The following is a 142,066-nucleotide window of genomic DNA, read 5'->3' on the forward strand; positions in this document are numbered from 1 at the left end:
TTTTCCGTAACTTTTTGTGCAGAATTGATGCATCTGCCCTGACCACGTTAGTCTCTTTCTTGTCTCAGACCTGTTTTAGCATTACATTAATGGTTTTAGTTTTAATATGATTTTAGTAATAAAATGACATTGGCGATATTTGCTATGTAAAATTTTCACCATCACTTTAAGCAGGCCATGTGAAACCCTCGAGCTTTTCTGTTTGGGTTTTATTCTAAAAAAAAAAAAACGGATTAAATCAATCAATTGCTCTTTCAGTGAATGGTGCATTTTTTCAGTACCGAAACCAGCAGCTGGATCTAAACCAAAACTACGCACACCAGAGGGATTGAGTTATCTGGTCAAAAGGAGAAGGGGAGAGGCGGCTGGAGTCTGTACAGCCTACAATATGCCAGTGGAGAAACAGGAATCCTGCGGTTGGCGTGAGAGCCGCGTTGCAGTCTATTCCTGTCCCGGTGCCTGCCATTCCAGCGCCCACCCCACACACACCGCACACCACACACACACTGACAGGAACACTCAGGGGCTCAGGGGGCGGAGGCTAACAGCAGTGTCCTCAAAAGGAAGTCTGCACTTTCCGTGATGGGTTCACTTCTGCACAGGTCGCAGCTGAGGCTGGCTACAGGCAGCTCACGGGCGGTTGCTCTTGGATTTAAAGCCGTCCTGCCTGGGCCGCAGTGCCACACCCAGTGCCCCACACATAGGGGGTTTAGTGCCTGTCTCACTTCGTCTCTTCTCCTGAGCCCATTGCAAATGTGAAACGGGCTGGCTTAAGTGTCAAGGCAAAAGTCTGCTCAGATGAAGGTTGAATTTTATTTATGGCGCAGTGCAGTGGTTCCTAAACTTTCAAAAAATGATCTGTCTCTAAATATCACCTCTGTTGTTTAAAGTATATTTTTCTTTAGAGATGGCTAACCGGGATTATCTCCAAACATATTCATGGTTGGTCTCATAGAAAAAGAAGTTAAAATGAATCTTTTGATAATAATATAATGGTGCTTAGCCCTGCGCTCATATATATTATTATAGTATATGGTCACCTTAATTAATACGTGGATTTTCATCTTAGATGGGCTGGTCCTTGTCATAATTGAGCAGGTATTTCATTTATGAGCCAGCTCCTTCTGTACCTATCACCAATTCCCCACCTTAACTTGGCATCGCCCAATCAGGGCAGGCTTTCTGGAACCCTGCTGGGTAAGCTATTTAAGATGGCTGCAGGAAAGATTTGTGGATGTTGCCAGTTGGTTTTATAGCCTTAAATAACCATTTTCCTTTTTATTTTGGTAGGGGTCCTGGGTTATGTGCTCACTACATCTGTTTACTTTTGTTCCTGTGGTGCTGAAAGTGGAACTCTGGCAAGGTCTGCTTTATTGGTCTCTCTTTTCCGGTAATTCCAAATTAATTCTTCTGCTTTATAGATTAGAAGGAGTGAGCCTAGATTCAATAAAATGTATTTAAATGCATTATTATAAATGACTGCTCCTTATTTAATTAATGTATCTGATCTTAGGATCTGATATAGTTTGTTTGGACTTGATTCCACCAGATTACTGTAGACTGACTTATCAATGAATTTGACTATTTACTCGATCATTGAATTAATATTTTTCATGGAGGATAAGTGAGGGTTCCGAGCACAGAATAGGACTTGGGTTCAGTATCCTGAGTGCTGAACATTTTAACAGGGGAATTGAGGGTTGGAACCACTGGAACTGTTCTGTATGATTCATTAGTTATATTCATGCAGTTACCTTGCCACATATTAAAATAATTTCATTTCAGTTTTTGAATAAACGTTGCCTACATTTTAATAAGGGTTGGCTCACAGTAAATGTAGTTAGACTTGTTCAAATATGGACTTAAAATGTGTGGTCACACTTTACAATAAGGCCTCCTCTTCATTTTTAACTCATAACTTCATGTTTGTCTTATTAACGTTTGATTAAGACTGCTTTATCTCCTGCTGGTGACCCGGTAGGTCTCAGAGAGTAACTAATGTCGTAGTTAACATGAATTAATGATGTACAAATACATGAACACAGCTGTACATATTAACTTCTAAGTACTTAATTAACAACTACATTAGTTAATGCCAAGTGTTACCAAATGTTATGTTAAAGTATGTCGAAACATACTTTGGACTCAGAGGGTCTGGGAGGGACTTGTTAAATGATTTAAGACAATTAACGTTAAAATAGAAAATCTCCACATTTCTGGAAGGCGTTTAAGCAGAGTCAGCAGTGTATGGTCAGAGACTGGAACACGGGCGATGTTACAGTGAGTTGTTTTTCTGGCCCAGTGATTGGCCTGCACTCAGCACTGAGAAGCAGTAAGATCAGGTTATGGGCTGCATGCTCTGTAAGCAGAAGGTTGACCTGCAGTATTCCTCGTGTGTTTTCACATGCCTGAGATTCAGCCTCTTCCTGTCTCCCTGGACAGATACCCTGATGTAATATCCAGATATGACCTGCTTGAAATACCAGCTACCAGCTGTTTCAAAAACATAGCTTGAGCTGGTCAAACCAGGTTGAGTATTCACTCAGCGAGCACTTTATTAGGAACATTTTCACTTTCTTACACCTATTTATTAATGTGACTATTGAATCAGCCAATTGTGTGACAGCAGTACAATGCATACAATCATGTAGGTATGGGGTCAGGAGCTTCAGTTAATGTTCACAGCAACCATCACAATGGGGGGAAAATGTGATCTAAGTGACTTTGACCGTGGAATGATTTCTGGTGGCAGACAGGGTGGTTTGAGTACCTCAGATATTGCGGATCTCCTGGGATTTTCACATACTAGCCTCTAGAGTTTGCAAAGAATGCTTTTGTTAATATTGTTAATGAGACAGGTCAGAGGAGAATGGCCAGACTGGTCAAAGCTGACAGGAAGGTGACAGTAATGCAAATAACCACACATTACAACAGTGGTATGCAGAAGAGCATCTCTGAACACACAACACATCATAACTCTTAAGTGGATAGGCTACAGCATTAGAAGTTTAAGAAATTAGTAAAGTACTCACTGAGTGTACGTAAGAGCACAAAGCCATTTTGTCAGGAAGAGGAAAGCAGCAGATAACTTTCTGAGAGTCTTGCTCACTGTGCAAGCACTCAATGTGAAGCGCTGCAGTTTAGCTGTGCAAACTCAGAGCGCAGCTCTCCAGTTAAACTGTGTAGGAACCCAGAGTATACCTCTACAGTTTAGCTCTGTAAGAACACAGATTACAGCTCTGCAAATGAATTAACTTCCCCGATAAAGTACAGTTATTCTGGTTCACTGTACCAACACAGATTATAACACTACAGTTTAACTGTGCAAGAACAGAGTACATCCCTGCAATTTGTGCCAACACAGAGTGCAGTTCTGCAGTCTAACTGTGCAAGATCACAGTATATCTCTCTACTGTTTAACTGTGCAAAAACACAATGTATAGCTCTGCAGGTTAGCTGTGCGAGATCAGAGTACCACTCTGCAGTTTCACAGTTAAAGCACACATAGTAGAGACCTGCAGTTTAACTATGCCATCACACCGCTATTATAACAGCAGCAGACTACAGCAATGCATTTCCATTGGGCTGGCACATCCTCAGTACACCTTTATAAACATGAATTTGCAAAAAATGCTTAAAGGTTTGCATTTGCTGAAATACTTTTGCAATGCCCAAAGCCCAAATGGTTGTCATTTGCTGTCCTCTGCAGCAATAAGAGCATACTGCATCTTATTGATCTTCTGATCTGGTGCAGGTGTTAATATTAATCAAGGCAAGAATCCAAATATCACTTCTATATCAGCGATTTAAATTATTCTATATCCTTTGCTCAGAGCTGCACTTTGTACTTTTTCAGGTGCAGCACTACCATAACACTGAGAATGAAGCCTTTCTTCAAGGGGTTTGTGGGATTTGCAGTTCTAAACTTGTGAAATTGTCTGTAATGTCTGTATCTGGACTTAACTTGATGTACTGTAAGTCATGTAAATTACCTTATGGTCATATTTTAGAATGTCTTGCTGACTAAAACATTATTCAGAGACATTGGTATCAGTATTTGCTGAAGTAGGCAAAGTGAAAATGATTAGCCAAGCAACTATTTTTAGCTGAATCACTGCCTTATAATCATGCCTTAAAACACTGTGATAGAACATTGATCATTGTAGCATATGTATTAGCTAAGATAATTGGCTATGTGAGTTATCCAAATTTACATTTGTGAAACAGCTCAGAATCTAAAGGTTTTGAAACCTTTGTTCCAGCTGTCGGTGAGCAGGATAAGGCTTAGATTAGTCTTAGTACTCAGACAGCATTGGCTCCAGATGCTTAGTCTCTGTCAGACTAATATTTTATTAGCTTGATGCAAGTAATGCAGGGTGAGAGACAAGGCCTCTCACAAAAAAGCAGTTGGGTTGCTGTTGGGCCAGCAGAGGGCAGTCCTTGAAAACCTAAAGCAGCATGGCAAAGATTTTTAGTTTATCCGGTGTATTGGACATCTAATCAAGTGAAATGCAACTCCCCACTGCCAATATACTTTGTTGTAAACATTATGGAGCTCATTGTGTATAATATATGCAATTCACATTTCATCAGAAGTGTTTATGGCACACTCCAGGGAAGACAACTGACATTGAAATAAATATTTTGTTTGAGGACTATTTTGTTAAGCTTGTTAATTATATTATGTGGAGAATAAAAGTACAAATATAGAATATAAAATAGTGCTTCTAGGGTTGTTCAAGTGCTTATGGAACTTTTTGGGTGAGAGGAAAAAAACACTTATCAGAGAGTCCAATATTCAACCCATCAAAAAGAGGAACAAAAAGGTATATAAATAGAGTAGAAAATTAAGGCTTTTCAACTTTCGTACTCTCATTTTGATTTTGTTGGCTCTTGGATCATCTTCCAAGTGGATTATTCCATCTTCCCTCTTCTTGCTGAAATATATATTTTTTGCAATCATTATGTATCATTTAAATTTATTCATAATTGTATTTTCTGACATGAGTTATAATAATAAGTAAGCAGAGATATATCAAATAAGATGAATATCTCTGTCCAACACAGCAATGAACCGCCATTGCATCACTGCATTTATGTAACTGGTTTGGAGGTCATTTGCAATATCGCATTACTACTGTGCACACAGAGAGAGCACAGCCGTACCTGATATCTGCACTATGTGCCTTAGCTGTTATCTAAAACAAGCTAAAATCATAGCTACAAATGTCACTAGTGCAAACGCTCATTTTGCTTGACGTGGAAAAAACTAGGTTTTCTCAGAAAGGTCGAATCTTCTGGCACTCTCAGACAAGCTCTCCTCATCAGCAGAATGTGGGTTAACGATGGAACAGACTGCAAGTCTTAACTGCGTGGTCCCCTTCAAAAAAGTCCACAGATAAAGACTGTAAAATCTGTATTATTATTGTATGAGTATAAGGTTAATATTTCATTGCATTAATGGAGGTAGTAGTAGTAACAGTAGTACATACTGTACACACGCATGTGTGTACTCCAAAACACATTCAAATCATCAACCAATTAAATATGATCTTAGTATTATCTTAGTCCCTTAGCTCCTGATATCTTCTTGAACATCATAGCTATTTAGTTGGTTCCAGTTGTGATTATGTTTTTTCCCCATTAGCAAAAATCACATGACATCTCCTTGGTTTACATGAGAAAATAAGTAGAAAATACTGAGCGGGTGAATGGCTTAGCCAAGCGGTTTTGTAGTGATGTTCTATCTGATACTTATTAAACGTGTCATCTTCAGAAATATAGGAGAGAAAGACGACCCTATCCTGGGGTTATACTGAGGCATAGTGGGCTGTGTTGGTTGGGTTCACATTTATATTCTCTGTCCCTGTCATGTTCTGGTCATTCACCATGATATCCTGATATGCAATTTCCGGCTTCTGGCTAGTTGTTATCAAATATGTGGTGTCTCAACAATGCTCACCAAGTAACAGTCATTTTCCTTATAACCGTAAAGAGGTTACAGAGTATTTTAGAATGAAAGAAAAAACAAAAAAACAAAACCTGTATGAAAAGGGGGACACTGCGGTCTTTCTGGTCCTCCCTTAAGTATTCGTTATTTATGCATGGGCAGGGAAGAGGGGGTGTCCCCCTTTTTTTTTTAAAGACATTAAAGTGTCGCCTGTTTAAAGCCTGTTTGGCTTTTTCCTCTTATTTACAGCTCTTGTTCTTGCCTACTTGCCTTTGTGCCCTGCCCAGTGTGCTGAATATTAAATGAGGGCATTTACTGCTAAAACTGCTGGAATCAGGGGCCATAGTTTTCAACAAATTCTAATTTGCTGGACACTGTCCCCCATAGCTATGTGTGACGTCTTGTGCGCTATCCACATTCCCTATGTACTTTCAAAAGTCCCTGAACACTGACTCTTGCTGTCCTGAGAGGTTTGACTTTAGTGTGGAGAGGTAGACGGCAGTTAACAATTTGAAGTAGGCGACAATTTGCAGTGTTTCTCCGTAGGTTACAGTCCTACAGAAAAATACATTCTTACTGGAGCACAAAAAAAGACACTGGCCGAATGAAACCACCACTTCATTGGACTTCGTACCCATCAGTTTTTCAGGTAGGTCGAAGGAATTGCCTGTCAGACCTTTCTCTCTCCCTCTATTTATCTTGCTCTCTTTCTCTCAAGCAAGATTATTTTCTTTTATAAGATTTTACCACTCTTTAAATGTCTAAATGCTTGAAATAACCAACAAGTTAGACTGTATATTCAATGCAACAATCCTAAAATTCCTTGCCTTTGAACCTGTGAAAACCTAAACTTGCAAGTTCAACTAATTGACATATTGGCCCTGGTTGCATTAAAAATAATTTTCCTTGGATTCATCTTCGAGTAAGATGCTGAATGGTTGACCCCAAATAGCCAAAATGAAACAATTTAAAAATATTAGGGTGGCCTCCTCCAATTTTTGTTTCAGATCATTATTATTATTTTTTTTTAAACCCCAATTATTAAAACCTCACTTTTCAGTCACTGAAAATACTTTTACGATTTTACTTATTTTTCCTGTTCTGATTTTAATGCAGTTTTGCTCAGTTACATTGTGTTCACATTTCTGATAGCACTTACGCTGAATCTTTCTACATGCTGTACTACTGAGGTAAGTGAAGTAAGATCAAGTGCCAGTTACTGCAGATAAAGTCATCAGCAGTATTATATCAGAGCCTTGATAAAACTATTTGCTTCAGTTTGGGCTTTAAAGAGAAATGTGATTTCAACAGGAACTCACAGCATCATTTTGCCTTTAGGCAGGGACAGATCTGACGTGGACAAACTGAACACAGGTACGTGAGCCATAACACTCACCAATATTGCTACTTTCTGAGGAAAAATGCTCCCAGTGAGGCACTGTGAACATGTGTGTGTGTGTGTGTGTGTGTGTGTGTGCATGCGTGCATTCATTTCTTTGTGTGTTAGACAGCATCTGTGTATGCATATACATGTGTGAGTCCTAAATCTTTAAACCTCTTTACCCATATTTTTAATTTAACCCAAAGTTGGGAAGTATCTCTAAGATGTGGAAAGTGGTGTGTGTGACCTCATTGGATATGCTAGTGATCCCAGTAAATAATCCAATCACCAAAGGTTTTCTGAAATACATTTTGGAATCTCTTATAAGCAAACAACTACACTCCTTTTTGTCAAATAACTGTATTCTTAATGCATATACATTTTGACCTGGACACAGCACAATCTCAGTGGCATCACTTGTGGTTAATAACATAATGGGTTCACTTGATAAGAAACAGCATTGTATTGCTTTGTTGATAGATTTGACAAATGGCTTTGATACTATGGATCATACCATGTTATTGTATAGGTTGTCTCCTGTGGGATATGACCAAAATGAATGTAATAGGTTGCAACACTAGCTTACAGATAGCAACTGATGGTATCCAGTTGCAATTTCTTGACAATTCAAAAGGAGTTCCACAGGGATCCATTTTAGACTCAATGCTTTTTATTGAGTTACAGAGGACTGCAAATGTTTTATTGTATTTTTATTGTAGTTTGCAAACAGGGCTCTTCTGAAAAGAAGACTCTAATGAGATCTCCCGGATTAAATAAGGGATAAATAAATACAAATAAATACAAATAATGAGCGAGAGAGAGAAAGAGAATATCTGAAGCAGGTAGATGAATTTGGTTTACGGGCAGAAAGAGAAATATAGTATACAAACGGTCAGTCACATCATTATACAGGAGCTGTCCCGCGATTGGTTTATTGATACTGTTTCCCAGGAGCTGTGATTTCATTGGCCAGTTGACACGGTCTCACTGAAGCGGTGATGTGTGTGGCTAATCGAGGCTGTTTCACAGGATGGCTGGCGCAGCGGTGCTCGCGTTCCTGCAGGGGCTGACCCGGAGGAAGCCCCTGGATCCGGAAGGAGAGGTGTCCACATTCCGCCGGTGCCTGAACACCCTGGACCTGGTGGCCCTGGGAGTGGGCTCCACGTTGGGAGCAGGGGTGTACGTGCTGTCTGGCGAGGTCGCCCGGACCATTTCCGGCCCCAGCATCATCATCTCTTTCTTCATCGCTGCCTTGGCGTCCATTTTCGCCGGGCTGTGTTACTCCGAGTTTGGCTCCAGGGTCCCCAAAACAGGCTCCGCCTACCTCTACAGCTACGTCACAGTTGGGGAGATCTGGGCCTTCATCACGGGCTGGAACTTACTGCTCTCTTACGTTATTGGTAAATATGGACTACTGTACTACTGTAACTGCAATGATGGGGGCATCTCTCCCTGAATGGATATACATTCAAAGTTATAATGTGCTTCAGTCTAATTCATTTAGCTTCTATGGAAGATAATCTATCAATTCTCATGATCAATCTATTACAAGATTTTGGTATATATTCACGAGAATAGATTCAGAAATATGTAATGAATCGTAGCTAAACAAATGCCAGTAAAACACACTGCAGTAAGAACATTGTGGTCACCTAAAATTCCTTCTAACGGATCATTATATTGTGTTTGATTGGTTTTTGCCTGTATGTAAATGTGAATTATGTCACTATGCATTAGTTATGGTTTGTTTTTTGGATTATTGAAATTAATTAATACTGCTGTTAAGGAGGAAAAGCTTCTCATCATTTACTATTGGGTTTATGAATATATATTTTTGTTTCAAGCGTCACCACTTGAGTGGGGCGACATTGGCTCAGGAGGTAAGAGCAGTCGTCTGGCACTCAGAGGGTTGCCAGCTCACTCCCCCACTCTGGGTGTGTTGTAGTGTCCCAGAGCAAGACACCTAATCCCCAATTCCTCCTGACAAGCTAGTTGGTGCCTTGCATGGCAGCGAATTGCCGTTAGTGTGTGAGTGTGTGTGTCAATTGTACGGCATTGCATAAATGCAGACCATTTACCTTTTTTATGGGATATGCATTATGAACATTGGGTCTATATTCACAATCAGCTTTGGCTTCGTGAAATTGCCAGGGCATTAATCCAAATTTGCATTGCACCTGACACACCCAATTGTGCCGCCCATGTTGATGCACACAAGTTTACTGCAGACCATGGAACTACCAAACTTTTTGGATGCAATGAGCATTCAATTTGTAGAAAAGAAAGAATTCATTAGTGCCCAGGTGCTACCATTTTCTGCAAGTTAGCACTCAGGAATGACAATATTCATAATTTATACTGTATATTTCCCCCAGGCATGGTTAAAGCAATGTGTCAGATATTTTCTTATTAATGTGATCGCTTGAATGATACATAAAAATATACATACTATATCTATCTTCTGTCATCAGGTACCTCAAGTGTAGCCTTGGCGTGGAGTGGAACCTTTGATGATCTCCTGGGAAATGTCATCTCTGACTACTTAAGCAAGCATGCAGCGATGGGCTTACCTGGCCTGGCTCCCTACCCAAACATCTTTGCAGCAGGATTGATCATGCTCCTTGCCAGCAAGTCCAGAAAACTATTTACACAAAAATGTTATATCCCTATTGAAAAATGAGGTCTTAAGTCTCTTGATAGCCATATAACACCTGATCTTACTTCAATTATTTGGCACTCAGTCAGGTTCTTAACACATTTCTGTGCTAACCTTTTTTTTAACTGACAAAATTAAAGGTGAATCAATAGGGTCCTGAACGGAGGTCTTTAAGTTATTTTAAAAAATGTTCATTAAACTTATTAACTCAATGTAAGCTAGGCTTATTGCCATTTTAAATTTTTCAATATTTAGCGAATGGTTAGTTTTAGTATGTTCACAACTTACCAGTTAGGAGCCCATTGTTTCACCTCAACATGACAGCAATCTTTGCAGCAAACAAAATAATTTGTTAGTGTTTCAAACTGCCAAATAGATAAATATCCTCCAACAGAATAAGTAGTTCATTCACACTAAATTGGTGTATGCACACTAAAAGCATGCTCTCAAACCTTCCCTCAAAGGTCTCTTGGCGTTTGGAGTGAAAGAGTCGACCACAGTCAATAAGATCTTCACTGCCATCAACATCCTTGTGTTGATTTTTGTCGTCATATCTGGATGCATCAAAGGAAACCTGGATAACTGGCACATCAGTGAAGAAACCCTTCTGAATGCTACTTGTGTCGCTGAGTAATAATACAAACAATAATAAGAATAAGAATTATTATTATTATTATGATAATAATAATGATAATAATGATAATACATTACATGAGTAATCAAGTCATAATTTATTTAAATTGCATTTAACACCGTCTCAACACATATGTACAAATGATACGTACCTAAAAAAAGTATGTACTTTTGTGCTTAAAAGTGTGACAGCAAATACATTATTTTATTTTGCACCTGCAGAAAAAGCTCCACAGTTTTGCGATATGTGATCAGACAGCAGTGGCCATGTTCTATTCTTGTCTCAATTTGACTCAGAAACCTTACCTCCGTGGTGAATGTGACAAGCAAATTTGGCGTGGGAGGTTTCTTCCCCTATGGTGTGGAGGGAACACTATCTGGAGCTGCCACTTGTTTCTATGCCTTTGTTGGGTTTGACTGCATTGCCACTACAGGTAACTGTCACAACAGGAACAATTCTCCATAAGTAACTCACTGCAAGCAATGCACTACAGGTAACTCTCACCAGCTATCTCTCTAAAGGTAATGCAATGCAGGTAGCTCTGTAAGGATAACTCCCTGCAGGTGACCCTCTAAGGAGAGCACAGAACAGATAACACTTCACAGGTGACCCATGACCGTTAGCAGGTAGACAGCTGAAAGTTTTCATTTCTACTGTCACTGGTGCAATGACAGATTCCATATAAATACACAATGATATGACTGCTCCACAGTAAATCTCTATTCGTCCCTGGTGGAAATTCCAGCTTGGTTCCAGCCCGACGAAAAGCTGGTCCACCTTGTTATGAACCTGGTTTGGAGATGGTCAAACTGGCAACAAGATGGTTGAGATAGCACCATGCGGGCGAGACCATGTCCAGCTGGTGGGCCAGCTTGGTACAGGAAACAGTCTATCACCAAATTCCAGATGATATCCAGCAGGAGCAAAAGCTAGTTCCATCCCGATTCCATCTTAGGCTGGTAGATCGAATTTCCACCAGGGATTCGTTTTTGAATAATTTTACAAGTAATTTCACTTAAAGATCAAAATACAGGCTTAAGTGATATGATTAAAGTCCACTACATTGAGAGAAAAAGTCATCTTACTTAACAACTTGTGCACGCACAGTCTGTATTCGAGAACACATTGCGTACAATGCAGACAGTACATTTAGTAGACAGTACATATTCTGAGGACACGCCAGTTAGGAGGCTGTTCCACACACGGCCATTGCTCTTTATATCCTGCCTCTCTGCTGCGCCCTCCAGGAGAGGAGGTGAAGAACCCTCAGAAGTCCATCCCCATGGGCATCGTGGCCTCCCTGCTCATCTGCTTCCTGGCCTACTTCGCGGTTTCGGCTGCCCTGACCCTCATGATGCCGTACTACATGCTGAACATACACAGCCCGCTGCCCGTCGCTTTCTCCTACATCGGCTGGGGAGCCGCCAAGTACGCCGTCGCCGTGGGCTCCCTCTGTGCCCTCTCCACCAGGTGAGCCTGAATGTTCAAAGCCCAAGGATATACTATGCGGATAGAATGCATAGGGCATAGCAGGGAAATTAGGTATATGTAGTATGTGAGATTTAATAATGGAGTGAATGTGCCATTAGCAACTGCAGAATTTTGTGATTTGTTAATGGGTTAATGTAGAAAGTATGCTCAGTGTAAATGAGATAAATTTACACTTTGTCATTATATAATGATGCAGATGCACAGTGTGATTAGTAGTAATGATGTCGTAAATGGAGAGCTCGTGTAAATTTATAATTGAGGTAAATTTAGCATATCTGGTTGAATCGTGAGATAAATGTAGAACTTGTGATTATGTTTTCAGGTCGAACATATGATGAAATAATGAGTTAAATGTAGAATGTGTGATTCGGAATTTAGATAAATATTTCATGCATTTAAAAAAACAATTGTTACTTGAAAAAATTGGTACGCAACATTTGGCAGAGCATGTCCAATTCCCACCCCAATTTGGAAAAGCCAATCATCTCCAACTGCAGCTGCATTCATGCACAAACCCTACTGCTGATTCAGGAGAACGCAAACTTCAGTGTTTCTGCTCTGAAACATAGTGTTGACAGCTTCTTCTTTTCACCTCAGAGACTGCAGTTAAGCTTGCATAGAGCGCAGAGAGACCCTTCATGTGCAGCTTTAGTTTGCAGTCCACAGGTACCATTCGACCAGCAGGGGTCACTAGATAGCAATGAATGTGGACCCAAAACCGACTGAACCCTCCCATATCCTGGGCGACACAATTGCCAATCGCACATTGCCTTATGAAGCTACCAGTCATAGTCAGCACTGGTGACTTTGTTCCTCCATGGGGGGTAACATTGGCTCAGGAGGTAAGAGCAGTTGTCTGGCAGTTGGAGGCTTGCCGGTTCGATCCCGCTCTGGTGTGTTGAAGTGTCCCTGATCAAGACACCTAACCCCCAATCCTCCTGATGAGCTGGTTGGAGCCTTGCATGTCAGCAAATCGCCACTCGTGTCTGAGTGTATGAGTGAATGAGAGGCACCAATTGTACAGCACTATATATTGGATAAAGCTACTAGGTAAAAATATGAACATTTACATTTACCATGCACCACAGCATGGTGACCTAACTGAATGAGCCATCCAGCAGTATAATGAGTGATTATAATATGCTGTTAGACATTGCGGTAATGTTGCTGGTTGTGCTTGTATAGCCTCCTGGGCTCCATGTTCCCGATGCCGCGCGTTATATTCGCCATGGCGAGGGATGGCCTCCTCTTCAAGTTCCTGAGCACAGTCAGCTCACGCAAGAGTCCTGTGATGGCCACACTCTCTTCCGGCACAGTGGCGGGTGAGTCACACCGCTAGCGACACCGCTAGCGACACCGCTAGCGACCGGTAGCGACATTTTTGCAGTAGCGAGAAAACCATTATACTGTACATAGAAATCACCAGTATGTGTAGTGAGCTAAGTGTGCCAACTGTTAGAACTTATGACAAAGGCTCACCCTGACCATTATGGGTCTTAAAATGTTTTCTCTAGAGTAAAATGCCAAGCTCTAATATTCAATATCCAATACCCAATATCAACTCACTCAACCAATACATGACATAACAACCGGTTAAATGGTTTTTATCATTTTATCATGTGGTCCAGAGAAGTGAATTAACACTCCAGAAGCGTTAAATCTTGTGGGGTAAGATAAGCATTACATAGCCGCAGACTTTCATGTTAAGTGTGAGACAAAGTACTTTGACAGCTGCCATTAAAATGTGGTCAGAACTACAGTGTAAACTGTGAACCATGAAGAAAACATTGTTGATGAAGTTGGCCAGGGTTAATACAATGTAGTATGGTAGAAAGAAAAGAATGATTATTTCTTTTCTGAAATGCAAAAGGAATCAGGACCTGAGCTCATTGTTCTAAAAATGTGAAAGCCAGCAGAGCCTTTAGTTTAAGGCCATCGGAATAACATTCCTCAGATAGATACAGAAAGCGGAAGCTGTTTAGGTCTTTAAAGTGAGCTTCAGAAGCTCCCTCTTCAGGCTCTCATTCAGCCTCTGTCTCCTGTAATCCAAGGCTTTGTCCTACTCGAGTCGTGTTCTTGAACTATGGCCTGGAAACAGCGGTGTGAAGATTTTTCCCGGCAGAGATTATATCGCCTTGAAGCAGGATTTGCAGAAATATTTTCTTGTTGTGTTAAGCATTACCATGATGGCACTGATTGATTTGCAGCTTATATGTAAGCACTACATATAAACAGTGTTATACTAATAAAGATTTGACAGACTGACTGACTGATTTACAGGAATAAACACTAGCTCTACATTTGTTCACAGCCATCATGGCCCTCCTGTTTGACCTGAAAGCTTTGGTGAATATGATGTCTATTGGAACACTCTTTGCCTACACTCTGGTGGCCATTTGCATTCTCATTCTCAGGTAAGTGTCACACACTTACAGATGCTGCTGAACTCAAAATGATCAAAATTAACTGGTATTACAAGTGATCTTCAGACATTTTATATTAATACCTGTGCATTTGTGTGCAATGATATTTGCACTGGGGAGTGAATAATATACATCTGTATAATCCCGTATCTTTAATTAACCATCTTTACTGGAACAAAAGCAGGCCATTTAGCCCCTCTAGGTTCATAATAAGACATAGCCTACAGTCTAAAGCAGGGATGCACAACTCTGGTTCCAGCCAATTACCTAACTTTTAGTTTTCTGACTCTGTAGTGCTCTAAACACTACACTGGTACACTCCTGTAACTGAGCACAGTAAAAAACGTTAATATAAACTTGCTTTCTGAGGCTGTAGCTGGTGCTTATACAAATGTCTTATTAAATAATTAAGCGCAGAAGTCGGCACTGAAATGGAACGAGCACACCAACACTGTCTCAGGCCTTGACTTCAAGCATTTCTGCCTGTACTTCATGACCTAGCAGGCTTCCATGAATTTACAGTGCTCTGTGCAACAAATACTTTGTCTGTTCTTTCAGGTACCAAGAAGACCCTGATGAAGACTGCACTGAGATCTGTAAAGAAGAATCTTTCTCCAGTATGAGCATGTTAACCCCTCCATCTCTCCCCACTGCAAAAACCTCCAGAATTGTAACAACAACCACATCAGTCATCGGTAAGGAAGCAAATTCCATTCACATATTGTAGGCATCTCAAGCTCCATACCTGGAGCCTTGTGTGTGGACTCTTCAATAAATGAGGCGACTATAAGTGCTGAAACACACCAAAACCACACTCCTTGACTGGAGTTTGAGATCCCTGACCTATTAATTGCTGCATAAAAGGCTGAGAAAAATACATCAATGTCAATTTTAAAAGATTTAAACCCCAGTGCAGCCATGTTCTGCTCCTCCTATGATAGTTTACACATAAATAATAAATAAATTTCTTTCTGACAATTTCAAAAGAACTATCCTATTTCCTGCAATATTCCGAAGAAAAGAAGAAAATTCTTATTTTATGTGATGCTTTCGGTTACTAACATATTTAGCTGAATCTGTACTTGACCTTTGACCCAGGGGAGTATGGCAGGTCTGTAGCTCTCATGTCACAGTGTATGATGTGATAATATGAGCCAGGTGAGCACACAGTAGGTTTGTTTTCCCTGCAGTCGCCCTGGTCCTGGTTCTGGCTGTGATCCTGACGGTGGCCCTGTGGTCCCTGGTCCGGAAAGAGGTGTGGAGCCTGCTGTGCCTGTCTCTCCTCCTGCTCGCTATCTCCCTCGCCACCCTCCTCATATGGAGACAGCCCAAGAACCCCACCAGGGCTCCCTTCATGGTGAGAGAGTGAGAGAGAGAATGGGAGAGAGAGAAATTGGGGCCTTGCTTGGCAGAAATTAAATTGCACCTGCATTGACATTCATAAACATACATGCACACACTCGCACACACTCGGACACACCGCACATCCACTCACACAGATCAAACGGAGACTGCTGCTGTGTCTGCAGGTGCCCTGCATCCCAGTGCTCCCTGTGGTCAGTGTCTTCATCAACATTTACCTGATCGTCCAGCTGGGGCCGGATACCTGGGCGCGATATGCCGTCTGGATGGCAGTGGGTAAGACAACAGCAGCGCCTGTCTGTGTCTGATAAGTCAAAATGCCTCAGGTGGTGCATTATTTTGGCGTGATAAAACTTTTAGATGCCTTGTCAAAACGTGTCGTCTGTTTTTTCAGTTGACGTTTTGTTTTTTGTAAAAAAAAATGGCTAATTAATTTCCTCATACGGGGAAAAATTTACTTGAGACAATTCACTGCATACACAAAAAAGGTGTATGGATTGTGTAGGAATGTATGGACTATGAAGGAAAGAAAGGCAAAGTCACTTTTCCTAGATCTAGCACTGTTCTGTTGTCGTTGTCATATGCACTTCCTTGTGCATAAATGACTCTAGATAGGCACCTGTTAAAAACATAATTGAAAAGTGGAATGGAAAACAGTGAAAAGTAGAGAGGAAATAGATCATTGATACTAACGTGTTTCCCTTACCATAGGATTCTTAATCTACTTCAGCTATGGGGTCCGTCACAGTGTGCAGAAACAACGGCTGCTCAATGCCCAGAACATGCAGATGGTCCAGACCATCCAGACTCCTGAAGAGGGGGGTGGGGAGAAGGCAGACAAGGGTCAACCCAATGGGGCGGGGGTGGAGCCAAAATAGAGGTGACTCAGAAGAAGGACTTACGTATATATACAGTATCTGTAAATGAAATGCCTGTATTTCATATTCACAAATACAAGCACACACACACAGACACATAATCTATGCACAATTTTTAGGCAAAATTCCATCCACAAAGATTTTTTTTACAGGAAGATTATTCAATTATGAAAGAGTCCCATTGTAATTCAGTTTTGAATTTAATATTATGCATTAAAAGGTTTTTTTAAAGTATGCCATAATAAAAGATTGTTTAGGAATAAACTGAATACAATGTACAGTATATGATTGATGTACTGTTATGTAGCAAGAGAGAGGAACTATGACTGAAATGGTATAATGGTATAATGGTAAAATTATTTGACAATTTTAAATCTGATTTTATGTTAACCAAAATGTAATTAACTAAGAATGTAATATTTGTAGTATTTTTACAATTACAAGTTGGAGAGAAGAAAAAACTACAGTCAAATATACATGTACAGTGAAACAACTTTATCAATCGGAGCATTTCCTACTTGTATAGTGTGTGACAATGCAGGTTGTTGGTATATTTATGTCAAATGTTTTATGATAAACACAAGCATATAGTTTACTATATAAATTCTCATGAAATAATAAAATGGAACTTAAATAAAAACACCAATGAGGAATGTGTTCCTTTCATGGGCATATACTTCAAAGTGGTGGCAGACCACCAAATCTTGCATAGCCAGGCAAGTCTCCCAATTATGGTAGTTAATCTAGGGGCTAATTCATATAAAAATATTGGTACACGTCTCCCTGTTTCCCACCAAATGGCACACATGGCTCCTTTGCAGGTGAAACTACGCAAGCAGTGGGTGAAAGTTCTATTTTGTTGTGGTAATACTGGTATCGACAGAAAAGGTGCAACTTATTTCTGGTCGAGAGTCAGAAAGTCCAGACAGAGCCCGGGCTGGAACCTGACCCCCCCCCCCCCCCCCCCCCCCCCGCCTCAACCCCTACCCCTCGTTCTTTGCAGGAGAAACAAGGAACAATGCTACCCTTTCACAGACCAGAACCTCTGTCACATCAATCACAGCTTCACCAATTTATCTCCTGGAATCTTGGCCCAACAATAACTATGAAATCCTCTGGTGCCTGCCAGCTACCTGGTCAGTCAATAACATAAAAACAGCATCAGAACAGAGGCCTTAGTGTAAAGTCATTCCACTGGAGGGAATTTCCTGCTATACAGCTGTGTCAGCTGTACTGTATATGCACTTTTATCTACGTATCTACATAAGACATAGAATCTATGCAGAAAATGCTGAATCTATCTAAGCCATTATCACAGCGTAGCATTACATATGTTACATAGGTTAAGTAGCTTTGTGAGATTGGTAAAGCACATGGTTTTACCTGCATTAAATATCCATCCATCCATCCATTATCTGAACCCGCTTATCCTGATCAGGGTCGCAGGGGGGCTGGAGCCTATCCCAGCATACATTGGGCGAAAGGCAGGAATACACCCTGGACAGGTCGCCAGTCTATCGCAGGGCACACACACCATTCACTCACACACTCATACCTACGGGCAATTTAGACTCTCCAATCAGCCTAACGTGCATGTCTTTGGACTGTGGGAGGAAACCGGAGTACCCGGAGGAAACCCACGCAGACACGGGGAGAACATGCAAACTCCGCACAGAGAGGGGATTCGAACCCAGGACCTCCTTGCTGTGAGGCAGCAGTGCTACCTACTGCACCATCCATGCCGCCTTGCATTAAATATGTATTTTAATAATAGTAATAACTGAAGATGCTGATGAAATTTGAAAAACATTACTGTAGAAAAGAAGAACATTTCACTGACTAGAATGTGCTGTAATATGAAGGAAGGATGTTCTTACAAATACTGATGAAAAATAGATGGTTCTCTGATTGTGTCAATAGCCTGCAGGAAGTGGACCAGAGTCTGAAGGGTCCATGTGTAATTCCTGTTGCTGTTTTACGGAACGTAAAGAGGGGTTGAGTTCTGGGCTCCATGGCTCTGCAGGTTGGCGGCCCCAGCTAGATAAACACTCCAGTCCTGCAGTGGGCGGGGCCAAGAGCCCAGCTAGACAAACACTCCTGCTCCGTCTCAGGGGGCGGAGCCAGGATCCCAGGGCTGTAACTGGCTGGGTGGGGGCACGACCTGAGGACTGTGAATGGGCCCATTGAGCAAATCAGGAGGAATTTGGGGTGTCTATGCCACTATTCCTGCACAGAGGGAATGCGTGTAGAACAGCTGACAGCTCGGTTGTACTCTACTCACCCCTTCCCCCCATAGGATCTCTGGTTGCCTGTGTGCAGGTCTGGGCCCCTCCACAGACTGCCTGCTTCTCACAAAGGACTCAAAAGCCCACCTTTTAACTTTTAACACAGTCACAGGTAGCACAGCGTCAAACCTTCAGTGATGAAGTGGAAGTTAGGATTCAGTGTTGTCGTCCTCACCATTTTGCTCATGGAATTTGGTGAGTTCCTGCTTATTCCTCTGTTGTTTTGGTACGTTATTTTGGTGTGTTATGGGCATGGAGGATTCTTTCTCTTGCTGGCTAGGCTGTTATACTCCAAATAAATGATGTATGCAGGGACCAAGCCAAACTTTTCTTAATTTCCTTCTTTGGTTCTTCTGGGATGCATACAGATGAGCACTGATGCTATTGAACAGCAACAATTGGTGTGTTTATTTATTTGTGCTCTCTTGTGATTTGTTAATGCAGGCACATCATTTTAGATAATGTTGTGTGACTTCAGATCTACTCAACTAATTTAGAAATAAATGTCCTTTATTTGGATTGTACTCTCACATTAGGTCTGTGTTTGTGGGCTTAGCTAGTATTCCTCTTGGATATCTGTCACTCTTGTGAAACCTTCAGAAGACCCAGAAAATCTCTCTTCACAACAGCTGTTGGAGATGTTAATGTCATAGGTCTAATTTAAAATAGGGTACCGTGGGGTGCTGGTGGTTGGAGAGGGGCTGGCATCAAGGTTTGGCTTTGTAGCCCAGATTTAGGGATCAGAGGGAGGGTGCTACTGTGTGGGTCATCCATTAAGACACTGTTCTAATGGGTGAATGTGCCCCACACTCTTGTATCGAATCCATATTGTACCAGTACCAGCTGTGGTTAGAGGAGTCGTACAGAGAATCATCTACCACAGTGTTAACCAACCCTGTCCCTGGAGATCTACCGTTTTGTAGGTTTTCACTCCAACCGTGACAAAGCACTCCTCATTCAACAGCTAGAGAACTTGCTGAGCTGCTAATTAGTAGAGTCGGTTAAATGAAAACCTACAGGGTGGTAGATCTCCAGGAATAGGATTGGCTACCACAGATCTAGCATCACCCAGTGTCACACAACAGTGCCCCCTCTGGTGGATTACACACCTGCTCCAGCTGTGTAAGTGTTCCAGTCCTCTGACACAATGACTGCAGGTGTCAGCCAGTGGACCAGGGGGTAAAAATCCCTCAAGATTAATATGAATTTGTTGAGGTGTCATTCCAAATTTGAAGGCCAGTGTAGGTACTGTGTGTTTGTGTTGGTGTGCGTGTTTGTGTGTGGGGGGAAGAGCATAAAGTGTACATGCGCACTGTGTGTGTATTTCATTGCAGGACTTTGTCAGAAGAAAGACGCTGGTGAGAAAAAGCCCAAAGCGAAACTGAAGAAGTCCAAAACTGTCACGCCCAAACCCAAAGTCAGAGGTGCCCAATCCCTGCCTTCAGCCCCAGCCAAACCCTCCCAGGTCATCCTCACACAGGTGCTGGACAAAGGAAAGTTCCGGAAGGTGGGAGATACGCTGGTTGTTCTAGGTGGGGGTAACCTGGAACTCAGGTGCAAAGGCAAACCTGTACAGTGGGCAGTGCCCTACTACCTGCAGGAGGAGGACGAGGGCCGGCTCAGGTAATGTTATCATCAACATTACATTATCAAAGGCATATAAATTTCATAGAACAAACAACAGAACAGGTTGGATAAGATACAATTCACATATGATCGGTTGTGAAGCCATGAACGTCTAGTACACCAGGTAGATAGGCCAGGTCTATAAGAAACCAGGTACTCAGACAAATCCAAATTCAAAATACAAAATTCAAGTACAAAATACCACTGAGGGCGAAAGATGGAGACAGGTGAAAAAGAAGTGACAATAGATTAATGGACACTGAGTGAGCAGATCTTAGGGGAATGGGGAGGTCGTTCCACTGGGGCGCTAGGGTAGAGAAGCTCCGCAGTCGGGACAAGCGAGAGCCATTCAAAAGGCTGGCAGGATGAGCAAGCCGACCTGTGGCAGCAGAGTGGAGTGGTGAAGCTGGTGCGGTGGGCTGAATTATGTTTTGTAGGTAGTGATGGGCTGTCTAGTTGGCTGCAGCGTAGGCCAGACCTTTGAATCTGATCCTAGCAGCAACCGATAGCCTGCGGAGCGACTTTTACAGTGGCATAGCATGTGAGAACTTTGGATGGTCAACAACCAATAGAATTTCAACCATTGAAATGAGTGCGAGAAAAGTTTGCTGTTTGTAAGAGGTCCTGAATGTGAGCATCTGCAAAATAAACGTAACACAATGAGTCTTGCCTGGCATAAATGTGAGAACTGGGCTTGACTAAGACATGAAATAGCCTTGAAATTGAGATGAAATGAAACAAACAGCACTGTGGCAGACCTCTGTCAGATACATATTTGTAAGACTGTTACTGTCTAGAGGTTGGTAAATGTTTAAATGTCTCCCTGCGTTAAGAAAAGCTACAACCCAGAACATTCGTCCTAAACAACTTGTGACTCACTTGTACCGCTCTAGCTTCTCATCGGTTTCTCACGTACTTCTCGACAGTTTCTTGCTTCTATAATTGCTAATGTCTTGGTTATTTGTCTTTGCTTTCTCATTTATAGGATGATTCAGCATGAGAAGTATGGTGTCCTCATCCTGGCCAACTCTACAGGTGCTGACACGGGGGAGTACACCTGCTACCCGATGTTGTGTGAGGAGGGGGACTGCAGGAAGGATTACGACCGTGCGGTCAAAGTCTTTGTCTTCTTTCCCGGTAAAGCCCTGCATCAGTTTGCCAAGGAAAACACATATAAACAACAGAAGTTGTGGAATGCATATAATTTCCCTGTGTACTGCTAGCCCTGGAGTTATTGTGTTTTTTCCATCCAAAACTGAGTTAATGGGTGGAAGAAACACATGACAGGACTTTTTCTTCCTGACACCTGGACTTTCAACCTCAGAGCTGATTTCTTGGAATATGCATCCCCTGCAACGGCAGTTAGACCTTCTTTGTCTTTCCTAGACTGCCCTCTAGTGTTTGTGACACATACAGTACTGCGTCTATATTTCAAATATGTTTTAAATACATTCTTAAGATCTCATTATTTATCTGTGTACAAAATAACAAATAAAAACATAAATACAACCCTGAAAATGTTTAATTGCCAACAAAATGTATTCCTATCAAAAACATTAAATCATATTAAAGAAGCTATTTGTTCTGAATATTGGTGAAATTCTTGGTTTATGGTTGTCAGTAGTCACATATTTAAAATAGAGTTTTTGGTGAAGTATTTGGTCCAGGTCTGACTGACCCTGGTTCTTGCAGACCCTCAGGAGCTGTTCGTGCCCTCCTCGGATTATTACGAAATGGTTCAGCTGCGTACCAACCGGCCCACGGTACTGCCCTGTCAGGTCACCAACCCCCAGGCCACAGTGACCCTGCACCGCGAGTTCCCCCCGGAGGACCTGAAAGTGGACGGGACTGAGATCTCCTTCAACCTGAAGAGGGGCTTCACCATCCACAGGCCACAGCCCCACCACGCCGGCTCTCTCTTCTGTGTGGCCAGCTACGGCAGGCTGCGGCAGAGCTCTGTCAAATACGTCCTCATCTACGTCAACTGTGAGTCTATCAAATACATCCTAATCTACGTCAACTGTGAGTCTATCAAATACGTCCTCATCTATGTCAACTATGAGTCCATCAAATATGTCCTCACTCCTCATTTACGTCAACTATGAGTCTATCAAATACGTCCTGATCTACGTCAACTGTGAGTCTATCAAATGCATCCTCATCTATGTCAACTGTGAGTCTATCAAATATGTCCTCACTCCTCATTTACATCAATTGTGAGTCTATCCAATATATCCTCATCGACGGCAACTGTGAGTCTATCAAATGCATCCTCATCTATGTCAACTGTGAGTCTATCAAATATGTCCTCACTCCTCATTTACATCAACTGTGAGTCTATCCAATATATCCTCATCTACGGCAACTGTGAGTCTATCAAATACGTCCTCATCTACGTCAACTATGAGTCTATCAAATACGTCCTCACTCCTCATTTACGTCAACTGTGAGTCTATCAAATGTGCCAGTATCAGAATCAACAAATGGCTCACTCAGTAGGCCTCTGTATAACATTCTGTGTAGTTGGGTGTAAAAATATTGATTTATTTTCCCCCTCAGACCCCAAGTCCCCTCCCTCCCCTGTGATCCAGGCCTCCGCCACGTCTGTCCGTGTAGGTGAGAACGTACAAATCATCTGCTCGGTGATGGGAGAAGCTGACGTGGCCATTGATTTCACCTGGGAGTACCCGGGACTAAAGGTAACCTGCACACAGCGACCACATGACAGGACTGTAATGCGGATAATTAGTAATGACCCCAGTTCTTACAGAAGCTAATAACGGTAATGTTATTGACAACAGATACTATTGTCTGTGGGGGATGCTATTGTCAACAAGGGATCTTTTTCTGTAAGGGTTTTTTCCCCACACTCAAAAGACATGCTTGTCAGGTTAGGTGTACTCCTGACATTGCCCTTGACCAAGGCATTGGGCTCAACTGGACTTTATCCCCAGGTGTTGCACTGTGGCTACCCACCCCTCCCAACTAAAATGGGTCAAATGCAGAGGATGAATTACCCCATGGGGTTCAATAAAGTATATATTCCTCTTCTCTGTACAGGAAGCTTGGTGTTTCATTTTTCCTCCCTCTACAGTAAGGTCTACTTTGGTTTACTCCTCTAACTTTGTATTGCTTTGGTCTGTCCCAGAGCGGCAGGCCGCTCTACACCGAGGACAGTGTGAGACCCATGCGGGGCGGGGGCCAGGGCCAGCAGCGCTCCGAGACCGTTCTCCTGGTGGACGAGGTCCGTGAGGTGGACGGGGGAACGTACACCTGCACCGCCCAGAACCTGGAGGGGTCCCGCTCTGCCTCCACTTCTGTCAAGGTGCTACCAGCCCAGAATACCACCCCTCGCCCCCGCAGACCCTGAGACCAGCCCCTACCACCCACAACCCCTACCCAGAGCAGGAGGTTTCCATGGACAGTCCCCCAAGGACTCTCCCACATACACTTTGGGCTGTGCTGGGGATAACAGAAGAGGATGCACAGGAAACAGGGACAAGTTTGGGAGAATCCAGTGGATTTCCCTGACTGAGAGACTTGAGCATGATATAAATTCTGTTCTATCCTTAAATATGTATTATTGTGATTTATACATGTGTTATTTCTTAATCATTTGTTTTACATGTTTCTAATTAAAGTCATTTTTATGCTCTGTATTCATTTGTCCAATGAATACAGTTCAGACGGTTATTGGGATGCAAAAGGAGATGAATAATAACCTACTATAATTAACGCAGCATGTAGCCTACATTCTAAAAAAACAACCTACCACCACCACACCATTACCACAATCCATATGAACTCAGACACAGCAGGTGGTGTACCTCCTGTTAAAGCAGTACATTTTACTGGTTGCAGATCATACAAAAAGGAAATTGAAATCTCCTTTTTCTGTAACTATGGAAAAATATAGATGATCAGGCTTTTTTGCAAGAACATCTTTTCTTCAGTTAAATTAGTGAATATGCAGTCTTTTGCCATTTTTGTCATTTTGAGTCATAAATCATATTAAATAAATCTGAGTCATAGCGATGATCTGAATTTGATTTCTGACCTATTTCAGGATAGGCCAGAAAAACAATTCCATCTCTCCAGATATGACATTTAAACATGCCAATTTAAAGAGTCTTTTTTTAGTTTCATTATCTCAGAACATTGCCTGATTAGTGGCAATGGCCTTCCAACCAAGGAAATGTTGCCCTAGCAGTGAGGCTACTTGCCTGCTTTATTCTTTGAAAAGAAAACTGTGCTACACATTATGAAATGTTGCGATGCTGTACTATGAATTGCTGATCAACACTCAATAATGTTGCTATATAGGCTAGTTTTCGCCTATTTCTGTTGTTGGTTGTGACTGAGAGACTGACAGACTTGGCTGACAGACTGAGAGACTTGCCTTTGTTTCTGACGGAGGCCAAGCTGTGAATTTATGAAATAGCATCACAGTGGATTATTTATCCACTCAGATGAAATGATACATTTGGTTTTTACCATTAATTACAGGTTAGAGTGCGTGTGCCAAAGGAGTATGTGTGCCAAAAACACCTGTTCAGCTTGTTTATCTGGAAGCATCACTCAAACTTGCCAACAGTGATGTCCTGTAAGTGCGTGTTACTGCAATAACAATATATTCCCACTAGGGGCAATAGAGCTGACGAAAATAACTTGTCACCAAAGCATGTATCCAACCGTTTCATTTTAAATGGGGGCCCAGAACACACAAGAATTACTCCACACAGTTAATTTCGTGATTTGGAGATAGAGTTGCTCGTACCCTATTTGCAGCTGGTAGGCATATATGTTGCCCTGAAAAGAATAGTTTCATCCACAAAATGATAATTATAAAGAGACTGGTTAAAGAGTTAATCAGACTGATGTCTAATAAAATCCTGCCTAGCAAGTTTTGCATGTATTTATTTATTTTCTCTCGTAACTTCTTATTTCTTACAGTTAACTCAAGTAGCCTACCTTAAAGCATGGATCTCGCTTTCTAAAACGCGTTCATCCGCTTGAGACACTCGGGTAGTACGCATCTTGCGGACGTAAGTAAACGTTAGGCTCACCTGATCTGTTCACCAGAAAAGACCCAGTGGATTGTCCTCGAAATCTCGCAAGGGACTTACATCTTTTCATTGCATAATGTGCACTTTGAGGCTAGTGTCAGTGTGACAGGGTCGTTAAAACAGAATGAGAATGAGCTTCCTTTAATATTTCAAGAGGATGGGATGGGGGTTCCTGGGGAGCAGACGGGGGCTCCTCTTCTTAAATAATTCAGAAGTTTTCAGGCGGCATGGGGATTTGTTGTTTGCACTGACCAGCAATCAAATTATTGTGGCCTATGTCTGCTTTGCTAATTGGCTTCCTTCCAATCGATTTTTCACTGCATGAGTGAAATAGCTTCAGCAAATCTGGCACGGAATGTTTATGTTATCATTATCTAAACAGCACAATCTAAATGCGCTGTCATATATCTGCAAGTTAGGAATTATGCCTACATAAAATGCATCAACTAAAGGGTCAGTTTGATTCTGTTTACGTTATTTCAATAAATTAATTAAACAGAAAACAAATGTATTTTATGGATCCTGCGACTTCGTCCATAGTTGTTATTCCGTTTGATGGCGCTGTTGAGGTAGCCTACACTCGATACGAAATCCGTTGCGAGGTAATGCGTATCAGTTGGGGATTGCGCTGCATTGTCCACAGTTCAAATCTCAGGGAGGGAAAAGGTGCAGAACGGCAGTGCGGTGCTGCAAGACTTGATGATAGCATCGAGCTACTGCTTTGAATTAGGAATACACTCCTGTATTTTCTCGCTGCAATCAAATGACTGGGATTTTCATTCGTGTGTGAATCTATATTCGGGACATGGTAAGCACCGTTTTGTTCTAAAAACAGTTATTGCGAAATACTTTAAAAGGAACCACTACGCTAGGAAGATGCAACACTTTCCCTCAAGCTCACCCTTTGGCGCAGTTGTTAGCGATGCTTGACGAGTTTGCTAGTTAGCTAAATTCCTGAGTTTGACATGCCATAAGTGATTTTCCTATTGCTTTTCCTATGCCTTTATATTCTCATAATTACGATGTCAAGTAGCACGAGCAAGTAAGATAAATAATCGCCAATATTCCGTGAGGTGGGTTTTAAACGCAGCTAGCAAACTTTTATCTTTAGTTAATATAGCCTATGTTGAAATAACAGTTTAATAACCGTTGTCCACTCACCTGTCACGGAGCCAGTTTGCAGGTCTCGCTATCTATAGGCTACGGTATGATAATATAAAGATTGCACCCGCCAATGTTTACAGAACTTGTTTACTACGTCTGTAATATGACTCGTACTGATATCATAACCTAACTTGGATAGCGTATGTTATAGATTTAGTGCAAAACCAGTCAGCGCAACTTTGAACAAGCCCACTCATTTGAGTATTTTAACGGTTTAAATAGCGCGTCTAAGACGAAGTACCCACATGCTAATGTTTTGTTTACTTTTCTGCTAGATAAATCTCAGAAAACGTTGCATTCGTTGATATGGCTAGGATTAGCAACTTGGAAAAAACAAGACAGAGAAATAGAGCTATGTTTACTGAAAAGATATGTTGCATTTTGGGTTTTTTTTTTTTTCTAACGTCACGAAATGCAGTTGAACGCCCGAATTGAACGCGCACAGTGCACTTGACAAATACACGTCTGTGTGCTCATATGAAGTTATTCTGGATAATAAGTGTGTCCAATTGCCCAACCACGACAGCTAGTTCCTAGCGAACACTTTATACTAGATTTGTAAACGCGGCTCATTGATACACCCACTTTGATATTCAATAAATAAAGATCTGCGTGTTCTCCGCATTGTACACAAAATATCACCGTAGTGGGCACGGCAGAAAGCTGTATCTTAATGACAGTGCCGCTAGCAGGCGCTAAGGAAACCGCGCTAAAGATAAGGAAGTAATTATGCAAATATAGTTGTATTGTTTAGTCGATGCTAAATCGGGAACAGCGTTCCTCTTTGTTTTCTTTCCTTTGTTAAACTTGCGTTTGTAACCCACAGGGCTTCGACTGCAAATAGCCCCCCCGTCCTCTTCACCGCGATTTTAGGAAAACTACACTTCCTCTGTAACTGGGATGCACGCACAGAACCCTACGTAGGCCTGCACCTCCGTCATAAAACAAAATGGGGGGAAAAAGTAGATGTGAAGGTTCTCTCAAGACCTGTTTGGACTGGTGCAGTCAGTCAACTCCAGCGGAGGTTATTTGGTGCACAAGTGAGAATATAATCGCAACTCTGACGTGTGATCGTTATAGTCGTATCACATTAATTTAAGAACGTCGTCAACAGGCCTTCTTTGTAACAACATACTTTCCTGATTCGATTTCTGAGTCTGCCTTAACGTCGGAGTCCAGTCCGCTGTTGTGCCTGTTAATATTGGATATCAGCCTATCTTTAATTGATGCATTGGGCCCTTCCAGGAGTCAGGGGTGAGAGGTCATGGATCTCCTGTAATAGCAGGATGTCCCTGTGGAGCCCTGCATGAAGGACATAGTATTGATTCTCCTCCCTGCTCATCGCAGGAAGGCAGTGCCTTTCCCCCCAGCCAAGGACCTGCACTCTCCCCACTCCTTTTTCATTACTATTGTCCTACATTTTTCCTCTTTCTTCTGCTGTCTTGTTCCTCTCTGCTCTCTTGCTTTATATATGCCCTTAGTTCTTGCTGTCAATCTCTCTCGCTTGCTCTCACTCATTTTCCCTCTCTCCTTTTCCCTCTCTCCTACTCATTCCCCCGTTTCTCTCACTCTCATTCTCTCAGACTCAGATCTTTGGAGGGAAAGAGTCATTTTCTAACTCTTTCCCTCCATCTCTCTCCAGCACGCCCTCTCCACCCTTACTGCCTCACTGTCCTCACAAACCCTTCAGCTGATGTGTTTTCGATCTACATTGCTGTGTACAACTTTGGACAGCCTAGGTCTATGCACACAGGGAAGCAGAGGGTTTATCGATTCAGCTTCAAACTCCTCCTTGAATGGTTGTGCATTTTTGCCTGGGTTCTGCTTTACACATTTGGCCCCGGTAATCTCTTCTTGGCTCTAGGAGGAGTCTGCAGTTGCATCACGTCATGTCCACATGCCCAGACAGATCAGCACAGTGTTTCACGTTCATTCCCGGATGATGTTTACAAGTCTAGTGTGATGTTTTTGTGATGAGCTTGAGGGAGGTCTGTGGGAGAGGAATTCTGTAAACCTGCAGGGCTTGAGCGCTTGGAGAAAGGGTGACGCAGTTGGGTGCGTGTTGATCACATCCCTGTGACCCCAGGCAGGTCTGTGGTTCCTTTCCATGTTCAGTGCTGTACTTGGGCGCCAGGATGTTCTGATTCAGACATTCCTACACTCCCGTTTGTAAGTGAGATTGTGAGTAATCATGTCAACAGGAGATTCTCTTTCGTATAGTGTAGCGAGTATAACAAACTCTCATGTATGTGAAAGCTTGTAAGTAGCATGTAGTTCGCTCTGTGTAATGTGTAAACGGTGTGTAAATATAAACAGTGGGCATGTAGCAGGAGATGGGTAGCTGCTTTTCCACCTGTGGAGATCTTGGTTTAGAGATTCTTCAGTCCTTTCTCCCACTCACACATCGACGACTTTCCCCGTGGAAACTCCTGCAGGACGCTGTGAGGCTGGTCACCTCCCCCCACTCCCTGGAGGGGCGTGGGTGGAACGAGGGAGCATTGCGCACGCAGAGTTTGGCTTTGAGGAGCGCCACAACTGGAGCTCCTGTATGGTGGCTTGTTTTAGTTCCAGCCATGTTTTTAAGTGGAGAAGATTGCTGTGTCAGAGGAGATAATTATCACTCTCCAGGTGAGGCTCGCCCGGCTGTCTCCTCCGCAGTAGTGTTTAGGTATCTGCCAGCACGACGGTCGTTTTTGCGAGACGGTTTGTGCTGTTGGTGTGTGGTCAGCTGGGCGGGCTTTATGTCTGCCTCGACCCCCCTCCCCCCCACCACCACCTCTCCCCTGCTTCCTCCCCCCCTCCACCTCTTCCTTTCCTGGTGGTCCCCAGGGCACAAACCGTGAGCTCTGACCGCCCCTGCATTGAAATGCATGTGGACCGTCGCTAAACTCTGAAAGGGGGGGGAGGGTGGAGTGGCGGTGTATTTTTGGGAGAGCGGAGGAGGGGCTTCTACTACAGACGGACCCGGAGCTGTTTCTTTTGAAGCACGGAAAAGTGGGGGGAGAGGGGGGGCTGCATTCCCCCCCACCACCCCGGCAGTAACCGTGGTAACCGGAGGTACCCCACTGCGAGACTTGGTGACCTGGCGGATTGTGACGTTGACCGTAGCGGGGCAGGGTGGGCTTTGGGTTGTGAGGGTGGAACCCGCCTGCATCATTCACCCCTCATTCCGCCTTCTGTGTCTTTGAGGCCTATTTTCAAGTTTGAAAATTGGACAAAAATGTAGTCTTTTAGTCAATTCAATCAATTCACTGAATTAGCCTAATTTCATTGTATTGCATGTCTTGCTTACGAGTCGACACTCACAAAACCTTTTCAGTAGGGGATTAACAGATTTGTGATTTGCTTGTTTTTCGTCTTGTATGATTGGTCCATTGAACACTGGTGATCAATATGACCATAATGACCCTAACAGTGTGCAGAGGGGGGAGATGTCGGGGGTTTTGAGGAGCTGTGCCTGAGGCATGGCAGGAGGTGGTTTCCCATTGCAGGCCCGATTTGGATTGGGTGAGAGTCAAAATGACCTGGGCGTGGCAGTCACGGTGTGTCCGTCAGCCAGTAGTGACCAATCATAGAGCTTCTCTCCTTCCTCATCCTGATAGACTGACCCCCCCCCCCCCCCCCCCCCCCCCCCCCCCATGGTGCAGTGCTGCGGCACATTCTTTGGGCATGACGGCTCTGAAACCAGGGAGTTCTGTCTCCCACCTCTGGCATGTTTGCCTGCCTGTCTCCTTCTTATAAATGGCACATTTTTGTTTGAACATCTCACACCCACCGCTTTTGTCATGATGACAGGATGTTTCACTGCGTGCCTCACCATAAAGCATGTTTAGCAATCTTCAGGCTGCATTTATTTCCAAGCCAATTGACTGCTTCGCCCACTGAACGACTTACCGGCCAACTGACAAAATGGCTGCTCTTAGTACTGCTCTTGACACAGACCTTTGACACTGACCTCGACTCCCCTCCCCCACCAGCACTAACCCCACACCGTGAGTCCACAGTTGCCCCAGCCAGCTCAAGCTCATCTGGAATGGCTGATGCGAAGCTCCTCCGGCCCACTGATCCTAGAACAGTGAAGCCACATGTCTCTGGACAGCAGATGGCCAATCTTGTGAGACGTCCCTGAGTAAGACTCTGATCACTAATGGGGCTTTCTCTGGAGAGAGCAGCTAAAGACCTATAATCCCCCTGGTACCCTCCACACAAGAGCTCCTACAGCATCCCACAAAGCTCAACAAACAGCCCCCACCGCCTATCCCAAGGGTGGGAGAGAGTCCACGGGGCACTCCTTGCTAATCAGGTGTCCTGTTGGGCCGCCTGGCTGGTCAGATTACTTGCGCCTCTCTATTTTTACCCAGGAGAGAGGAAGATGTCTGTTGTGTCATTAACGGCTTTGCGTGTTGATGCCCAGCTGGTGAAAATCTCTCCAATCAAAGTTACCCTACCCCCGTCTCCCAGCCCCCGCACAAATCACCGCTAAGTGAATGTGTCTGTTGGATGAACACGTGTTACTCAGTGTGCAAATATGACAGATTAACGTGTCACTAGTGTGTAAACATGTTGATTCATGTGCCACCGAGCCATGTGTCACATGTGTCATTGAGAATGTACGTGTGGCAGGATCAAGTGTCTAAGTGTGCTGACTCAACCACTTTTTACAGTTTTCTGAGGTAGTGGCAGGTGCTGCAGAGTGTTTTTACAGATGTATGATTAATGTGAAAATGAACAAAGCTTTGTCCCAGTTATGCACAAACTCCATGCTAGGAGTGGAGTTGTGGAAAGTAGGCCAGTTGCAAAGAGGTATCCCCAGAACCCCAACCCCGCCTATTCCCTCCCCTCCCCCCTCTCCAGGTGTATAAGTGGGCCACGCCTTATCCAGCCCTGTCTCTGGCACCATAAGGAGGAGGAGCTGTCTGACTCTAGCCAGTCTCGCCACCTGCTGCTGTAGTGTGACCTCGTCTAACCAGGCCGAGCCAAAGGGGCTAGGGGCTGGGGGGGGGTTTGCTAGGAACTAGGGGCTGGGGGGCAAGGCTAGGTGCTGGGGGTACGGGGCGTGGGGCTGGGGTGCAGCGCTAGGGGCTGGGGGTGCAAGGCTAGGGGCTGGGGGTGGGGGCTAGGGCTGGGGATACGGGGCTGGGGGTGGGGGCTAGGGGCTGGGGATACGGGGCTGGGGGTGGGGGCTAGGGGCTGGGGATACGGGGCTGGGGGTGGGGGCTAGGGGCTGGGGATACGGGGCTTGGGGGTGGGGGCTAGGTGCTGGGGGTACGGGGCTTGGGGCTAGGTGCTGGGGATACGGGGCTGGGGGTGGGGGCTAGGGGCTGGGGATACGGGGCTGGGGGTGGGGGCTAGGGGCTGGGGATACGGGGCTGGGGGTGGGGGTGGGGGCTAGGGGCTGGGGATACGGGGCTGGGGGTGGGGGCTATGGGCTGGGGATACAGGGCTGGGGGTGGGGTCTAGGGCTGGGGATACGGGGCTTGGGGTGGGGGCTAGGTGCTGGGGGTACGGGGCTTGGGGCTAGGTGCTGGGGATACTGGGCTGGGGTGGGGGCTAGGGGGTGGGGATACGGGGCTTGGGGGTGGGGGCTAGGGGCTGGGGGTGGGGGGCTAGGGGTGCGGGGGTTAATTGGCCTGAATCAGCGGGAGCTGCACTCTGCAGCTGCTGCTGTCACAAAGCCTTGCCCCCTGACCAGAGCCAATCAAAACACAAACACCCTGCACTAATGGAGCCTTTCAGGGGGGCATTGGGAAGAAGGGGGGTGTGGGAGTATAAGGCCTTGTGTCCCGTCCAAAAGAAAACTAAACTAACTTTAGGTTACTAGAAACTGAGCTTTTCAAAGATGCTTTCCATAGTGGAGATTTTTGAAAACATAGGTCTGAGCAAGTCGAGCAAGTCTGTCGGTCTGTGTTGACTGCCCCATATATGGTACCATGCTCCTCTTGCTTGAAGCAGAGGATTGTGGGAATTCCTTGTGGGGGGTAATATGGTGTCCAGACAGAGCCCTCAGAGTGGGTGGGTGGGTAGGGTTGGAGGGGGGGGGGGGGTGTCGCAGTCCGTGGGAAGGGGGTGGGGCAGGTTGTGCTGAGGCCTTTGTCTAGAAATGCCACGCGCCCTGGAGACAGGCTGAAATGGTCTGCCAGCCATTGTTCCCCAGAAGGCCACAGAGCCTTTTACTGGTGGTGAGTATTGTTTTGGGCGGAAAGTGTTTCAGGCCAAAGAGAAAGTCACCCCCCAGGACACAATAACATCATAACACCCATAACAGACAACAGTACCCATAACAGACAGGTTCATTCACTATCTTTGCCTGGGAAACGCTGCAGGTCGCAGAGTGCGGGAATAACTGAGGTTGCTTCTGTAATACTATCTGCGTACTGCACTACTGTGTAGGGTCACAGTTTACACAGTTGGCTGTCATGGTGCAGTGTTTACTGGCCACCGGGTGTAGCGTCACTGTAAAAATTCAATGCGTAGTATTGTAGTGGGTGGCATCACTATAGCGATGTGGTCGACAGTCATTGTGTAGTGTTGAGGATAGCTTTGTGCAGGAATGAAAAATCCAGGGTTAACCTGAGTTCCTTGCACACTTACCTCCTCAGGTGTTGTAAGCTCAGACTGGCATTGATTGGGAGTTATTTTTGCCTTTTTGTTGATAGCGTTCCGGCCAATTTACAGGAAGCGCAGTTCTAACATGAAGGGCTGTTGCATTGCGGTAAAGTAAAGGAGGCTTGCCCTCCCACTGTGTGGCATGGCTTTGGTGCTTTATATAGCCAGGTGGCAGCATTCCAAATTTCCCAAAATAGTGCTGTTGAGAACAATATTCCGCACAGCGCTCCTTCTCTTTATCACATTAATGATGCTGTGGCTTTGGGGTGGCCACGGGCGAGGAACTCGATCCGGCGTCTCCAGGCACGCGGGGGGAGTGTCACTCGCCCCTGACTCTCAAGGACCAGTCGCAAGGCCAGGGAGGTGACCTGTTTCTGAATTTACGGGCAGCTATTGGCTCGTGTTTGAGGGCAAATGTTTCGGTTTTTATGGCTCCAAAGTGCCCAAGGTACCTCTGTCAGTGAAGCCTGGAAGGCAGCAGCTTGCAGAACTGGAAAACTCATCACGCCGGGGTTACCAAACTAGCTAGCTCATTGATACAGAAAGATTTTATAAAAATACATTCACTAAAACCTGCCTGCGAAGTAGTATGTACACATAATCTGTGATTTGCTGAGCTGGACCTGCTGCCTTTCGGGCTACACTGAGGGAAGGGAAAGTACCTTGGGCAGCCACAGTGTTGCTCTTCAAACACTAGGAGTTATGGGTTGGGGGGCTGCAGCTTTTGATTGGTTGACTCCGAATGTTGCAATCAGAACCATGATTCACAGCTGTGTCAATCATTAAATGTTGCGTAAAAAACACAAATAAACAGTTCTGTGGGTAATGGAATTTCCCATGCTCAGGTACTCAGTTTTATACCACTGAGGTCACATAAAGTTGGCAACATTTTACACTGGCTTGTATTCTGCCATGAAGAAGGATAATAATCAATTGCATAGATCTTCCCGGTCTGAAGTAGGATTGAGTTCCTGTCTCTTTATCTGTCTATCTCTGTCTTTTTGTTTCTCTCTTTATCACACACACTCATTCTCATACTCACTCGCATTCAAGTATGCTTTTCTCACACTACAACAGAAATACATTTGCCAAACATACATATTTACAAATTAATAGAAACTACAACAGCACTGCTATTCATTAGCTCTAAATAAACACTTTAAATAACAGGAACAGGAAGGAGAGCGAACAGACTCAAACCCTGCTGTGGGCTCTGTGGTCTTCCCTGTGTCTCTGGGTCTGGAGCGCACCGGCACATATCCAGTGGCTGGGCTGCTTTCCCTGTGGATTTGGGTGCCACACCGGGAGGGCATTAAATTGAGGTATTAATATCACATTTTTCGTGCATGCTTTGTTTCTGTGGGCTAAAAGCAGGAAGTGCCTGTCTGCTTCTCCTCTAGATGTCCAGCAAAACAGGATATAACTGTATGTTTATACACCTGTAATTATATACCTAGGCTGCGGTCACTGAGTGTGTGCTTCAAGAGTTCTGTCCTCCGAGGTTAAAATTTACCTTTAGGTATTTTTCCAATTTTATATTTCCGTTGAAGACTCGTTCATGTTTATTTTGTGACCCATTTAGTGACATTCATGTTTATGTGTATGCACTTTGCCCTAGAGTCTGTCCGGTGAGGACAGTTTACCGATACTCAATCACTCACATTCAGTCATTGAGAGAGCAGTGAACTGAAACCATTCTCTGAATAGGGAATTCTCTTGGGAAAATCTCATGCAAAAATATCTATCTCTGTAGTGTCTACCACTCTCTCTCACACTCTCCCTTTCTCTCCCCCTCTCTCTCTCTCTCTGTTCGGGAATGCACTTTGGTGTATTCTTCAGCGATTAGGTATTCCCATTTGGGAGAAAATGAAAAATGAGGTAACCCTCACTGTACAGTCCTGCCTTGTCAGAATCTCTGTCTGTGTTGGCCCTGTGCATTATGGGGCTTCAGCTGTGCGCTCACTGTTTGTGTCTGGACACAACTTGCCACAGGCTCATTAGTAAAGCACCCATAGAAGTTTGATAGACTTAACACACATTAGAGCACTAGTTCTCACTCCTGGTCCTTGAGAGCTGCAGGTAAATGGTAAATGGTTGGAATTTATATAGCGCCTTTATCCAAAGCGCTGTACAATTGATGCTTCTCATTCACCCGTTCATACACACACACTCACACACCAACGGCGATTGGCTGCCATGCAAGGCACCGACCAGCTCTTCAGGAGCATTTAGGGGTTAGGTGTCTTGCTCAAGGACACTTCGACACAGCCCAGGCGGGAGATCGAACCGGCAACCCTCAGACTGCCAGACGACTGCTCTTACCGCCTGAGCCATGTCGCCCCAGGTGTGTTGGCTTTTGTTGTTAGCACTTAATTGATCAATTATAGCAGTTAATTACACATTTAACTCACCTCACTTGGTTTCTTATGTCTGAATTGGTTGCTGATATTAAGGTGAAAACAAAAACCGGCACACCCTGCAGCTCTCCAGGACCAGGAGTGAGGACCACTGACTGAGCTAATGCAGCAATGACTTTAGGACCACTGGCTGACTTGTTTATATGATCTTCATTTAACCAGGAAGTGCCATTGAGAGTAAAATCTCTTTTTTCAAGAGATACTTGGCAAAACAAAGGTGGGTGTTTACAATGTCAGCAAGTTCAGGCAATGACAATCACAATTAAATAGTTGGCATGACTTACACAACAGAGTACAGTTTCCAGAACTCGTCATCTGTGAGCAGAATGTGAGTGCTGAACATATTTTCTGAAATTTGATAAGGTGGGAAAATGTTCTCATCTTTGTTTGTGATTGAATCTGTTCCATGAGCACAGAGCATTTCGGTTCTAGCCCAGGGCATTGAAAAGTGCAGTATTTAACCCCACCACACACTGTTGGGGCCAGGCCACTTGTGTTTGGTGACATTGCTTTGTGCAAACCACTCCGAAGTCCATTTCTGACATTTGTTGGGGGACAGAGAACCTGTCTTTGGGCTGGCAACAACCTCCGGATACTGGAATCAACGGCAACTAAATTCTTAAGGAAAATGAAAGTTTCAAAAAAAATTTTTGAAGGTAATTAAGCTCATAAAATAATGTGTATACAGGTTTCAAACAAGGAATCCAAGTGTAGTGCCTTTAAATAATCAAATAAATATCCTTTATTGTTAACAGACTTCCCTATTTAAGTGTGCCTTTGACTTCTCAGGATGTGCTAAACTTAGCTTTCCATTTATAAATATGCTCACAAACACTATCTGTCCTTGGGACAGTAGTGATTCTCTCCCACAGCCGTGTCTCTGACGTTGGGGGTTTTTGTTTCACAGAAATATGCATGTTTTTTTCTCGGGTATTTTATTGGCAGCTTCTCAGTCCAAGTTGTCTCTCCACATTATTGTTCTCGACCTGCTTCGTTTGTGGGAATTAATGAATCGTAACAAAGCCTCTGGCTGATTTCCCCGACATCTATGCTGGAAAGATTGTAAGAGGCGTGAGCAGCGATCAGGTCGAGACACGCCAGGACCCTGCACTCTCTCCTTTCCAGACAGGGCAGAGGGAGAATTTGGGGAATTTATACGTGACGGAGCTCACCTAAGGGAAGAGAGGAAGACTTTGGGTCAGAAGCGCTTGTGCGTGCCGAAGGTTGCTGGGGTCAGTGAGTCACAGATTCCTTCTCCGAGGTCAACGGCGAAGGCCTGTTTAATCCTCACAGTTTCATCTCCGCTCTGAAACACTGGGAAGTGTCATTAGGAAGAGAGGGGAATGTGATCAAAGGTAAACGCTGGTGAGTGTTTAAGGGGCCTGCTAGGACTTACCCATGCCTTTGGGCACAGGGTCGAGTCAAATGGGAAGGGTCCTGGAAACATAAACCAGAAGGCCACGCCGTTGTAAATCTGTCATTGGGGTAAAGATTCAGGTGCTGGCTCTCATTGGTTCCTCCTGTTTGATTGGTGCCGTTTACAGAGGCCTGTGTGGAGCTTGGTTACTGCCCAACTTTTCAGTGCCCAGGGCTGGAACCAAGTTTGGTTAGCACAGGACCGACAGTTGTAGGATGGCAGGGACTTTGGCACGAGTCGGCCCATGTTATCTGGGGCTGAGACATTCCAGAGGTGACAGTATCCCTGTCTGGCACACAAATCCGTGACCCAGTAACGTGGAGGGGGTGGAGGTTATTATTATTGTGCTCCAGGGTTCCAGCTTCTCTGATAATGTAATTTAAGGAGAGTGGTCCTGCAGCCAGTTGTACAGGTTCCTCTGTCCTGAAGGCTGGAGAAACTGAGAGGATTCTCATTTCATTTACACTGATATGACTTCTGAAGGCCAACTCTGGATAAAAAAAAATTCATTTTCAGTGGTTTAAGCAGGCTTACTGTTAGCTATTCACTATTTGGAGCAATATTCGTACTTCATAAGACTGCATGTTTTGGGTCGTAACATGTTTAACAGGAAATTCAGAAATAGCCTACATATTTGAAGTACTTTATATCACCTTTATTTACTGTTCAAATCCTAACACACTCATATAGAAAATAATATTCATCTTATTATTGGATAAAATATGCTTCCTTTAAAATTGTAAGTGATCTCATTTTGGTAGCATATGATATGCTTCCCCATCTCTGGCAGTTGTCCACATACCATACCCAGGAACCAAGAGAACCGGTCTGGCTGCAATTGACTATGAAAGCCCTGCTATTTCAGAACTCGCTAAATGGACACATATAGAAGAATGGTAACCAGACACCCTTACCTCAAGAAGATTCAAGAAGTGTTGAATCTCCCCCCCAAATGCACAGCCACCACCTCACCCCTCAGAGACATGCCTGCCTTAGAGGCAGCCCCCTGGAGAAACAGAGGTCTCAGTGTGGGGGAATAATTCATATTCACCCCCCACACACACACACACACACACAGAGAGTGCAGTGTGGACGCAGTGCTGTATACTTTCCTTTTCTATGGGCTGTGAATACAGAAGAACTGGGTTCATGAAATTCCACATCCAGTATCTCAAATGCTCAGAATCCAATGGTTGCCATTCTGAGTTGGACTTTCTGTTTGGGCTCAGAACAGCTCAGTTTGGGCTCAGTGTAGTGTGTGGCTGGGGTAAAGTTTAATGGGGCAGGGGATGGTGTGAGCAGCACCAGGTTACCTGCGTAGCGCAAGGTCTTTGGGGACGGGTTTTGTATTTCGATAGAGGACGTACCGCAGATTTTGGTTGTGATATGAGTGACTGCGGCTCATTTGCAATTGAAATTTCTTCCGCCGTCTTCAGGCTAGTCTTTGATCAGGAGCCGCAGCGGAGGCTGGAGTGCCTGGTTCACCCCCTCCCGAATTTCAGGAAGTGCACAGCTGATACGGGCCCTGTACCGTGTTTGCGCTGTAGTTCCTGCGTTGCTTCTCCCTCTCCCTCCCTCAGTCTCTCTCTTTCTCTTCCCTCGCTCTGTCCCTCCCGCTCGCTCAGAACAGGGCGCTATTGTTTGGTATAGGCAGGCGGGCAGAACGCACTTTCCGCTGGAATTCTACGCCGATGGGAGCTGATAGGGCCGGCAGGGTGCCGCGGCGACGTGTCTGGGATTCTTTTCAGACGTTTGAAACCGCGCGCGTGTGAGGAGGTGCAGCAGTGCGCTGTGTGTGTGTGTCTGAGCAGGAGAAGACCTGCGCTGTGTGTGAAGGAGTTTATCCTGCTAGTACAGTAAGTGTGTGTCTCAGTTTCTGCTCCTATTATAACGCAATCTCTCATATCTCCCTCTTCTTCTTTGTCAGTTTTCCCTCTCCTCACTCTCTTTCTCTCTTCTCTCTGTCACTCTGGGACTTTTTGTCAGTTTCTGGGTGTGCAATGATTTTTCTTTTTGGCCGCTACTAAATGACCTGGGGAGAGGGAACCGTCCTCTGAGATCCAAAGTCATCAAAATCAGCAAAAACTCCAGTTTTTCTCATCTTGATAAGGAGATAAGAGTGACTGTATGGCTTTAGCACAACAGCTGGCAACTTGAGCCACGGACTCAAGTTGCAGCAAGTGACTGTGTGTGAATCAGTAATGCATCACTGTTGAAGTGGATTCCTGAAACCAAAATGTTCTATTAATCATTTGTTAATTACAGGTCTTTGATTGAATCATAGTTCTCTATTGGTATTCTCAATTTTATGATTGTTTGTTATGTCTGTAAATAAAATGCTTTGGCTATATAAGACGTATCTTGTCAGGTGTGCTATTGTGTGCCTGTCAGTTGGGGATGGATGCGTGGCTGTTTCTCCTGATTCTATGTGTGGAATACTGGTCAGAAGTTAGCAATGGCCCTTTTAACTTTGGAAAAAGACCCTTAATCTCTGAGCCAATCAGAGAGCGGGAGGGTACAGTGTGAGGTCCATTTGTGGGTTTTTTTTTAAATCACAGGTTAGCCTCAGTAAATGTACATGACATGTCTACCATTTTTGTGATTCCAGCTTAATGCAGTCATCACGGGCACTGCTGCAGCCATTGCACCTGCTGTTTGCACTGTGTGTGCACAGGATGCGTTTGATCCAAATCCGGGAGGGCTGCAGAGGCTGCAGGATTTTGATCTGCTTCCAGCCTTGAGCGCTTAATATAAGTGATTTATTGGCTAAAGTCCACAACATGCCTGAAAAGAAGCAAATAAATAAATATGTGAAACTGCAGACGGGAGTTTCAGATTTTATTCATGATTGTGAGAGAGGGAAAACCTGCTTCTCTGCCTTCCAGAGAATGCAAGGTTTTCTCCTTGGGTGGGCAGACTCACTGTATTCAGTACAGGACAGTCTGGGCCATTGTGTGCTGGTGTGTTTTGTAGGCGGGAAGTGATAGCTTCATTAGTTTGTAAGTTTCAGCCTTGCTGGTCTCTTGCCCATACTTGGCTGGATGAGAGGATTTCAGGAGGCAGGCTGAGAGTTGTGCTGGATTGAAGGAGTGTATAATCAGTCTTTATTTTAAAATTGTTTTATTAAACGGAACCTTTTAAGCTTGCTTTTTAGTCCCTGTCATTATTTTTCTGTTATTCCTTATTTCTATAAGATAAGCTGTTTGACTTGGGCTACATCCATTTTTCTTTGTTTGCTTGTGTTATCGCAGATATTTGTTTAATGGGTGTTTATTTTTGTTTTTGCTGATGACTTTTATTTTGTACGATGCAGAAAGTGCTTTGACGACCTGTATGAGAAGCGATGAATAAAGTTAATTTTAATTATTATATTATTAACTTTAATGATGTCTCTTGTGAGACTTTGCTCACAAGGTGGTTTTTATGGCAAAAGAAAGCTCTTATTGACTCGAGGGTGGAGTTAGAACATGAGCTACTGGGAAATTACTGTGAGAGCAGTCCCATCACCCTGGCTCATTTACCTGCAATCTTGGTGGGAAACTGTAAACCAGACCTACGTCAAATAATTATTTTAAAACCCTTGAGACACCACTAAACGGCCTGTAGATTGCAAATACATTTTAAAATAAACTTCTATTGTTACCTAAAATTTCACCAGAACAAAATTCTTTCATATGGCTGCGATACCTTTTGGTGCATCTCAATGGTGTTCAATACTGTATTTAGGTTAAAAAAGCATTTTGAATACTATAAGATTTGAACCACGTCAGTTTGAAACCAGTGTTCACATGATACTGGGCAGTAAGCCAATGTGTTTATTCTTGTGTGTCGCTGCTGTGTTTCAGAGAATTTTTTAAAGTGTGTTGATGTGTAGCTAAATTGTGTTAATGTGTACGCGCAGGTTCCAGGATGTATCGTAACCGGGCAGTGCGTCAAGCGATACTGGCTTTTGTTTATTCATTGTGTTTGTTCTCATTTTAACCGTTCTTCTGGTTGGCTGTTGAGTGCTCTGATGAGTATCATTATTTCCTGCTGCCCACCTTCATGAGATGGTGGGAAAGTCAAAAATCAGCATTCCCCCAGTAACCTGCAACAGGAAACCATGAGATAAAGGTGACCTTCCACCCCCACCCCTCCTAAAGTCGCAGAAACGCGACTGATCTCTCTGCTGTGGCGGTTTGCTTGTCAGAGGTGTGTGTTTATCTAAAAACAGTCCAGATCTGGATCTCTGTAATCACAGAATACAGGCGTCTCTGCGAGCTTCAGCAAAAACAATGCGCCAACACTCTGTCACTGCGTTGGAATTCAGTGAATTGGAGTTTTGTGAAGCTGTGCTCTCAGTTCCTGCTCTATCAGTACCTGCATTCACGCACCAGAAATAGTCTACCTTTCAGGAGAAAAACACAACATGGCAGCATTAAACGGGTACCCACATTTGAGTTCAGGAGGTGAGCTAATTGTGATAGACGTATCCTTCATCAGACTAGCCTGCTCAGTGACCATTTATGCCCACCATGACCTCACCTCTCATTCTGTGTGTGTAATTATGTGGTCTGGCGAATGTCAAACATCGCTTTAGTTGTATTTGTGGTGTGCGCGTATTGTGTTTGCGTCTGTATCTGTCTCGGCCTTGATTGTAGTGTGTGGTACCTCTACTGCACTTTTCATGTGCAAAGTGCATTTTACACTCTGTTTCTGCATATGCTGCATTAGTGGGGTGCGATGTGTGTGTTCAATATGCTATCACTCAGTGTGCAGTGCCGCCCAGCCCATTTCCCCACTGCTACAAAGGTCATATTAATTATTCCCCAGGCAGAAATGCCAGGAATGTGATTGTTTACATATCACCCGCCACCCGCCCAAAAACATTTTTCTTTTAAAGTCAAAGTCCGCTCAGACAGAACCCTGTCGATGTTATAACGGCACAGATCCGAGGCAGCCCGGTTCCCTCGCACCAGAACTGAGCAGAACAGAACCGGGGAAAGAACGCATCTAAAAGGGGTGTGTATTTTCTGGATGGATAAATGGATTCCACTGAATTTGTGTTGGACGTGTTTTTACCATTTACTGCAAGAGAACATTACTAAAGCAGTTTTTCCCCTCTTCTGTCAATCAAGACAAGTTGCGTGGTATTTTCTCCCGAGGGGCGAGTGGCCATGATGTCACCAAACTGGAACTGTTGCTCCGCTATGCTGCCAGGCTGACAGGCTGTTCTGTACATGCAGTGATCTACGGCTCTATATCACAGACACTGGTAAAGACTACAGCCACACACTTCCCACAATTGATTCTGCAGAGTTATTGCTTCAGCCACTTAACATATTAGTTTTTGCCGGGGGGACACAAGGCATTAAGTGATAAACTGCAGGTTTTCTGAGACTTGTGCCAAGATGGATATGAATGGGGTTATGGCCTCTCAATCTTATTAATTACTCTGACTGACAGATTCTGGTGCGCAGGTATGACTGCCTTGGTTATATAAGAGTGGGATGGGGGTGTGTGGGGGGGTTCTCGAAAAAACAGGTTTCTGTGTAGCATGCAGTCCTGGAATTAAGGCTTCTCTGATTACCTCAAGCCTATCATCAGCAAGGAGAGGGGGCTGTAATTTTCCTCATATCCTGGTGAAAGGGCTCTCTTGAGTTCAGTGGCTGGGGTAGGAGACTTTTAATGCACACTGAGGTTAAAGAGAACATTTGCTTGGCTCTGTATCAGTAGACATGCTTGATTGCTCCCGCATTGCCATGGATACAGGTGTGAGTGGCGGTTCCCACAGCCCTCTGGTCCCAGTAGGGGTGCGGAGAGAGAGGCCACTGGTGGGTTCGGGGGTTGAGTCCAAATACTGTCTTGTCCCATGCTGTATGTCAGGACCTGGTTTTCTGAAGAAAAGGAGTGGGCGGTGATGCATATGAACAGATAAAAATACTTTTATTTCTCCTTAAGACAGCTCTACAATTCAGGTCTGTACAGTTTTACCCATTTTTGGAGCATTTGCTTCTGAAAATGTATGTGTCTTACCAGGAAAACAATGTAGAAATGTCAACTAAATGTCAACTAATTAAATTTACAGCATGCATGTGCTCGTTGGAAAAAATGTTAGTGTGTTCAGGTCTGTGAGCCAGTGAAAATGCAGTAGCTCCACCAATTTTAGGGTTAATGAAGCCTCATACTCATAGCATGATTTAGGTCTTGATGAGCCACGGTATCTGCTGGTTTTCAATGTGTTTCAGCACTTCTGTGCATAATTTAAGTCATTGATTGGACCAGAGTCCACTTGTCTCGTATCCAAGGAGTAAATAGGCTGCTGGCCACAAACCAGAGAAACCTGCAGGCGCTGCGGTCCTCCAGGACTGGAGTTTGAGAAAACTGCTTTAGAGTAATGTGCGGCAGGAGTATGAAATCAGAATATCTGATGATGAAAGCAGACCGATCAGCTCATCTAGCACATTCTGCCACATTTTACAATCTTTAAGTAACTGGTGTCATAAAACTGGTGTAAGCTATCTCACCACGGACCACAAATATGACCCGAGACTAAAAGGTCTAATGATGAGTAAGAACTAAACCAGCAAACCCTGTGAACCGCCAGGACCAAAAATGTATTCAAATGAACATAATCTGCTTGGTGATCTTGTGTAGCCTATGTTTTGCCTTAAATATTTCTCCTTGATAAGTAGGGTCTGCGATGTGCTTATGGTAAAAGCAGGTAAGGCCAGTGTGCTCTCCAGCTAGCGTGTTCTTGGGCTGTTCGTCCTTCTAAGGCGTGTTCAAAGACAAACACTGTTTCTCCCTCAGCCTTAGTTTGTTGCTGCGCAGAAAAGTTTGTTGCTGCGCAACTTTTCCTTAAAATATCTTCTGAAGAGTTTCAAAGCTTTTATATTTACAGGGAACAATCCTGGGATTCAGTTTTACAGACAGGAAAGAGACATGGAGAAGGACAACATTAGCAAAATGTCCTGTAAAAAAGTTGTTGTCCTGGTAAATATTTTAGTGCTATGTTAACCGCTAACAACTTTAAAAGTCTGCAACCCCAATCACTCCATCACAAGCCACCCACCCCCCATTACGCAATAGCAATCTCTCCATCCACAGTCTATATTACAGGTGTTGGCCACATAAAATGCCCTGGAAATGTCTTGGAAAAGAATGTGTTGAAAAGGGTGGGAAGCCTTTAAATATAAACATGCTACAGAAGAGGGCTGTTCACAGCAGATGCTTGGATGCTGCTGCCGTGAAAGTGGGTTGAGGTTGTGAAATTTCACAGGTCCAGAAACGGAAAAACTCACACTATGGAGTGTGTGTGCATGTGTGTGTGTGTGTATGTGTGTGTATATGTGTATGTATGTATGTATGTGTGTGTGTGTGTGTATGTGTGTGTGCAGGTAAAGGCCGTAGCTGTACTGGAGAGCTGTTGTGCTTGTTTGGCGGCATGTCTGTGCTCTTTAAATGAGTTTGGATGTTAGGCTTGGGTTAAAGAATGCTTTCCTGTCTGCAGTCTCCTGTATCTCCCCCGTCCCCTTTCAAGACGTCACTACTGCAGCTGGTGCCTGGGGGGGTAGTCCGCCTGTTGTGTGGGGGTGTGTGAGCAGTCTGACGGTATGGGGGGGAGCCCTGGGGGGTAGTCTGTCTGGTGTGGGCAGGGGGTAGACCTGGGGGGCAGTCTGCTTGATTTTTGTCGGTGGGTAGTCGCAGTGGAATTGGATTGTCTTGTAGGATAACCCCCATACTCCACAGGAATTCATAAATGGCTCAACCAGTCTGCTCATTGCTCAGGTATATGCCAATGCACTCACACTAACACAAACACGCAATAACACAAAAACATGCGCATGCACACACAGTCTCATTGTTGGGCTGTTTCAGGTGTGTCTGCTGCTGCTATTCTCAGGTAAGCCTGCAGGTGTGACACTGCTCTTCCCCCTTCAGAGGAGTCAAAACAAGGGGTCTGTAATATTTCTGAGATTAAAAGCTCAGGTTCTCAGTAATTGGCCCTTTGGAGCAGAAAGTTAAAAAGGGAAAAAGGGACCCTTTAATTATGTCATAGACCCTTCATCAGCACAGGTATGCACCATCTGGATGACTCATAAATCTCCAGCCCTTAGACCGCTATCTGTAACACAGAAATTGCTACTCAGCATACCAGCATCGGCTGCAAAGGTACACTGTTTTTGTGGGGATCAGAATAACATGTTGACATTTAGAAAGACTGAGGCTCACTTGTGGTGCCAGTGGAAGTGTGTATATGCGTGTGCGTGTGTGTGTGTGTGTGTGTGCGCGTGTGCATGTGTGTGTGTTCAGAGCTTATCTCTGTGCTGCTCCGTTCTCCTCCCTGCTTCAGGCTTATTTACAGACAGGCAGACATGCGGTAGAATTACTCAGCTGTGTGGGGCTGTAGAAGCCTTTTTGCTCCCCTATAAATCAATTAGAGCTTCATCAGCGGGCCTGTTAGACCAAGGCGGAGTTGTTCGGACTCCTGGGGTTTATGGCAGGGAAAAGAGCAGGCCCTGTGTCTGTAATGAACGTCTCTTTAGCGAAAACCATGCGTTCCGCTCCAGTGCCCCGGGGCAGAGCGGGGTACATCCATTACGCCCTGCTGCCTAGTTATCAGTCGGTGTCTCCTGTTGGCTGTTCTTCTTGTCCTGTGGCCTGGTTTTGGAGGGATCACTGCCTTTCTGATTTATAAAAGGACAACCCCCCCCCCTCCCCCCCCACTCCACCTCCCAGTCCTACTTCTTTCCACTTTGGCTGGGCTTGTTCCCAGATTGCAGGTTCAGATCCCAGGTGGGGTACTTTAGTTTGTATTAGCAAAGGCACTTACCCTGAATTGCTTTAGCTAACATATGGCTGTATTGGGTGATATATTTTTAAAATGTCTGCCCTGGAATTCAGGCCGCTCTAAATCACAGCGGCTGCTTAGCAAAGAATTAATGTAATAAAGCCTTTCTCCAATCTTAATTTTACCTGCTTTCCCCACTCAACTAACATTAGAATATATTTAAGTAGGATGAATCTATTGCCTTTTTCATCTACAGAGACAGACACTGTAATTAATATGGAATTAAACCGCTCAGCTGTATGGGAAGTAGGCCTAGTCTTATTCGTGGAATGTTCTACCATGTTCTAAATCTGTGGTTCCCTGTTTCCGGAGACCTACCATCCTGTAGGTTTTCATTTCAACCCTAATTTGGCACACCTGATTCAGCAGCTTGACAAGATCTCTAGTTGTTGAATGAGGTGTGCTGTGATAGGGTTGGAGTGAAGATGGTACGTCTCAGGAACTGACATGACATGCGTGGCATTTGGCAAGCATTATATTGCATGGCAGAATAGTATGTTTATCTGTGGCATTGTTCTCTGCAAAGTGGGCATGGTGCTGTTTGGTGTAGCAGAAGGATGTGCTGATATTTGGTATAGCAGGGCAGGGAGATTGTGTGGCAGACTGTGGTGGGGATTGTTATATCAGGATGTGGTGTTTATCTATTAACTGCACTTTTTCCAAACCGTAAGAAAGCTACCGTACCCAGCAACAGTAAGAATTGTAGAAGCTACAGTATGTAGTGACAGTAGCCTATTCAGCAAATGCGTTTGACATTACCCTGTCAAAACTCTTCTTGCGACTTGCCAGTGAGTCATGCGGTTTGTGTGTGCGGAGAGCTTGGCTGTGGTGAATGTTAGTGTACAGTGAGGATACTGTGAGATTGGCTGGATACGTGTTCAATGACTGATAGTCAATTTGAAAAAGTGGCAACAAAAAGTGGCGACCATAGCATCCAACACATCTAATATGTTTCAGCATCATAGAGATCACCCTCCATTGCTGCATCCCCAAGCAAAGCCAAACAATTTAACTAGCCCATGTTAGATAAGTTTAGGGCTGGCTTACTTTTCCCCACCTTTTTCAAGGCTTCTCGTTTTATTTACCAGACCAAGAGAATGGTGTGAAAAATGCAATAAAATGTTGAAGTACAGCATATTTTCCCTCCACTGTCGCATAATAAAATAAATTCCCCATGTGACAATCATAAAACCATGAAACCTTGATATTTCCTCCGAACAATAAACCAACTGTCAAAATCTCATACACTTACATCCGTAGTGGGGTTCGGTTTAGCAGGATGTGCTGGAGCTTGGTGCAGGAGGGTGTGGTGGGGTTTGGTGCAGGTGGGTGTGGTGGGTGTGGTGGGATTTGGTGTACTGTGGCCTGGGGTGACATATGGATTGGTGCTTGGATCACTTTGGGACTATTCACCTGCTTGTGATTTAGAGCCAACATATGCTGTAGATATGCCGTAATTATGCTGCACACAAGGAGAAAATGCATAGGGAAGGCTCATTAAAGTTAAATATGCTGCATATGTGCAGTTAATGCAATTTAAATGAGGAATAAGTGCTGTAAATCAATGCGCTTGAAATGCACTGCAAATGAGCAGTGGGTACGCTGTATGCTTTCTAAATGTGCTGTAAACGTTCTGTAAATGAAATGTAATTCTTAATGCACTGTAAATGAAGAGCAAACATGCTGTGAATGTGGCGTAGATCACGCTGAGAAAATGTGCAGTAATTAGATGCTGTAATGTAAGCAGGCAGTGAACACATCGACTGTTTTCTGTACGCTGCAGTTTTGTGCAAACGGCTCGCAGAGCGGGGAGTAAGGCTTTTATAGACCCTCCTTTCCCTCTGCCAGGCTTCCCGCCTGGGATCGTCCACCGTGCGAAGTTACTGCCAGACTCGCAGCCAGAGACCTGACTTGACTTTCAGTCAGACTGACTTTGCTTTTCAGAAGCGTCTCTGGAAGGGTTTATAGGACCTGCTGGCTGTGCTTCTGCTCAGGGTGTGATTTCACAGCAGCTGTGAATCATGCGACATCGTAGCTATCACGTCGAGTGGATCGGTGTGTGGTATCAGCTCTTATTTCTGCATGAAACCTTTGCTCTCTCCTGTTTTTTAATCTGTTTTTATTCCTTAAACTCATTCAGTGCAGGGGAAGCGCTTCACTACTGCTGCTACTACTAAAGTGTAGAGCTGTAACCAAGCTGCCTAATAATGCCCCTTTCCCACTGTAGAGCTGGAACCAGGCTGGCTCATTATATCCTTTTTCCTCTGTACAACTGGGACCAGGTTGGTTCATTATACCCCTTTCCCTCTGGAGAGCTGGATTACCAGTCTGACTCATTATACCCCTTTCCCACTGTAGAGCTGGAAGCAGGCTGGCTCATTATACCCCCTTCCCACTGTACAACTGGGACAGGGCCGGTTCATTACACCCATTTCCCACTGTAGAGCTGGAACCGGTGCTGACTCTTTATCCTGCTTTCCACATGTGAAATGTGATGCGTCATTTACACACTCATACCACTGGATATTTACTAAAGCAACAAAGCTGCACCTGCAGAACTGAAAGCCCATTGCTGCTCCGCTCTTCCTGCTGTTTCCTGACTTGGGCAACAGGCCAGGGACACAGAGTTTAAATCACAGGTCAACCCCCAGAGCAGATATATCCCCTGCATAGTTCCAGAAGTGGGTGCATGTGTGTGACTAAATCCTCCTAACATTTGTTGGCATGACTTCTCTTGAAGCCTTCAGAGCAGCGTGGGCTGGGTTCAGGGTGGCGTTATGAAAGCGGGGTGGGGGTGGGTATAGTGTGTTGAGTGAGGGGGGAGAATGTGGTTGTTGGGAGTTTATACTCAGGTGCCCAGTTACCTCATCACAGGGCGAATGTGCTCTTTTCAGAAAGCGTTCAGGGGCTCCTCCAGAGCTGTAATTTTATTGTCATGAAGACGAGTCAGAACTCATTTATGAAAGCATTGCTGGAATGCAGAGGATCTCTCTCTCTTCATCTCTCCCTCTTTCTGCCCACTCCCTTTCTTTCTTCTTTACTCCCCCTCGACCATCCATTTTCTCTCCCTTTTTATCTTTCCTCGTCCCTGTTTTTTCTCTCCCGCTCCTCTACACCACACGTGCTGGTAAGGCGAGTGCAGTGGTAACCTCATCTCCCGGAGTGTTGCATTGTGGGAGTTGAAAGTGGCTGGTAGGGGCTGAAGAGGGACCTGTTGTGGGCGGTCGAGTGTGTAAAATCATGGAGAGAGGAAGTGCTGTTTTAGTATTGGAGAAGACAGCTCCACTGGGAGTCCGAGGTCCTGTCAAAATACTCTCAGGTAATGTTTTCCCCTTCCTTCCTTCCCTGATCGGAAATAACTGCTGATTGACTCGGAGGTTTCTGCTAAGGAAGGATATAACTTCAGTGTTTGGACACAGCCTGAGATGGGTGTCTGTGACCTCCAAACTCTGACCTCTGACCCTTGCTCGCAGCTGCAAAAATCTTTGTCTTTAATGTCACGCTAGAACGAGTCGGCCTGTCAGTTTGATAGAAAGCGTTGCGGTCGAGCAGCAGTGCGAGAACATTATGGCTGCGGTCAAGCTGCGCTGTGAAAAGATGGCCTTTGTGGTCAACAACGTTTAGAGGGAGTGTTGTGGCTATGGGTCAGCTGCATTGTGGGAACATTGAATTCTGGCTGTACTTGGGAAAGATGGAGGAGTCATCAGCTCGAATGCTGAGATGGAGGAGCTGGAGAGGCTGAGTCAGCATTCGAGAGGGCTGAATACACCCAGCGGTGTTTACCCAGAACCCCCCACTGTTGTTAATGACCTCAAACACTGAAGTCAGCTGATTGGTTGGGGCACAGTCGCTCCTTAAATCCCACAGCAGCAGCGGACAGGGGGAAGGACAGGCAGGTGAATGTTGTCTGCGCGCTCTGAAAGATGCAATTCTGGAGCTGAACATAACTCTGCCAGGCCAAGGGAAAATATGTATTTGATAGCCCAGTAAATTTAGAGAAAACTTGCTGATCCCTGAGGAATATATTTCATTGCCTACAAAAAAGCACACCCTGGTGTACAGTCCAGCTATGATCAGCTTGAAATACCAGCTACTAGTTGTTTCAAAACATAGCTTGCGCTGGTCAAACCATGTTGAGTATGGAGCTGGTCTCACTGGTCAACCAGCTACCAGCAGTTTCAAAACCTCACTTGAGCTGTTTTTTTCAGCACGGCAGTCTTATGAATTAATAAATATTTGTCTGGACATATTGGTTGATGCTGATGGCTTCCTGTTTTACTTGCACAAATGCAAACGGCAACCAAGCTTCCACATTCTTGGAATCAGTAATGTATAAAGTAAACTAATAAAGCAACGCAGCGGAAAAAATGAGCTAATTTTATTTGTTTTAAAAATATATATTTCAATTAGCTTTTTTGTCAAGCAGTGAGTTTAAAGAGCTAATGAGACCATATAGCTTTGCTTGTGAACAAATAAATAAGTAGTAAATAAAGGAAAGGTTCAGATGGCAATGATTTGGTTACTTGCACATGACAATGTTTCATTCATGGCATCAGTGGCTCATCAAATGCATTGCCTCTCTGACGCGTATGTGGTATCATAACATCGGCCATTTCCGTATCGGGCAGATATCAATTTTTTTGTTTTAAGCTATTTTTAGCCTATCCCGATAAGGCCTCTATATTATTGTGCGTGTGCAGTTTTAAGGAAACTGCAGGGATTTTACTTGTGTCTAAGAGCATTTCACATAACTGTTTGACCCAAGTTTGCTTCAGTCACTGATTTATCTTTTTACCCCCCAGCCTGACGTGGTGTAATTCAGAGGAAACACAATCGATTGCGTCTCTCCTGCCGGCCCTTCAAACAGGATATAATGTTTTGCGAAGAATCGGTTTTTAGGAGATTAATGGTATGGTTAGAAGGAAAATGGCCTCTGCATTTTGTCAAGACTGGAGTTTCTAACTAATGTCCTGGAAAGAATGCGACTGCATTCAGCACACGGTGCCAAGTGAGAGTAAATAAGGCTTTTAAAAAACCTTGAAACCAAGGTCAGGGTATAGTTTAATACGGCCATTTTAAGGTATTGAAGCCCATTGTGACTGTATGCATGTGTTAATTTTTTACATTCTGCGAAAGAGCAATTGACAGCAAAGTCAATTCTGGCATGAACGATAAACTGTATATATCCGTCTCCCTATATAAACATAAATGCCAGTGTTTATAAAGTCAAGTGACTGGCCTTTCACTGGACGTCAGGTTGAACATCAAACTAAAGCTTATGTTAGGCTTATTTAGCTGCGTAAATGGTTTGTAAGGTTTTGTTATGTTGTGGCTCAATGTGGTTGTGTGCCAGTCCCCAGTTTTAATGTGGGCAGGGATGTTTCCTGTTGTGTCTTGGCAGAGAGGTCACAGCCTTAATTTAAAAACATGACCTGGCCTGTCTGAGTCTCTAGGTTTGGACTTGTTCAGAACCACTCCACAACAGCCTGCTGGTTTGCCTGACTTTGGACTCCCCAAAAACGGCTCACAACAGGGAGCAACTCACTCCAGTCTGGGTCAGTCCAGAATGACTGGATGCCTGGGAGTGGGTTTAACCCTTGATAGTTAGTGTTTATTCCCCCGTGCTATTCATTGCTTCAAAGCAAGTGTCAACAAACCTGCTTTCCCAGAGTTTAAGGGTTTAGCTTTCAACGGTCAGCCAGAAGAGCCTCATATTAAACAAAGTAGCTTTTGTCTACTCACTTGCTTGCCTGCGTGTTGTTTTTCCCGTGGAAACAACAGCTTTCCCATGGAAACAAGAGGTGCGTTAAGTCTCATGCCCTTTTGGAGCTGGGCTAGCGCAGGGTGGAGACAAAGCTGGCAGTTAGCTACTTTACCTGCAGCTAGACCTGCAGGGCATGATGCCATTGTGTGTGTTATATACTGTATGTCATAATTCATTTTGGCATGTGCCCGTGTTGAGATTTTTAATGAAAATGGTGGTAAGCTGTCTGCTACCAGTTTTACAGCGAAAAATGATTCTGTCTGGTTACAGCTCTACAGTTAGAAAGGGGCCTAATGAGCCAGTCTGGTTCCAGCTCTACATTGGGAAAGTTGTTTAATGAGCAAACCTGGTTCTAGCTCTACAGTTGGAAAGGGGCTTTTCATAGTGGAGCAAAGCCAGACTGCATCTTTTGGGTACGAACAGTCAGAACCCAGTTGACTAGATAACTGCTTCACCTCACCTTGCATGCCAGATGATTACATTTTAATGCTTGTGATCTCATCCTGGTTCCCATAAAGCATGGACGAGTGTATTATTCGGAGTGTGTGTTCATCTCACACGTTCCCATAGTCTTCCTTGTTGTCAAGTAAGAATCATATTTCCCAAAAACAAAATGACCCTGGGTGCAGTGATCTGGACAGACCCATGTAGCAGAGAGAATGTTTTCTCCCAAGTTGAACCTTGATAAAATCTCTGACCTATTGACAGTGGAGTTGAGTGAAAGGTTTTCCTTTGAAAATGTCTGATGCTGACTAGATGTGGTTTCAAATTTCGATCTGCTCAGTGGGAGGTCTGAACTAGATTAACATGAGTAGCTGCTATCCTCAGAAGCTGTGTGGTAAAATGATGGACCTCCTTAGAGGTGTCAGTTGCAGAGTGTGGGCCGAGTCAGAGAGGATGAGAGAAACTGAGTTAGAGGGAGGTAGGGAGAGGGGAATATAGAGAACAGAGTTTTAGAAGGAGAAAGGGGGAAGAGAGAGAGTAAGTGAGAGAGATGTATTAATTTGAGAAAGGTGGTATTGGTAAAGATACAGTGAGGGAGGGAGAGAGGAAAGAGTGAGCATGAGGGAGGTAGAGAGAGACACAGAGAGGGTAGAGGAAATTGAAATGAATGGCTGGGGCTCAGTGTGATTGTGAGTAGGATTAACACACCAGCCTGGCAGACAGCTGAGATAGAGAGAGGGGCAGAAAGGGAGAGCGAGAGGGGGAGAGATTGGTATTTTATCTGGACTTAAATTTATGTGTGTGGGTGTGTGTGAAGGGAACAGACAGAAAGGACGCAAGTAACACCTAAAGTAAAAAGTGTGTGTATGGGGGGGGAGTTATTATTGGCCACTACCACCATACTCATCAATCCCAACACCCACCGCATATGCCCTTGCACCCTTACCCCCCACCCCCACAGCTTTCTGATATCAGTGTCCCTGTGGTCCTGCCAGAATAGGAACAGTGCCTGCACTGATGGCTGACCCTGCCCCTCCCCGCCCTCCCAGTCTAAATCAAGTAAAAGTGTCCCAGTTAGCTTTCAGCGTGGGCCAGTTCTCTTCACTCCCCCATAATCCCCCGGCAGGTCACCGGTCCAGTGCCGTGCCTCCCTGCGGTCCTCTCCAGAGACGTGGGATTTAACGCGGGAACGCCATAGTGCTGGTTACATAAAGCGCTTACAAATGGCCAACCACCTCATCTCCCCCCTGGCCCTCGCTGTAGGGGGCCTGGCCACATCCTGGAAATCTCGCCTTCCTCCTCAGCCTCTCATTTACATTTAGCAGGCTCTCCGTCCCAGAGCACTTAGAAAGGTCACAGGAAGGTTAGGCAACGGAGGAAGCAGGGAGGCAACCGTATGGGTTTGGAAATACATTAAAATAATGATTCATTGTTTGCAGTAAGTGCCTTCACTGGCTCTACTGCACATCTTTACAGAGCTGTGTATTACTGGTGTATGTGTGTGTGTGTGTGTGTGTATGTGTGTGTGTGCGTCTGTGTGTGTGTGTGTGTGTGTGAGAGAGATAGAGAAATCGATGCAGTTACTTTGGAACACTTTTAATTTCTGTGTGTTTTCTTTTGGAACTTTGTTAGAACAATTATATACAGTACGTGCCTTTGCACTAATCCCTTAGCTTACAGAGAATTTGGAGTTGCATTTATACTGGTGTCAGAGTCATTATTGTTCGGTCAGCACAGGCAGAAAGCTGTCATACCAGGTTCATCTTCACCAACACGCTGTTTTTAGGGCAATGCTGATCATTGCAGGGAAAGCTTTGTCGCAGTGTGAAAATGAAGGGCTTCTGACCGGCTGTTAATCAGGTCATCAGTGTGGAAAATAAAAGTAAAAATAGAACGGAGGAATTAGAGGATAAACCGTCAGCTTGGATGATGAAGCTGAAAAAAGACAGATGGGCAGACGAAGGGACCAGTATAGCAGTACAAACTAGCCGTTGAGCTGAACACTGACATAGGAGACTCTTACTGGCCTGAACTCTGACCTTTACTAGCCTGACCAATGACCTACCCTGAAGGCAGGCGAAGAAACCATCACTGCCCTGAATTCTGACCTTTGCCAAACCGATTGCTGACCATCAGCCCATTACTGCCCTGAATGCTGACCTACAGATTGTTACCGCCTTGAGCACTGACATTTGATATTTACATCCGTAACATTTTTCTGCCAATGCGTGTGAAATGTATTTGGGTAATTGCCCTTTTTTCTGCAAAAACAGAAACAATTCATGAGATAGTCAGCTGGCATACACACTGGCCCTGAGATATTACAGATGGCATGATGATGTAATGCCCTTTCCTTCCCAGAATTCCCTGTGGACCCACTGGTGTGTGTGACTCATGGCCACAGTCACCCAGAATCTGCCTGTGACCTGCACTCCCAGCCGGCGTTTCGGAGACCCCTACCCTGCCCTGCCCCCACCGCTCCTGTCCCGCTGCACCATGGGAAGTGTAGGCAGTCTGGTGGAGAGGCCCGAGGTGAGCTCGGATCGGCTGAAGAGCGGGCGGACGGGGCCGCAGGGGGGCGTGCGGCAGCAGGACGGCCTGCTGAGGAAGGGCTTCACCCAGCGCGAGCTCCTCAACTACCTGAACATCGCCAAGAAGGAGCCCAAGGCGGGCGGCAAACACATCATCTCCTCCATCTCCTCCATCAAGCGAGGGCACGGCCGCGAGGAGGAGAACGTCTACAGCAAGGTCTACCACAAGGACGGCCGCGACCTGGACCTGGGCAAGAACTCCCTGCCCATGGGGGGCAAGTACGAGAAGGTACAGAGCAACACAGCATCGCCAGTTACCCTCTTCTCGTTTTAGGATTATCTCCATGTAAGATTGTAGCCTGCAGGGTGAGAACAGTTCTCAGCTGTTTTTGCCTTCAGAGGCAAAGAATATATTAGCTGCTGCCCTCAAAAAGACAAAGAGATTAAAAAAAACACAAAATACTTTCATGTATGATGCTTCTAATCACAAAATAGTAAACGCATAACCCCTGTGATATGAAATGATATGGAGAAACACTGTCCACAGAACTGTAGCCTTATTTTTCCTGAAATAAGGTAAACAACAGGATCTATAAAAGTGATGCTTCCGCAGCTTCCTCTGCAGTTGTATGGAAATGCGGAAATTATTTGCATCCCTGATTTATGGCTGCAACATAATTATTTCTCATATTCGGAAAGGCTTAATGCACAGATGCATCATATTAACTGGGAAGAAGAGGGCATTGGTCTCAATGGAGCAGTGCACGATTTCTCACGAGGGCCTGTGATTTAATATTCAGAAAAAATGAATACTCCTCATGTTCCTCTCGACGAAAATATGCACGGCAGTCTCAGCCGGAGGAGTGCAGCCCCCCCACTGTAGGATCTTTGGGCTAATTTTGTCTTTAATTTCCCTTAAAATAGACAATGAAAATTGATGCAATAAACTATCATATGGACTGTAGATACACATTCAAAATGCTTTAACTCTTTAGATGCAGGTACAGGTATATTTTTATTTAAATATGCAGGGGTGTGATTATTAATTGTGCTTGTGTGATTGCACTTTAATGACTCCCCCATTAGTCATAACACAGGTGTCCATAAGTCAGGCATCCATGGGAGGGGTGTAGTGTAGTCTTCTCCCCCTGCTGTAAGTGTGAAACATACAGACAAGGCTGAGGGCAGGACAGATTGGGGTAGACAGAATCACCATGGGTTTGGGATGCAGCTACCATCATAGATCCTCAGTCGATTCTCGTCTTGCCCTTCTGGTTTGTTTGCTGATTGGACCGTTTGCCCAGTGAGTTTTGTGTGTTTGACCCAGATTAGTTAACTTCCACCTCAACTCCACCTCCACCTGTTTTGCCCCTCTGCTCACCGTGTAGTGACCCAAGGTAGCTATCCCAGCTGGATTACAAATCCTTCCATTGGGCCACTATTTTGTTATTTTGATTTGTTATTTTTCCTTTATTATTTTTGAGGGTGACTCTGGGTGGAAATTTAAATCTCCAATGGGAGTATGCTATTCAGACTCTTGGTCACAGCCTGCAGATGAAGTGCAGTGAAACATAGAGGCAAGGCCAAGGGCAGGATAGATTGGGGGAGACATAATCATAAGCATTGGTTTGGGATGCAGTAACCATCATCGATCCTCAGCACACCAAGAACAGTACAGCATTTTAATAATCTGCTGAAATAACAAATGGATGTACTGTCCGTAAAAAGTTATTTATTTTTTCACCATTTGGCCTGGAACGGTTGTTAGTGTTGACCGCATTATGCTATGGTTTATTTATATCTGTATTTTGCAGATCCCCATACTTACAGCTTTATAAATGACAGGACAGAACACAGATGGCAAATGAGCAAAAGCAATATACCCTGCGGCAAACAGTCATCTTTACTAATGAGCATAGTAAAGTATGAAATATCTTTGGAAAAACACACTGATCATAACTCATGTTCGTGGAGTGTCCAAAGACTGGCAAACGTACAAGCTTCTAGTGCTATATCAGCTGGTGGGTTAACTTGGGGTGAAAAAACCCACACACAGTCAGATGTTACACTGTTAATAAAAGCAGTTTTTAGATATTTTCCTTCTCTGCCATTTCTTGATGGACTAATTTGTGTATTTTTTTCTCCTTCATATCCAAAGTCTCGCTTCAGGCCCTCCGCCTTCAAGCCTGTCACCCCCAAGGGTTTCAGCTCTGTGCAGAACCTCTATCCCTCTAAAACTGAGGATCTGGACTCGGGTCTGTCCAACGGGCTGCAGGTGTCTTTCGCCAAGGTCACCTCCACTGGGGTCTCCACCTCCTCGTCCTCCTCCTCGCCATCCCGCCACACCGCCAGGGGCATGGCCAAAGCCCCGTTGGCCGCCAGGGGCCTGAGCCAGGAGGACGAGAGCATGTCCGACTCGGGGCACAACTCCATGAACAGCCTGCCGCCCTACCGGCCCCCGTTCCGGCCGCACCTGGGCCAGATCAGCGCCTCCATGGGCCACATCGACCACATCGGCTCCCTGGACCGCGCCTCCTCGTCCACCGTCACCGAGGCCTCCTGTCCCGGCGGCGTGCCGACACTGGGCCGCCTGCGGGTGTACGGCAGCGAGGCCCCGCCGCCCTATGAGCTGTCACAGTCCCTGGAGGATGTGGTGAGGGACCTGGAGGACCGGCTGCTGGAGAAGGAGCACGAGCTGAAGCAGATGAGGAGGAACCTGGACGAGAGTGAGGGAGCCGTTGCACAGGTGAGCTTTCACACAGAGCACCAGAGGTGGATGGTCCAGGCTCAGAAAGTAGAAGTCCTGCCATGTGTTTCCTCCACCTATATTCTCATCCAGCCGATTTCACTAATTACTTCTACCTCCTGGATGAAGAATTGTGCTAACTAGCAAATCCAGGCAATTGGAACAAAAGACAAAGAATTTTGAAACCTGGATTTTACACCTCTGGTTGTTACACAGGTGAGCTACCACTGAGCCAAATTATCAGTGGACATTAGCTCTTTGAATTTGCTTGTGGATTGTTGATTTGTGGATTGTGGTTACCTCACTGGCTTTGCGTGTTTAACCTTATTTTGTTTGACTTTCGATTCTCGTCTTGCTCTTCTGGTTTGTTGATTGGATTTTGAGTCTGTTTGCCCAGTGAATTTTGTGTGTTTGTCCCTGATTTGTTCACATCTACCTCGACTCAACCTTGTTTTGCCCCTCTGCTTAGTCCAGTTACAGTGTTCCAGCTTTCCTTTCATAGGGACTATTTTGTTATTTTGCTTTCTTATTTTATCTTTCTTATTTTTGAAGGTGATGATGGGTGGAAATATCTGACGGTGATTTAGTCCTCCAAAGCTCGGTACCCAGTAAACCTTCAAAGTAGAGTCAGGCTTTAGTTTGCATTAGATAGGCAGATAGGGGCAGATAGTCGTTGTACAGTACTATTTCCATTTCCCATTCCCCACTCATTTCCCAATCAATATCCTTTTCTTGTTACAGTATTACATGGACCGAGTCATAACATAGAGCACAAGTGAGCTATCACACAGAGATATTGCTTGGGTTAGCCAAGGAGACCAAGCAGAGTGACTGACTGAGCAGTTATTGTGTTATTGTGTGCTGGGATTTCCTCAATATTGGTCAGGACAATGAGCAGAGGAGATTGAACAGTGCTGAGTGACTGGCACTTGTTTACGGCCAGACAGGTTGGACCAGGTGTTCAGGGGAGCACAAAGCGTGTGCTTAATTCTCTGTTTCCTCTTTGGGTGGAGTGTTTGGAGTTCTTTATGAACGGTGAGCTGAAAGTTTACCCAGGTCTCACCCTGCTCCAACTCACCCATTCTCTCTCCTTTCCTGCTCCCTTTTTCTTTAGGTGTTTGAGGGGAAGCAGAGGTTGTGGGAGAAGGAGGTGGAGGAGCTCAGGAGGTTGTATGCGATCAAGTTACGCCAGGTATCCCAGCATGCTCAGCGGTCGACCCGCTCCCTGCAGTTGCAGCTCTTCAAGGTGCAACAGGAGCGCCGCCGTCTCCAGGACGACCTGGAAGCCCTGCAGGGCAGCAGCCTGGGAGGCCACACACAGGAGCCTCACCCCGAACTGGAGGAGACACAGTGGGAGGTGGGGAGGAGGAGAAAAGGGGAGGTGGGGTGGGGTGGTGGGGTGGTGTATGATCAGGCCAAGAGTCTACGACAGGGTCCTGGAGCGCTATAGGGTCTGCTGGGTTTTACTAAATTGTGGACCCTAAGAGAATGGCTGTGGAGAATGACCGGGTTTTTAATGTTTTCTGGGAACCAGGGACCCCTGCTTCAAAGGAATCCAGGAGACCCCCCATCATAAGTTAAAAAGTTAAAACATATTTTCCCAAATCTGTATGTAATCATTGCATATCAGGTCTGGTCAGGGACCCCATGCAGTACCTTCAAAGATACCCAGGGGGTAAAGATGCCCATGGGGGGGTTGGGTGTTGTAATAAAATATAATGTAAATTTATTTTACATTTATTTTTTGCGCCTATCAGGGGAAACTATGATTTGAGTGAATAGTGTTTCATGCCATCCAAGGCTTTCAACACAGTCAATTGAGAGTTGGAAGTTTTGGTCAGTTTGACTTAAGATGCATTTGAACAGTTTGGTTTTCAGCCTGTGTTGGGTCAGTGCTGTAAGTCCACCCTAATGCTGTAACCCCGCCCTCTCCAGGTGTGCCAGAAGTCGGGTGAGATCTCTCTGCTGAAGCAGCAGGTGCGGGATGCCCAGGCCGAGGTGGCCCAGAAGCTGAGCGAGCTCTTCCACCTGAAGACCCAGCTCCGCGAGGCCCGGAGCGAAGGCCGTGCCAAGGACTCTCAGATCCAGCTGCTGCAGCTGGCCCTGCAGGGGGAGGGGGAGGCCCCGGGGGGCGCGCTCGAGGCCAAGGGGGCAGGGGCAGGTCAGGGGGGCGGGTCCGAGGAGCGCCTGAGGGCGGAGCTGCTTCTGGAGAGGCGGCAGAGCGAGGCACAGGCCTCGGCCTTTGAGGCCGAGAGACGCACCTGGCAGGCGGAGAAGGACAAGGTGATCCGCTACCAGAAGGAGCTGCAGACCAGCTACCTGGACATGTACCACAGGAACCAGGCCCTGGAGAGAGAGCTGGCCGAGCTGCGGGGTGGGGCTGAGGGCGGGGATGGAGCCAGAGCCAGGGACGAGGAGGTGGAGGCGGATGACAGACTGCCCCCGGGCCTGCCCTGGATCGAGAGGATCGAGTCGTCTGAAATTTGATTGTGACCTTGCAAGGCATAGCAGAGCCAGCCGTTTAGGACATAAGGCCACTGTATTCCTCACGCACAGTGACTACCCGCCACTGATGTCTGCAGGAGACTGTTGGTGTGGTTGTGTGCATGAAGGTTTGTCCTGGTAGCATGTTCATAGTGCAGAACACTTGTGAGCAGGTATCCACAGGTGTGAACGGGAGGAGATGCGTGGAGGATGAAGATGAATTTGAGCAAGTGACTTACCCCAGTGGATCTTCAATGATTTCTCTAACGAGCTGCTGTATCCATGCAGCATTAATCAACTGTTTTCATTTTATGTTCTGAAGATTAAAAAAAAAAAATGAGCAAGGAAAATGTAATTTTAAACTAGCCTCTGTTATATAAGTAAGGGCTGTATGATATTCTTGTTATTTTGATCGGTGATTCACACTTTTGAGACTCTCCTGTGGAACCCTTTGAAGCTTGTGTTCACTGGAATTTTCCTCAGCCTAACACATCCGAGTGAAATGTGTTTAGCGTTATTACTTTATAAAATAGTATCTGGATGTTCTTCATGTTGTGCACCAGTGTACCAGTGTAGGCTCAGGCTTCCAATAATGCCACTGCTGGCCTGTAACGATCTGCTGTGTATTTCAGCTTTAAATCTGCAATATGAGCCTCATACGTGCACCCTCTAAGCCCTCTGCTCTCACCCTCTCATACCTCACCCTCTCATAACTGCACCCTGCCATACCCCACCCTCCTATACCTGCACCCAGTCATACCTCACCCTCTATTACCCCACCCTCTTATACCTGCACCCAGTCATACCTCACCCTCTATTACTCCACCCTCTTATACCTGCACCCAGTCATACCTCACACTGTCATACCTCACCCTCATACCTAACCCACTTATACCCCACCCTCTTATACCTGCACCCAGTCATACCTCACCCTCTATAACCCCACCCTCTTATACCTGCACCCAGTCATACCTCACCCTCTATTACCCCACCCTCTTATACCTGCACCCAGTCATACCTCACACTGTCATACCTCACCCTCATACCTAACCCACTTATACCCCACCCTCTTATATCTACACCCTTTCATACTTTATTCTCTCATGGAGTGGGTGTAGGGCATAGTGAGTCTGATGCAGGGAGGGTGTAGGGTGTAGTAAGGGTGATACAGGCAGGGTGTAGGGCAGTGGTCACCAACCCTGTTCCTGGAGATCTACCATTCTGTAGGTTTTCATCGCAACCCAAATTTGGCTCACCTGATTCTACTAATTAGCAGCTCAACAGGATCTTTGGCTGTTGAATGAGGTGTGCTTTGCTGAGGTTGGAGTGAAAACCAACAGGAGAGTAGATCTCCAGGAACAGGGTTGGTGCCTCCTGGTGTAGGCCATAGCGAATGAGACAGGCAGGGTATAGGGTGTAGTGAGGGTGATGTAGGGAGGGTGTAGGGTGTAGCGAGTGAGACAGGGAAGGTGTAGGCCATAGCAAGTGAGACAGGGAGGGTGGAGGGTGTAGGTGCACAGTGAAGGGGACACAGGAAAAGCGTAGAGCCTGGTGATGGTGGCACAGGTAGAACGTAGTGAGGACACAAAGCATGAGCAAAGGGAGTGGCTCATGGGTAGAAAGCATAGCTCCAGTCATTGACCCAGGCTGCTTAGTGTCCTGATTGACTCTGCAGCCCATAGATTCATTATACTGTGACTACTGAAAACAATCCTACAAGTGTATCATTTGTTGATTAATCCAATATTTTGATTGATAAGTATTTATACATTGATTCAAAATGTTTTGAGTACAGGAAACAGGTCTGTTTCTGCCTTTATTTGAATATTATAAGTTTTTATATGTGTGTTTTGGGGTTACATTTTCTGGAGGTTTTCCGAATTGGTAAAGGAGTCGTCTTTCTTCTGTTGGGTCCGGTGTCTTTAGCGGCCAGTTTTTCCTTTCTGTTGCTCCTGTTGTGAAATGGCCCCTCTAATAATTGAAGGCATTTGGTGTGGAATGCACTCTGCATATGCTCTGTGGATCTCCATCCATCAGCACACATGCTCGCACACACTCTTACTCACACGCACACAAATACACATTAGCATCTGTATAAAGGAGCCTTTTCTCTGATCCACTTTCCTGGGGAGGAGCTGATTTGTCAACGGACTGTGAAGTAGCTGAACAACACAGGAGACACTCGAACCCGAATCTCCAACTTACCAAAAAGCTTTGTCAACCTCATGGGAGGCCCGACCATGTATGGTGACTGGCAGGAGTGGGCGGGTTTTTCCCCTTCGTGGAAGCAGTACGGTGAACGAGTGAACAAAATGAACTTGTGAGTAAATGAATGCATGGCCAGGCTTCCACAAGGCAGTTGAAACTGAATTAAAACCACTTCATCCTGGACCTGGACTCCATTCTTTGGTCGCATGTAAGAATATGAAACCGTGCTGTTGTGACAATCTACAAAGAAATAAATTAACCAACAAAATGAGTTTATATCATTTTCACTGTGTTTTGTGTGTGGGCTGTTTTTTAAGTTAATATGTGGAGCACGCAATGTCTACACACCTAAATTCCTCTGCTCAGCTATTTTCCCTCCTTTATTGGAATTCCCCTATTTTGGAATCAACAAAGCGCTTACATCACTGCTGTGCCACCCACCTTTGAGACTCATGTACAATCCAGTAACTAATTTATCTCCAACAGTCCATGATGATTTAATATTTCCTTTTGGTTTGGCAGAGATGAAGCCACAGAGAAGGCTGACAAAAGAGATAAAACAAACACTAAAAACAAAATGAAATGCCAATAAACTACCATAACCCCACTGCTGAGTTGATAACCGTAAACCTTGTGGTCTGCGCTATAGACACAGTGCACTCATATGGAAGTAGTGAGTCATTGATATCCAGTCTTGCCGGTTTCCAAATCTGACCACATCTTTGTTTTACTTGCTGTCATTCTGGTCATGGGACATCCAGGGACCAGTTTCACAAACACGTAGATGGGCAGCCACAGGTGTTGTACTTTACTAAAACAACAGTAATATGTGTGTGGTATACATTTTCATCACCCAGCAATGAAATGTATTGTGACCTAGGATGTTCCTCACAGTCACAGTGAGTTTTATGTCAGGGACAGGGTCTCTGTGTGTTGACTGCACTCTCCATAAAGGGTGAAAAAGCAGCTGTACAATGAGCTTGTCTGAAATCAATGCCTCATCCTCCACATGACTGAATGGCCTTATCTGAGATCAGTGCCCAGTACGCACAGTGTGTATTGGGAGTAACAGAGAGGAGTGGATTCTCTATAAATGACAAGTTGGCTCCTGTGAACCTGGCATTCCTCTTCCTGGGAGCTTGTTGGAAGCTCCGCCCACACTCCTTCTTACATACCTCTCCTCTATGTTTGGACTCCGCGGGTCAGAGGTCATCCCTTTGTGAAAACAGGAGGGCCTTTATATGCTCAAGGAACAGGTGTTTCCATGGAAACTGGGAAAGGTAGACCCACAGGGAGTGTCCAGCCCAGTATTCGAAGGAAGTTGCCAAGATTCCTGCAGATTAGTAAACATTATAAAGGAAAACTTATTTTAACCAACGTACAGACCAAGAACCTGCTTTCATGCAAGTTCTTGTCTTCGCTTAGTAAAATATTTTATTCAGAATTCTCAGGACTCTATTAGCAGTGTTTACGAATTCCGCCAGCATCTGAAAAGAAGGCATTAATAATGCACGTGACCCAGGTCTGACACGCACTGATAAAAGTTTTCTAGCACAGCAGACAGAATGAGGCAGAGACTGGGCCAGGATAAGATGATCAGAGACATGGGTAATGCATTTGTCTGTGTGCTGCAGAGGGGCGAGGGGAACTAGCTCCTTATGCAGACAAACAGGGTTCTGCTGTAGCTGCCGGTGCCCTGAGCAGCGGCCAGCAGTAGTTTCTTAGGGGACTGCGGTGTCTGTGTTCGGACTGTCAGCACCGAGACTCCTACCTGGTCTTTTTCTCGCTCCTCCCTTGTTTTGGGGGAGAGGGGGGGGTTAGCCCTGCAGTGCTGCAGTTACAGAGGGTCTAAATCTGGGAGCCCCCCCCCCCTCCCTCCGTCCCTCCCCCACTTAGCTCCAGAAGAAACGGCAATCCCAGAGCTGCTTAACTCACAATTACGCAGTGACGTGAGGTTAAGTATTCTTTTATCTTTTTTAATACTTACCCCCTAAATAAGGACATGGCAAACGCCTTCCCAGTTTGTGTGAACAAATGCATTAATCTGCCAAGTGGACAGTTACCTAACAGAGCTATCTAATAAAACAGACCCATGGAGGAGTGTTGAGTCATGGATAGCTGTGCGCTGCTCCATCCCGGGCCACCTGGAATGGCAGTCTGGCTGGGTCATCTCAAAACTCAGCTGATCTTTAAATACAGTATGAAAGCCTACATAAAATAACTAAACAAGCATATCAATGTGCTTGTGTGTCCTAAGGCTCTTCAGATTTTCCCAGGAATAGCCTGGTTTTGGCCCGGGTATGCTGCCAGTATGATATGTAGTACCTCAACGTTGATCCATACTGCACAAGAACTTACTTGGGCATTTTGTTGCATGCATTTGCTGAAACGTACAATACTGGCACTAATTAAGGAAAGGCTGGGCTTAAAGAAGTGCTCTTAAATCTTTTATCAGTGGCCTTTCTTCTGTTTTTGTTTCTTTGAGCCATTTTTGTCTGTATGCAAGTATACATTAATTTATCTCTGGCCTTAATCAACACCCATATTTTGCCAACCTACACTATACTACAATTTAAAGAAGTGTTTTGGAAAACATTTTCACTAACATGTTTTTGTCATCCAATACACTTGTTTTATATAAAACATTATAATACTCTACCATTTTCTCAGTAAGATAAGAACATTGGATGCCTGTTATAAGTACAGTTGTAGTTGCAGTTCAGTAGCTGAAACCAATGCAACACTGCCCTCTAGTGATATGGAAAAATTACACTTGTTCTTTGGGAGCATTATGGTTGCGTAGACTTGAACCTTAGGTGACCCCATGATCCATAAAATGCTTCTCTCAACCAAATTCACATTTGAGTTAAATAACGCAAGAACAAAACAAAGTGCTTACACATCATTTTAAGGTGGTCTTGTCATTTACACCCACAGTAAATGTGGAACAACTGTGCTTAAAGTTAACTACAGCAAGTCTCAGGTAAAATTAAAACACCTTTTTTTCAAGTACAAAGTTTTATTTTAAGATGCAGGTGTGTAAAATGAAACTTACTGTACTATTAAAGGATACATTATTTACAATAAAAATTGCATCAACATAACTGTTAGCGGGGAAAATGCAAGTTTGTTCCGTAGAGCTGGTAAGGTATAGATGCTCAGTGAAGAACTGGCAGGGCAGATGGGTAACTGCCAGGTGAGCACATGGTGCTGTAACAGATTGTCTATCAAAGTAATATACCCAAAGAGAAATTCAGCAAACACAGGCGAGAACGCGCACCCATTCCACTCACTCACACACCTGAACTACAACACCCACAATCCTCTCTTACGGTTATTGGAAAAAGCAAGCTGTGAGCTGCAGCTCTTCTAAAGACAAGGCGGAGGGACCCTTCCGCACGCAGAGGGCCTGCAGCTTTCCCATTGGCCCCCTCCTTGGTGTGATGTCACAATACTGTAATGCCCTTTTGAAGTCAGAAAGCCCAGTATTATATATGTATGGGTAGGGTTACAGACTGAGGGCTGGGGTAACTTATGAATGGGTACATCAACTCGACCTTGTGGGTGGGGTGTACACTCTTCCAATTATGTGTGCAATCACAATCACAGTCTCTTCTCCTCTCTGCAACATTCACAGTCGCAAGCAACACAAAACTTGCTTAACCTACGTCAAACTAAAATAAAATGGCTCTAGCTGTCTAGAGATGACAGCAAGGCTCCGCCTCTCCAGGCTCTCTCTCCCTCTCTCTCATTGGCTGCTGTGGACTGCTCTCATTGGCTGAAACATGAAGCCCACGCAGCTTCATAACGAGCGACCTTTCGAGTTCCCGAGGATGGGGAGCGGCACAGGGCAGAGGGACAAACACACACACACGCAGTTGGGGAAAAATGTCCTCACAAGTTTTTATATCATAGTCCTTATACAGTGAGACCGTGGCTGCACACTGGTAACGGGGGGGGAAAAAGTATTCACCTTTCCAAAGGGTCATGTCCTACTTTTACTAGAATGAAGAATCGTCTCAACCCCCCGCTACACTGTGCAATAGGCCCAAAAACACCGCCCTGAGACGAGCTGAACGTCCGAGAACACACCAGGCTGGAAACGGGGAGCACAAGCAGAAACACAATAAAATAAGCATGGTGCGGGGATTGTGGCAAAAAAAAAACAAACAAAAAAAAAAAACTATAAAACAGTATCACAGCAAATCAGAGACAAGGTGGGGGATGGGGGGGTAAATCCAGGAGAAACACGTGAGAAACGCATGAGAAAACGAAAGACACCTGAGAGCTAATTTCCGTTCTACCACTACCAACGCTACGAGCTGAACGCCGCTCTTCCCAACCGCCACACCCCCGACGGGCCACGGCAGGAAGGCAGGCATGCGGGGATTTATGCATCTTCCGGGACCAGGAGGATCCATCAATCTCTCCTCCATGACGACGATAAAAACACGTATGATCTTCTTCTTCCTCGCCCTAATGAACACTAAACTCTCTACTGATCTGACAGCATTATATTTGTCAATCCTTTACAAAGTACAAAAGATTAAACACGGATTCAGTTGCACTGAAAACGGAAAATACAGCACGTTTAAACAGTAGTACACTTTTCTTTTGAAATACTTGTTCAAAGCGCACGCGCGCACGCACACACGCACGCACAAAAAGAACAAGAAACATTGCTTCCAAAACCCCACGACTCAACCGGTCAATAACTTCATTGATCCCAAAAACCCTCGAGTTTCCAAAAAAAACCCACCATGCCTGTAACCACGCCAACGCACCGGTGAACATTTCCGTCAGGGAAGGTGTATTTCAAGATGAATGATGAAGCTGGCCTTCATGTTTGTGTGTACGCATGCTTGCGCATACATGTATATGCTGTATGTGTTTACGCGTGCATATGCATGTGTGTATGCATGCATGTACGTATGTTTCCGTATTATATAATCAGTTCATTTTTACGAGAGCTTGTTTATAACTACCTCATCACCACGAAGCATAGAAATATTATATCTATCAATATAACTTATATGTGGTTATACCGTGGCAGAATAGGCCACCTTTTAATAACTGATAGATGTAGATTAACTCCATATATAGAACATTTACCATGTTTAAATATTGTCCGTTATCGAGCAGCAAGTCCTCGGACAGGCAAGTTTGGGCACCCATACAAACTCTCTCAGCTAACTTCCACCGAGCAGGGAAGGTGCGGACTAAATAACCTCTGATATTAAAGTTAAAAGAGCTAAAAAAAACGCATTAATCTTCCTTTAAAAAGGCCGCGGGGGCAGGCAGGGGTGGGCGGTGAGTGATAACGGTCTTATGTGAGGTACACGCACGGACTGAGTCGATGGATGACGTTGCTATCGTTTAATTGTCGGCAGTCTCTGTAAACTAACGGCGAGGCCTCGGCCTCTGTTCAGGAACGGAGGGCGAGGGCCTGAACGAGGGCGGGGGGGCGGGAAGAGGGCTCTCCGCTTCCGGCATTCCCGAAACGGCGTCAAAAGAAGATCTGCTTGGCGTCTGACGGGTCCTGCTCCATGGGACAGTACGGACACTTCAGCCTGCCAAGTGGAGAGAGAGAGAGAGAGAGAGAGAGAGAGAGAGAGAGAGAGAGAGAGAGAGAGAGAGAGAGAGAGAGAGAGAGAGAGAGAGAGAGAGAGAGAGAGAGAGAGAGAGAGAGAGAGAGAGAGAGAGAGAGAGAGAGAGAGAGAGAGAGAGAGAGAGAGAGAGAGAGAGAGAGAGAGAGAGAGAGAGAGAGATAGGGGAGAGTGAGAGCATGCTCCAGACCAACTCAAGTCCAAGGCCTCGAGGGCTGAGGACTTCAGGTTTTCCACCCTCCCTTTACCTGGGAGTGAATGCAGTCTGGCCAATTGGTAGCACTAATTGTTCAGCTGATTACCAGCTGAACAATTAGAAAAAACCAGGGCCGGATTTTGATGATGGCTACTCTAGGCTATGGCAGCGTCTATAAATGCAGTCCCATTCAGTTAGGCATCTTGAATTTGTATTAAAGAGAATGTCAAGCAAGCTCTGAGGTAGTTCACCTATGAATGTTCAGGTTATATATAAAATGGTGATGGAGGGAAACAAAGTTACTTTCCTGACTTCTCGTTTACTGACGCTACAGGAGTGACAGGAGGAGGAGAGAGCGAGAAAAGAGTGAGAGCGAGGAGTGGAAACAAAGAGTGAAGGAGGGAGAGGGAGGAGGAGAGAGAAGGGGACAGAGAGTGAGGGGGGAGAGAAAGAGAGGGAAGGAGGAGACAGAGAGGTGTGAGAGAGACAGAGAGGCCTGTGCGGACGTACTTTCCAGCATTGGTGAGTTTGTTGAGGGCGTCGCGGGAGATGACGTGGCCGCAGATGAGCTTCATGGGGGGGTTGCTTTCGGAGGTCTGCTGTCGGAGGATGGGGCAGGCGAACACCGAATGGTACCAGCACTTCTTCCCCAGGTCAATCTCAATCTGAGCACCAGGTCAAAGGTCAGGGGTCAGGCACATTAAAAACATCTCCCAGAGAGCTTTATCACCATTCAATCACTGACATCCCTGCCACACTCAATCAGTACATTAGCACACAGTGACTGACATCATCGCAGGATCACTATAAAGAGTGAAACAACTCACCGGTAGTTCATCTTTGTGAGTCCAGACTCCACTGCACTGTCTCTGTTCAATCACCTGCTTGATATTCATGAGTACAGGCAGGGCCATGCACCCAGATGCAAAGCTGAGAGAGAGAGAGATAGAGAAGGAATGCAGGAGAGAGAATGACCATCAAACATATCTGTGTGTGATATGGCAATATGTCAACCATTTTATTACAATCTCACCAGCAATTACAATGCACTTAAAACCATAGAGCATTTGAGTTTGTACAAATACAGACATTAGAACGCAGGTCAGTAGGTTTGGTATACAGGTGACAAAAAGCTATGCATTTGTGTGTACACACATGTGTGTTGTCTTTGTGCAACTGGGGTCTCAAAGAATTCATCTGTGTCCATTGGATATGACATGACATTACATTATTGGCATTTGGCAGACGCTCTTATCCAGAGCGACCTACAGTTGATTAGACTAAGCAGGAGACAATCCTCCCCTGGAGCAAAACAGGGTTTAGAGCCTTGCTCAAGGGCCAAACGGCTTTGCGGATCTTATTGTGGCTACATTAGAATCACCGATCTTGCGTGTCCCAGTCTTTTACCTTAACCACTACGCTACAGGCCACCCCGCGGATATGAACAGTGTGAGAGTTCACGCATACGCGCGTGTGAATCCGCGCGTGAGGATGTCGGTGCTGGGACAGGGGGCGCTGCTCTCTGACCTCACGCTGAGGGGCGACTCCACAGACAGGCCCAGGAGGGCGCAGGCGTCGCGTGTGAAGATGCTGCAGATCTCCGCCCACTGGTTGGTCTCCAGGAGACTGCGGTACGGCGACTTCTCAATCCCGTGTCGCAGGTACACCAGGCTGCCCATGAGGATCTGTATGTCTGAAAGCACCGGTCAGGGTCAACCTCACATTCACCAGGACAAATCACTTTAAATGGAGTATTTGCTTTAGAAACCAAACAGAACCTAATTGTTAAGTAATTCAGCTGTGTCAATAGCCCACAGCTAACAGCCCCCGCACTGCATGTCCATGTGGAAGAGTAGGCAGATGGGGGGTCTAGAGTGGTAGGCAGAGGGGTTAGGGTCAGGGTTAGGGAATAGTAGGCAGAGGGGTTAGAGTCAGGGTTCGGGAATAGCAGGCAGAGGGGTCAGGGTCAGTGAATAGCAGGCGGGGGGGCAGCTCACTCCTCTGGTGCTGGGAGGGTTAGGGTTAGAGTCAGGGTTTGGTAATAGCAGGCAGAGGGGTCAGGGTCAGGGTTAGGGTGAGTGAATAGCAGGCGGGGGGCAGCTCACCCCTCTGGTGCTGGGAGGGTTAGGGTTAAGTTCAGGGTTTGGGAATAGCAGGCAGAGGGGTCAGGGTTAGGGTGAGTGAATAGCAGGCGGGGGGCAGCTCACCCCTCTGGTGCTGGGAGGGTTAGGGTTACGTTCAGGGTTTGGGAATAGCAGGCAGAGGGGTCAGGGTCAGGGTTAGGGTGAGTGAATAGCAGGCGGGGGGCAGCTCACCCCTCTGGTGCTGGGAGGCGAAGGGCTGGAAGTGGCGGGCGTACTGCAGTGCCTCCAGCTGGTTGGCCATGCCGCCGTTTAACAGGCTGATGAAGTACAGCCGGTGCAGCTTGAACTCCAGAGTGCTGTTCAGGTCCAGCAGCCTCTGCCGATTCGCTACAGCCCACCTGGACACACACACACAAAGACACACGCAAACACACATAGCATTTAGAGTGAAGCACAGAGACAGGTAAAGAATAACAAGGAAAATAACAGAAACAGGTAAAGGAGATGCAGAGACACTGATAAAGGTAAAACACAGACAGTGGTAGATGGTAAATGCCGTACTCTAATGCTGGTCTGAGGTCCTGCATCCTCAGTGCCTCCAGAATTCGATTCAGCTCCAAGAATGGCTGCTTCAGGCTCATATCAATCACCACTCCCGACTCCTGCCAAAGACAACGTCCCCGTTACTCTACCACACACCATCTGAGCCAACACTCCTTACAGCGCCCAGTCAGAAACCAATTTAGACAGAATAAATGCACTTTATATGTTTCAGTCCGTATTAATCAACACAACAAAGTCCAGTCTGATAAGAGAGTTCAGTGAACCTGAGGTGTGACTGGAGAGAGTTCAGTGAGTCTGAGGTGTGACTGGAGAGAGTTCAGTGAGCCTGAGTTGTGACAGTGGAAGGTTCTGGTGAGGTCTGACAGTAGACTGGGGACACACCTGACACAGGTCCTCGGCCACGCTGAGCATGCCCTGGCGGTACAGGTGCTCCACAATGGTCTCGCTCAGGTACTTCTGCCTCTCCGGGGAGTCCCACACCGTCTCCGCCACCACTGCACTCACCTCCGCGTCAAAATTCTGAGCGCAACACCACAAACACAACTCACAGAGTCACAACCGTCATCAGAAGACCTGCTATCACCAAGGCACTTTGTATGAAATGGCTGTTCTCAAGTCCAGCAAAAAATGTACAGGAAGTTGGCATGCAAAAAATAAGTCTGTGGTGCAGGCCAAATTTTCTTGACAAAGTGAACAGCCAATTAATCTGAATGATTTTCAGATTTTATAAAACATGAACTCAAAAACTGACGTACATCTTATTTTTAACACAATGTACTAAAAAATAAATGACAGACAAAAGGGCGTAGTAGGATTGTTATGGGAGCCAGGGGTGGGCGGGGCTGGGCTGCGCGATGCAGAGGGTGGAGGAGCCAGTCTGGCATTACCCACCCGGTCGATGGCCTTGCCAACTTTCGAGACACTGCCATGGATGTCCTTGTGGCGGGATGCCAGCATCTGCACCGTGTCTTTAATATTCTTACAGCACTGCGCCATGGACTGTGACAGCACGGAGAGGTCTGCATCCTGCACACCTGCGTATGTGTGTGAGAGAGAGAGAGAGAGAGAGAGAGAGAGAGGGGGAGAGGGAGAGAGGGAGAGAGGGAGGGGGAGGGGGAGAGAGAGAGAGAGAGAATCACACCCTACACTTCTACAGGAAGGGAGCTTTGATTTACATTATATCCTGCCCCACAAGAGCGAGAGACAAAGATAGACCACCCCCTCGACAGTTCTGCCCTGTACCCCCCAACAGCCGCCCACACCCCATGTAACCCTTCCTGAAAAGCCTTATACAAACATGAGTCACTCTGCCCTTTATGTGCAATCACACTCGCAGAGAGGAGCTCCCACTGAACATCAGGAGAACAGTGCATCTGAAAATGATGCACTGTCACTCTCTGACCTGTTCCCACAATTTTCCAACCAAACAAAAAAGAGACACACACACACACACACACACACACACACACACACACACACACACACACACACACACACACAGTCTGCACCACGGAGAACATATTTCGACATATTACAGCCTCTCATCCACCAGTTCCTATGATAAACATGATAAGCCGAGCTGAAGTGATACTGTATCTCCCAGGCACTTACATACTATCCACTGAATAGTGCAAATGGTTAAAAATAAATAAATAAATAAAACGCTTACAAAACACATACAATCTGAAATTAAAGGCACCATTTCTTTTTTTATTCCCAAAACCAAAGCAGCCTGAAATTGTTTGTCAGTGGTTGAGCTTAAGTCACGAACTGGAGGTCTGCCCTGCTGTCCCACCGAGCAAGGCACTTCAACCAAATAGCTTCTGTTAAATATCAGACTGTATGCACCCCTGGATATTAAGAAGGAGCTTTTAAAAATGTAGCTATTCAAGTCACCATGGATGCAATCACACAGATGGTAAATAGCTGTGGTAACCCCTCTCTCTGTGCTGGCCTTCCTGAAGGTAACAAGTTGAGATGAAGGCCTCCCTGTCTAATCTCACAAAAGGGGAAAAGTCCTCTGTGCTGGCCTTACTGTAGGTGACCAGTTGAGATGAAGCCCTCCCTGTCCAATCTCACAGAAGGAGAAAAGCCCTCCATGCAGGCCTTACCGAAGGTGACCAGTTGAGATGAGGCCCTCCCTGTCCAACCTCACAGAAGGAGAAAAGCCCTCCATGCAGGCCTTACCGAAGGTGACCAGTTGAGATGAAGCCCTCCCTGTCCAATCTCACAGAAGGAGAAAAGCCCTCCGTGCAGGCCTTACCGAAGGTGACCAGCTGTCCCCGTAGTTCGCAGACGTATCGCAGCAGCTCGTCCAGGCTCTCCTCGGACAGGTGGCCGTACATCACGAACCTGTGGAGCACCTTCTCCAGCTCCCGCTCCACACACGCACACTGCTCCATCGCTGCGGAATGAGCTAGCTCACCACACGGCACTACCACCACCTGCGGCCCCGGAAAGAGACAGAGAGAGTGCGGGTGGGTCATATGTACCACACACTCGACTGCTAGACTGGGGGCTTCATGAACCACATAAGGGGTGGTGCTATCATTTACTGTCAAACAGCTTTTAGTGCCTGAGCAAGACACTGCGATTTGTTGAAACCATTGAGTCGCTCATAAAACGTTATCTTGTTCTGGTTTTTTAAGCCTCACCCTGCAGTCGCTAGAGCACAGAAAGTATGCCCATTACAGACACACGCAATCACATGGTGTTATTAGGTCTCCCGGGCTGTGCAAATACCCATGAAATCCTTTCATTTTGACTGCAAAAAATTGACATTATCCTACCAGGACTGAATCATTTACACTAGCTATCTTGGTGTAATTATGCATTACAGAGGTCTACAATTCATTGTTCTCACAAACATACTTGAGCAGACACTGAATAACCTCAGGTCTGATGTATACACACAAATAACTTATCAATGGGTCCACATGTACTAGTATAATGGGGGAATATAGTATAACTAGTATAACTGTACCTGTGGAATTGGTCACTCTCCAGTGAGATTAATAAGTGTAGTTTTACAAGATGAACTCACCTTGACCCCTCCGCTGTCTGACCACCACTTCTGCTCCGTGTCTGCACTTTTGGACCAGCTACACACATGTGGACACGGCCAATCAGAGCGGAGCGCCCTTTAACGTCCGGGCATTGCAAACCCCGCTACAAAAGAGGGGGGAAAAAAAGTCTCACCTCGAGATTCTGGGTTCTACCGATCTGGTTACATACTTTCACTCAAACTATAGTGTATACTGTGGGTGTATCAGTTGGTTAAATAAACGCACTCACTTTAAAATAATAAGAAAAATCACTAAAGGTTTAAAGGAACAGTGCTGAGATCAGGAGACCCCAAAGGGCCACGGCCTTAAGGCCTTAACTTGAGTGAGAATCTATTTTTGGATAGAGTAAGAGGGTTACACCCACAACACAGAATACATGGAACACAATGGGCCATTTACACAAACACGTCACACACTCCCAAACTCTCCGCCCATCACATACTGTGGTTGAATGCATTTTTTTCTACAAAACTGCCTCCTAAATGGGCCTGTGTCTCAAAGCAAGGAAACTAATTTCAAGAGTAGTGGCAAGTTGGGAAAGGATGTGAAGTTTGTGTGATGCCAACACACAGTGGGCCTGAGTTACGAAGACCTTTAGCATGTGCAATGACTTTAAACATCAATTACCATATGATTGGTCATGGTTTTGTTGTATTGCTAATTGTTATTTTAAGCCCTTCGTGGCACCGCTTTATTGCAGGTTAGAATAGGTTTTCTGGAAAATATCCAACACGTTACAAACAGTGACACTTTATTTTATGATTATTTGTTTGGCATTCATTGTAACAAATAGAGTAAATGCATAGATCAACGTCAATACTAGTTCGGTATTGGACTTTAATGCGGCAGGTCGAAAGCCATCTCGACCAGTTGATAAGCAGTTCACACTGAGGTACCTAAGCAAAGCCACACACGATTGTAGAAAAGTAACAAGAGCAACATACAGAATCACCAGAAATACTCAAATGCACCGGCTATAGTCCATAGCGCCGCTAATTATACCATCCATATATAACTCGTTATCTATATCGAAAAGCCAGTGCAACATTGTATTGTTAAATATACTATCATGATTATCTTTTTCACTGAAACTGTCTCGGTTATGATATTTACGTTTGCTGGCACTTACCAGGCTAGCAACTACAAGCTGTAGCTGAGATAACGCAAAAAACATATTCACAACTATTCACTATGTTCGCATGGGATATTTTGACTTAAATAGCACTAGCTAGCTACAATGATGATAACTTAGAATATGGCTATAGCTATGCCAGTTAGAGCTAGCTAGCTTGATATGCATATAAATATCGTGTGTATTTACCCAAATTGCTGGAATTATCGTGGAATACACAGACTCTTAACATAACTCCCTAATTCAGTGATGTGGGCCATAGTATAGTAACGTAATTAATTCAAACGCATTTTGCAAACGACCCCAATACAGTTTTGAATTGAGGCCTAGTTAGCTTATAAGGCAACGTCGGCGGTCGTCTGGGCTGCTGCTGGTCTATGATTGCTACGGACCTTGTTATCAGAAACATTGCAACAGCCAGCTAACCTGGCTAGCACGCTAGCTATAACAGGACGAGTGGTCTTTCACTGTCGCTAGCGATTAGCTAGCTAATCTTAGTTAAAATCACACCGTAGACTATACACATAGATGACGCTCGCAACAATGGTTAGCTGACTTCATACGATGAAAATGGCATGAATAGCAAAAGCCTATAAAGGCTGTTATTTTAGGAGATTGGCAAACAAGGCAGCACTAGCTTACCTAGCTGCTACTAGTATTATGGACCATGAAAACCTCTAGCTAGCATTAGCTCGCTAGGTAAGTTACTACCAGCGAATACGGTTAGCACTAGCTTGGATACAAATGTAGCTGAACAGCAGTAGCTAGCTAGCTAGCTACCCTCTAGCTAAATAACAAACAGCTATATCATATTTCGTAGAATCCCAACAAGCTTTCGATCCGAATGAGCTTTATCACTTCAACTATGTATATAAACCACGCTATGTTTTTTGAATTATGCGCAAAATACACATTTAAATATTATTTACCTGTCGTTTGGACACTTTTTCACCGGCTGTCTCTTTAACAGTACTTCCTGTGAAAATACAGACCTCCGCAGGTGGAATCTACGCATGCCTGGATGTCCGGATATTACGAAATATAAATAAAGCGCTGTCAAGCACAGTCGTGTTTATGCTGTTATATCAGCGGGATATATATTTTATTTAGAAAAGGAATGTTATGACTCCGTATCAGCGCTAAATTATTCCGGTTTTTAGGTTTAATTTTAAAGCAGAAGTTTATTTCAATGAAGTTTTAATTTCCGTATTTTTTATAAGAAAGGTTTCTCCCATACTATACCTGTCACCTTTGTTAATGCCAAGGATACCTTTTTGGCACGTTTCAACAAAGATTTTGAGGTAAATTTCGTATTACAGGGTGATCTGTAGAGGACCATTTTTAGGACCACCTATTAGTATTTTCCTGTCACCAGTGCATTGACAGAAGACAGCATGACCTTCTGATTGTGCTTCAAGGAGGGTTTATTGGCTATGTTGACCATACAATTTTGGTGATGCAACTAACACATTTCCTGTCTTAGCTTGTCTTTTTTCATACTGCCTGTTTGGACAAACTCTGGGTTGAATTGCAGCCACAGTTTTACGTACAATAGGAAGACATATATACACTATTGATATTAATGACATATTATTGTAAGATTTAAAAATCTGTTCCTCCCATAATTACCTCACAGACAGCAAGCAAGTAAGCATGCTGGGCCAATGTAGGCACAGCTTAGCAAAATTCAAGCGGAATGCAATCAACGTAGGCCCAATATCAGCCTGATCACTTAGCAGAATTAGCCCTGCTCAACACTACTGAAATATAATGGTTATGGAGCTGGGTTTGTAACACAGAAGTTGCAGATTTAATGCACTGCTGTTGTACTGTTGGTCGAGGTACTTAACCTGAATTGTTTCAGTTAACATGAAGCTAATGGATACTATGCAAAATTGAAAGTTGCACTGGATAAGAGCATCTGCTAAATATCTAAAATGTAACCAAAAAGGAATGTGAATTGCATATAATGTTAAACTAGAATAGCCATAATACTGTACAGCCAAGCTGTGACTTTTCTTGCATATGCACACACAAAAGAAGCAAAATCCAAGTGCATTTTTATTGCAGTTCATGTTTTATGATTATTGTAATGGTGGCAACAGCTCACCGAATCCATGATGTCAAACTGGTCTTTGGCCTTCAAGACTGTCTTTTTAAACATGCATAACACAGCCATATACAGTTGTGTTCAAATAAATAGCAGTGCTTTAAAAAAAGTGAATAAAGTGTAAATATTTCTTAATAGCTTTTAGTTCCATATTTCAAATGTAGTGTAGTTAAATCCCAAATCAAAGCATTAACACATTTTATCAAGGCTCCGTTATTCTTTCACAGGAAGCAACAAAATGGAATATATTATCTGTTAAATTAAATTTTTCTCTTCAAACTCAAACACTTACTGTAAGACATTTTTCAAGATTTAATTTCACTTTAAATTCATTCATTATCCTAACCAGCTTATCCTGAACAGGGTCGCAGGAGGGCTGGAGCCTATCCCAGCATACATTGGGCGGAAGGCAGGAATACACCCTGGACAGGTCACCAGTCCATCGCAGGGCACACACATCATTCACTCACACACTCATACCTCTGGGCAATTTAGACTTTGGACTGTGGGAGGAAACCGGAGTACCTGGAGGAAACCCACGCAAACACGGGGAGAACATACAAACTCCACATAGAGAGACCGGCCGACCAGGATTTGAACCCAGGACCTCCTTGCTGTGAGGCGGCAGTGCTAGACACTGCACCATCCATGCCGCCTCACTTTAAATTACTGAACTAATATTTAGTTGCATAACCATTGTTTTTGATAACTGCTGCGCATCTGCGTTGCATCGAGTCAACCAACTTCTGGCACCTAGAAACAGGTATTTCAGCCCAGGATTAACAAACTAAATTCCACAGTTCCAGTGAATTTTTGGGTTTTGCTTCAGAAACTGCATTTTTAATGTCACCCCACAAGTTTTCAATGGGGTTGAGGTCAGGGGATTGAGCTGGCCACTCCATTACCTCAATCCTTTTTGTCTGGACCCAAGATGTTGCTTGTGTGTTTGGGGTCGTTGTCTTGTTGAAACACCAATTTCAGGGGCATTTCCTCTTTGGCATATGGCAACATAATCTCTTCAAGTATTTTTATGTATTCAAACTGATCCATGATCCCTGGTATACGAACCCAACACCGTAGTATGAAAAACATCCCCATACCATGATTTTTGCACCACCAGCTTCTCTGTCTTCAAAGTAACTGTGGCTTGAATTCAGTACCCGTGGGTCATCTTACGACCACTAGACCCGAAAAGAACAGTTTTACTCTCATCAGTCCACCGAATGTTATGGCATTTCTCTTTGGGCCAATCGATGTATTCCTTGGCAAATTTTAACTGATTCTGCACATGCCGTTTTTTCAACAATGGTGCTTTACATTCTGATAGCTTAGCTTTGATGTCGTCTGACTGTAACAGCACTTAATTGTAGTAACTGTAGATCATCTTTGATCTTTCTGGAGCTGATGAATGGCTGAATCTTTGCCATTCTGACTATTCTTCGATCCATTTTAACAGTAGTTGCTCGTTTTCTTCCATGTGTTTCGGGGTTTTTTTTGTGCCATTTTAAAGCATTTGAGATCATTTTAGCTGAGCATCCTATAATTTGCTGCACTTCTTTATACGTTTTCCCCTCTCCAATCAACTTTTTAATCAAATGATGTTGTTCGTCTGAACAATGTTCGGAATGGCCCATTTTACTTAGCAATTCAGTAGGAAATGTATTTTATAACAATGTGTGAAACATTTGCTTCCCTTCTTTCTTAATAAAGGACAATTAATGACACATTTTTTTCACAGAATGAATGAATTCTCCAATTAAACTCCACACTGTTATTATTTTGATGAATGAGTCAATTACTCAGAACAAGCAGCGTGCATGTCATGACAGTTGGGTCTGTTGTTTTTCTATTACACTACTACATCTACAAGTAAATTATTACTACTACTAATAACAGTGGTTCATCAGGTTACTGATGTTGTACTGCTATTTGTTTTAACACAACTGTAGTAGTCCATTGTGACTCTCTTTCAGGGCAAAGATAAGCATAACGAATGGGCAGGTTTAACCAGTCAAACAGGCAAGTAATATTAATAATCAATGCCTAATACAAGAGCATTTTCCTAAACTTGGGGATACACCTCCAACACAATATTAACGTTTGTATGAACATATCTGTTTGGAGATACCGATTGCTCGTCATATCTGTCTTTGGATACAATTCATCCTTTGCTCTTTACATGAGGTAACTCGTTACATCACTTCCTGCTGAACGTGTGGTCTTTTATTGGTCATCATGAAATACAGAAACCTCATGCGGTCGTCTGACTGCAAAACAAAACACACCTCAAGCTGGTTATATGAGATTCACATAAAACACGACAATGCCTGCTCATGGCGAGCTAGTCAGTGTTAGCAATATTGCGAAGTTGTCGCTTTACGACAGCTAGGATTATCAGGTGAAATTGCGGACCTAACTCAGAGTTATGGAAATTGTACAATATTGAGGTAAGCAGTGCCTCTGTGCGTGCTGGAACACTGGCCAGTGTCCAATTTTCTATTTTATGATTTATTTTTTTGTAAAAATAAGCCGTGCTTATATTACGCCGACCAGCTAACATAGTAACATGTAACGTGCCTAGCTTGTTAGCTTGCTGTATATCTCTAGCTTGTTGACTTGGGTGTGTCAGTCGCTCATCATAGTCAACTAAATCAGTTAACTGGTAAGCTGCCGTGCGTTCTTTTTTGCATTGCCTTTGTGTAACGATGTTTGCGGCGATATCAATAGCATGTCAATTTAGCGGGCCAGCTAATTTCTTTTGCTGCTATTCGCAATCTAGCGAAATAATTTGACGTTATTCAACGTTAGCAAGCGAACAACTCTTGAATATAAAGTCATATGAGCTACAGTTAACGAGCTAATGGCTAGTTAGGAGTAACGGCAACTAGAAACGGTAATGTGGGCTAGCTAACTATAGCTACGTTTGCTCCAGCAAGTTGTACATTTAAGAATGCAAATAAAAATAAATTCACTATGATCCAGAAAACGTTTTCTAGTTTTCGACACCACACGGTATACACAATGGGGAATATCATTATTGTTAATGATTAACCATGAAAAGTGGGGTGGGGGCAAGGCATGTTACTGTCACATTGTGTTGTAAAAGTGCTTTATTGCCTCCCTCAAAGCTTTGCATGAGGGATTGAACATGAACAACACTGAGGAGGGAAGAGCTGTGATTTTATAACGTCCTAAAACGTCCTCTCTTTTCACCTGATATTCTACTTAAATCATGCAATATTGACCTCTTTGTTTGGATCAATGCTTTTTATAATGAAACATTGTCACAGCAATATTATAGAAGTCAGATTTTCAAAATATGGCTGACCACATAACCATACTCAGATAAACCTGCGAAACATTTGCATGGCGTATAGACACTTGATTATTTAAATGCCTCAATCTGCTGTGCCTTCCCTGGGATTTCTACTTGGTTATGGACGAATATATTGTAAGAAAAACAGTCATTATCTTCTGTCATGCAACACACTGCTGGCTCCCTTTCCTGGGCCCTGACTTGGCCTTTTACATCCAGAGCCCCTTCCCTCTGACCCCACCCCTACTATGCTCAATCCTGCCTGTGACTCCACCTCTCCCACCCACAGCACTGTCCCCCAGACACCACTGGTTAGCCACAATAATGAAAAAATGAATCCTCCTGTCCTCCACAACCACTTTGTCTCATCCATAAGTATGGGGGGAGGGGACGAGTGGAGAAAAGGAGGATATATTTTTTTGAGTACTGGGATTCACCCAACTTCCCAGATATACTGCCCTTCCCATGACTCCACCTCTCCTATCCACAGCCCGTCTTCTCTACAGGCCAAAACATGAGCAGCCAGCGTGTGGATGCCAAGGTGGTGCTGCTTGGTAAGGAGTCTGTGGGGAAGACCAGCCTGGTTGAGAGATACGTGCACAAACGCTTCCAGGGTGGGCCCTATCAAAATGTGAGTGTGCCTTCTCACAACTGACTGTATATTTGGGCTTTAGTGGTCTGTGTCTGTTGACTGAAATGTATTGCATACTATGCAAATGACACCAACTTTACAGCATGGGAATAAGGAAATTACATCAGCAGAGTCAGAGTAATTGTGGTGACACACCGCACACATTTTCAAATAGGGAAATGAACATGTGCGTCATGCCCTCAGGACTTCAGATCCATACAGTGTTGGGGACTGTTTCGAAGTTTTTTAATTGGTTGAGCAATACACAGTAGTACAGCGTACAGAGTTGCTAAGCAGGTGTAAAACAAACTCCCTTTTTTCCCCAACAGACAATCGGTGCAGCATTTGTTGCCAAGCCCATCCAGGTGGGAGAAAAAGTACTGACCTTGGGAATCTGGGTAAGTGTAGCCCACCCAGGTCTACGATTGCAATCTGCACCAAAGTAAGTGTGTCTCAGCACTGTCTCAGCACATCCTGTTTCAGCTCTGTAGAACATATTGCTCCAGGACACAGCTGTAGCTGAAGCACATGTACTACTGTGGTGGGGCACAGCTGTAGTGCATGCATATTCATACACTGCTGCTTCAGGACATAGGTAGAACCGATGCATACTTCCATGTTTCTCTCGCATTAGCCTTGCTAATGTACTCACTCATATTACTGCCCTAGGATACTCTCATAATTGTCTTTGGACGCAGCTGGAGCTGATATGGTCATATTACAGTGCCAAGATGCACAGCTGAAGGTGTACTCTCATGCTCTTGTGTTACTGCCACAGGACACAGCTGGAGCAGAGCGCTATGAAGCCATGAGCAGGATCTACTACAGGGGAGCGTGTGCAGCCATTGTGTGCTACGGTAAACACAGCTTAAGTAATATCATGAGTGCCAACATAAGAGCATTTTCTTGAACTTGAGGTTGACCAAGCCCATATTACAGCTGAGCTTTGTATGCAGGTTTGAATGAACCATAACCAGTGCTATTAATTATTTGTGAAAGAAATATGCAGCTTGATTATGCTCATATGAACATGTCTGTTTAAAGATACCGTTTGTTGGTGTTACATCAGTCTTTTCCTCACTTCCTGTTGAACATGTGGTCTTTTATTGGTCATGAAAAACAGGAACCTCATGCGGTCTTGAGTCTCATTGTGACGGCACTCATTCCTTTACTGTCAAGTAAGACATTTAAGCAAGAATTGTTTTATTGATTCTTACAGCGCATTTGTAGTCAATGCCAGTGACCACTACGTAAGTGAAGGACAAAGCATTGTGGTAATTAGTTTGAAGAAAGCCTCCATTTATTGTTGCTAACAGACGGTACTGTGCAGAGGAAGTGCCATTCTGATCACTCTTCCCCAGTGAAGGAATGTAGATCAGGTGATGTCATGGCCTGGAAGATTTGCACACTAGCTCAGCCTAGGTTACACTCACAGCCCTGAATGTGTTCAGACAAACAGACGCTGTTGCTATATTGGTAGCTAGGGCTGCTTCACAGAGTGGTGTGAAGAACAGACGTAGCTGCCAGCAGTCAGTCTTAAGGCCTGACATTCCAGGTGAACCACAGTGCTAAAACATTGACATAGCCCAAACCTTCATTCTGTTTCATTTGCATCTTTCTCGCCTGCTGTGGGTTGTGGTGGGTTGCATTGTTTTTACAGGAGACCAGTTTCTAACTTTTATATCTGTTGTCTAGTTTATCCACATGGAAAAGTCACATAGTTGTATTTTTGAAATGGCCCGTTGCTAAAACCACCATGGAGACATTTACTTTGTTTGTAAACATGTCTTTTAGGAACACCAGTTCTGTACATTATGTTAATATTATGTGCATGGTTTGTATTTTCATACTTCAGAAACAAAGTGTTGTTTCACATTGAAAGTGGATACATATGCAGATCTGTGAGAGTTTGCCAATTCTGTTCGGATCTGTGCAAATATACTGGTGCTTGTTTGATTTTGTATGGATCTGTGAGTTGTTCCTGTTCTTTGTGGTTCTGTAAGTTTTGCCGGGCCTTTCTTATCCCTCAGACCTGACCGATAGCAGCAGCTTCACACGACTGAAGTTCTGGGTCAAGGAGCTACAGAACTGTGAGCAGGTGAACATACACACTCCTATCTCTATCTCTACCTTTGTACCCGTCACAATGCATTCTCCCTGTACAGTAATGTGAGAACTTGATGTTCGCAAAAATTTGTAGGGCTTGCACAATCATAGATACACATTTACTGGAAGGTTTTCATTCATTTACTTATCAGTGTGAAACAGGCAAATATATTTTGGCATTCAAGCCACTGTCAGTGTGTTGAATATCTGTTCTGCTGTGTCATATTGATAAAGGTAGAAATGATTGAAGAGAGTGAACAGCTCGCATCTATGATTTCTTTTTTGGGTTTTGTTTTCATGGTGAAACCCACCAGACTGGTTTTCAGTGCAGCACTTGTGTACATTTTTTGAATAATTTTCCATATTCATTATAACATGGTATTCTCTCTGAGCTGTAATGTCACTGGGTGAACACTTTCCCTTCGTCTCTCTGATTCCAGCAATGTAAGATATACATGTGCGGCACAAAGAGTGACCTTATCGAGGCCAACCGCAGCATAAGGCAGGTGGACTACCACGATACCCTGGACTACGCTGAGGGTAATTCAACAAGTATTGCCTTGTATCCCTCACCATGTATTTAAAAACCACTGGCACTTCTCTTGGCTATTGCACAACAGAACGGGAGTCCAGAGGTGAATTTAAATCAAACGCACCATTGCCAGGGTGATTTTGAAGTAACTGTGCAGCAATTTAAGAGGATTCACAGTTTGGAAGAGAATGACTGTGAGAGGCAGTTTAGAAATGTGCTTTTTGTGTGCTTTTTCGTATTCTACAGAAGTGAAGGCGGAGCTATTTGAGACCTCCAGTAAGACGGGCCGGAATGTCGGTGAGCGACCAATAACTTCACTTAGTGTGGAGTTATTTAAGGGCCGAGGAACATGAGGGGGATGCTGAAATGTATGTTATTTTTCCTGCTCTGGGCCAAGCATTGAGTCAAGCCTGGTTTGAAGCATTGTAAGGGTACCATAGTAAACTATTCTGTATATTATTACATTTTCTTTTGGTCACAAATTGCAATACATCTGTGCTGTGCCCTGCAGTGCTAATGTAGTTTTCTGTGTTGATCGGTTGGTGAACTCCGTTTCCCACAATGCATATTCAAAGGGAGACTTCAAATTAATGGAGGCTTTCCTGCATTTGCTTGACAGATGAGCTTTTCCAGAAGGTAGCAGAGGACTTCTATAACAGCACAGCCTTCCAGGTGATGACAGGTGAGGCCACACACCTTTCATCCCATTCTTTTCCCTTTTTTTGCAGAATAGCAGCTGATGGATGCTAATATTGTAGTTTGGAGCAGTAATTTAAAAACAACAGTTGCTAGGTTCATTCATTTTAAAGGAGAATGTGGACTGTCCTGACTGACTAATCTAGTTACAGCCTTGTCACACCTTCAGCTCATTACATAATTGGTCCCAGGTCCATTGCACTTTGCTCTGGTTGTGGTATGTGCCATTAAAATACAAATTAATTTGTATGTTTTTTTTTATTTTCACCATTGCATTACAGCTACATTCTTTAAACTGGTCTTCCGCATATGTTTATCTGGGCAGGAGTGTCATGTGCCTGAAGTGATGTTTTGCCAAAATGCTGATGCTGTCACTTGGTAATGACATGGATTTCCCTGTTTGAACTGGGATTAGTAAAGTACATCCATGAATTTATCTAAAACTGGACCCTTATTCTGTGTAATATTTAAAGCAATGAGAATATCATTTAGCTTTAAATAATTTTCTGTACGGGTCACACCTTTCAGGAACCTCAATACTTTTACAACGTGAGTAAATCATCTTAATGGGTGGATATTTCTTAAACTTTCATGCTTATTAATCATGCAAAAAATCTAAAACAGGTTAATGGTATTTATAAAGTTAAGTTCTTGGGCTTTCCTCTAACTAAATCATTAACCACCACTGGTCTGATTGGTACATGAGGTTGATTAGCCAGGCCTTAATTGTGTGTGGAACTGATTCATGCATGCGGCTGACTGATTAGGTATGATATGTATGTGGGACTGATTGGCTGGATCAGACTGGTATGTGGAGCCGATTGGCTGGATCTGACTTGTGCGTGGGGCTGATTGGTCAAGTCTGATTTTGCGCTTTCTGCATTGCAGAGGAGAGAGAGACTGCCCAGCGTCAGCGGAGAAGCTGTTGCCACCACTGAGATGTCGTGACTACCAGAACCCTACGCACACCAAATGAGAGAGGACCCCCAAAGCCTGCACCCCGCTCCCCTCCGAATGACTGAGCACAGCCCCGTTTCTCACCCCCGCTCCAAGCAGAACCCCAGTAACCAGTCTGTTATTCACGGCTGGCTAACGCACTGACAGGGAAGGAACCATCTGATAATATGAGGGAAATGCGAGACGGCTTCTCTTGGGGAAACCGGAGTCTGAATGCGGACTTATACGGACTATACGCTCAGCTCGCGGTCACTCGTCTGTTAACCGTTACCTTCATAAACTCATCTCGATGTGGTTTACGGTCCGACACTGGCTTAATGTTACCCGTTTGCACCCAGCTCACTGTGATTTCTGATCAGACATTTGTTCAGTGCTATTCTCGTGTGTTCAGTTTGTTGTGGTTTATTGGTCTAGCGTTACTATTCTACTCTACAATCAATGGTTTGGTGCTGGTTTTGTCACTGGCCCTACAGTCTTCTGTTGTAAGGTACTGTATGTCCTCTCAAATTAACGTTACCAGCGTTTCTGTCCCCTCTGACTGAGAAAAGCCTTTTGGGGGAACAAATACTTGTTTTGGGGGAACACAGTAACACTACTGTGCAGTTTTGACATTTCTTTGTAATAATCCTCTCTGTGCTGATTGGTTCTGCTGGAAGTCTGTGATTCATGCTCAATTCCTTTTAGCCAATTTAACAATTGTACAAGAGGCCTGCCTGCTGTAGATAGCCTGTAGTATTTAAGATCGTAATGGAATGCTACCTGTTTAAAGAAATGGAGGTGAATGCTGCAAGACAGTCGTTGAAGTTTAGAATATTGCATACCATATCATTTTAAATTATTTTTTATTGTTTACTTGTGAAACTGCTGTCATTTCAGTTCATCACCTAAACTGAAATGTTTTGAATGGCTTGCAAGTGTATTAGAAAAGACACTATCAGCCGCAATAAATTAAACATACAGTAAAACTGGAAGACAAATGAAGCTTACTTGAATGCAAGCGTTAATGTTTACATCCCCGTCATAATATGTTGTGTATCTACTGATGGTATATCTAGTGGGAATCTTTTCAACCGGATTTGCACAATTTCTAAGTTTTAACAACTTTGTTAGCCACTGTATGGCCTTTCTGGATATTGCAGGCAAACGGTACACCTGACTTTAATCTACTGTCTGAACACACGAAGAGGTACTGTTCAATCCCTGGAGCTTGGGGTCACAAAAGGCACATTGACAGGGTGCATAAAATATACAAAACGGTGCCTGCCCTCACAAATGGAAACAAAGAGCTTTGGCAGAATGCCCTGGAGCAGTGTGATGTGCCAGTGCCAGCTGCCACCGCAATTCCAGAGGGGTGATGCAGAATTGGCCGTGGTTTTTCCATCACTTCCTAAACTTTCAAAGCCTTGGAACCCATTAATTAGTATGTTTTCTGTGGACAATAAAATTCAGACTGTTAAAATCTAATATAAAAACAGTATTGCGCACACGATCACTTAGGTTGATTTAGAAATCAACTGTGGAAGAGTTTACCCTGGTAACCTTTGCTGCTCTGTGCTCACTAGTGCCCTCCCCTGGTGAATCGGGTGTCTACAGCTGCCTGTGATGTCAGATGAGTGGGTGTTGATGGTACATTTGCAAAGCACATTTTCTTACCTGGAGGAAAGACAAATGAGGTTGAGCTGTCACAGCATTTTCAGCGTCCTCAACTGAACCCAGCTCTTCATTTAAAATATTCTGAAACCTCGGGAATGTCATCATCCAAACATGGATGACTTGTGTAACCCCCCCCACCTGATCTTCCTAGATTTATTCTGCGGTATAGAATTAGGCCATACAGGTGGAATGGGTATTTATCAGACCATGGCTAAATCTATTTTAAAAACCTTTTAAACAATATGCTCAATATGCCTACCAATACTGTACTGTAAAACAAAAAGAGAGACCTAACCAAAATGTGCAAAAAGAAAAGCATTCTGAATATTGGTGCAGGTTGGAAGATTTATTTGCATTAGTGTCTGAACGGTTCATGGATTTAAAGTATTTATTTTATCTACCAACGTATAAGTATGGCAAAGCACCACTCAGGTACAGGAGTAACAGCAGTAATTGGAGTGCCACAGGCTAAACTGGGAAGAAAAGAAATGCAGTAATAAAGACTCGGTGTGTCTGCGTGATACTTTAATTACAGTTTTTTTTTGTTGTTTTTTAATTATGTACAAATGACTACAGTACAGTTCAGGATTCATCTCAAGGCAGCAGTTGTATCTTCTTGTTAGATTTCTGCTAACAGACCACTGCTTATGTGTGGATGGCAGGGGTGGGTGTACAGAGGCTGCTGATACATATTTAGCTAGTACAGCAGGAAAGTATGAGTAAAAAAAAAAAAAAACACTGGAAAACATGATAAAAGTGTTAAAAGGTTTGTTCACTTTCTAAGGTTTCTTATGCATTTCAGTTTAGCGCATGTTTTCAATTGACCCAGACGATTTTGGTGTGTCATGAAAGATATTTTCAATATTTACAGAAGATTTGGTGGTTTACCAGCTTTACAGTGGCTTGTGAGAAGGCGCCTTGGGGAGGGCTGTGGTCTAAAGCTAGAAAATACACTGAAAGTAACTCCAAAGCTTGTACAGCGATGACATGTTTCCAGAGGCTGCATATTAACACGTTCATTTTACGGTGTTTATTCACACTTAGAAACATAAATAAGTGTTTTATACCTTGTTGGTCTCTTCTAGAGTACAGGATGCTCAGGTTCCCATGCGCCCAGGAAATCGAATCGAATGTTCGAATCGGAAATTAGATGTTAAATGTTCTGAAGAATTATTGAGTAATATACAAACATACAAGCTCTGGACGAATAGCATTATTAAAGCTTAGGAGTTACCTGGAGTGTGTTTTCTACTTTAAACCACAGCCCCCCCTCACACCCCCCGAGCCTGCCATTGTAAAGCCGGCAGAATAACATAAACTTCAGTCAATATCTAAAATATCCTTCCCGGTGCACAAAGACTGTGCCAATCAAGACTTGACCGAAACTGAAATTACAACACAAAAACCCCAAAAAGTGAACCGTCCCTTTAAAAGTACGCACAAACACAAAAAGCGGCGCAATCCTGCTAGACCGGTTACAGAAAAGAACAGTCCGTGATCGACTCTGCTGCTGCACCCGCTGACCAGTCACACCACCATTGTCCAGTCACATGGTCAACAACACAAGATGCACCCATTGTCCAATCACGTGGCTTTGAAGCGTCCAGGTTCACGGAGCGGGCCACAGAGCTCGAGATGCCAGAACAGAGCAGCAGCGCAGTGTGGTGACGGACACCGTCACAGAGGGCAGTTTCAGGTCAGTTGGCTAAATTGCATGGATTGGCACTTTCCCCCCCCCACATGAAGTGCTGAAGCTCCTGGAACTGAGTGACAGGGATTGGAATGCCCACACAGGAGCAGCCGTGACTCGTAAGGACTTTCACGCAACACTGCCGGACCACACCGTAGCTGCACTAGTCGACAAACACCATTTTCACGTTTTAAACTAGTGGAATCGTGTGCCTCTGATTCCAATGGCAATTCACTCCGAGGAGAACACAGCCTGTGGACCCACCTCCAGAGTTTGGCTCCACCAGGTGAAACAGGACTTACGTTTTTCACATTATCCGGATGAGGAGTTGGGCCTGACATTCATCCGAGCCAGATCCAAGCTGGATCAGAGTGAAAAGCGGTAAAATGTCCTCCTTGACTTACGCCGACCAAATTCCTGCTTCCCATCATGCTCTGCTTCAGTTAAACAGTGTTTTGTCCAGGGGGTTAATATCCTCTTAGGTAGGTACAATTGTTCTCTTTCCCATCTTCAAGTAAAAATATGTTTCTCATACCAACAGCAGAGGGCGCAGTATACACAGTTCCCAATAACCCAAGCCAATCCAAGTCAGTTTGGTTTTTTCAGTAACTACAGTACATTCCACATTATATATAAAACAAAAAAATCTAAAAAATACCCCCTTCCTTTGAGAAATGTTGACCTGCAAACTTTGCTCCATAATAATGATGAATAATGACAAATTGCTCCCAAAACGTGGGCGATGTTCAGTCAAATAGGACTCCGCAATCAAGAGATGGATAGTGATAGAAAACAGTCACGCTTTCTCGCCGTCTTCGTTGTAAACTCAACTCTGACTTGTGCACCACTAATCCACTATACAAACATTCACTCACACACGCGCACACACACATAAACACACACGCACACACATTGTTGACCCTTCAAAAATAACCATACCCTTGGACAGATGCAAGGAAGGCAATGTGTTTAAAAGATGAAAACTAGTATTAAAAACGGGCCTGGGTCTGGATGTGTGAATGAAAACGTGGGGTTCCACTTGCCTGGAGGTCCTCGCTTTACACAGCACGAAATTCACACACATCGGCGCTTCCAAGCAGCACCTCTGCCACTACCCTACCACTCTTTTCAAACCGCTCACACAGACAGAACCATGGGATTTGGATTGTGGGTTAAAAATGCAATGCCCTAGCTAGGTATGGAGAGAGAGAACTAGTTAGGGTCTGTGTATGAAGCCAAAGTAGACGTGGGGAAAACTGGAGGTGCAAGAGGGATGGTCACAGAGAGCAGCAGCCAAGCCCTAAATCAGTGTCTCTTGTACCATCTGTGCATTAGCTGTTTGGAGCCTGCAGGTGGCGCTGCAGACAGGAATGGTGAAAGGGGGTTAGGGAGACTCTACTCTCCCATCTACATTTGCTTTGCATGTTCTGAACAGCAAACAAACAAACCCTTCGATCTAAATTACCCTAACAGATAACTATCCACAGCATTACTGCAGGTTGTGCGTGTGAATAACACTCTTTACTCCCGGTACTGCCCACTCTGCAAAGACCCCTCTCACATTGATGAAACATAATAAAGTGTAGATGCTTTAAGTGAACCAAATAAAACAAAACGACACAAAAAAAACGACACACATGGACATTTCTTTTTTACAAGCTGTAAGAATTTGCCGGCTGTAGCGTCTTCACTGTGCTCCGTGGGAAAGCTTTTCATAAAACGGGGCTTCGTTTTAGGTTTGGGGCCCCCCCATCTCAGGGCTCAGTGTTGTGTGGGATTTGTGCGGTGGTCCCCGAGTTGCGGTCACGGTGGACATGGTGAGGGCGGGGCCGTGATTCTTTCCCTCGAACACGGCGCTGTGCCTCTGATTTTGGCCGTGCTGAAGGGGGTTTCAGCCTTATATACATGGATTCATTTTTTCCAGAGGAGGGAACATGATTAAATGTAAACAAGTGGAAAAAATAAAAATAAAGAAATTGAAGAAACGGATGATAAACAGCACCAGACACAAACGACGTCCGTGTGAGAACATGAGACAGCAGCGACTCGCCCGTTTGGGCTGCAGTCAGTCAGCGCGGGATGTGCGTCCGTTTAGCGCCCGCATGCACACGCTCTTTAACCCTCTCCAGCTCCCCCTGCTGGCCTGGCTGTCTGAGGCGGGTCAGGTCACTCTGCATCCATGTCCTTTAGGTCCAGCCCCTCTGGATCTCCATCATCCTCAGACCCCTCCCCCTCTCTATCGAACTCCTCATCCTCAAGCCCCTCCTCCTCCTCTCCGTTCAGCCCATCCTCCTCATCAAGCCCCTCCCCTTCTCCATCAAGCCCCTCCCCCTCTTCATCAACGCCCTCCCCCTCTTCATCCATCCCCTCCTCCTCTTCAAGCCCCTCCTCCTCCTCCACCCCCTCAGCGTCACCCTCTTCCTCAAATTCCTCTTCCTCCTCCTCTTCCTCCCCAAAATCGTCCCCCTCTTCATCCAGCTCCTCTTCCTCTTCTTCAAGCCCCTCCCCCTCGTCCTTGTCGACCTCTGCGTCGCTCTCGCGCTTGGGGGCGGGGCCCTTCTGGGCGCTGGAGGAGGAGTCGGACATGTAGAGGGGCGGTGGGGCGGGTTTGGGGACAGGCTGGGAGGGGCCGGTCGTAGAGGGGGCGACGGCAGCTCCGGAGGTGAGGGGGGGCAGCTGTGGGAGGGCCCCGGGCTTGGGCGGGGCCTGGCCCGGGGGCACGTACTCGCGGATCTCTCCGGGCTCCAGGGGGTCGGGGCCACAGGGGTCGTGCTCGCTGCAGGACAGACGGCCGTCCAGTTTGGAGATGAATAGCATGCCCTCCCGGTGCTGCGGGCAGAAGGAGCTGGGGCACATTTCGCAGAAGGAGGCCGCCTCTCTCCCGCACACGTCACACTGGTGCCACGGACACTCCCAGCGCCCTGAAACACAGCCAATCACGGGTCATCTTAATGATGTTCCAAACTGTTTATTGTAGTAAGCCTACTGTTTGTCTATGTCTCTGACTGTTTTTCTCTATCCTCTGCCTCTTAATGGCGTACTTGACTGTTAATGGCAGAAGCTTTGTCCTCAAGTTGACAAAAACCAATAAACTCCAAAGGCAATTAAAAGCAAAAAAAAAAAAATGTGGATACACCAGACTAATCAGAAACAGTTGAAAAGCCAACTTCCAATTCCTTTTGGTCCCCTAAAATGGGGGGAGTATGTATATAAAGGACAGATTGACCAATATGGATGCAATACCCTCAAATAAAAGGCGGCCGTCTGCACTTTAACCTCATATTCGTTGTTTCATTTCACATCTGATGTGCTGGAGTACACAGTGCTTACCGGCGGGTCTCTTGGACAGGTTGAGGCAGTCGGCGTGGTAGACCTTGGGGCAGCCAGGCTTCTTGCAGGAGACGATCTGACCTCCGTCACCGCAGCTGAAGCACTCGTCCTCCCGTTCCCTCTGTACCTCCAGCTTGCTCTTCTTCTTCGGCGGAACCTTCTTCTTCAGCTTGCGGAGTTTATCTTCTGCGGAGGGCTGGTTCTGAGGACAGCGTTGATCGATTGGATTGATTTTACTTGATTAATATAATGAAATGAAACAAAGTCACACAGAGCATGTGCAGAGAGCTCTATATTCATTCCAGCCTAGCCCAGCTCAAAAATTATATTCAATCATATTTAATTATATTTATAAAAAAAATGTATTCAAAATTCAAATAACTTTCCCCGCAAGAGAACTTGGCATCACACTTATTCAATATGACACATAGCTCAGCACATAGAGCATATTGTGCTAACGATGTTACTAACGAGACATGACGCTCACAAGACTGCTGACTAAAGCCTCACCTTGGGCCGGTCTCCCAGGAAACCGCTGCAGTTGGGGGCGCCACACTTGCACACGGTCTTCCCGTTGCCCAGGCACTCCAGGTTGTAATTGAAGGTGAGCTCCACACCTGGAGGAACACAAATTACAGCCTCAGGCACAACTGCTGTAAAATGAAAAGGTAGCAGACACCCAAAAAAAAAAAGACCATGCTTCGATAGCGCACTTAAAAATCTAAGGCAGGGCTGCCAAACCCTGTTCCCGGAAAGCTGCCAACAAGTAATCCATTAGTAGAATCCTGTGCAGCTTAACAACATCTGTAGTTGCTGATTGAGGTGTACGGTGTGTTTGGGTTGGAGTGAAAACCTTCAGGAGGGTAGATCTCCACAAACAGGGTGGGGTGAAGGCCTGGTATGTGAAAGCTGTACAGCAGGGTTCCGCAAAACTGGCCCTCAAAATCTAAACCTGTCCCTGGTTTTATTTCCTCCCAGTTAATTAACTACTCCTGATCTACTGATTGACCAGACTGGCTTCACACCTAACTCTCGGGTAAAGGGAGGGTGGAAAAGCAGCAGTTGTCGGCCTTCGAGGACTGTGATTTGAGGAACAGGGCCGTACAGACTGCAGGCGGAACCCTGCGGGCCCCGGTCCTCGATGTGGCCCCGTTGGGCACTGGGCCCGTGTCCCACCTGTAGGGATGTCCACCAGGGCGAAGAGCCCGACCCGCGTGTCCCCGTTCACCGTCCACTTCTGGGTCTCGCAGTTGGGCTGGCAGCTGTGGTTCATGAACCGGGCCTGGTTCCCCTTGGGACCGGCGTCGATGATCCGGTCCTACAGACACACAGGCCAGACAAACGTCACTCAGGAAATATCGAGCTCTCGGGTTAGTGGATACTGCCATTCATTTAAACAATTCATTTAGAAGTGCTTGCACAGCCAACACAACTGTTAGCCATGTAATTTCACTGAAAAAGTCATGTGTTTTCTGCATGGCAACTCACTGTACAGGATACAATTCCTTGTGTATGTCAGGGAGATGGTATTAAATGCTGTGTTTTAAAACAATATGTAGTTCTGGGTTCTCTGTAATATGTGTGCAAACCTGTGCACATGTGTTTGTGAGTGCAAACATAAGAGGTATCGTTCTGGACTGAGTGCTATCAGGCCTCACCTTGTCCAGAGTCAGCATGTAGAAGTTGCAGATGTCATTCTCCTGGGCGTGTTTGATCCTAGCTCGACACTCCTCCTCATCAATCATCTCGCCCACATACTCGTTCACAAACTCGCCCTGACAACCCAGAACCAAGAGAGGTCAGAGAGATCCCGAAAGGAAGTGTGTTCTGAACCAGAACACAGCTTAGAGAGAGACTCACTCACTGAAAAATGCTCACTTAAAGCAAATGGCATTACCTTGTCAAACCTGAAATATTTGAATGATGTGGTTTTTAATGAGGTGCTCATTAATTACTTGTTAAAGAGCTTGTTTTTTTTCATTGACAATTTTGGTATCATATTTCATAATGATTCACATAAGTTCGTATCCAATTCTACACAAAAAAGTGTTTCAAGTGAATCCCAATGCCAGTATCACAGCGTGTTGCTGCTTATTCACATAATTTGATGGTAAAATACCGGAATACCGGAAACTACCATTTCTGCACCATATATTTTTTTACAATATCAAGTGTTGCTGCTGAATCACATTTGCACGCAGCCGCAGAAAATCAGCGTTCCAGTAGAATAAGAAATTAATGGTGTATTACGTATGAGGGCCGCGAGTATCGGTGTGAACTCGAGCATGTAAAGGGTAACTCGAATGGACGGACAGACAGACAGACGGGCGCAACCTTCAGTCTGCACCTTTCCCCTCCCATCCCTACCTCACGCACATTTACAGTTAACCATGTATGCTATATGCTGTAATGATCGCACTGAACACGCTAATTATTTCACCATTCTTTGTGTTCTAGTCGCCAAAACTGTGGTATCGCTACTTCTTGGTCAGTTCATCTGATCAAGTTTTTAATCCATGTTATCACTCTAGTACTTAAAGCTGTACTTCTGTCTTGGGTTTTCAGCGCACTTGTCCCTGGTTATGATTTGCACTTTATTGTATCAGAGCGTCTGCCAAAAGACTATAACGCAAGACATTATCTAACAGAGGCACGGTAACGTAACGTAACGTAACGTAACGTAATGTAATCTAATGTAATGTGGCTGCCTGTAGCATAGTGGTTAAGGTAAATGACTGGGACACCCAAGGTCGGGGGTTCTAATCCCGGTGTAGCCACAATAAGATCTGCACAGCCGTTGGGCCCTTGAGCAAGGCCCTTAACCCTGCATTGCTCCAGGGGAGGATCGTCTCCTGCTTAGTCTAATCAACTGTACGTCGCTCTGGATAAGAGCGTCTGCCAAATGCCAATAATGTAATCTAATGTAATGTAACGTAACGTAACGTAACGTAACGTAACGTAACGTAACGTAATCTAATGTAATGTAACGCACCTTCTTGATGTCGTGGATACCGCGCAGGCCCCAGCCCCGCGCCAGCGTCCTGAAGATCTCAACGGGGGTGTACTCTCGCTTGGTGAAGCACTGGTTCTGGCACCTCTCGCCCGCCGGACACACCTGCGGGTGGCACTCGTACATCAGCATGCGGTTGATGCACTCCGAGTCTATGCCGCACGGATTCTCGTCCGACGCCTTGCAGTTGCAGCGCGGGATCTCCGATAGGTCGGCTGTGATGATCTGGACCTTTCCTATTGGCCGGTTCACCTGGGAGGGACGCAGAAAGGACAGCGGCTCAACGCTGAGTGCACCAGAACGCACAACAACAACTCGACACATGACACATCCTGTATTCATGAAGGACATATGGCGTTAGTGCATGAGAAATAAATAGCAGTGTTTTGACTATTTCATCCTGTTCACTGAACAACTGGCAGTTGAAATTGTGGAGTGAAAAGACGTGTCGGCTTGACGTTTCTGAGGAGAAAGTGCCTTTGTCTGCTTTCCCCCAAACAGACAGAGGATGTGGCAGCAATAAGGCTGGCTTACAAATGCACTGGGACAATCAATTGTGGGAGAAAAGAGGACCAGGATAAAAACAACAACAGACTGAAAAATCCTTGGCTTTCTCTGAAAAGAGAGTGCCGTACTTTCATGCGTCCTGTGAGATGTGGGGACAGGACTGTACCTTTATGTGTCTGTACGGAGGTGGTTTCTTGTCGTTTCTTCGGTCTTCCTGCAGTTGCCTCATTTCTTTCTCTGCCTGCAGTTCTTGGAATCGTTCAGCAGCTTCATGCAGAGCTGAAGGGACATTAATAATGTCACACCAGCAGCAAGCAATTCTGGGAATTCAATCTCTATGACCTAATGTCCAGTCTGCAGTGTTGGTAACCCGCAAATCTGTTGAAATCCATGTCCTTGTACCAGCTCATTCCATTTACACAATAAGGTAATTGACAACAAAAGCACTTTTCAGAGAGCAATCATAATTTTGTGCACACCAACAAATTAACCCTTGAAAAAAAAAAAAAAATTTGCAGTTCCAGTAGTGCCAAGGCACCCAATTGGTGTTAAAAGACTCAGATTTTGCTCAATAGGCGACTTAATCTTTATCCCCATCTTGCTGCAGAAAGACTGAATTACAAGCAAAAAAGCAGCAAAGCCTCTCAGTGAAGCACACGCACCTTTCTTGTAAATGGCGTCCGCTCCTTTCCCCATCTTCTCCTTGTTATTGGCGTCTCCCTCCATGTAGGGGAAGACTCGAGCCTGATAGGTCCACAGGTAGTCCTTAGAGCCGAAAAAGTGCACAGGGAACTCCCCCACATCATGCTTCATGCGCATGATGTTCTCGGGCACGTTTTTAGGGAGAGTGACCTCCGCGGGCCACCACCTGGAGGAAGAAAGCAGACAAAAAATTGGTTTGTACCTCTGAAGTTCCCCAGTCAGAGGTAGACAATCCAGGTGGGAAAGTAAAAATCCTCCCAATATTTAGCAGAATCTTTCAACCAGAAGGCATAACTAATTAGTGAAATCAGCTGGCTGAGTTCATAGGGGGAAGAAACACATGGCAGGACAAATTGTAATTAACTTTATGCAACATCATTACTTTAATTGCACAGCATAGGGGTGCTTATCATCTTTAGAAACATGCTAATGTGAGCAACTCCGAAACTACAGAACAAATGGAAGGTCAATGCATACATCTAGAGAAATGAGTGTGCGGTCCAAACCTGTATCTGCCCACTTTGACCCATAGTACGTCCTTGTAGTGGGGCTTCTTCCCGGCTCGACAGTCATTGCAGAACCAGCTGCCCTCGGGCATGTCGATATTCAGACACTCACGGTGGAAGGCAGCGGGGCAGGACTCGCAACACAGGAGACTGCCCCCTACAGGGAGGGAGGTACCACAACAAGGCAAAATCATCAGACTAGGATAGAGTGGAATACAGCAGAGGTGTAGTTGGATAATGGGGTACAGAGGGGCTCAGTCGGGTGTAGTGTGTCACGGTGGGGGGTGACGCTGACCTTCAGAGCAGACGAAGCACCAGCTGACGTTGATGTGCTCGTGGTTTCGGCAGCCCCGGCGAGGGGTGAAGTGGTTGGGACACAGGAAGCTGTTGTTGGCCAGGATTATGCTGCCGGCCGCCATGCAGTAGTCATTAGCGTGGTACGCCACCGGACAGCGCACGCACCGGGTCAGCCGACCTGCGGGGTTAAAAACACGTCAGGATCATTTCACAAGACCCAGGACAATAATTGCAATTAGAAGACGAATAAGATGAAGCCAAAGGTGATTAAGATGATAAAAGCTCAATAGCTCAAAGTGAACCAAAAACTGGAGGAAAATAACAGAAAACAGGAAGGGAAAATGTAAAACAGGACCAAGATAAAATGTCAAAAACTCAAACTAAAGTGTAAAAATGAAACAGAAGTGAGAACCACAGAAGCCATTCACTGCGCCTGGCACAATGTGGGCTGGATGGGATTGGCTCCAGTCTGTAAAGGCTGACGGGGGAACACACCTTTGGAGACGGAGGGGTTGGTGGGATTGGTGATGTAGCAGGACAGGCAGACGTGGAGGGAACAGCGGAAGCCCCGCCCCTGGGCGACGGTGGGGGCGTGTTTGGCGATGCACTCGCCATGGTAGAACTTTCCGCACACTGGGATCATGCAGCGCTTCACGTCTGAGCCTGGCTTCTTGCACACAAAGCAGGTATGCACACCTGGAAGGGGCCAAACACAGAGCCATGCTGAACGCCATTTCCACAGGCCTTCACACCCCCTGCTCCACATTTCACAGAGAGTTCACTTTTTCTGCTTTTAACATATAATCCATTTATTAGGGCTGCACAATATGAGGAAAGTATGCAATATGCAATAACATTGTTGAACATTGCGATGATTTGCAATAAATAAACAAATATTGAAGTGGGTGCAGTTCTAATGTCTTAGATAAATATAAAAATAAATATATTATTTCCAACATTTCTTTATTGGCCAAATTGCAAATGAACAGCCAATCAATTTAACAGAACATTAATTTCAAGAAATGCAATTAATTGCAGCTCAAGCAGTCTTTTGCTATGTGTTTATGTTGCAAGTTCGTATCTTGATGATATATTGTGCAGCCCAACCATTTATCCGTGGAAACTTCATATTTTCACGGGCTGGGTGGGGGCATATTTGGGGAATCAGACTGGAGGGTGGACATGGTCAGGATTTCCAGGGAAAGAGTGTATTTGTTTTGAATTCACAGTCGGGACTCATTTGGGGCTTCAGTATTTGGGGCTGCAGTGTTGGGGGGGTTTGTGAGTTTGGAGTTTGAGTAAACAGTAGTAGAATTTCAGGGTAGAGTATTTGGGGGCGACAGTGATCCTGACCTGTTTTGCACTCGTTGCAGATGAAGCGGCCCTGGGGGGTCTGTTCCAGTCCGATGCACTGCAGGTGGAAAGCCCCACAGCACTGACCCTCACAGAGAAGCAGCTCCCCCGTCTTCTCACACACCTGGGACACACACACACACACACACACACACATTTAGACAACTACTCCCACACTCAATCAAATAACACACAGTGTCCAGTTCCATTCAATTCAGCCAATTCAAGTCAAGAAATACATTAAAATTGAACTGATAAACTGAAAAAGTACAATATTATTACAGGCATTTTTTATTCATACACTTCTGTTCACGAGATGAGAACAGTGTGAAAAATGCCCCTCATTGTGCCCACACATCATGGCCCACTTTGACCCTCCACACCTGGAACACTCACACCACTGCCACGTACCTGACACATCCACACCAAACTCACCTGGCACACGTTCTCCTTCATGGAGGCGGCGCCCCCTTTCTCCCCAGGGGGTCTCTTACTGAGGGCCAGCCCATCCTCCAGAGACGGCTCCTTCACCCCGGTCATGCTGTCCTCCCGCCCCGAGCAAAAGCCCTGTAGACCAATCAGATGCCAGTTGCCCAGGAAACCAGGACAAACACGCTGTTGCAATGTACGCCTACAGGCGGGGTCATCAACACTGGCCGTCGGAGAGCCACAGGACGTGCTGGGTTTTGCTGTTACTGAAGTTAACGGATCAATTAAATGAGTTGCTTACACTGTTAGCTCACCTCACCTGGGGTCAGTTACGCCCTAGGTGCTGATGTTACGCCCTAGGTGCTAATGTGAGGTAACATTTTAAGTCAGTTGCACAGGTTTTGGCTTGAACAAATGTCCCACGTTGCTTAGGTCGAAGATTCATGCCTAATAGAGGGCCAGCCTAAAATGATTGCCTGCAGCAGTAATTACACTTCAAGCTGTCATCTTTTAATTTCTGTCTGAATTATTACATTGGGGCAATAATATATCTCAGTTTTGAACAAATCAATGAAAGAATTAATTACTCAGTCTGAAAACGTGGTTTTTGTCTTGGCTTTTCCATTTTATAAGAAACCAGCCAGTTCCACAGTATGCAAATTAGGAGTTTATGCTTTTATTCAACTGACATTGCACATGAACATCTGTTGCTATTAGTACCTGCAAACGTCTAGGTAATGCAAGTGATGTCAAAGTCTGGCTCATACCAGATGCATGTCCCCCGTAAGTGGGGACTAACAATGGTAGGTGTGAGGTGAATTTTGGATGTAAGGGTTGGTTGTACAACCAACTTTTATTCAATTAGCCCCTTGTACCTTACATCTAAACCAATAGACTGTGAAAACAGACAGATGTTAAATATTAGAAAAAGCTGTCAAATGTAAAAGTAGGACATTAGCTGGATGTGCCAATTTGGAGACCGAGGTGTTCACTTTGTTCAAATTCAAACGAGCTGCGTTTGTTTAAGCGACCCCCATGGACTGACCTCAGAGTCCAGCGTGCCCTCGCCATCGCCCTCCGTCCCACACAGGGAGTCCCAGCTGGCCCCGCCGTCAAGGCTATCCCGGGGGGGCACGGGAGAGGACCTTTCTGGGCCTGCGTTGTCCAGTTTATCTGAAGAGACACAGGCAGACAAGAGATATTACACACTGGGAGTCAAACACAAGACCCCAGGGTATTAATTCCATGTTTCACCGAGCCGGTTCTGACCAGCAGGAGATGGGGGTCTGTGAAGAGTGGACCGAGCTTTGCTTCCGAGCTGCGGGGCTTACCTTCACACGTAGCATGCCACGGCGAACTGGAATCAGGCACATCTTTCACCGCATCTTTAACCTGTAATACAGAGTACCAGTGAAGTGTGTGCTCACTGTGACAGTCCAACCCCTCTGTACGATCACCACCAAGTGCAAACAGAGAAATGGGATGGATGGGTAGCGTCAATGGTAATGAGGTGAAACCGGCCATGTTCACCTTGGATTGGACTTCAAGGACTAAATGGTGCGTTAGACTGGCCTTAATTTATTAGCAGTTCCTCTCCAGAGTGACATAAAACATACTGTAGTGCTATAGTACAATAATGCTAGATGAACACTAGTATAGATATAAAAATGAACCATAACATTAACACAGTCAAAACAAATTCCTGTCCTTGACCTAAGCCAACGTGTGGTGAGCGTCCTGGCACAAAATGGCTGCCACGTTTTACCCAAGTGGGTGCTACTCATTGAGAGGAGTTTCCCCCTCTTCACTGTGAAGAGCTCGAGATAATAAGATAAGAGGCACTGCATGAATACAATCTATTATGACCGTTATGTTTGATTCAAATGAATTCAGAAGACAGTTCTGAGCTCTCGAGGGGCCGTGTTGGGTCTGTAGGATGCCGGGAGCCCCCTCACCTCATCCTGCACCTCCTGACTGTCCTGGCTCTCAGAGTCCTCGTCTGGAACCCTACACTCCTGACCAACCCAGCACCAGTAACAAAATGTCACACATACACCAAAAAGACATCACAAAACCCTCTGAAACATCATAAAACCCTATCATCAGGTAAAACAACAACACAAAAATAATTTAACCATGTAATAAAAACAGAAAACCCCATAGCCTATGTCACTAAAAACAGCAAGGTGTCCTGAACAGACTTGTATAATGACTCCCATAGAGGGACTGCTTAGAGGAAATACAAAAGAAAAACAAAAGCAGGCCAGGATCACTGTGGTGTACTGAATGCATCTTTCTGCTGTGTGGATTTACATTCACGATTGCATAAACCTCCTCCATACATTTTCTGAAGAGGAAAACACAACTATGGGAAACAGGAAGTAGCAACCGGAAGCTCAATTACTGCTTGAAATAACCAATCAGCTCTCAGCTAGCGAGCAGAAGCTTGGGCCAATAAGGTATCAGTATGCAGACTTGGTGGGTTTACAACTTCCTGCCCTGAAGGTATTTGTTTTTATTGAGCTTGTCCTGCACAGCTGGGAGATGCTGCCCTTAAACACTGAAGTGATTCGCTGTCACCAAGAAAGGGTCAGGCATGGCACTTCCATTTGATTGAGCAGGACAGTGTCTTACAGTGGGTAATGAGGCATTTATGACCATGACATGACCATGACTGCAATATAGATTACAGAGCACAAACATGCAGAAATAGGCAGACAGCAAAGTTTTAAACCATTTACATTACATTTTACATTTTAGTCATTTGGCAGACGCTTTTAATCCAAAGCGACTTACAAGTGCATAGGTTCTACCATAAGTCAAAGCATCACATCCAGAAACTAGCAAAAGACACATGAAATGCTGTTCTAAACGTAGTTGTCATCAGAAGTCCTTTTTTTTTTTTTTTTTGGGGGGTGGGGGGGTGGTTAGACAAGGATAGGGATATCAGAAAGGAGGGGCAGGGGAAATCAGGAGGGAGGACTAAGGTAGAGTTTGAAAAGGTGGGTTTTGAGTCTGCTGAGTCTGTTTGAGATGTAAACCAGAATGGAATGTTTGGTGAAAGGCCTTGTCAGCACAGTACATGTTCCGGTACCTTCTTGGTTGGGATAGTGAGAAACTCTGCCTCCTCAGTACTCTCCAGGAGCTTTTTGGTAGGCTTCCTCTGTCGCTTCTTATCCTGGAGCGCTGAACAGAGACATGCTTAACTTAAAACGGCAAGCCAACTGGACCTCATCAATCAATAAGATAATTCACTGACACTGGGGGGGGGGGGTAGTTCAGTGCAATAAAGTATGATAAAATTAAGTTTTTACATCATTATCATTCAGCTGTAGAACATTATCTCAAAACATGTTTCACAATGAGGAGACTTATGCACCTAGAGTGGGGCTTTTCCTCTTAAATTCTTTTTTAAAAATTTAAGCTAATTAGAATGCATTTAAAATTGTCTTCTCTCACCAGATTCCACAGAGTGATGCGTACCAGGAGAGGGAGCCTCAGGGGGAGGGGTTAGTGTGTCAATAGGCAGGGTATGGTCATCTGGGGGAGGGGTCTGTTCCAGGACAGTAGGGGCTTGTCCAGTAGCAGCCTTAGACTGCTCCTCAGGGGGCGGAGTTTGCATCTCAGGTAGCAGGTTTGGTAGCGAGTTCGGTGGGTTCAGCTCTGTACTGTTGGGATCAGCTTCCTAAAGGACAGCAGGGTGGAGACAGCAATGGACACTCTTTTTCAATGGCTTTCGTGCAATGTGAATTTTCAAAAAGAACTGCCAATTGCAAAATCCCAACAATTTTCATCCCAAGCTGGTCTCTTGACAATTATGCTTTTCAAATATCAGGACCCAACCACTATTAAAAGCAAATGAACTGAAATGTCCCACTCATATTGGAATATTCTCCATAACATTTAACTGGATTACCCATTTGGCAAGAATATTTCCATTAATTCAAGCTGCAAATAACTTCCTGTTTCCCCTCAATAATTTAGAAAAAAATGAAACTAGGAAAACGCTACCCAGCTATATGCCGGAAGGTAAAATTAAATTTTTCACCCAGCAGTGCTAGCTGACACATCAAGAGTTCACCGTCTTTACAACACCCCCACCACCTTGCTGAGCAAGTCTAACCATGTCAGTTTCAACCAAATCATAGATAACATAATATGCCAATACATATGACACTACTTATTCAGGACAGTGTGTGCATGCATCCATTACCGTCCCAGATCCCTCAGATAGTTTCTTCGGCTTTTTCTTCACGGCATAGATCTTGTCATACTCCTCTGTGCATTCTATCAGTCTTTTACTTGGCTTTCTGAGCCGTTTATTTTCGGAATATGCAGCTGTGGATGACAAGCAAAAAATACGGTCATGGCCGAGGTGTACATTTAGCAATTTCCAAAACACAACGCAACAAAACGTGGCCAAAATCTCTCCCCGTACAACCATATTTTTACAATCGTAAAATTGTCGTTCCATTAAATTTTAGTCTCCATAGTGAAAACCCAGCCTTACCTGGTGTGTCTCCACCTATGGAGGCGATGTGGGGGAGGGAGTGTTCACCGGCCTCCATCTTTGACTGGGAAACTCCGCCTTGTTCTGAAGGCACCCCGGTGTAGGGCTCCACCCCACCGCCCCGCCCCTCCATCTCCATCCCACCCTGCTCCAGCCAGCGCTTCTTGGGTGCCACGCCCACCACCCTCCCTTGGACACTGCCGTCGCTGGGGGCGTCGAAGAGTCCGCCCAGTGAGGGCTCTCCCGACCCCCCGTCCACCCCGCCACGCCCGTATGCGTGCTCCGCCAGTTCTGCCGGGACGACTCCACCCGCGCCCCCCCGCCCGCTCTCCGACGAGCGAGGCCTCTTGGGCCGAGAGTACTTCGAGGGCGAAAACACGGGGTCCCCCTCATATTTGGAGACCTTCTTTTTGGGGGCCGGTTTGGGCCTGTGCCTCACCCTCTTGGGCTTGGGCTTCAGTTCTGCAACCTTCTTGGAATCTGCGGTGGTCCAGAGTCTGGGCCTCTGGCCTGTTGCCGGGGTGGAGGATGGTATAAGGGAGGGCTCCTCCTTCATGAGAGCCCGGGTTGGGCCACGTGCTCCCCCTTCCGGGCACAGGGGGGTGCCTCGCTTCTCCCGGCTGTCGTGAGCGTCCTTCAGCAGCATCAGGAAGGTACTGAACTTGTAGTTGGCGTCGGGCCGGAAGGTGACAGGCTTCCCTGAGGTGCCGCTGTCCTCTTCCTGCAGGGACCTGAATGTGATCTCTTTCAGGTCCTGGAAGGCCTCCATGGGGGAGAGGGGAGGCGAGGAGGAGCAGTAGGAGGAGGCGTCCGAAAGTCCGTGCTCGCGTTTCACCTGCACAGCAGGCACGCCGTTCTCCCTCTTCACGTGAGAGGGACCCCATCCGGCCTCGTCCTCCGGCTTGATCAGCAGCCCGTTAGGAACATTGCCCCTGTGGGCCTTCATATCTGCATATTTGAGGACCGGTGAAGGAGAAGAAGAGCAAGGGCTTGTGGGAGATGTAGTCCCTGGGATGGGCTCTGGACTGGCAGTGGATTGTGAGGGCTTGGACGCACCGGGCAGCTCTTCCGTCGGGGCTGGATCATCCGTGGCCTCTTCAGGGGCCGGGGGCGAGGGGCTGGAGTTGCGGCTACGCATTCGGCTGCGCAGGACCCTGTCCCGCTGGTCTGCCTGCTCCTGGCTGCGCAGAGCTCGGGTCATCAGGCGGCTGCTGGCGGGGAGGCAGGCCGAGTGCACTTCCGCCTCTTTCCTGGACATGTCAAGGAGATCTGCAGATACCGAGGTGTCTGCTGTATCTGCTGCTGACCTGTCCCCCACGAGTGGCCCATCCAATGACCCTAGCTCTGCTCCCAGCAATGCCAGACCATTCCCTTCTCCATCTCCTCCGACCCCAAAAGCCTTCCGCCTCTCCCCTTTCCCAGGAGGCAATAGGGTGGGTAGGGCGTCCACCTCTGAGGTCTTCTGTGGTTTGGGACACAAGATCCTGGGCACGGAATCGATGTCAGCGTATGGGCTGTCTCTGGGCTCCTTCTGCATCAGATTGGAAGGTGACTTTTTCTGGACTAGTCCAGCCATTTTGCTGCTGGCCGATTTGGACTTTGATGTTTTTGGCGTTTTGGGCCTAACTGGTGGCTTCTTGATGCAGCTTTCCTTTGGTCGCGGGGGCTCTGTTGGGGTTAGAGCTTTTCCATTGAAGAGGCTAGCTGGAGAGAGGGGTGTCACGGTGAGAGGTGAAGACTCTGAGACCTGCTCCTCTCCCATTGGCTCACAGCTCTTCGTCTGGGTGGATGTGACAGGAAGTGCCTTGCTCAGTGTCTCAGGAAGCAAGGCCTCAGCTTCCTTCACACTGACTTTCCATGCCTCCAAAAAGCGTTTTGCTATCTAAAAGAGAAAAATAACACAAGACAATTTAAACAAGTAAAAAACAAATCACTTCCATTTCAATGATAAACAATGCTATCTTATCAACTGAGAAACAGATAACCAGAGTGCAAAAATTGTTACGAAATTAAATTGTAATCACAAAAGTGCTCATTGGGAGGGAAAATAGATATAGTAGAGAGAATTTCCCAGGCACTGTATTTAGAGGAGAAGTAGAATAAAAAAACCTTTATTAAATTTGAAGGAGAAATAAAGTCTGAAACCAAGCGTAAAAACAAAACTGTCTTCTTCAGCGTGTGACACATTTATTTTATTTTAGTGAAGAATAGGCCTGTCAGTAATGTCTGCGATTACCTTGTATTTATGATTATAGTGATAACGTATTCACAATATGACTGTGGCTGATGTTCAAGCCTGTAGGCAAAGTGAGCAATCACTATAGTTACAGTTACCTTCAGTACATTAAATGTACGTCTTTAGTACCTGCATTTGAAGTCAATGTCTGCAGCTACCACCGTCAGCAGTTCCTGCCTGTCTGTAGCTGATTTCACCATGTTTTTGAAGCAAAATTTCAGTACTTACCGTATATCTGTAGTTTTTGTCCTTCTGTCTCCCTCTCCTCCGTAGGACAGGGAGGTTGTCGAACTCGTGGCCTCCTACAAAAGGGCAGACGGCCTTGCCAGGGACCCATGCCTGCTCCACCGTGTCCCCAAATGTCCGCAGAAAGTACTGCCGACATGGCCTTCGACTGGGCTCTGAGATACAACGCACGGCACACAGTCAAAAACACCACACAGTGCCAAACCCGCAGTGCAGCACAGTGTTAAACACAAAGCAATGTTTCAAACAGTGCAGCACAGCAAAGACACAGCACAGATACACACACAGCACAGAATCGAACAGTCGCGTTGGTTTTTTTTTTTTTTTTTTTACAACGCGACATGATGCAGGAGAACACCTGCAGTACAGGTGGACACTCACCTTTCATTCGAGTGTGCATTCCGTCCCGCGGGTCAGCGATCACCTGGCATGGCCACCAGGGTCGGCGGTTAAACTTGGACCACACAAGATCCCCCACCGAGAACTTCACCTCAGGGAGAGGTTTTTTCCGTGGGCTGGTGGGCTACAAAAAAACAGCGGCGTGTCAATGATGAAGGCCAGAACAGGGGGGTAAACATGCAACCCACTGCAAAAACAGAAACATGAAATCCATAATAGCAGGGTAAAATGTAACAACAGGAGAATAGTCCACCATTACAGCATTAGCATACATGTATATACTCCATCACCTTAGTAACAATATACTGTAATGGATGCTATACAGAAATGAGAAAGCATCTAAAAGCATTCAAATGAAAAAGATCTAAATGTAACTAACTAGCCAACACAGCCTACTGATTGTCACAGAATTTACCAGAGATGGAGCTTGCCTATGACAATGCAGAGTTCAGACATATTCCATCTTAAAACAGACTTGCTTTTCCCACCCGGGGCTTCAGTCTAAAGATGAGACACTGTGAGAGAGCCAGTTTGCATAATTTGCTCTTGTACTGCAATGCATCCAGAATGCTCTACCTTTATGACGAGCAATCACACAATCACCATTTTGTTAAAATTTAAGAAAGAAACTACTTGAAATTAAATGAAACATGCCGCCACATAACCTTCTGTAAAAATGTCTGAGACGACATTAACAAATTTGTCAAAAAGAGAAAACATTTGTAAATGGCTTACTGGTGTATTTAATATCAGAAGAGGTATAATAGCAGATACAATTTATCAAATGAACAATTCAAGATTAAATACATTTTTACAATGAACAAAATTATTTGTTTTGATTTGACAAAATGCTAAATTCTTAAAACTCCACAATGCAACCCACAGAAACAGCAGGAAACCTACTGTACACCTAATGTACACCGCAACAACAAGTGGACACCGTAAGCCATAGGCAACAGCTCTACAACACTACAATGCAACTCACAGTGAGAGCACTCCACAGCTGTGGAACACAACACTATAACACACAGCAACAGCGGGGGACATTGAACTGTAACCCATGGCAACAACAGGGGAACACTGCACTGCAGCCCATGGCAATGGCGGCGGAGTATTACACTGTAATCCATGGCAACTGTGGGAGAACATCATACAGGAACATGAGGAAAAAATACACTACAACCCACAGAGAAAGTCAATGATAAAACCATCATCTCATTCAAGGGACATTTTCTCCGAGATAACAAATCAAGCTCTGAAAGCATGCGATCTTCAGCCATTATTTTACATTAAACCAAATATAAACTGACTGTAAACATAATCAAATTCTCTACCAGATTCAGGTTTCACAGCACTGGGGCAGTCTCCTATTAGGAAAAAAAAGTCAAAAGAAATATGGTTTGTTTAAGGTGAAAGGGGCTAAGGAGGCATTAGAAAAGTTGAAACATGTATTCCTAAATCCAATAGTTGGGGAAATGACCAGGAGGCTATGCCCCAGCTAAAAGAGAAGTTCCACTCCACTGACAACAAATTCAAATCCTCACTACAGTGTCATGGTCATGGTCTATTCGAAGACCTGCCACAGAGTTTAACACATTGTATTGCATGTCAATAAAAGCCTAGGTGCTTGCAAGAGGAACACGGGCAACTGGCTACTCCAGATGCAAAAAAGCCAGAGAAGGTGAAATGTTTCTACAGATCTGAAGATCAGGATTATGGCAGGGAAAATGATTTTGTCACAGATAGCTAATCAAAATGAATAATCAATCGATTAATCAAAACGCAACATCCTGAAATCTAAATGGGTTTCTCCAAATTTGCGTTATGACCAAAGGACAGTGTATTCGCAGGAACGAGTGGCAAACATTCAGTTAGTGTATGCACAAAGCGGATGTTTTTCTCATCTAAACTTCCACAACTGAGCGTTCAAACAGTAAGATGTTTGAATCACCATCAGGATTGCCTCCCTCACTTCATGCGTTCTCCTGTTGAAGCGTGGAGAGTGAGAAACCTGCCCATGTTCATGAGTTTACATGCCTATTTCAAAACTAAATACAGACTCCACATCAATTGTACCTCTTTGCTAAGGACAATACCACCACTGATAAATTGGAATACTTCACAATATCCCAATGGCCTGATAATTTATTTCTGTTTCAGTAACTTTATCTGGCAGGAGGAATCTTCAAAACGTTCAACCCATTTCCAGGACTAAACTCATGGCATGTAAGTTCTTCTATGCAACAAAATCAGAAGAGCCAATCACAATGGAAGATGTCCTGGCCATTGAAGAAATCATAGGCTATGTGACAGTTCAGTATGCCAGACTGGTGGATGGTATGGTGGTGTCTTTTGATCTGAAGCAGCATCAGGAAAACAATTACTTGATGCACCCAAAGGGGACCTTCCAGATCATTTTTTTCCCTGGGCATCCTGATCCACTCACATGAGTGGAGCCACCCACTGCAACATACCAAGTCCAAATGAGATGAACAAAGCATCATCAGCTCTTGACCAGTGGCTTCAAAAAGATCTTTATACAGTTTTTGCTGACTTGGACTTAGTCCTTATTATGAAATGTAATTGAACTTTTTCAGTCATGTGACGATAAACAAGTGGGAAAATTGAAGTAATATTAGTAGTGAAGAAGAAAATTATCGGCGCTATTTAGGGTTCATGTGACTGACCAACCCACCATATACTGCTGTTGTACAACTGATAGTGGATATAGCATGAAAACTTCAGGAGATGAAAAGAAGCGTCTACCATACACATATACAAAATTGAGAACATTTGAGTTTACAAATGTTAAAGGGCAAAAAACAAATTTGCATATTTCTTTATTTTGGACCAAAAGGACTTGTTTTAACTTGTTTGTGAGCTGATAGGCAAATGTCTTGGCACCTGCTGAAGTTCATGATTCCCCTCATCTTAACAAGAGCTCCAGAACCTGTAGATGCAATACAACCCCATAACATCAAATATCCATATTTTGCTATAAATAAGACATCCTTTTCAAAGAGAGTGTTCCTTGTCCTGATCCGGTAACTACGAACAGATGAGACCAAAAGAGAGCTTTCTGGCCATGCAAAAAGCTCAATTTCAGTGCTGGAAGAAGGACACTCATGATGAAAGGATGAAAGAATGTCATACCTACAGTGAAATATGGTGGTGGGTCTTTCCTGCACAGACTCAGCACAAACCGGCGAAGAGCAAAGCTAAAGGTTTTTGTTATAGTTTTAATTCATAAACTTAACATGCTGCTCTCACAGCCCAGTGTTGGCATTAGAGATCATTATGGTCCTGTTTCACAGCATATTTTAAATTACATTTTGAATAGAGATTCTCCATACAAAGCTCAAATCTTCAGAAGTAGGACATTCTAATGAATGATTGTTCCACATTTTAATGAAGGTCTTGTCATTCAGTGAGGACCCAGGCAATAACTCAAATTTTTAAGTTACTTTTTTTTTTTTTTTTTTTTTTTTTACTGAAAGGCCAAATCATTTAGCTCATGAAATGACAGAGAAGATGTTCTACTGTAGAATAAAACAACCTAAATCTCATCTTCTAAGCTCACTAGATGAGACACTACCTCATATAAAGAACCAGAAAAAGACTGAAGTATCAGACCCCTTCACTTTTTGAACACTTTGTGTGGACAATTTTATTTTCAATGGATAAAATTGAGATTTTTTCCCCATTGATCTATTGAAAAGAAAATAAAAAAAATGAAATCTGTCAAGTATCCAGACCCTTAATTCAATACTTTGCAGAAGCCCCAATTGCAGCAATTACAGCTTCCCGTCTTCTTGAGTAAGTCTCTACAAGCTTTGCACACCTGGATTTTGGCAGTTTATCCCATTCTTCCTGGCAGATCCTCTCAAACTCCATCAGATTGGATGGGAAGTGCCTGTGAACTGGCATCTTCAGAGACTTGTCACAAAGCAACACCAGCGTTGTCTTGGCTATGTGCTTCAGGTCACTGTTGTGCTGAAAAGTGAACATTGTGTGCATTCTAGAGCAGGTTTTCTTCACAAATCTTGTGGTATTTGGCTGCATTCATCCTTCCCTCAATTCTGACCCATCTCCCTATCCCTGCCACTGAGAAGCACCCCCATAGCATGATGCTGCCACCACCATGCTTCACTGGGATGGTATTAGCCAGGTGATGAGCAGTGCCTGGTGTTCGCCAGACATAGTGCTTGGAGTTCTGCTCAAAGAGTTCAACCGTTTCATCAGAGCAGATAATCTTTTTCGCATGATCTCAGAGTGCTTTAAATGCGGTTTAGCAACCCCAAGCTCAAGAGTGGCTTCCGTCTATCCACTCTAACATAAAGGCTTGACTGATAGAATGCAGCCGAGATGGTTGCCCTTCCAGCAGGTTCTCCCGTCTCTGCAGAAGACTACCGACTTCCGTCTGTTAGAGTGACTGTTGGGTCACTCTAACAGATGGTGCATACGCCCTCCCTGACCATGGCTGTTCTTTCTCGGTTACTCAGATTGGCCGGACAGCTCTCGAGGAAGAGTTTGGGGGGGTCCAAACTTCTTCCATTTCACAATTACCCACTGTGCTCCTGGGAACACTCAAAACTTTAGAAATTGTTTTATACCCTTGCCCTGATCTATGGCACCCTATAATTATATCGCGGAGATCTACAGAGAAGTTCCTTGAAATTTATGGCTTGGTTTATGTCCTGATATGCAGTGCGAATTGTGCGGACTTAAATACTCAGGTGTGTGCCTTTCTAAACCATGTCCAATCAATTCAATTTGTCACAGGTGGCCTCCAATCAAGTTCTAGACAAGGATAATTCAAGCAAACAGGATGCACCAAAATGCAAATTAAGAGATTTCAGTTTTTGATTTTTAATAAATTTGCTAAAATTGCTATAAATATGTTTTTATGGCTTATTGGGTGTAGATTGATGGGCAAATATGGCAGTTTTATTACAAATAAAAAAGGGAAGGGGTCTGAATACTTTCTGAAGCCACTGTATATGAAAAAAGATTTTTTTTTAATGATATACAGTTGCCACACATAGCTGTCCACAGTATAGAAATGCATTGCGTCTCCATATAAATGGTAACATTGCCATGGTAATTACTGTAATTGAGGATAGCTCAGTTTGAGTATACCTAATGAAAAACCAAAATGCCTAAACCAAAATGCACCAGACCATATATCAATCAACGTATCCACCACACTTTGGTAAAACTGCCAACACTGTCCGTTACTTAAGTCAGGCAACAGTAAGCTAACTAGGCTCGCAACACCTGTGTCAAACCACTACATTTATTCACCTCAGAACACTTTGAAACAATTTTGTAAACTATATCTTCAGGTTAAATTCAAATGGGAAAAAAAACAAATCTTGCAGATTATGCGTGAATAAAATGCAATGTGAATAGCCGCAATTAATTGAAACAATCCAAAACAGAGGCATAACTTTCTATAGCAATCCAATTTAGCAACACTACCTGCAGCAAAAAAGTAGCAGATAAACAATGACAGGTAAATAAAAATTCAAACCTGAAAAGTCACTTTTCATCACTTTCACAAAAGGGTATCTTTGTGATCGTTACAATGTACAAATAAGCATGTAGTATATCCTGATGTCTTGTGTATATCTTGCATCATGGACCTCAAACTCAACTACTGGAGGTCCAGAGCATCTGAAGGTTTTTTCATCCACAGGTCCCCTTTCAATCAACAGCCAATTCAGGCCACAGAGATAAGGGGAAACACAGAAAACCAGCAGACACAGCAGCAAAATGGGACTTGATATATAAATACATCCAGGGAATAATCTTTGACCCATTACCTTAATGTGATCTAAAAAGACCAGGTGGAGGAGAGCAAATAATATTAGAGGGAGAGTGGACAAAGCGGTAAGGGAGGCAGGAAGTGAGAGTGGACAGGAAACTTACAGGATTGGTGGGGGTGCTGGGTTCAGCCACACCCTGGGAGGAGTCACCGATGGACCCTAGTGAGGGCAGCTCAAAGTCACTGTCAGAAAAGTCATCTGAGAATTCCACCTCGTCCAAAGTGACCTTGGAGGCACTGGGTGCTGGAGGACCCCGCTGAGCTCCCATCTCCCCAAAGGCACCAACATCCCTTCTAACAGCTGTCAGATCCAGCCCAGAACTGCAGGGGGCACAGCTAGGAGACTCTTTTATCTTACACTCCTTCTTCAAAAAGCCTTTCAGTCCCATCCCTTGTCCTTTGTCCTCCTCCACCTCTCCATCTTCATCTTCATCTTCCTCCTCCTCCCCATTCTCAAATAGGGTAGACTCAAAGTGCAGGGTGCCATTTGAAACCTGACCGGGACGGTCCAGACATAAATTGGGCGGGTGCAGGGGTAAGCCATTCACATCTGAATCCTGTCTCGGCAAATAGGTGCCAGTCTCGTTGTTGGTCGGTAATGGTGGTGATATGTGGGCCAGAGTGGACCCAAGGTCTTTCACCCCCATAGGTTTCTGGGTGTGTGACCCACCTCGACCCTGTGTGTCCCGGTGTGCCAAACCCAGGTCTGGGCCAGAAACCATGGAGGTCAGGTGCTGGAGTCTCCTCAATGGGCTGTAACAGGGGGCGTCCTGCTGCTTGTAGGCATAGGAGGATGTAGCTTTCAGGGCAGTTGTTGAGAGATGCATTGCACGACGGCGTATTTTCTCAAAAGCTGGGCGCTGTTCTGGTTTCCGCCTGGAGCGAGACCACTGTCCGGAACCAGAAACTCCGGAGTAATTACCGCTGCATTCCAATGAATTTCTGGTAGACCATTCCTGTGTCTAATTCAAGTGGACCCTCTCCATCCTGACAACACATAAATAGAAAAACATTAATGAATCTAGCACAATTTGGGACAAATCCGTGTGGTCCATATATTTTTGCTGTTGCAAATAATGTCCGAGTGAGTTCACTTCTGGTAATTATGGCTGACATGGCTGTAGAAAACGTGATTATCGTTGCATGCAAACATCGAGCTATTGGGTATGCTATTGGTTATCCAAGGAGAAATGTATGTGATCTATCCAGACTGTCGACCCACTGACAACTGGCTAAAACGAATGCATCGTACTTCGCAGTTTTCACATTTGTATACAATTACGGTCTATCATTAGTTTTGTTTACACACAATGCAATCAAACCGCGTGAAATTGCACCAGAGCTCGTAAAAACTATTCGCATCCTTACCTTGCTAATGCGTGCTAGCCAGCTAGATGGCTACCTCTCAGCCAGCCGGTCACGTTAAGAGCACTAACGTGTAGACTCAATTTTTTTTATTTATTGACGCACTGTGCTGCACTGTTCCGTCAAAATAAAGTTGATAATTTTAAAAACTGGATAGTAAATCGGTCTGCTATAGTGGATTACAAACTGAGATACAATCACAAATAATGACAACGCTTCCCGTCAACATCAAGGCTCCGAGGTTTCAGGCAGCAAGCTACTGTACTGAACGACCATACTATCAACACTCGCTAGCTCTCATACACATGCAGACACAGATACACAGAAAATCACTATATGTGACACGATAAATACTCCGGAGGTTAAAAATTCGTCAAAATCTTACCATTTATATCTTGGTCACAACAAAACCAACCGAAACCCTCTTAAATTTGGACATATAGCGTGATTTTTTCTTGATTTGTGAGAACGGATCTGCAAAATCCTAGCCGCAGCATTACCACTAGGCCAGGACCTTGTGCTCATTCTCTACTTTATTGCTCGACCGCCGGTCCCCTCAGAAAATAAAAATTTACCTTCTGACTAGTAAGCCAGATTCCTCCCATTTCTTACGAGTTATCTAGCTACAAAAGTTCATGATTCCAAATAACGCAATTAACATTTACAGTTTCATATTGAATAAATGATTGTTTCCCTTTCTGCCGACCTGCCCCTGGTTACATTGAAACAAGCCCCGACTGTGCCTGACGAGCCAATCGCCTCTGCTTCCCATCCCCCCCGTCTGTGGGCTATATCACGATACTCGCCTCACAATAGTGTACTCGCTGAAAACAGTGATATAACTAATATGTGGGAGCTATAATAAGCGTGACCTGACATTTTTTGTCCTTGTTTAACCCTAAAAAACGCATATTGGTGCCGTTTCTTAGTATCTTTTTGCATTACACATCCAATTTAATCCAGGAAAACCAGCCACAATGCTCAGAACAAGCGCGCCATTTGTTCCCTTATACCAACAAAGGCGTAACTTCCTCCATCTTGGGTGACAGGTATAATTAATAACATTTAAGTGCAAAATAGATCCCCAAGTTCCAAAATATGTAAGGGAAGGTGCGGATTTTGTAATTTCGTCACGTGTTGGCAGGGTGAATTGCAACACCAGGCGGTTCACGCAGACTACGCAAAATGGAGTCGGAGTTGTACAAGTAGGATACAGAAACAGGCCACAATGCATTACAGACATGCGGAGTACACATTTGATCGCTAAATCGAACATTTTAGAACAAAATAGATTAAATGCTTTTATTTTGGCAACAGGCATATTGACATGCGTTTTATATACGGCAAACAGCTTGTCATAGTTTACCTGACATTTGTTATGCAATTTGCATTTGTCATGACTGCCATTACCTGATGATTTTTGGGCTGAGATGATGTGTAAATGTGGCGCATTTGCTGTAATTAGCCTATTGTCTAGCTGTAATTTATTTTACACCGAGACCCCCCCCCCCCCCCCCCAAACACAAAACACACGCACAAAAAAGAAAAAAGAAAAAAGAAGGCGCTATCCTTCTCCCAGGACTGAATTGTAGCTTAACAATGCGTTTAACTGTAAATTACAATGTTCTAATCTATTGGTCGTCTTTGGGGAGCGAGTTTGGCACAGTGACAGTAGAACTCCTTCGATTAGTGACACGATTCCACCCGTCAAAGTAACTGTTATTAGTGAAATAACCAAATCCCATACGATGCAATACAAAATATCCTCCATTCATTTCAATTTTCATTTTCATTTAAAACCATGAAAACGGGACTAATAGTAGCCAACAGGCCGTTTGCTTGTGGTGTCCACGGGTAACTTGCTCTTAAGCGTTTTTAATCTTTAGGTACAGTTTTATTGGTTTAAGTAATTCAAAGCTTTTCTTTGAACGCGGGAATTGGAAACACGGAAAGGTAGAAACAATAACTTTAGGCGTGTTTAGGATATAAAAATGTCCTTGAGTCGGTGGCAGCATTTTTCTGTGCCTGGTTGAGCAGCACCGCCCCACGCAGACTGCTCAGAGCTCACAGGCTTGGCCTGCTGCGAGAAACGTCAGACATCGTCCCCAGACCAAGCGCTTTCAGAGATTCAATCTTTTTGTTTTGACACCACCAAAACGGTACTATATATCTCCAATATGTGATTATAATGATACATGTAATTCGAGCTATTAAAAGTACCTCGCTCGTAAAGCGAAACGAGCAGATTGGCCTATACAATGACGTAAGAATACACTCATTGTTCAACATTGAAGAACAGGCTCTGTTTCGCTTTAAACGTGTGCAAGATAGACTCATGTCTTTAAGTCTCGAGAACTAAGATGCAACCCCGTCTTTTACAACTAAAAAAACGTTTTCCATGAAAATGACTATTAGACGGTAGCTGTTCAGAGGACGTCCAGCATATTTTATATATTAAGAAATGGTAGCCTAAAAAACAGCACGGGTTGCCATGTTTCAACCAATATCGCACATTTCCATTCCTAGTATGTTTAACAAGGGGAGCCTATATTATGTTTCCTACTGTTTCTGTGCGCGCAGCATGTTTAATTGTATGTCAATTTTAATCGTATGTTACCACGTAAAACAGTGACGTACTGAGGACAAGATGGAAACTGAATCGCGAGAGTTTATCCCGATAGCCAATGGAACCCGAGTCTGCCGTTAGCTATGTCCTCTATTTTTAACAATAAAGGCATACAAAGGACTGTTGGGTGGAGAAATATTTAATACACAAGCGATAACACCCCGTCTGTAATTAAAAAGTGCAATTTAATGAGCGAATGTGAGTCGTAGCCTACGCTTGCCTCCTGCCAGTTCACCCACCACACGTTTTGAGCACCATTAATTTCTGACAGCATAATTGTTGAAACGTTAAATTCGAAGAACACCCAGCTACCTGCTAATTATGCGTCTTCTTTTGAGTCCAGCTTCTTGATTCGTCTTATTAATGTGGGTGGGGGGGTCTGGGGTTGTGCCGTGTGGTTGGGGTGGCTCGTAAATAATTTAACTTGTGGAAAGAACACCTTGCATCTAACCCGTGCCCATGTGAAAATAACGCAAAAATGATACAAACATGCCTTTCCTTCAATGTCGGGTGAATTTTTTTGTTTGTTTCATGAGCAGCATTCTGGGAAAATGTTAAACGGATATCTGTTTTATACATTTTGTGAACATTCAACTGGTTCCCCACCCGGATAATCTCACCTGCATGGGGGAAACCCAGCATCATTAGTGGTACAATAATGCAGGCAAATGGGAACAACATAATGGCAGGTTTGTGTGTTTGCTTGTTAGCATTTACATTGTCACACAGTAACTAATGATAACTAGTTCCACTGTCCAATGGCCTTCCTGGAAAATTAAATGTAGGTCTATGGAAAAATAATTGTGTAAGCATATATTTGTACACCCGCCCATATGATCTTTTAAAGCAGTGTGGCTGTATGGGTCTCCACAGAGCATTACTGTGTGTTTCTGCCATCTGTCATCTGTGCTGTGGCCTCTTACATACTCTGCAAGAGCACATTCCACAATGTTGGATCTGCACCACAACTGCACAATTTCACTATCTTGAAATTGTCCGGATTAGCTCATCCCATTCACTGAGCTGATTCACAGCAGATGCGGATCAATGGATCTGCACCAGTTCATAAAACTCCTTGACGGCCTTGCAGAACATGAAAATACCCCCCTCACACCTGTTTGTTTAGAGCTTAGATTTAGAGTCTGTCTTACTCTGTGGTCATTGCAGGCTTTTGTTTGTCACCTCCGTGTTTTACACTGCCCCCATCTGATGGCTTTCTGCATCTGCGTCCAGACCCTTGTTGTCTTGTCTTGCCTGCACATTTGACAGCTGCCATCTTTGCCTTTGATACTGGGTGTTTGCCCTCCAACCTCAGAAGATCCCCACTCCCCTCCACCCATCCACATGTTCAAACACACATTTACAATTGGACCTTTAGAAATGTTGGTTTGACACACTTAAGATGGGGGGGGGGGGGGGGCAAGAAACATAGTCAAGTACTCTGTGAGCTGCAGAGGAAAAAACAAACATGCAAGATGAGTGTGTATTTGCGTGTGTGTCTGTCACCGCGGTCGTTTATACTCACAATTCTGTGCCTTTCCCTTCAAGCAGCTGTGGAGAGGGCAGCCGATTTTCAGTGCTCATTCAGGAACTGGGCCGGCTCTGTTGCTCCGTGATCTTTCCCCCCTCCTTCCTCCTCCATTATTCACGAACCGCCGTCTCTATTGGCCAATGGCTCACTGTAGGAAGTTCTTAGCCCGCCAGTAGCTACTTATTGAGCCGGCTGAAATATTTCTGGGATCTACAATACATGCTTAGGCCTATCAGGTTACTTCAGAACTAGAAACCACGTATCTTGCCACTGATTGAAATTGCAACTGTATTTATGTATTACTAAGGACCGATAGAAATACGAGTAGGCCTACAACTGTAATGATGCCGTGGGGAATGGTTAAGCAAATACAAATATAAATGCAATTTGTTAACAACAGGATATTCGGACTATTCTCTAGAATTGAAGAATCAGTCTAAAATGTAAAAATAGTAACAGCACGTCGTCAACAGGATGTTTTATGAGGAATAAAAAATGGGTAATTAAAACAAGCGACCAAATTTCGTTCGCCTATTCGTTACACTTCCGATTAGGTTTTGCCTTTAAATCCAAAACAGTAGGAAATCTCATTGTCTCCAACATACTAACACACACGACACACATAATTCAAATTTGCGCAAAAATAAATCTCACTGTTCATTCTGTCTGTGGTCTGCAAACACCAGACAGTTGATTTGATTTCAGGTTCAAACGGCGCTCCTTCGCCTTCGATGCCCTATGCGAAGAGCTCCACCTACAGTGTATTGTAGATGACTACAATAAGACGGTCACCTCGTAGGCGATTATATCGGCGCCGTTTTAGATTTTCATTCGGCAAATTATAACCAAATTTGCACAGTGATATGCAGAACAGTCTAATATGGTATTTATCCTATTCAGGTCCTTTAAGCAAGGCGCTTGACGCAGAAAGTGTCCCGCAGTGACACAGTCTGAAAGAGAATGCCATTGTCGAGTGTGGTTGACTCGCAGAACCACTAAACTGGCCTACCCTGCAGACTGTCCGACGCAAGACTGACCATAATGTAGCATGGGGAGAGAGTCCGTAGATTCCCCATAGTGCAAGAGCGACTCCTCTGGTTAATTTATGCAACATTACATTCGCATGCGTCGGCTGCGCTTGGAGCTTAGGCTAAAACGCCTCCGATCCAACGACTGCGCAATTGGCGCAGTGTGGAGCGTAAAGAGCGGCGGTTGGCAGGACATTGCTATTTTATCCTACCGGTCAATTCTTGCTGGGCGAATGTGAGGCTTATATGCGGTGGAGCACAATGTAACATGTTGCAAACTGTTATAAACAATAGGTTCTGCCACCCCAAACCCTGGCCTAACCCTTTCTCTGCAGCCATAGCATACATCCAAAGTCAAATCTAATTTAAACACAAATAGAGTTAATATCCCTCTAATAATACATATCACTATCAGATATTGTAAAACTGGTTTCTAAATATAATAATGTAAATTTTGTTAATTTATATCAGTACAGTTAGGTCTATTGTGCGTTATTCCAGGAAGAACATTTGCTGCCAGGTAAATATTAGGAGCTCCGATCAGCATGGCTGCATACACCAGTGAAGAAATTAATTGAGGAGAGAAGAACGGTTAAAAAGACTGCATTATTTGGTGAAATAACGAATGCAAAGTTAATTCAAAAATTCAAAAATGACTGTCTAAAAACGAGATTACAAATAAGAATGTCTGGAGCTGGGTTTATACCTGATAACAGTGTCCAGCATGGAATAAGTTCAGCTGGCACTGAGGTGAGAATAAGAGTTGGATGCCCTCTGCTGGCGGGCTTCAGTGTCCGCACGTTTTTGTGGTTTCGTTTCAATCAGCAGTTCACGTTTGGCCTTAGATAAAGGGAGTGTGGACCCTCTATCCAATCAATGACTTAAAACTTAAACCCAATTAATATACCCCTGAATTTCGTTTGTGTGTGAAGAGAGGGAAATGTTTACTAAAGTTTTTTTCTTTTTGTACATGCTTTTGCTTATTCATCACCACTAGATGGCAATATTTACATTTCAACACTGATTCCTGAAGCAAGACCCATTTAATCATACTGAACAAATGTTCTCATCGATTGACAGCCATATATTTTATTAATTCAATTTTCTTCAGTTACAGTGATTCAGTGATTCAAGGCCCTTAACCCTGCATTGCTCCAGGGGAGGATTGTCTCCTGCTTAGTCTAATCAACTGTATGTCGCTCAGGATAAGAGCGTCTGCCAAATGCCATTAATGTAATGTAAATGTGCATGTGGGTGCATGCCGGTGTGTTCGTTAATTTGTGTGTTTGTGTGCATGTTTGTGTGCCTGTGCCACAGTTTGTTTTTGTTTTTTTGTTTTTTTGGGGTGGCGGGTTCTGGAAATAAATACTTCCAAAAAATAAACAATATGATTACTGAGATAAACTCAAAATAATACTGTACTCTATTAATGTTTCAATGGACCCAACCAAAATCATTAATTTAATAAAAAAATAGATTTAACCAAAATCAAGGTTCCATAATTATTGGCACCCCTGGTTTATTATTGGCAAGGATAACAGCAGTAGTCTTTTCCTGTAATGCTTGACAAGGTTAAGGAACACATTTGGTGGGATTTTGGACCATTTCTGTATGCACATTCTTGCAAGATCCTTCACATTCTTGGGTTTGCGCTTATCAACTGAACCTCTTCAGTTCAGTCTGGTGCCTGAGATGGCCACTGAGAGTGCACAGCACTGCACCATGACCCACAGTACTGTGCAGGAGCCCACAGTACTGTACACAAGCCAGAGTACTGCACAGTCGTCTACAGCCCTGTATGCCACATTATTGGACCAGAGCAGGTAGCTCCACAGATGTGAGCCTTATCTTTGAGGAGTTTTGATTGGGGCATCTGTTTGACTGTTCTTCAGCATCTGTCCATCTTTATCTATCTTTATCTTTATCCCGATAAATTCCTTCTTGGCCGAAATTTGCTTGGAAAGCATTTGCGAAATTGGAGCAGCAAAAGGGAAATGATACTTTTTAAAGTGAGTGTATGTATTTAACACAGACCTCAATTCTACCTCCTGTCATTTTAAGAGGTCCTGGATCCCTCCAAGGTCCGCACTGAATCCATTACAAGGGGGGTTTGTGGTGTCTCTGTGCTGTTTATGAAAGCTTGTAATATGACATATGGAACAGGTTTGGTGTATGGGCACTGCCACAAAGAACACAGTATTTCTTACAAATTGTACTTATAACTGACCTTTCTGTATTTTTAGATGATTAGAGCCCTTTTTGGGGAAGTGTGCTTGTTTTGACTGGAGACAGACCAAAGAAGAAGAACACATGGAATGTTTCTGCAGCTCCAACTACTGCCATCAAATCCCCCCACCCCCACTCTGCCATTCAGGCCTGTACCCCAGCATTATACCACATACATGGGGGGAAGGGGGGGGTCCTGACATGGGGGTGGGGGTATGAAAAAAAGCAGGGTAGGTATGCATCAGTTGTGAAAGAGCTGGGCAGATGTGGAAAGGTATGAGTCTTCTTAGGTGTTCTTGGAGGTGAGAGGCCTACATGCCTACATGGGTGAGAAGATTGTTGTTCATTGTCACATAATGGGTTATAATAAAACCATACCTGGAATTTGGACCCTGCTCCTGTCTGGCTCAATTAACATCAACACACACACACACACACACACACACACACACACACACACACACACACATGCATGGGCTCTGCATGGCCAGCTTCCTGGAGCAGGTCAGATTAGAGCCAATGCAGGAAGTTGTGTCAGAAAGGACGTGCAGGGCTTGCAGTATTCTCTTTGTACCTCATTTTGCACAGTCCATTAGTTTTCAGTTACCCATTTCCTGGTTTAACCATTGTCACTGAGGTGGTAAGGCTTGAAAACTCAACCACCTCCATAGATTGCATAAACCAACCAGATACTCAGCACTATATTAATTCAGCTCGGCTTTCCTGCTGTTGAAGCTGAAAAACTCCTCGTTGATCCGGCCTCTGGAAATCTGTTAAGTGGTGTGACCAGTGGCAGTTGGTGAGCTGAAAATTGGTGGGGTGGACAACTTTCTCTTTAACTGATTATTGGTCTCGGCCCATTTTCAGCCATTTTCCTTGATTATTACTGATTCATTCATAAAATACTCAATACCATCAGACAGAGCCAGCTTCCCTCAATGAGTCAATAAAATTATTTTAATTTGCATTTCAAAATTGTGCACATTTTATCAACATTATTTGTGGATACATGTAGCTACTCCACACTCACATTTTAAACACTCTGATCTTGAAGCATAGGTTTTGTTATTGCTGGTTATGCTGGAAGCAAATGGGGTACTTTACAGAGAGGTGTATCTTTTTCATGTGTGTTCTGTATTGTAATACAGCATCAGAAACACTTGTTACACACTGTAACCTCCTGCAGTTTAGAAGAAAAGAAGGTAGAAGGAACACAGAAACGGAGTAGCTGGTGAATCTGTAGAATCTGAGCTGCCACTTACACTCTGTCCACCTCTCCTCTCTCATCCTCAGCTGAGACACAGGGACCGCACCCATACACCCTGGGGCCAACTCTCCCTGGAATCAGGGGCCAGGCAAAGTCTCCTAACCCTCATTCTGACCAACCACAGTAGAAAAAAAACTCCATTATCTCTGCAGCAACAGGCAAAGAGGAGGATGATGTGTGCAAAAGCAGTGGCTTTTGGAATCAAAAACAAATACAGTCAGAATTACAGGGCTACTCACTAAGTAGCTAACATACAGAAACTATATTACAAAGAATAAATTAATAATAATAATAGTAATAACAATAACAACAACAATAATAATAATAATAACAAAAATAATATTAATAATAACAATAATAACTACACTAATAATAGATTTTTTAAAAATGGTGCCTCGCCTGCTATCAAAGCACTTTACATTGAATGGATGAAACCTCAACTACCACCAATAAGTAACAACCGTGTGGCTGATGCAAGATTTTGTACCATATTTCTCACTAGACATCAGGGAGACAGAAGGATACCAATCTTATTTGAGTCCAGAGAGTTGTTTAACTGAGTGAAAATGGTTAGGCTGGCCCAAAAGTCCTTGATGCTTCTTTGCCATGGAAATGGCATGGGTAGATAAGCAGCCTCTGATACAGAACCCTGCGGTGTTAAATTACAGAGAGCTCGGGGGTTTAAAGGCTCATTGTCCGGCTCTTTCGGTGAGGTCTACCGTGAGATCAGCCGTGCGGTGTAAGTGACCCTCTGTAGCAGCAACATCAGTACTGTTTTGATGAAGAGATAAATCAATGGAGGCAGCCTAGTTGCTTGTTCTACAGGGCTATATATTACAGCGTCCCCTACAGGACATGGCACATTAAACAGAGAGCCTTTATTGAGAAAAACACAGACAAAAATGGCAACAGCTAACCCCTCTCTCTTTCTTTCTCTGCCGTTCTCTCTCTCTCTCTGTCTCACTCTGTGGTTTGAAACAGGTTATATGGTTACAAAGTGGAAAGCATGCCTTGAAGGTCTATAAAGTATGAACATTTATGGCAGGTGTCATTACATTACATAATTACATGCTTATTATGCTAAATAAGAATGATAATTATAAAAAATAATATAGTATATTGCTTACAATTGTTTCATATTTTAATATTCATTACCTTCTAGCTATACATGTTTCAGTGACTATAGAATAAAGCAGATGTCTGAACTGAAATTCAGAGCTAAGAAAAACATCACTGGGTCGGGTACAGAGAGGGTTGAAAGTGTTATTTAGCTCCATTAGCTGACAGACAACACAACACCTTGATGCCATGCTCAGATCTAGAGGCTAAAAGGTAAGTGTTGCACTCTCATAGGGTATTTATTTCTCACAGAGTTGTTTAATGCATGCAATAGCTGGAAAAAGAAGGATAGCATCTCTCTGGAATAGATAGCGTGCTTCTTTGGAATCGCTGGCAGACAACTGTAACATGCTTCCTCTATGGGGAACTGTGCTGAAGGTCTGTTAACTGGCTGAAGGGTGACTTTGTGGTGGTGTGCTGGACAATACCAAAGATTATAGGGAAGCACCCTGCTGTGATAATAAGTCACTGTTTCCGAAAGGCTTCCCCTGCAATTAGTTCTTCCCCTGACAATTTTGCATTTTCCAACTATTTTAATTACTGACAATTACAATACTCGCATATCCTCCCGCTACTCTACAGGGAGACGATTCAAGAATTTCAGCCTCCAATGAGTGTGTGTGTGCGTGTGTGTGTGTGCATGCGGGTGTGTGTGCATGGGTGTGTGTGTGTATGTGTGAGCACGTATGTATGTGTTATGTGGGTGTGTGTTTGTATGCATGTATGTGTGTGTGATTGTGTGTGCGTGTGTGTATGTGCGTGCGGGTGTGTGTGCATGGATGTGTGTGTGTGTCTATGTGTTATGTGTGTGTGACTGTGTGTGTGTGTGTGTGTATGACTGTGTGTTTGTGTACGTGTGTGTGTGGGTGTGTGTATGTGTTATGTGGGAGCATGTGTGTATGCATGTATGTGTGTGTGAATGTGTTTTTGTGTATGCGTGTGTATGTGCAGTAGAGAGTGAGTATGCGTAGGGGTGGGGGTACTGTGGTTAGGTTTCTCTCCAGTAGAGACAGTCTGACTGAGAGTCCATGCTTGTGGCATTCCTGTAGACCATGAACTGGCTCAGCAACACCCTCCCAAAATCTCCTGGATAAATGAAGGCCTTTTCTCTTTCTCTTTCCTCTGGGTGGTGAGAGAGGGACGGGTAAAACCATCTCTTATTTTGGATCAATGGACAAGTGGGGGCAGTGCTCAGAGGTGGTGCTCAGCTATGTACGTGTTAAGAATGACACTGAAGCAGAGTTAACCTCTGCAATTACTGTACCTTCACATGCCAAATCACTGCCGTGTGTGTGTGTACAAGCGAGCAGATGTGCAGACCTTTATCTACTCTGGAACATGTTTCTGAAACAAATGGAGACTGTGTACCATGTTTCATGCATTTACATTTGACAGAAACAAAACCATGTCACATATATTAGAACGACCACCCAGCGAACATTTTTTGCGGTGGAAATTTGTTGAGACACCATCTTGGCATTCAGATGAATACCCAGCTACATTTGATTGAAAGGTGAAAGTTTTCTAGCTGACTAGGATCAAACCAGGCTATATCTGACTAAAACTTGAGCTATATGTATGGTCATGTTTTTGTCAAAATGTCTCTCAACCTAAATTTCCACCCCTCTTAATGTCTACATTCTGCCGTTTGCTCACTGGGTTCCAAGACTGAATGAGAAAATGTTATTTAGTCTATTTAGGTGAATGATGACCCCAGTAGTATTTTGCTAATATAACCATTAATCAAACATTATGTGAATGGGAAATATGATTTCCACTCATTTGTTTGTCCAAACCCAGAAGCACAATTACAGGACACAATCGCCACCCTCTCTGCAGTTAATAAACAAGAGTAAGACTAAAACAGCTCACAGAAAATGTTCACATAACCAAAAACATAACACAAACAAACTTTTATGAGTAAGTGGAATATACAGAGATAGGTTCATCTAGGGGAATCACAGTACCATTATCAGATAATGTTAATGAGTCTGGTGTTGAGCTGAACAGCACATTAAAGCTTGCACCATAGAGAGCCTCATTGATTCAGAACCCCCATTGTTGTGCTAATCAGGCACAGATGGGGACGCCTTTGAGCTCCTCTCTGGCTGAGAGAGGGGTCCTCTGGAGGAGTCACCTGACTGAGAGGTGGTCAAGGGTCAAACTGCAGTGAGCCGTCACTAGCATTGCAGATGCGACCTTTCATCAGTGAAGATCTGTGTTTTAAAGTCAACAAAGACACTGCTTGAAAAAATAAGCTCCAGTTGCTTTGAAGGTTTTTTTTCTTTGTGTGAGAAATAGCAGCTGAATACAAATGAAGATAAGAAGGGTGCCTCGTACAGCGTGGTTATGTAGCAAGGTGATCAACCACAGTTAATCGACTGTAATGCATAGAAAAACACATTAAAACAGCCACACACATACAGTACTCTCTCTCTCTCTCTCTCTCTCTCTCTCACACACACATACACACTCTCACACAGGCACACAAGCGCGCACACACACACACACACACACACACAAACACATACACAAGAGAACCAAAAGGCTGGCAGTTTTGAATGTTTTGAAGAAAATGTCAAACAGTTTTTGTCTCTGCAGACAGTAAACACCCCCTTTGGACATGCCCCTATGTTTGGACATCACACCACTTTTAATGGCAGCTGTCAGCCAACAGCAGCAATGCGCTGGAAAAGAAGCATCTCACCCAAGGAAATGAGGCAACGAGGAGGAAAACACTTAGGTCACCCAAAACAAAACACATGCTCCAAAGTATGAATATGCATGAATATGAAAGCCTTATTGATTTGTTTTGAATGCATGTTGAATCTTGGAGATTATAACAGCTGTGACCAGACGGTTTTTACCTGAAGTTAACCTCTAATTTTGGCCTGTTAGTTTGGCCTGTTCTCTCCCTTTTGGCTTATATTTACAGACAAGCAGACAGGGCAGTGGCCCAAAGTTAGCCATGAAAAGGGGAGGTGGAAACCTGAGTCCGAGCCTCATTGTGTAAAAACAGGAGAGCAATACGCCGGGTTCTCTGAGTGTGATTATACCATCGCTGTGATCCAGTTACAGTAATAACCTCTCTACAGCCCCTCATCTCTTCAGAAAACTGGCAACAACACACATGAGATTCACACTAGAACTGCTGTGCTATCTCCTGCGGCTGTCAGGCTGATCTCTTCCATATTCAACCAAACCCTCAAGGGACAAACACAATAACCCCCATGTGATTGTTTCTATTGGTCACTTAGCCTTTCCTGAATTTATATTTATTTATTTTATTTGGAAATTTGTGGACAGGATCTCCTGTGAAACCCCTTGTGATGGAGCATCTTGTTTTTGAGGAGTCCGGGAAAATCATGACACTCTCAACTGTATTGTGCATTCTGGGTAATAATTAACTGAACCCAAAGACAATAGTGCCCCCCCATCCATATTGTCTCAAGGGCCAGCACTACTGAGCACGTGCACACACACACACACACGTGCGCACACACACACACACACACACACACGCGCATGCATACACACATACTGCCACCCCCACATTGATTTTGGGTGCTGTGCATCTGCAGAGAGGTTAAGAAGATGGTGAGGTAGGAGGAACCAATGTGGTTGCCAGCCTGACTGTTGCCAGGATCCTGAGGAAATCGCAGCTGAAACCTGATTTCTCTGTGACCAATACAGACACAGCACAAAGCACAACTGAAACACAACACAACACAGTACAAACACAACTATCACAAACAGCACAGACACCGAAATGCCAATGGGAGGAGATGGAAACTGAGGAACACAAATAAAAGAAGGCAGTCTGGGTTAGATGATTTATCTTTGGCCAGGGATGGGAGTAGAGATGCAGAACTACAGATTCAAACAGGCCTGGCCTTTGCTTCAGGCCCTGCAAAGGTCCTCTGAGCCGTGCTCATTGTCATGCAGGCTACAGAGAGGATGTGTTTCCACAACACCTGGATCTTTCTCTGCCCAATTTAAATCTCTTGAATTAAGAAGCACCTCCACCTCAGACACACCCAGTCCCGTGGGTGGAGGGGGGCATGGGACAGGGGCTCAAATCCAAAATCGGGCCGAGGTATGCCAAGGGGAAAGCACAGGAGCGGAAATGGCTGGAGTCTCCGGAACATTCCTCCTCCCATCCCGAGACCAACGGGACATTCCGCACATGTTTGGGCTTCATTGTCTTATCCGAAAAAACGCTTTTCACACCCCTCCTTCCCCAAAATCAGGGCTTATTTGCGGACAGACAGATACAGCCAAAATTCCCTCTGAGGCTGTCTTTGTACAGGATCAGCTCCGAACATGTTGACGCGGTGTCGTATTCCCCAGTGCTACGCTTCCCAGCCTTGTGAGATGCGAAACCTGGGATGGGGTCTGCTCCATTTCAATTCAGGAAATTATACAAAATTAAAACGGGCCACACTATTCTAGGATAATTCTTCCCATTACATAACCAAATCTCAATTCACGCCCAGAATTGACAGTAATGAAATCAGCTGAAATGAAATGGACTCAAACTCTGTGAGAGACAGTAGGGATCTGAGCTGTAGCCCTACAAGGCTTACATCAGGGTCGTTTCTTCTCACATTGTTTTCTGCATGTTGGAGAACTGGCCCAAGGGGCAGGGAATTAACACAACAATTGGAATCAATAATGTTGTGTCAACAGCAGCACAGCCCTCATACAACATCACCTGGCAGCTTGTAGTTTTGCAGTTGTTTGTATGGGAAAACCAGCGTCAATGCCCCCCGAGAGCAGGTTTGTTCAATTGACACTCTGCCAGCAAGGGTTTGTGAAAAACATAATACTGTAAAGCTCTAAATAATATGACAGACAGAACTGTAACACAACCTATCATTAATTGATATCCAGAAGGGCTGAGGTAAACTTGGGATTGGCCTAAGAGATGGTAACCTGGGAAGCATTAAAATGTCAAGAGCTGAGCCAAAAAGAGCTCCTTTAACCCTAACCTAACCTAGTACTAAGGCTCGATATACTCACTCCCACTGACAATGAGCTTCCTTAGGACAACACCAAATCATATCAGAAGAAAAACAGAATTACATTATCCACTAGGCAACAAGCACACAAAAGCACAAAGCAAAACATATGTGCTGCACGACATTACTCTGTAGCAGATTACCTCTCAATCTTAAAATATATCAAGTGTAGACTAATTTTGAGAAGGTGTAGACACATATTGCATAGATGGGGCCACCCAGGGACACGCTATGTTTTTATTTAAGAATATTACTTAATCTGTGTTTTACCTCAGATTTATTGCTAATTATAGAATTAGAAATAAATATATACAGCCAGCTATTAAGGAGGTGCAAATAACAAGCATTCAAAAACAAAAAAGACTCCACACTTTCTTTACTCCTTAATTTGTTTAACAAAATGTGTATGTTTCTGCATTATGTTATACAGTATACCAAATATGATTTGTTATTGTATCATGCTCAGACATGACTCATATAATTATTTGACATGGTAAAATGTGAAAACTCTCCTGGAGATTTGTGAATATTTTGAACAAGACATGTTATTAACTGCACAAGTTGACACACGAAAGAATAATATCACTGCAAGCATTGAACCCCACTAGACTTATAGTTGATGGTTCTTTCATTGTCAGTAACATGCAGGAATTGTGTTAGTGTTTACTCTTTCAAATAATAATATTTGACCAAGGCCTCATATAAATGCATATTTATCGTGCCAATGAAGAAAATCTAGAATAGAACTAAAGACTTGATTGTGTGAACACCACTGTTTATCCAACAAAATCTCCCCCATCCAACAAAATCTCCCACATCATCAACATTATTATTCCCGTCACTCTTGTTAACGTGACACACTGGCAATTGTCTCATGCTGCATTAACCTCAGGTCCTGACAAACTTGGTCATTATTCCCAATCTTTCATAAGACTCACTCCCCCTTTCTATATTTGCACCTCCCCCCCCCCCCCCCCATCTATAAACACTGGAGTCTGACTTTTGACCTGTTTTAAAGCAGTTATCACAGAGAAGCAGACTGTGTGCTGCATCTGTGTGTGAGGAACAGCAACATGACTGAGCTTTATGTGGCACGGGAACAGGTTTTGTCAAAGCTGATTACACCACCTCTTTCAATAGCATTAGTCCAGTCTGCAGTAATCAGCTCAGTGTACAGTAAAACCTTCATTATTTCTTCTCTCTCCTTACTTCAGCTGATGTTTGTGGAGTGTTCTAGCAAAAAATGTCTGCTGTGTATTGCCCAGGTGGGTGCTACATGGGTGGTGGTTGAATCTCTGTCTACTGTAAAGCTCTTGAGCTCATGTGATGAAAGACACAACAAAAATGCAATGCATTAAGATTAGGGCGATTAGTATAATTCCAGTGAGCAATGATACAATTACACAGCAAAGTGTTTAGTATCATGTGAACGTTGCTAGACTCATATGAACTCTGTTAGCGTTGAATAGTATTACATAGTATAGCATTAGTCTAGTCAATGATAGTATTATTGCAGTGTGCAATGATAGTATAATTTCCAGGCTTAACGAACAGTGAATAATACACACACCGCTGTTTATACTGGGAGGTGGGGCCTGGTAGAAATGGAGGTCTTTGGGGGTGGGGGCATTGGGTTTAGAGATGCATAGGGAGAGCTGCAGGGGGGCAGTTGATAATGTGCTTCAACAGGGCATTCAAAGCCTGCTGGCTCGTTCAATGGGGCAGGCCAGGGGTAGGCAAGCAGGGCTGATCAGGGTGTGGATTAATACAATCCAGGCGGGGCAGGCGGGCGGTGGCTGATTGTGTGGGGGAAAGAAAGCCACCCCCCTCTCCCTTTGTGGGGTGGAATGCCAGCGTGTTTTTGAAGGAGAGGCAAAGCTAAAAGAGTGGGATTGAGGGGGGGGGGGCTCTTTATGTAGCATGAGTAGTGTGCCAGCAGTAAACAGCCTAAACTCTTAGTTCCTTGCCTGAAGTTTGAATCCTCTCTTTGTGAATGGCCACATTTGGTTGAAACAAGGACTAGTTAATCCCCGGAAACCTGATGTGGGCCACTTTTCTTGTTAATACATAAATTGTCCTGCCCATGGCCTGGGTAAAACTGAACCACATACAGTAATGTCTTCATAATAAGCACAGTAAAGGTACAGAAAAATGCAAAAAGTAGCTGATACACTGCATGATGATTGTCAACACTATAATTTGTGATAATTTACAAATATGTTTTCTCCCTAAATATAAAAAGAAAACATTGCTGTATTAGCCACATAAGGAATTATCTACATCATGTAATTAAATACATTAATTGTATTTCACTTATTTACAGTGATAACGTTCAACACAAAAGTTTTCATTTCTCAGAGAATAGGTCTGTGCAACGGCAGATTTGGGTGTTGATTTTGTGTCGCTGGGGGCTGCCCCGAAGCATTTGATGCGGGGGAGAGGTGGGGGGGGGTTCTTTCATTTGAACCTATTGTTGGGACTCTCGTGCTCACATGCCGCGGGTGTATTAGCAGTGAAAAGCTCGTAGCAGCTTCGCTGTGAAACCGGAGAGACGCTAATTGAGATCTCTAAAAGCTACTGGCCAACACATTAGAGAACAGCACTGGACAGGACAGTGTGAAGTGCCGCAAGAACCAAACATCTGTTACATTTCTGCTGGACAACTTAATTGCGCTTAATCGCGGGTGAACGTCACAAGGACTCAGGGCCCTGTGGTTGGAGATTTATTTTCAAATTGCACGTTGAAAGTAGATCATCTCTCTGTCTCTTCCCGGACTGGAATTTAAGACGCTATCAAACATGGGGCGGCGTTTTCTCCTCGAATGCACTTTTTCCCGAGTGAACTCGCGCAGTTAAGCGCGGACACTTTCATGACAGTCCACTGTCACAAGTGGATCGTGGCTTTCATTTCGTGGAGAGAGCAGTGGCAGAGACTGATGTCATTCTTGAGTTGGACTTTTGAGTAAGGAGAGAGTAGCCTGAAGACCAGCTCTTCCGTCTTCGGTGGGCAGCTGCTCTTGTTTTGGTTTGGACTGATTTAGAATTGACCCCCCCGAGCTACTTTTTTTTATCCTTCGGACACCAGACCCTTTTTGGGAAATAAGCGGGGATACGGTACGATGTCAGTGGGGACTCAAGCTTTCATTTCTCCTGGACAGAACTAAGGACTCCTGGTGAACCAAAGATTCACTATTTACAAAAAGAGAAAGTAGCATGCTGAACGGTGAGTGAAAGGGGTAGCCTGTTCAGTCATAACGATGTAGTCTGTTTAAATGTATCTTAGTATCTTATGAAATGCAGCTATCCCAGCCTTCTCCGAGATAAAGTCTGTAGGTTGTCAAATCATAGGAGACGCAGGTGACATAGGCTAAGCTAACGTCTATATATTTGAATTACTCTCCACGCCCAGGTTGTGACAACCCGTTAGTCTTCTCATCAAGGCTGCACGATATGAGTAACGGTTTAAGGCACAGCATGCGAATTTCATTTTCAACTTTGATTAATATAGGCTATTGGTTGTTCTATTACAATGTTTTGACGCAGTAACTTAGAGGCTAAAAGTAAGGATAATGTAGCCTATCCTTTACCAAATTAAGTCGATTGATCTTTCCGCTGGAAATGTATTTCAAGAAAGGACTATTTGCATATCCTTTCAGGGCAGACAGCTTGATGTATTTGTTTCAGGAGAAAGATTGTCAGTGCAAACCCACACAATTGTTGCAGATATTCTTTTATAAGGGTTGTTAATATTTAAACAGGTTAATTCAGTGTAACAGAAGACCTGTCTCGTGAATTGATCGATTTCGAAAAGGGCAACATTTGGAAAAGATAAAACTTTGATTCAGTGGAACCCCCGCCTGGACTCGAACTTAAGACGTCAGCGGTAAATGGGCTACTTGTTGGCAAGAAAATTAAGAAAGAATTTCATTCATTGCCACTCCACTGGAAATCGTTGAGGTTTGCCTGTGACTTAAACATTTCGTGTTTAGTCTTCAACAAATTGGACTTGGCGTCACATATTTCGAAACGGGAAACTTAAGCTTGATTTTTCAATTAAATCATTAGGCAGCTGGCACATAGCTTCCGTGTAACTGAATAGCGCTCTGGGCACGGGCACCTAGAGAACTTAGCTTCTACTGAGTCTTTAAAACATACCTGTCTGGTGCACCTCCGTTTACCTACCTATGACTGCAGGATGGAAGACAATCGCACATTTGTACCGCTCTTGCAAACGTTTGTGCTATGGTCCGACTGTACCCTTTCAATCTTAAGTGCTCTTACATTTTAAGTTTAAGAATTGTATGTGGATGTAATGAGGTTAGGCATCGTTGTTTATGGACACACATTTTATTTATAATATATCAAAATTAATAGAAAACTATACGTGTCAACAAGTAGGCTATTGTTATAACAAGTGTGCATGTCAATTGACATTTAGTTGAAACTGAGTAGTGGAGAACTGCGTAGCCTCCGAGCCTATATAATTGTCTATATCACCGTTAATTTGTTTATATTACGATCATCCCGTTAGGAGTGAAATATGTGGCAAACTCATCTTGGAATTAGTGATTTAGGCTCGTGAGCATCACACCTATGTTATATTATTTTAAAATTTGAAATAGTTTGTTTATTATTATTATTATTATTATTATTATTATTATTATTATTATTATTATGAATCGTAGTACCATTGTTTTATTATTATTATTATTATTATTATTATTATTATTATTATTATTATTATTATTATTATTGATGCTTTTTATTTTACAAAATCCAACAATTGGTTGGGGAAGTTTTGAAAGCCCTGCTTCATAATGTTGTTATTGTTTTTCTAGGGCTTCATGTTGCCTGGCCATATGATGAGCTAGCTGCTAGCATATAGCAGGAGACCTGCACCCTTCATTTTCATCCACAACAAGACTACCCCTGAACACATTTAAAATGATCCCTTCTCTCTGGCTGGGTATCTTTCTCCTCATGCTGTCTGATGGAACTGTGGCAAGACCTCTTGGTCCTGCTGTGGATGGCAAGATGTCAGGTAGGAGCCCTCTCTGAACTGCTGGTGCGCAGGTGTAACATGCAGCACTGTGGTGGACCGGTGAAGATAATCATTCAGAAAGTTAGGTTATATTACGTTTAAATTGCTGAAGTTAAATAAGCAGGCAGATACTTATATTATGGTTGAACTTGGATGTGCAGGTTGATAGTTTTGTTCTGGTTATCACACTTTTTATGGTTTTGTGACTGGATTGAGATGTGCAGATGGATGTTTATGTTTTGGTTAAGTGGTTGAACTGAGATATCAGAATAGGCGGTTGTGGTGCATTTCATGGGTCTGCTCTCTTGGGCAGGGCAGACCCACAGCCATTTCCCTCCGGGTGGGTAAACTGCGGTCTGATAGTGCTGAGGGTAAAACAACAGCATGCTGTTTTTCTGCCCATGCAGTGTTTAAATGTTTTTACGAATAGTTATACTTAAAGAGGCAAAGAAAAGGAATGCTATGATATGGAATCTTTTTTGATTCAGCTGAGATTTGAGATGGCTTTCATTTAGTCATGAAAGGAACAAAGTTTTACCTATGCTGTGTACTTGAATTTGTCAGTCAGACTGAATTTGCGATTTTTGAACGGACACGCCTTCTGAGACCCTGCAATTCCTAAGTGAGGACATTACATTTTGGCTTCTCTGAGTTCTATACAATATTTCTGTTAACATAAGGGGCATTCAATTAAAATGAAATAAAACATATATTTGGAAAATATTTTATTATGTCAAACAAATTTAAACTACTTAAACTTTTTTTCTCCTGGGTCTCTGGCGGTTAAAGAATTTTCATAAGATGCTTCAAATTGGAATGTTTCAGCTCAAGTTGTAGTGATATGGAACTTTCTTTGTTGAGATTACAGAGCTTACCGGAGTATTTGGTGAGCCCCTAGAATCTTTGTGGAGATATTGAGATGACTTAAAGGGGCAACAGGCGCTGACCTGGGGTTGACCTTGGGTTATCTCATTTCTCCTCCAGGCGGCCCTGAGGAGCAGGCTGGGGAGTCCGTGGAGCGGCTGCTCCTGCTTCCCGGGGAGGTCCTCACACTGCGCTGCGAGAGCAACCTCACTGAGCCCGTACGCTGGTCGCGAGGGGGCGTCTGGGTGCGGCACGGGGGGCGGGTGCGTCTCCACGCCGCGGTGCTGGAGATTTCGGACCTCTCCTACGAGGACTCGGGCGTGTATAACTGCGCCCCGCGCAACGCCAGAGCCCCCCTGCGGTCCTTCGTCATCACCATCGTTGGTGAGATTCCCTGCAGTCCTTTTCTGTCAACGTGTGCCCTGCATTACACTTCACACATTTCACACAATGCCAAATCTTGTAGCGACACCATCCCAACGCTCGGGGAGTTTGGCTGCCACTTATTCCCCTTTCTCTCCACGACCACCTGTGTGTGCTTCTCTGCTCCTGCTATTTGTCTGGTTTGTCTGTTTATTAGATGTATTTATTGGATGTATTTTTAACAGTAGGATTATGATTATTATTATTATTATTATTATTATTATTATTATTATAGCTATATTTAAAGTCAGTCGTGTTCATAAGCAGAGCAGAAAGCTACTATTGTGGACTAGAAACATCTTTCCTCAACCCAGGGATAGTCTTTAATGGGAATAAATAAACTATTAATTTCACTTAATCATTGAATGGTTATTCCTTTTGTGGTTTAGCTCTGAATCCTTACAATAAGCTTTCTGTGTCTTAGATTCATTCGGGTCAGGTAATGATGAAGACGATGATGAGGAAGGCGACGTTGATGATGATGATATTGGTGACGATGTGGAAACACAAATGGAGGAAGGGCAGGTCCATTTCAGCAGAGGTAGGCTTCCACAGTGAGGTGAGGGCATAGCCCGCAGTAACCTCCAAAATTACTCACCCTTGATAAAGATGACGGTAAAAGAAGCCAATATGTGTTCAAATGGTTTTTACTATAAAAGTATATAATCTGGGTCTCCAATCTTCATGCTCCAGGCTGGGTTATTAATAATGGTTATGTATGTAGGGCCGTACTGGACGCACTCCCAGCGCATGGAGAAGAAGCTGTACGCCGTTCCGGCCGGGAACACGGTGAAGTTCCGCTGCCCGGCTGCCGGCAGTCCCTCGCCCTCCATACGCTGGCTGAGGAACGGGAGAGACTTCCGCGGGGAGCACCGTATCGGTGGCATCAAGGTACGGCCCTCACCAGAGTGCAAAGGTCATGCATTGAGTCAGTCAGTCAAACAACCAACCGATCAATCAAGTTTTATTTACAAAAAGGGCTCTTGTTGGATGCAACTTTCTCTGACTGAAATGTATTTTTTGTTTATTTTTGTGGGGTTAGCTAGACGCTAATTTACATCTGTAGTCAAAGAACGTACACTTACCCCAGTCTTTGTGTATGTGTTATTAGGGAATTAAAACGTAAAAAGATGGAAAACTACTAACTTACCCTACATGAATAGTATGTTTTAGTAGCTTGTTTCTCAGTGTCTTATTGGCTGCTGGTCCCTCAGGCCAATTACCCTGTTAAAAACAAGCTGTTGAAAACAAAGTTATTTTGGCTTTTGGCAAAACAACGGGAACATTTCCAGACCGCTGTCAAATAACCAGGGCTTGCTATTCTAATACAGCCACAAATTATAATGGAAAATGTACCCTAGCCTGGCAAGACACATGTGGCTAAGTTCAAATTTGAGCAATGTTTTAATTTTAGGTGTGGTGTTTCGGCAGTATATGGATTTTTAATATTTTTTAATAGGTCAGATGAAGATGAAAGTTACATTACTAGTTGCTAATGTTAGCAAGTGTAAAATGGTGCTCCATATCATTTTCTCGCATATGACCAGAGTTAAGACTAAGCTATATTGTTGAAGCTGTATTGTCTGCACCAGTCTTCATAATCTGGGGGCAACACGGTCAGGAACTAAATATGAACCATGTCCAGACAATGGTTTCATAAGTGGTTTTCGCGCCATGCATGGTTGTGAACCATGCAAGGGGCGGTCACAAACCGAGCATAAACATTTCGAAACATGTTTGGATGGCTAGCGTGGTCACAAACAGGGTCATAACATTAGCTATGTTTGAAGTGGTTGTAAAAGGCTAGCTTGGTCACAAACTGGGCCGGAACACAGAGAACCGTGTCTGAAGGGCTTGTAGAATGCTTATGTGGTAAAATGCTTGATTAGGGCAGGCAGAACCATGTTTGAAGTGGTTGTAGAGCGGTCTCAATCTCTCAGCAGACATGTGGGGAATGCAGAGAGGCAGGGGCCAGGTTCCTGTTTTCTTCCGGCCCCTTTTGTCTGCACATTTTACGCTCTTCAGCGGAAAGCGCTGCTTGCTCAATAACAACCTTTGACATGCTAGAATAGCCGCAAATGACCTGGACAGAGACAGGCCCAAATTTCGGAGGGGGGCTGCTTTTATACCATATAAGGGGCTTGTTTACCTTGGAGGCATTCAGGAGCAGCTAGCACTGGAGACCTCTGTTCCCCACAACGACGCTGTCGTGATCCTGAGCCTGACGAGAACTCTGAGGACAAGGCAGCATTCTGGCCTGTGTGGGCGTGGACTCCCATCTCCGTAGAAACGCTGGAAACACTTGTCACGATGACTGATTGCGGGTTTTTGTGTTTCTGGGGGCAGCTGCGGCAGCAGCACTGGAGTCTGGTGATGGAGAGCGTGGTGCCGTCGGATCGGGGGAACTACACCTGCGTGGTGGAGAACAGGCACGGGGTGCTCACACACAGCTATGTCCTGGATGTGCTGGGTAAGAACACCGGCCCACAAGAAGAGAGGGGATTCAACACACATACACAAACACACGCACAGAGGGTGTAAACACTGGAAACGGAGGGCGGTAAACATCGGTGCATTATTGGCAGACTTGTTCTGGTATCTGAGCATGTGCTGTACAGCTATAACCAGGCTGGCTCATTATACCCCTTTTCATGCAATTCTGCATTCTCTCGAATAGACGAAAGGTGTGGTGGTAATGGGACAGACCTACAAATGCATTTGGTGATTCGAAACTAGGAAACTTAAAAAGCAAGTGGTGAAATTGGTTTTAAAAATAAACCTGAATGAAGGAATTGTTGTGATTAGTGGCAGAATCAGGAATTCTTGGCTTAACTTCCAAGTGCTACACTAACGTTTCTCCCCAAAGAGCCTCTGAAATGCTACCAGTCTTTTACTTATCACATTTTCTTGTGACTTTCTGATCCTGTGCTAATGGTTAACATGTTTCCATGTACACTTTAGTGTAAAGAATGAATTTGTGGGCCAAAAGCCTTGTCTGCAGGCTACAGGTGGAATAATCATTATCAGGGGTTTTTCAAAAGCGGCCTTTCAGTTGGCTGTTATCTCCCCTGCAGCTGTTAGTAAGGATTTAGGGAGTTATTCCCAGCTGGTCTCTGTGGATGACAGAAAGGACTGTGTTACAGTACAGACTGTGTTCTGTCCCCTGTGTTACAGTACAGACTGTATTCTGTTCTCTGTATTACAGTACAGACCGTGTTCTGTCTCCTGTGTTACAGTACAGCCTGTATTCTGTTCTCTGTATTACAGTACAGACCGTGTTCTGTCCCCTGTGTTACAGTACAGACTGCGGTCTGTTCCTCTGTATTACAGTAGAGACCATGTTCTTTTCTCTGAGTTACAGTTCCGACTGTTCTGTTCCCTGTGTTGCAGTATAGACTGTATTCTGTTCTCTGTATTACAGTACAGACTGTGTTCTGTTCCCTGTGTTACAGTACAGACTGTGTTCTGTTCTCTGTATTACAGTACAGACTGTGTTCTGTTCTCTGTATTACAGTACAGACTGTGTTCTGTTCCTCTGTCAGTTACAGTAGAGTAGACTGTGTTAGGCTGGGTTCTGTAGATGTGATCTCTCATCTCTCCCCTCCTGGTTCCAGAGCGGTCTCCACACCGGCCCATCCTGCAGGCGGGTCTGCCGGCCAACACCAGCGCGGTGCTGGGGACCGACGTGCGGCTGTACTGCAAGGTGTACAGCGACGCCCAGCCGCACATACAGTGGCTCAAACACATCGAGAAGAACGGGAGCTACTACGGGCCCGACGGCATCCCCTACGTACAGATCCTGAAGGTGCGGATCAACCACCCTGCACTCGCCAATAATCACACAGTGAGGGGCATAGCTCAGCTCTAAGTGAGAGTGATGTTATAACCAGACCTGGCTTCACATATCTGGATTCAACTATTTGTTTTTAATTCAAAAACTTTGCCTAAGCTTGCTTGGTGTTTTGGGACAAAATAGATGATCCCAAAATGGTAAAAAAAAAGCTCCCGTCTGCTCCTCCTTGGAGGCTGAAAAGCACCAGGCAATAACCGAGGTCTGCTCTCACTGAAGGTGTGATATAGTCGCTTAGTTCACAGTGAAGATGTGAGTTTTATCTTTCACCTCTCACTGAGACTGTGATGTCATCGCTCTGTCCCAGTGAGACTGATGTAATTGTTTGTTTCCTGTAGTCGGGCAGTCTGAACATGTCAGAGCTGGAGGTTCTGTACCTGCCCAACGTCACCGCAGAGGATGCTGGGGAGTACACCTGCCTGGCCGGAAACTCCATCGGTTTCTCCCACCAGTCCGCCTGGCTCACTGTGCTGTCAGGTATGCGCTCAGCATCATTAACGGGAAGCGTTTCCTCATCGTACCTTCGAGTGTTGCTATTGCGAGACCCTCCATCCAACCGCCATTTCCCCTGTGTGTTGCAGAGGAGATGTTATTGGACCCTGTGGGCCTCACGGAGACCAAGTACACTGACATCATCATCTACACCTGTGGGGCCCTGGCTCTGGTGATGGGGGTGGTCATCGTGGTGCTCTGCCGCATGCAGGCCACAGCCAGCAGGGAACCGTTTCCTGTTCCACCCGTGAAGAAGCTCTCCAAGTTCCCCCTGAACAGACAGGTTAGAGCAGCCTTCGAGTGACTGTCTATCTGTCTGTCTGTCCCTATTCTGTTCATATTTCTGTAGGCTAGGTTAGTGTAATGAAGGTTACTTTACATTACATTACATTACAAAGCATTTAGCAGATGCTCTTATCCACAGCAAAGTACAATGAAGTGTTACTATTGGTTGTGACACTGATAATGGGTTATCATTTCTCCTCTTTGCCTAACCCTTTTGGAAGTCACTCTGCATAAGAGTAATGTGTAATCGACTAAATGTCTACATGTCTGCCTGACTGTCCATTCTTGTGGTTATCTCCTGTCTGTCCAGTACTCTGTGGAGTCGGAGTCCTCGGGGAAGTCTAATGCGTCGCTGGTGCGGGTGGCACGTCTCTCGTCTAGCTCCGCCCCTGCTCTGGCCGGAGTGGTGGAGATGGAGCTGCCCTTTGACCCCGACTGGGAGTTCAACCGAGAGAGGTCCGTCCCACTGCAGCCCGTAGCACAACGTTGCCATGATGTTCTGCAACGTTCTGCAATGTTTCCTCCAAAGAGAGAACACACAGTACAGCTTTCTGACTACTCTCCCTTCTCCTTTCCTTTTCTCTGTCCATTCTCTATCATACCCTCTCTCTACCCCCTCCATTCTGTCTCCTCTCATTCCCATTCCTTCTCTTTCTCCTCTTTCATCCTTAACCTCTCTCTCTTCTCCTCTCTGCAGTCTGGTTCTGGGGAAGCGTCTTGGTGAAGGCTGTTTTGGTCAGGTGGTCATGGCGGAGGCGTATGGCCTGAATAGAGCCCGTCCGGACGAGGTGACCACCGTGGCAGTGAAGATGCTGAAGGGTGAGGGGCTTAGATGCTGTTGGCAGCGGCCATTTTAATTTGAACACATGCATTTTGCAGAGCCTTCGTTGACTGGATTGTTGACTGACATTCTCAATCTCTTCTCTTTTTTCACTCTCTCCCTTTCTTCTTTTTCTCTCCTTCGCACTCCCTCGCTCTCTTCCTCTCTCCAGACGATGCCTCAGATAAAGACCTTGCTGATCTGGTCTCAGAGATGGAGCTGATGAAGGTGATGGACAAACACAAGAACATCATCAACCTTCTCGGCGTTTGCACGCAGAATGGTGAGTCCCTCAGCGGAGCTGATCCTAGATCAGTTTCAGTTTGTTTCCTGGGTACCTGTCAGACAAATGTTGTATCCGACATGGATCACTAGTGTAGTGAACTAACAAGGGTTTCACCCATTTGCTAGAATTTGGCCGGCATCCTAGTTGGTCCACATGATAGTGAACTTGTGAACCATTTCGGATACAACCACATTCTTTTATCACCCTTGGTTAGTTTCAGCTGGTCTCCTGTGTCCCTTTCAAACATTCTTTTATCGCTGACCCCAGATCAGTTTCAGTCCCTTGCTTGTGTGCCTCTCAAATGCATTCTTCTCCCATCCAGACCCTTTCCTACAACCACATCAGACACATTCTTCATCCACCACAGACCCCACATGAGATTCTATGTCTTATTTTATGTAACAGGGAGTGGGATTAGTGAGCTGGATTTCCTGTACTCAACCCTGACCCTCGATGGTAATTTGTGATTGGGTAACTCAGGCCCGCTGTACGTGCTGGTGGAGTTTGCCTCCAAGGGCAGTCTGCGGGATTACCTGCGGACACGGCGACCACCGGGCATGGACTACACCTTCGATGTGACCAGGGCGCCCCCAGAACAGCTCACGTTCAAGGACCTGCTCTCCTGCGCCTACCAGGTGGCTCGGGGTATGGAGTACCTGGCCTCTAAGAGGGTAAGAGCCATGGGGTACAATGGTCAGGGGTGGTAGAGGTTGTAGGCATGATTACCAGGTTTAGCTAACCTGAACCACTTTAGCAAGTGGTTAACATCTGTTCTAACATCTGTTAACAGCTGTATAAATCAATTGCATATAGTAACCCTGCCCCTTCCTGTACCCTCAGAAAGTGATCAAAATGCATATTTTCACAGTTAGGACAGATTAATTACTAAATTACAGTGTTTATTTGTTAGGAGTCAGTTTTTATTCTGGATGCTTATGGGTTGAGTAAAACCTTTCCTTCTGGAAGTTTTCATGATACATAGATTTTTGCATCATAGTAGAAGTAAACGTAGTGTACTCTGTTTTTGATTTCACTGTTCCTCAATTTCTGTACTGTGGTCTAAAGCGTTTTACAAACTGGAACGGACAGTTTAATGACCACTGAAAGTCTCTACACAGCATTGGTGAGAGAGTGCTTGTCCTCACTATAAAGAGCCAATTGATGCAGAGTAATATAAATAGTATATGTGCTACCTAACCACTAATAATACAAGTGCTCTACTATATACCTACAATTTCATTTGAAATGCAATACTACTTGAAGTGTAGGCTATATATAAAACCAGATGAAGTAAACATGGCAAATATTATGTTGAAGGTCCTCTATTGAGTAATATGTATCACAGGGGCTATATTTCCCTCAGTGTCTTCCAGGAAGTTCTGACCATCCATCAGTGTAACTCTGAGTATAAATCCACGCCCCACCCACAGGGTGAAGGGTTAAATACACAGTCCCACCCACACAGCCCCCACCCCCCTCCTCCCCCCACCCATCCACGACTGAAAACCCTCCTGAAACCCTTCCAACCCGCACCAAAAACCAGAGCTTTAATGTCCCTCCGTCTGCAAATACGGGCTCTATTTAAATCTCGGCCCAAATAAATGTAACGACATCCATCCCGTCTGGCCTTGTTTCTCCAGTGGCCACAAGCCCACAGAGAGCCTCACTGAAGCCTGCGTTAAACGCTCGCTCAGACCGCCTGTTATTTATATTATACCCCCGAAATGGAACAGCAGTCATTTTGTTCTTCTCTCTCATCCTGTTTT

At 44.6% G+C, this 142,066-nt stretch overlaps 7 protein-coding genes across 12 annotated transcripts in view; 5 read left to right on the forward strand and 2 right to left on the reverse strand.

The window, feature by feature from the left end:
* The first annotated feature begins 7,253 nt into the window (after window positions 1–7,253).
* On the forward strand, window positions 7,254–17,303 carry LOC133124155 (cationic amino acid transporter 2-like). Its single transcript, XM_061235105.1, has 12 exons — window positions 7,254–7,324; window positions 8,361–8,731; window positions 9,803–9,958; window positions 10,452–10,617; window positions 10,918–11,054; window positions 11,869–12,091; window positions 13,298–13,434; window positions 14,424–14,526; window positions 15,094–15,230; window positions 15,726–15,892; window positions 16,065–16,173; window positions 16,609–17,303. The coding sequence occupies exons 2-12, from the start codon at window positions 8,362–8,364 to the stop codon at window positions 16,773–16,775; spliced, it is 1,872 nt and encodes a 623-aa protein (XP_061091089.1). The 5' UTR covers window positions 7,254–7,324; window position 8,361; the 3' UTR covers window positions 16,776–17,303.
* Window positions 17,304–20,207: 2,904 nt separating this feature from the next.
* LOC133123517 (platelet-derived growth factor receptor-like protein) lies at window positions 20,208–24,056 on the forward strand. Its single transcript, XM_061233987.1, has 6 exons — window positions 20,208–20,217; window positions 20,395–20,683; window positions 21,672–21,823; window positions 22,379–22,672; window positions 23,246–23,385; window positions 23,835–24,056. Exons 1-6 carry the CDS (start codon window positions 20,208–20,210, stop codon window positions 24,054–24,056), a joined length of 1,107 nt encoding a protein of 368 aa, XP_061089971.1.
* Window positions 24,057–26,412: 2,356 nt separating this feature from the next.
* n4bp3 (NEDD4 binding protein 3) lies at window positions 26,413–62,642 on the forward strand. Of its 5 annotated transcripts, XM_061234936.1 has the most exons (6): window positions 42,261–42,357; window positions 42,474–42,610; window positions 54,759–55,217; window positions 57,087–57,674; window positions 58,789–59,031; window positions 59,610–62,642. In XM_061234936.1, exons 3-6 carry the CDS (start codon window positions 54,792–54,794, stop codon window positions 60,159–60,161), a joined length of 1,809 nt encoding a protein of 602 aa, XP_061090920.1. In that variant the 5' UTR covers window positions 42,261–42,357; window positions 42,474–42,610; window positions 54,759–54,791; the 3' UTR covers window positions 60,162–62,642. The 5 variants fall into 5 exon arrangements, with proteins under 5 accessions (XP_061090919.1, XP_061090923.1, XP_061090921.1 ...); XM_061234935.1 differs by lacking the exons at window positions 42,261–42,357; window positions 42,474–42,610 and adding an exon at window positions 26,413–26,560; XM_061234939.1 differs by lacking the exons at window positions 42,261–42,357; window positions 42,474–42,610 and adding an exon at window positions 37,186–37,304.
* A 3,602-nt stretch (window positions 62,643–66,244) lies between these two features.
* Window positions 66,245–76,021, reverse strand: rmnd5b (required for meiotic nuclear division 5 homolog B). Its single transcript, XM_061234940.1, has 11 exons — window positions 75,943–76,021; window positions 73,860–73,984; window positions 73,080–73,260; window positions 71,708–71,850; window positions 71,198–71,335; window positions 70,814–70,914; window positions 70,484–70,650; window positions 69,696–69,861; window positions 68,996–69,098; window positions 68,679–68,833; window positions 66,245–67,936 (listed from the first exon to the last, which is right to left on the reverse strand). Exons 3-11 carry the CDS (start codon window positions 73,216–73,218, stop codon window positions 67,873–67,875), a joined length of 1,176 nt encoding a protein of 391 aa, XP_061090924.1. The 5' UTR covers window positions 73,219–73,260; window positions 73,860–73,984; window positions 75,943–76,021; the 3' UTR covers window positions 66,245–67,872.
* Window positions 76,022–79,349: 3,328 nt separating this feature from the next.
* LOC133124872 (ras-related protein Rab-24-like) lies at window positions 79,350–86,326 on the forward strand. Of its 2 annotated transcripts, none has more exons than XM_061236409.1 (9): window positions 79,350–79,570; window positions 80,930–81,070; window positions 81,400–81,468; window positions 81,849–81,927; window positions 83,101–83,168; window positions 83,617–83,716; window positions 83,955–84,005; window positions 84,328–84,390; window positions 85,293–86,326. In XM_061236409.1, the coding sequence occupies exons 2-9, from the start codon at window positions 80,954–80,956 to the stop codon at window positions 85,340–85,342; spliced, it is 597 nt and encodes a 198-aa protein (XP_061092393.1). In that variant the 5' UTR covers window positions 79,350–79,570; window positions 80,930–80,953; the 3' UTR covers window positions 85,343–86,326. The 2 variants fall into 2 exon arrangements, with proteins under 2 accessions (XP_061092393.1, XP_061092394.1); XM_061236410.1 differs by lacking the exon at window positions 79,350–79,570 and adding an exon at window positions 79,737–79,785.
* A 3,709-nt stretch (window positions 86,327–90,035) lies between these two features.
* Window positions 90,036–114,127, reverse strand: nsd1a (nuclear receptor binding SET domain protein 1a). The gene is made up of 26 exons (XM_061233989.1): window positions 113,425–114,127; window positions 112,161–113,043; window positions 106,212–106,353; window positions 105,813–105,985; window positions 103,349–105,230; window positions 103,052–103,176; window positions 102,298–102,523; window positions 101,933–102,024; window positions 100,794–100,853; window positions 100,170–100,230; window positions 99,884–100,011; window positions 98,845–98,976; window positions 98,410–98,533; window positions 97,552–97,752; window positions 97,055–97,234; window positions 96,760–96,916; window positions 96,214–96,419; window positions 95,718–95,830; window positions 95,027–95,296; window positions 93,693–93,809; window positions 93,211–93,352; window positions 92,545–92,651; window positions 92,035–92,236; window positions 91,105–91,625; window positions 90,512–90,583; window positions 90,036–90,062 (listed from the first exon to the last, which is right to left on the reverse strand). The coding sequence occupies exons 2-26, from the start codon at window positions 112,881–112,883 to the stop codon at window positions 90,036–90,038; spliced, it is 6,183 nt and encodes a 2,060-aa protein (XP_061089973.1). The 5' UTR covers window positions 112,884–113,043; window positions 113,425–114,127.
* Window positions 114,128–131,022: 16,895 nt separating this feature from the next.
* Window positions 131,023–142,066, forward strand: part of LOC133123273 (fibroblast growth factor receptor 4-like) — a 14,438-nt gene continuing 3,394 nt past the window's right edge. The window contains exons 1-13 of the mRNA XM_061233613.1: window positions 131,023–131,462; window positions 133,078–133,280; window positions 134,265–134,528; window positions 134,992–135,108; window positions 135,292–135,458; window positions 136,914–137,037; window positions 138,182–138,372; window positions 138,756–138,894; window positions 138,999–139,192; window positions 139,505–139,650; window positions 139,892–140,013; window positions 140,187–140,297; window positions 140,781–140,971. Coding sequence (XP_061089597.1) covers window positions 133,184–133,280; window positions 134,265–134,528; window positions 134,992–135,108; window positions 135,292–135,458; window positions 136,914–137,037; window positions 138,182–138,372; window positions 138,756–138,894; window positions 138,999–139,192; window positions 139,505–139,650; window positions 139,892–140,013; window positions 140,187–140,297; window positions 140,781–140,971 — 1,863 coding nt within the window. The 5' untranslated portion in view covers window positions 131,023–131,462; window positions 133,078–133,183. The remainder of the gene's footprint in view (window positions 131,463–133,077; window positions 133,281–134,264; window positions 134,529–134,991; window positions 135,109–135,291; window positions 135,459–136,913; window positions 137,038–138,181; window positions 138,373–138,755; window positions 138,895–138,998; window positions 139,193–139,504; window positions 139,651–139,891; window positions 140,014–140,186; window positions 140,298–140,780; window positions 140,972–142,066) is intronic.

Source organism: Conger conger, chromosome 3 (genome assembly GCF_963514075.1).
Source record: "Conger conger chromosome 3, fConCon1.1, whole genome shotgun sequence".
In the NCBI taxonomy this organism is placed as follows: domain Eukaryota; kingdom Metazoa; phylum Chordata; class Actinopteri; order Anguilliformes; family Congridae; genus Conger; species Conger conger.

What these genes read in the sequence shown, in the direction of transcription:
- LOC133124155 (XM_061235105.1), top strand. Translation starts at nt 8,362, where the DNA reads ATGGCTGGCGCAGCGGTGCTCGCGTTCCTGCAGGGGCTGACCCGGAGG. An exon ending in ATTGATCATGCTCCTTGCCA is followed by an intron (nt 9,959 to 10,451) that starts GCAAGTCCAGAA and finishes CTTCCCTCAAAG; the next exon opens with GTCTCTTGGCGTTTGGAGTG. An exon ending in CTCTTCCGGCACAGTGGCGG is followed by an intron (nt 13,435 to 14,423) that starts GTGAGTCACACC and finishes ATTTGTTCACAG; the next exon opens with CCATCATGGCCCTCCTGTTT.
- LOC133123517 (XM_061233987.1), top strand. An exon ending in AGTCTTTGTCTTCTTTCCCG is followed by an intron (nt 21,824 to 22,378) that starts GTAAAGCCCTGC and finishes TGGTTCTTGCAG; the next exon opens with ACCCTCAGGAGCTGTTCGTG. An exon ending in GGGAGTACCCGGGACTAAAG is followed by an intron (nt 23,386 to 23,834) that starts GTAACCTGCACA and finishes GGTCTGTCCCAG; the next exon opens with AGCGGCAGGCCGCTCTACAC.
- n4bp3 (XM_061234935.1), top strand. Translation starts at nt 54,792, where the DNA reads ATGGCCACAGTCACCCAGAATCTGCCTGTGACCTGCACTCCCAGCCGG. An exon ending in TGGGGGGCAAGTACGAGAAG is followed by an intron (nt 55,218 to 57,086) that starts GTACAGAGCAAC and finishes TCATATCCAAAG; the next exon opens with TCTCGCTTCAGGCCCTCCGC. An exon ending in GTGAGGGAGCCGTTGCACAG is followed by an intron (nt 57,675 to 58,788) that starts GTGAGCTTTCAC and finishes CTTTTTCTTTAG; the next exon opens with GTGTTTGAGGGGAAGCAGAG.
- rmnd5b (XM_061234940.1), bottom strand. Translation starts at nt 73,218, where the DNA reads ATGGAGCAGTGTGCGTGTGTGGAGCGGGAGCTGGAGAAGGTGCTCCAC. An exon ending in TTGGCAAGGCCATCGACCGG is followed by an intron (nt 71,336 to 71,707) that starts GTGGGTAATGCC and finishes TGTTGCGCTCAG; the next exon opens with AATTTTGACGCGGAGGTGAG. An exon ending in GAGTCGCCCCTCAGCGTGAG is followed by an intron (nt 69,099 to 69,695) that starts GTCAGAGAGCAG and finishes TCTCTCTCTCAG; the next exon opens with CTTTGCATCTGGGTGCATGG.
- LOC133124872 (XM_061236409.1), top strand. Translation starts at nt 80,954, where the DNA reads ATGAGCAGCCAGCGTGTGGATGCCAAGGTGGTGCTGCTTGGTAAGGAG. An exon ending in AGGGTGGGCCCTATCAAAAT is followed by an intron (nt 81,071 to 81,399) that starts GTGAGTGTGCCT and finishes TTTCCCCAACAG; the next exon opens with ACAATCGGTGCAGCATTTGT. An exon ending in AGCTACAGAACTGTGAGCAG is followed by an intron (nt 83,169 to 83,616) that starts GTGAACATACAC and finishes CTCTGATTCCAG; the next exon opens with CAATGTAAGATATACATGTG.
- nsd1a (XM_061233989.1), bottom strand. Translation starts at nt 112,883, where the DNA reads ATGCATCTCTCAACAACTGCCCTGAAAGCTACATCCTCCTATGCCTAC. An exon ending in GCATCACTCTGTGGAATCTG is followed by an intron (nt 102,025 to 102,297) that starts GTGAGAGAAGAC and finishes GTCTCTGTTCAG; the next exon opens with CGCTCCAGGATAAGAAGCGA. An exon ending in TCCTGGGAGACCGGCCCAAG is followed by an intron (nt 92,237 to 92,544) that starts GTGAGGCTTTAG and finishes CGCTGTCCTCAG; the next exon opens with AACCAGCCCTCCGCAGAAGA.